This window comes from Lacerta agilis, chromosome 11, assembly GCF_009819535.1.
Source record: "Lacerta agilis isolate rLacAgi1 chromosome 11, rLacAgi1.pri, whole genome shotgun sequence".
Classification (NCBI taxonomy): Eukaryota; Metazoa; Chordata; class Lepidosauria; order Squamata; family Lacertidae; genus Lacerta; species Lacerta agilis.
The window spans coordinates 8,490,911-8,599,479 of NC_046322.1; the positions used below are offsets into that span (position 1 = coordinate 8,490,911).

At 46.6% G+C, this 108,569-nt stretch overlaps 1 protein-coding gene across 2 annotated transcripts; it reads left to right on the forward strand.

Moving 5' to 3' along the window:
• Positions 1-22,476: 22,476 nt before the first annotated feature.
• Positions 22,477-103,046, forward strand: RNF165 (ring finger protein 165). Of its 2 annotated transcripts, XM_033164423.1 has the most exons (9): positions 22,477-22,880; positions 87,191-87,482; positions 89,758-89,793; positions 91,518-91,643; positions 93,846-93,975; positions 95,809-95,913; positions 97,151-97,246; positions 98,365-98,471; positions 102,758-103,046. In XM_033164423.1, exons 1-9 carry the CDS (start codon positions 22,820-22,822, stop codon positions 102,873-102,875), a joined length of 1,071 nt encoding a protein of 356 aa, XP_033020314.1. In that variant the 5' UTR covers positions 22,477-22,819; the 3' UTR covers positions 102,876-103,046. The 2 variants fall into 2 exon arrangements, with proteins under 2 accessions (XP_033020314.1, XP_033020313.1); XM_033164422.1 differs by lacking the exon at positions 89,758-89,793 and having other exon boundaries at positions 22,478-22,880.
• Positions 103,047-108,569: the final 5,523 nt, after the last annotated feature.

The following is a 108,569-nucleotide window of genomic DNA, read 5'->3' on the forward strand; positions in this document are numbered from 1 at the left end:
ATCAAGCAAGACAACGTTCTCAGAAACTGGTCTTTTCCAGCTGCTATTCTGTGAGCTTCCTGTCTGATCACCAGATTCTGCCTTACAGTCAGACGACCCATGGATTGCTTGAAGATACGATGCTGTAGGGCTGTGCCAAAGTATTTCCCTTCACTGACCACTAAGTTGTGGGGAACTGTAGAAGAATAGCCAATGTTCTTGGAAGAGTAGTGTAGATACTGCTTCTGGTTGTGTGCGCGCCCTTGAATCTTCCCACGACACTTGCTATCCTGTCCTGCCACCAGTGTGGCACACGGCACTCTTTGAGAACTGCTGGCCCAAACTGCATGCAAAAAATGTGTGTGTGTGTGTGAGAGAGAGAGAGAGAATAAATTTGCAGCAAAATGTGATGGTTAAAAAACAACAATCCTGCAAATGTGTAGAAATGTGCAGAATGAATCTTAAGATCGCAAAAATGAGAAACTGAGAGAAACCAATATTGGCAGATACACCCATCACCGGATGTTGTTGTTGTTGTTACCCCACCCATCTGGCTGGGTTTCCCCAGTAACTCTGGGCAGCTTACAGCATTTTTAAAATGCAATATAAACATCAAGTGTTAAAAACCTCCTGATACAGGGCTGCCTTCAGATGTCTTCTAAAAGTACAGTGGTACCTCGACTTACGAAAGTAATCTGTTCCGAAGGTGTGCTCGTAAGTCGAAATCTTCGTAAGTCGAAGGCGCCATCTCGGAATGGGGGGAAAATTCGGAAGTGCATTCAAATTTTCGTAAGTCAAGGTATCGTGCCGCCGCTTTCCCTTCGGAAGTCGAAAATTTCGGAAGCGGCGACCATTTTTTCGCTTCCGGAGGTCATTCAGAAGTCGGAAAATACGGAAGTCGAGTCGCTCATAAGTTGAGGTACCACTAGTGTAATTCTTTATCCCCTTGACATCTGAAGGGAGGGCGTTCCACAGGGCGGGCACCACTACCAAGAAGGTCCTCTGCCTCCCCCCCTGTAACTTTGCTTCTCACACTGAGGGAACCAGCAGGAGACCCTTGGAGGAGGATCTCAGTGTCCGGCCTGAGCGTTGCGGATGGAGGCGCTCCTTCAGGTATACAGTCTGCTTTTCGAACCCTGAGCAGCTTACCCAGCAAATATTTGTAGGTGATGAGCAACTTTTCCTTCCTACTTCTTCTCTCCCCTCTGCTCCCCAGTGTTGGGCAGGATTCTGGTACAGACCAAGCTGGAGGAGCAAACCCTGGTTGATGCTTGCCTTTTGTGGCATACGAAGCCAACCATGTGCCGTCACGTCCAGGCAACTGGTGGCTGTTGCTGCTAGGCAGATGGCCAGCTGGCTCGGGAGGCAGGTAGAAGCCCACAACATCAGCCCTCGAGGCAGCCTTCCCTCCCGGCCCGAGGGGGTCAGCGGGTTTGGCGTCTTGGATTCCTCCGCTTGCTAAGTCTTCTATTTACAGCAGAGTGGCAACGGCATTCCTTGCGAAATCTAAACTTCACTTGTTGTTGTTCAGTCATTCAGTCGTGTCCGTCACTTCGTGACCCCATGGACCAGAGCACGCCAGGCACCCCATCCTCCACTGCCTCCCACAGTTTAGCCAAACTCATGCCAGTCACTGTCCAACCATCTCATCCTCTGTCGTCCCCTTCTCCTTGTGCCCTCCATCTTTCCCAACATCAGGGTCTTTTCCAGGGAGTCTTCTCTTCTCATGAGGTGGCCAAAGTACTGGAGCCTCAACTTCAGGATCTGCCCTTCCAGTGAGCACTCAGGGCTGATTTATTTAAGGATGGATAAGTTTGATCTTTTGGCAGTCCATGGGACTCTCAAGAGTCTCCTCCAGCACCATAATTCAAAAGCATCAATTCTTCGGCGATCAGTCTTCTTTATGGTCCAGCTCTCACTTCCATACATTACTACTGGGAAAAGCATAGCTTTAACTATACAGACCTTTGTCGGCAAGGTGATGTCTCTGCTTTTTAAGATGCTGTCTAGGTTTGTCATTGCTTTTCTCCCAAGATGCAGGCGTCTTCTAATTTCGTGACTGCTGTCCCCATCTGCAGTGATCATGGAGCCCAAGAAAGTAAAACTCACTTCACTAGGTGGCGCCAATGTTAGCTGCAAAACTTGAAATGCCATCTCAAGCTGGAAAATCGGGCACAGGAAAAAATGCGATTTGGAAACCACTGTGGCTCTCTAAGAAGGTGGGTTGTTTCGGCTGCGCTTCTGTCCTCACTGCTCAAACAAGTGCTGCAGGTTTTTGAGGAGCCTGTTTGACCAAAAGTGAGAGTATGGACAGAAAAGCAAAAAGTACAAACCGATAAGAACACACACATGTATCAGAGCAGCTCCAGCTCTCTGGTGCCAGAAAGAACTATCCCAGCCTCTGGCCTTCATCCTGATTTACTTGCACAAAGCTTAGGTTTGACTGTGTCTGGTTTTTATTGAGCATACCTTCTGAGTTGTTTTGCAGGGCGATTAAATAGCAAGGAGCTTTCATGCTGAATTTGTGCTTATTTACATCTCGCACAGAGGGACCCAGGTGGCGCTGTGGGTTAAACCACAGAGTCTAGGGCTTGCTGATCAGAAGGTCAGCAGTTCGAATCCCTGCCACGGGGTGAACTCCTGTTGCTCGGTCCCAGCTCCTGCCCACCTAGCAGTTCGAAAGCACATTAAAGTGCAAGTAGATAAATAGGGACCGCTCCAGCGGGAAGGTAAACGGCGTTTCCGTGCGCTGCTCTGGTTCGCCAGAAGCAGCTTTGTCATGCTGGCCACATGACCCGGAAGCTGTCTGCGGACAAACGCCGGCTCCCTTGGCCTATAGAGCGAGATGAGTGCCGCAACCCCAGAGTCGGACACGACTGGACCTGATGGTCAGGGGTCCCTTTACCTTTACCTTTACATCTTGCACACATATACACGCGTTTCTGTTCATTCATTCATGCCACACTTCTCAGTTCATTTCCCTATCGCGTTCCTAAACACAAAAAGCTGTGGTTTTATTTATTTTTTAAAGTGGATCTGCTGCACGAGGTCTTTAACTCACATTATTTGTGCAAACCTCAATTTCTGGTCCATGCTCAAATCTTTCCTGCAAAAGACAGGTAGATGAGAGGTGACCCAAATCTGGTGACCTCTAAGAACACGAGAAGAAAAGAAAAGGCTGTTGCCCATTGAATTCAGCATCCTGCTCCCCTAATAAACTTAAAAAAAAAAAAAACACCACATACAAAAACCACACCACATTATTTGGTCGAAGAAATGCCCCGCAAAATTCAGAGGAGACCCAATTCTGAAGAATAGTCACGTTGCGATTTGCATATTGGTTTAGGAAGCACAGATTAGGTAGTTTCTGTTGCAGATATTAATACTGTGCAGTTTGAAGTGACTGGAAGCATAAGAAACGATTCCTTTTGGAAGAAATCATCGCCCAGGCCTATAAAAATATTATTCAAACTTTTACCGGCAGAACTCTTCAAGATAAAACATAAGCATCAAATATCCATACAATGCTTTCTGCTGTCCAGCACAGGCTCAGCATCTTACAAAATATGAAATACAGGTGGAACTTGAAAAATCAGAATGTCGTGGAAAAGTCCATTTATGTAAGCAATTGTTTTCATTAGCTACTGGAGTTTAATACTGTATATGAGATAGACTCATGACATGCAAAGCGAGATATGTCAAGCCTTTGTTTGTTATAATTGTGATGATTGTGGCATACAGCTGATGAGAACCCCAAAGTTGAAATTGTTAATTTGGGGTTCTCATCAGCTGTACGCCATAATCATCACAATTATAACAAATTAAGGCTTGACATATCTCGCTTTGCATGTCATGAGTCATATATTAGTTTCATCTTTTAAGTTGAATTACTGAAAGAAATGAACCTTTCCACGATATTCTAATTTTTTGAGTTTCACCTGTAATCCAAACAGACTTCTAAGCAAAGGTCTCTCTCTCTCTCCGCATAGCCCGTATTTCAGCCTCCATTGGCCTTAGGTTGTTTACTATCCCTCCCAGAGAGCTTCATTTGCGTCCTCAATGAAGTTTGGGAGACAAAAACTCAAAGGCAACTCCTATCACCAATGCACATTTAGGCATTCTCATTTCAGTGTCAATTAAACTGTCAATTCCCCAGAGTGGCTGGGGAAACCCAGCCAAATAGGCAGGGTATGTATGTATGTATGTATGTATGTATGTATGTATGTATGTATGAATATTCCATTATACTTAACAGATTCTCATTAAGTCTGCACACACCACATGTTTAATCCCCCTGGTCCAAGAGTCTTGGGAACTGTAGTTTGTTAAGGGTGCTGGGAATTCTTGCCCTGTGAGGAATAAGCTGTAGTTCCCAGGATTCTTGGGAGAGTGCGAATGTGCTTTAAATGGCATGGTGTGTGTATTGAGCCTAAAATACTAACATAAATGAATTAATCCAGCATCCTTAGCTGGACCCAGGGACAAACAGGGAGAAACAGGTGGCTGAACTGAGGACTCACGGAGACTTGCCCTGTGTCCAGAAATAATGGGTCCAAATTATTTTGCCCTTGTTCCTCCGCTTTCCACAGGAAACCCTGTTCTTTAGCAATAAATCAGAGCAAATGTCAATCCGCAGAAAGTGCCATTGACATCTACTCTTATTCAGCTTTTCTGGGCAGAAGAAGAAGAAGAAGAGTTTGGATTTGATATCCCGCTTCATCACTACCTGAAGGAGTCGCAAAGCAGCTAACATTCTCCTTTCCCTTCCTCCCCCACAACAAACACTCTGTGAGGTGAGTGGGGCTGAGAGACTTCAGAGAAGTGTGACTAGCCCAAGGTCACCCAGCAGCTGCATGTGGAGGAGCGGGGAATCAAACCTGGTTCACCAGATTACGAGTCCACCGCTCCTAACCACTACACCACACTGGCACAAAGCAGCGGCACAAAGGCAAGTCTAGATGAGCCTCGAAAGATTCCATCAAGGGTGTCTCCGAAAATTTGTACGCATCACTTGGGAAGACAGGTGAACTAATGCCAGTGTACTGGAAGAAGCAAAAATCACGAGTGTCAATGCGATGATTCTTCAACATGAACTTTGTTGGACTTGTCGTGTTGTGCAGATGCCTGATGATCGTCTTCCAAAGCAACTACTCTATTCCGAACTTAAAAATGGAAAGCGTAATGCTGGTGGTCAACAAAAGAGGTTCAAAGACTCTCTCAAGGCAAATCTAAAAAAAAAATGTAGTATAAACACTGACAACTGGGAAACACTGGCCTGCGAGTGCTCCAATTGGAGAACAGCTTTTATCAAAGGTGTCATGGGTTGTGAAGACGCTCGAACTCAGGAGGAAAAGGAGAAATGCGCTAAGAGGAAGGCACACTTGGCAAACCCTCACCATGATCAACTCCCGCCCGGAAACCTATGTCCCCACTGTGGAAGGGCGTGTGGATCCAGAATTAGCCTCCACAGTCACTTATTGACTCACTTTTAAGACAGTGTTTGTTATGTATTGGTTTAATATGCATACATGAGTTTCACTGCTAGTTCACCTTTCCCGCTCCAGGGTGATTCAAACAGGTGCGGTGACAGTTGCTATTGGTTAACTTGTTGGCACAATTTGGATCCTTACTCTGCTGGGGTCCCGCCAAAATCTAAATGTATCCTTTCCCCAACTCCTGTTCCTGAGAGTATAAAAGGAGCTTGCCCTTTCCCTCCAGTCTGTCAAGTTCCTACTGCAATAAAGGAGATTGTTCTTTCCAGTAGCACCTTAGAGACCAACTGAGTTTGTTCTTGGTATGAGCTTTCATGTGCATGCACACTTCTTCAGATACACTGAAACAAAAGTCACCAGATCCTTAAATATAGTGAGGGAGTGGGGAGGGGTATTACTCAGAAGGGTGGTGGGAATGGGTGATCAGCTGATAGGTGTGGAAAACCTGTTGACGACTGTTAACGACTGCAATTGGTCTTACAGGGAAAGGCAAGGGGTGAGATGGCTAAAGATAGCTTTGTCATGTATAATGAGATTAGAATCCAATGTCTTTGTTCAGACCAGGTCTCTCCATGGTTTTATAATTAGCTGCAATTCAGCCACTTCTATTTCCGGTCTATTTCCGAAATTCCTTTGTATTAAGACAGCTACTTTGAGATCTTTTATAGAATGTCCTGGGAGATTGAAGTGTTCTCCTACTGGTTTCTCTGTCTTGTGATTCCTGATATCAGATTTATGTCCATTTATCCTTTGGCGTAGGGTTTGGCCTGTTGTCCAACATAGAGAGCTGAAGGGCACTGTTGGCATTTGATTGCATACACAATGTTGGAAGATGAGCAATTAAATAGTTCTGAGATGGTATGTTTGATGTTGTTGGGAATTTTTTATTTTATTTTGTTTTGACTATGGCAGACCAACACGGCTACCTACCTGTAACTGAGATTGTTCTTGTTAGACTTGACTCCTAGTGTATCCTTGCTAGCATGCTGAATCACTACCCAGAGCTGATTACACGAAGAGCTGAAATCATATAGACACTCCACCCACGACTTAACAGTGTTTATGGAAGACAATCTTACTTGGCTACGAGTGATCGCCAAAGAAGAAAGAAGAGCAAGGGCAAGTCTAGATGAGCCCTGAGTCAGGACATTTCCTATCTGAAACAAATCCTATATGGGGGAAGACCCAGACATACCGTCTTTTACCAGACCAGTCCTACGCTGTCTTTCTGAAGCAGAATATCATTAAGCAGGCAGGCATCTGTTTGGGGTGTGCAAAATGGTTTTTATGGGCCTCATGGTGAGTGTAGCCGGTCTGCAGTTCTGCCTCCGCCCTTTGTATCTCATCCTAGGGAGCCTGTTAGGATCAAAACAGGCAACACAATTGTAAGTCCAGTCACAAAAGGATGAGAGGAAACATAAAATGAATCTCCAGCCCGAAAGCCGGCTTTAGATCTGGAGCCTTTTGAAGGCTTGGGGGCGGAGAGGGAGGAGGAGGAGGCAGGCAGGCAGGCAGCCGACAGCGAGGACTTTTTAATGCTTCCATCACCCAAGCTGAGATCTTCTGCTCAGCGATGGTCAGTTCTGCAGAAGACTCCATCCACCGCCATTCGCCATAAACAAACATGCTCTCCAATCGTACTGAAAGCAGGGGAAGATCCCAGTCAAATTTGATCATGCAGCCCGGTTTCAATCTCAGGTGATAAAAATTGCGGCTTTTAAAAAATGGCAAATGCTTATATGCTGAATGGCGTTTCTTAGGGGAAGAAATCTAAGCTAATCACCCATTGAGATTGTGTGGAAGTCTTTCAATTATTATCAAATACCTTTATTCATATTTCAGCCTTTTTGCCCCGATTTCAATAATTTAAGACTTCAGGGATGGATGGATGGATAGATAGATAGATGATAGATAGATAGATTATATGAAATAAATAAAATTGCATTTATATTCTACTTTTTCTACAAGGTTCTCAAAGTGGTGTGTGCAGTGAGCTTTATGGCTTGGGGGGCGATTTGAACCCAGGCCCTTTTCCTACACTCTAAACTGGTCCTGCACACCAACTTACTTTGGTAGTTAGGTCAGGTGTGTTTAAGCTCTTTATTCAAACCAATGGTGATGAAAATGGTTTATCCTTGTCTGGATCATGCTCCATTTAGCTCCCCGCCACTCTTAAGCAAACAGATGAATGATGAACAGGTCACTGTATTTATTTCGTGCATTTTAAAACATTTATAGGCTTCCGTTATGAGGCAGTCGTGTTAAGAAGTCGAACTTTTGACCAGTCAAATTTTCAGAAAGAGCCATTCCACTCCCTCTCTTCATTTATTTCTTTTTTTGGCGACGAATCCCAATGTGGTATATCAACAAACTCAACGTTTTGGCTACGAAAATCTGGGCTCTGCGTTCCGCTGGGCTTTCGTATAAGTTCCGTCTTGTTGATTTAATTTCCGGGAGCGAGTCTGAGAAAGCAGTCATTTATTAGGAGCAATTTGTCCTGGCCTGAATAGTTCTCCCTCCGAAGACAGCTGCAAGCTCAGGAACATACCCCAGGGTCTAAGGAACATAAAGAAATTTGATTCCGAGTCGCGAGAAATCTATTGGAAATCTGTTCCAACAGCATCTCCACTTTCAGCTGCAGAAAGGGCCCCTCTGTGGACATTTTGCATTTGCCTTTTGTGTTCCTTTGGAGAGGCTGCAGTTCATAGAGCTTTTCAGTCTCTTTCTCTCTCTCTCTCTCTCTCTCTCTCTCTCTCTCACACACACACACACACACACACACACACACACACACACACAAACAGCTGCCTTTCTCCCTGTGCGCTTTGCCTTCTGGCTGAAGCAAAGTGTTTTCTTTGATTTTTAAATTTATTTACATATTTATTTCATGCTTTAAAACTTCCACCTTTTGTGCAGTCATGTATCTCGTTATGTTTGCAGAGATGTTTTAGCAAATAAACCACACAACTAACATGATGGAAAAAAATACGTACATAATTGGAGTCACGGGGTCGCAGACTTGTTTTTGATCTATAACGCAGGGGGAAAAGGCACATTCAACTGACATTTACTCAAAGTAAACCCTTAAGTTTCTTTGAGTAAACCCAAGTCGTCGGTCGTTAACTGCAATGTGTCTGCCCCGAGTAAATGTTAGTTTAGTTGCATGCAACCCTTAGAGGCGAACAGTGTCTTGAAATTTTGTGTTCCAAAAGTTGATGAATAAGACACTTTTTCTAAGAAATCATTCTTCTGTGTGTTTGGCTGAGTTCTTGATCAATTAGTTCTGTAAGCAAACCAAAAAACAACGAATAGAGTGTTCTGTTTAAAAAAAAAGTGGTTTACACTAACTTAACACGTGCAAATATTCATTCCCAGGCTGATTAATTTCTTTCTTTAAAAAGTATGATATTATATATATGCCAAATATCAGTTCAGCCTGCTCTTTAAGACATAGTAAGATCTGGAAGTTATTATTTCAGGAATGAGGGCTAGGCCCTTTGTGTAAGCTCAGAGGCAATTAAGTCCCCATTATTACTTCTCCCAGTTTTTTTTTGGGGGGGGGAGGAATATTACTGCCTATTAGCATTTATTTAGAGCTCTGGGTTATTCAACATACAGGTGAAACTCGAAAAATTAGAATATCGTGGAAAGGTTCATTTCTTTCAGTAATTCAACTTAAAAGGTGAAACTAATATATGAGATAGACTCATGACATGTCAAGCCTTTGTTTGTTATAATTGTGATGATTATGGCGTACAGCTGACGAGAGCCCCAAATTAACAATCTCAACTTTGGGGTTTTCATCAGCTGTATGCCCAAATCATCACAATTATAACAAACAAAGGCTTGACATATCTCGCTTTGCATGTCAAGAGTCCATCTCATCTATTAAACTCCAGTAGCTAATGAAAACAATTGCTTACATAAATGAACTTTTCCACGATATTCTAATTTTTCGAGTTTCACCTGTACATAGCACATATTTTCCAAGGAATCTTTACAACAACCCTGAAGGGCATGCCAGCCTGAAGAAAATTCTCAGAGAAGAAACAAGAGAGGGGGCAAAGGGTTTAGGAGGCTACCTTATGTGGTGGCAATGTAAACTTATCAAAAAGATCTGGGAAAAGACATATTAAGATTTGAAGAAAATGTGGGAAATGATTGTTAAAAATTTGAAGTTATGATATTCAGATGTACAGGACTTGGTGGATTGTTTGAGCAAAAGACTTTGTTCCGATATGCGAGACTGGATGCCAGGCTAATTCCAACTAGCCCCTATGGAAGGAAGAAGCCCCGGAAGGAAGAAGATAAGAAGAAAAAGAAGAAGGTTGGCAAAATAAATTACTGAACTGTGCAGGAAAAAAATATTATAAAAAAGGGGCAACTGTTTAATGCATATTTTTTTAAGCTTTGTGTATAGATTTTTACATTAGTATAACTTTTAAAAGCCACTTGCAATAAGATGAAGAAGTTTTTAAAATTGGATTGTTAAGTATATAAGATTGTATGGGCGTGCATGAACAAGTATATTATAATGGAACCAAGAGGGGGAGTGGAGGGAAGTCAACCAAAAATTATGGTTTAATTTGGTTATGATTTTTTCTTCTCTGTCGTCCCCCCCCCCTGTTTTGTTATTTTTGGAAAATCAAAAAATAATGTTATTAAAAGAAGAAGAAGAAGAAAATTCTCAGAGGGAAACGTGTCTCCTTCTCTTAAAACACTAGAAAGGTAATCCAACAAAGCTGGATGATGGGGGAGAATTCAGGACAGACAAAATGAAATACCGTATTTTTCCATCCATAAGACGCCCCCGGTGTATAAGACGCCCCCTATTTTTTGGGACGCAACATTAAGAAAGTGCACTATGCACTATCCGTGTATAAGACGAGCCCTTATTTTAAGCTTCAAAAATTTAGGGAAAAATATAGTTTTATACACAGAGAAATACGGTACTTCTGAACTCACTGCATAGTTAACCTGTGGAACCAACTCACCAATTTAGATGGCTTTAAAAGAGGGATTTGACAAATTCACAGCCAGCCCGTTGGTGCCTCCAAGCTGAACAACTCAACCTCCTCACCAAGTCAGGTGGAACAGAGAGATAGAGTTTGACCCCCCCCTCAAACCATCACCCATCACCGGCTCTCTGAGCCTGAAATTTGCGATTCTATAGCCAAATAAAACAAAGTCTGAGTGAAGCTCAGCTATCTTGCAGGAGGGGGAGGTGTTAGTGGTTGAAATACAGTGAACACTGCCTATTTGCGTCCCGTGCAATTTGCTGGTTAGGCAAAGCATTAAAACAAACGAACAGCTCGTCTCGGCTTTGTTCAATATGACTTCAAAACAGAAGCGGAGCAAGGTGGGATTCTGTACTCCGCAAACCCTGCAGTTATACAAGGAATTTTCAGCACTTATTAGTACACGGCGATTTTTGAAGTGGAACGAAGAAAGCATTTGAAACGCAACTGAGAGAGAAAGTAAAGGAGGGTGCAGAGACCCATTTCTAATTAAAATTGTTATGGGATTCCAAGGAGGCAAGAATTTAATTACAATCACTGGAAGCAATCCAGGTATTCATACTTAAATGCCTCTAACCTTGTGAAAAGCTACGTGGAATTTTTAATCGTCAATATAAACATTAAGCATCCGGGCACAGCATCCCAAGAGGAACAGGTGAAGTTTTTGATTTGCTATCCAGGTGATGCCTGAACTTGGGACGAGAAGAAGTTCAACGGCGGAGGAGAGTGGGGAAGGGGGAAAGCCATCAGTTTTGGGCAATTTCAGGCATTGCAAACATGGCAAAAAAATTTTTATGAATGTAAAGACATAATAATTCATTGGGACTTTTTTTAGTTTAGAGAAAAAGCAAGGAAGAGGCAACATGACTGAAGTTTATAAAGTTATGCTGGAGAAGTTTAGAAAGTTATTCTAGAGAAAGTTATGATGGAAAAAGTGGATGGAGGAAAAATCTTCTCCCTCTCTCGTAACATTGGACCATCCAATGAAGCTAAATGTTGGAAGATTCAGGACAGATAAAAGAAAGTACTTCTTCTTTTACTTTATTTTACTTTATCTAATGATACTTATTCAAAGGTATACAAAAAACACATACCCATTAACAAAGTATTTTTTTAAAAAAAATAATATAGTAAGGTAAAAACAGCTACTTAGTCTAGAAGAGAACAAAGTCAGAAGAAAAGACTAGAGGAGAGAGGTAAAGAAAGAGAAAGTGAGAAAGAAAGGAAAAACTAAAGAAGTTGGAAAAGAATAAAAGAACTTCTGGCTCTATGTTCTGCAGCTACATACGATATCCATTCCTTAAAATCCAACCATTCTATCTTCTATAAAACAGGGTTTTAAAAATCTTCAAATCCCGATATTACAAGCTCGTTCTCTTGTAAAAGTCCACGAGAAATTTCCAATCCTTAACAAATGTCAGTAATGATTTTTCTCTAACTAAACATGTTAACTTTGCCATCTCAGCCAGATCCAGTAATTTTATCAGCCATTCTCCTATAGTGGGTAGGGCTGTATATTTCCATCTTTGGGCATATAGCAGTCTTGCAGCTGTAATCATATATTGGAATGATATTTGATAGTCTTTTTCTAATTGTGTCTTCATTAGCTCTAAGAGAAAAAGTTCTGGCTTGAATTTGTTTTACAATTTAAAATACTCGTTTTACATCCTTAAGATATCAATGACTTCCCTTCTTCTCTTTCCATGGTTCATTTTACATATCATAAATCCCTGCATATTTTGCAGAAACTACATCAATCAGTATTCCATTAGTGCATCCATCAAAACTGATTTACACTGTTGAATTTATCTCAATGCTGCCAGCGTTTTCAGCTGTACACTACTATTTCCCATACTAGTGGTTTCAGCTCGTTAAAATAACGGGCGCTAGAACATATGTGGTGAATTTTTTTGGGGGGGGGGTTAGAAAATCCACCAACCTGGTTTCCCAGTCCTGGAGTCGACTAAAACGAAATGCAACTTCTTCCAAGAGTTGAGCAAAGCTCCCCAACCCCAGCAACATTCTGCTTAACTGAGCAATGATTAGGAAAGGGTTAAGAAGCCTGCTCTGTGCACCTTTGGCTCCAGCGGCACACCCCCTCCGGCCAGGAATGAACAGAGTGGCCGGATTCCAGATGAAAGCCTCACCAATTTGGCCCCAGGAAAATGGAGCCAGGCCAGCCCCAATCTCCCAGGTTCGAGTTCCCTCCCGCCCTTCCACAAACCCCCATTTTACGCACCAGGAAGTGAAAACCTTTCCAACATCCCTAGAAGCCACTGGGAAACTCGATATTCAATAAACGTTTTCTAATCTTCTTTAAACCTATGTTCTTCTTGTTCTCTAATTCTAGATGTTGAGTCTGCAAGTTGTGCATATTCTGTCAACTTCAGTTGCCATTCTTCTTTGGGCTTCAGCTGAATGCTAACCTCAGAGCATCTGGTTGGCCACAGTGAGAACAGGATGCTGGACTAGATGGGCCATTGGCCTGATCCAGCATACTCCTCTTATGTTCTTTGGTCAGCAACCCTAAACGTATCAGTCTAACACTGAAGGAAGATGAGCACAGGTCAACACAAGGAGGACAATCTAGGAATCATAGAGTTGGAAGAGACCACAAGGGCCATCCAGTCCAACCCCCTGCCAAGCAGGAAACACCATCAAAGCATTCCTGACAGATGGCTGTCAAGCCTCCACTTAAAGACCTCCAAAGAAGGAGACTCCACCACACTCCTTGGTAGCAAATTCCACTGTTGAACAGCTCTCACTGTCAGGAAGTTCTTCCTAATGTTTAGGTGGAATCTTCTTTCTTGTACTTTGAATCCATTGCTCCGTGTCCGCTTCTCTGGAGCAGCAGAAAACAACCTTTCTCCCTCCTCTATATGACATCCTTTGATATATTTGAACATGGCTATCATATCACCCCTTAACCTTCTCTTCTCCAGGCTTAACATACCCAGCTCCCTAAGCCGTTCAAGGAAGCTTGGAGGTCCTCTCTCTCCTTTCTCATGTAGATACATCAGTCTACAGTGTAAGCTGACTTGCACTCCCTGACCCTTCCAAAACTATCCACAAAAAGCAGAGGAGGAGACACCCAGATGTTGCTGGGCTCCCAACTCCCATCAGCCCCTGGTGATCAAGGAAAGGTGGGAGTTGTAGTCTAGCATCATCAGTTGAGCAAAGGTGCTGTAGGTGAGGCTACAGATCAGAGATGGGGAGCCATCTAAATGCTGCCACATACTATCTTCCCTCAGTTAGTCCAGATTTACCATTTCTGTGAAAGATCTGATTTAGAGAGCCATTGCATTGGTGCCAGGCGAAACTAGACTGCGCAGACAGCAGCGAATCCACATTAAACTTCTTGGTGGAATCGCCCGCAGGAAAGAGAGAAGCCAAAAGTAAGATCAGCCAGTGGGCCGTAGTGACTGCTAACGCCACCCGAAGGGATAGCCGGAAGAGAAGATGAAAGAAGAAGAGAGAAGAAGCAGGTCTCAGAAGAAAGGAGAGGGAGACCCAGGGGGAGGATAGACAGCAGCATGTCAAATTGGAAATGGACTTTTGTGGCAAGGTCCCAAACCCTCCCGGGAAGTGGAATAAAGGCACATGAAACAGTATTTTAGGTTAATGGGTCAAAAAGGCCAAAACTTAATTGGTTACAGAATGTGAGTGGTATTGAATTAGGCATTGGAAACCACACGACTATATCTGACTCCTGCCCGTCCGCAGTAGTCTTGGAAGGGTTAACCACCAATAGGGGGAGCTCTGCTGATGCACATCAACTAGGAACTCCCCCAGGGTCACCGCTAGGGGTCGTGCCAGGGCCCTAGCCCCTGTCTGGGGCTTCAGACAGAGACCACGCCCCTCGGATTCCTTTAACGGAATACCCTTGAAATAGGAGGGGTAGGTGATGGCCACTACCTCACCTCACCTTCAACCGAATACTCCAATGCCTAACCGCCAAACCTTACAAAGTTGTGACGATTTGCTACGAGGTAGGCGAAAAACCAAATGGCCGGTGCCAATTAGCCAAGTGGAAAAAAATTCCTACTGGCCCCTTGGACAACCAAGGTGACCAACCAAGGTCCATAGGAAGGTCAGGAAATGAAGAGCCTAACCTAAGGGAGGGAGGGTGGGAGACCTGGCCAAGCAGGGAGAAAAACCATTCGAGAACCAAAGTAGTTGTGTTCTGTGTTATAAAACAAGCCCAGCAAAAGCGATTACTTTTGTTTTCCAACGTATTTCTTATCAATAAAAAAATTGGTTTGAGGATTTTTTATTATTATTCTGAAGGTATGGCCCAGATAGGAAAAAAAAGTTTGAGAACACCATGCACAAGCACACTGTCGGGTTTGTGGAAACAAATCAGGATCAATGCCCCATAATCAGTGACCTCTGAAAAGAGTGTCCTTCAGTTATTAGAGAGGTCTGTGGCTTAGTTCCTGTTCTCCTTGAATCCCGATAGCTTCTGAACGAGACCGGTTTTCTAGCCGACCTTCTGATGGTGCCCCCTGGCCTCGACGCAACTCAGTTTGCACACTGGGCAGCGGCTGTGGGAGGAACGACCGGGAGGCTAATTTTAACTGAAATCTGTGCCTTTGGCATCTGAATGAAATTTAAAGCTGCATTGACGGATCGGATTGCGGTCGGAGATTGTGCACAGATGAAAACTGGAAGGGTGGGTGAGTGGGTGGGTGGGTGAGGGGGGGGAGAAGAACCCCTAAGAGGAAGTCTGAGAACTGATGTCCTATGAGAATCCCAAGACAACTGATACTGCAGCAAGCCAGGTATCTGAAGTGGCTTGGAAAGCAGTTGCCTGCGAAGGAGGAAGGGCACCCAGACTCTGATCGAGCCAGCATGTGTCACCAGGCATCTAAGATGAAGCAAGTGTCCAAATGTGTCAAAGGCAGCTGTGCAGAATGACAGGGCAGGCAAGTGCAGTGACCGTGTCTGGAGCGCAGGCGTTGTGTGGCAGCAATGCGGTGATGGCCCACATCCTGGGATCAGCTGGGAAGTCTGACTTCAGGAATACTGGAGAGAGGTAGGAAGCATAGAGCAGCAGGCAGAGCATCTGATTTGCATGCAGGAGATCTCAGGTTTGGTCCCTATCATCTCCCGGTAAGGCTGGGAAAGAACCCCTCTCTGAAATCCTGGAGATCTCCTGCCAGTCAGTGTAGAAGATGAGAAGCTCTTTGGGCGCATTTCAAAGGTTCTCTAAAAGCAAATCTGTATACCAGGAGGAATATGGATCACATGGCATTTAACTCCAGTGGAAATTGTTCTGATGAGCTAATATAAGCTCCTGCAGAGCCTGTAATGAATATATTTGTTTCATTGCTGGAATTTCTATCCTGCCGTCTATGTAAATCCCAGGGGCAGGTAACAGCAATATTAAAAACATCAACCATCAAGTACAACCAAAGAAATGAACTTCTAATAAAGCTAACCGAGCAATCCAGAGCTAATAGAGAGCCAGTGTGGTGTGGTGGTTAAGAGCAGTAGACTCGTAATCTGGTGAACTGGGTTCGCGTCCCCGCTCCTCCACATGCAGCTGCTGGGTGACCTTGCACTTCTCTGAAGTCTCTCAGCCCCACTCACCTCACCGGGTGTTTGTTGTAGGGGAGGAAGGGAAAGGAGAATGTTAGCTGCTTTGAGACTCCTTAAGGGGAGTGATAAAGCGGGATATCAAATCCAAACTCTTCTTCTCCGAAGCAAGAACGGAGAGTCAGCATTCTCTGCCATTTCTTATTCATTGCAGCAGCAAGTAACCATTCACGAATGCCCAGGTAAGTGCAAAACTTACGGGAAGACTCAGAGGCAAAGACAACAGAGACTTTTAAAAAGAACGGGAATCGTTCATGCTGTATATACAGAAATATTGTGAAGAATTGGACTCACTAGCAGGGTTTGAGTAAACACTTACAATTAAGGGAACAAGTGTAAAGGTTAAGAAATAACAATATGGAGATTAATTAAATGTAAGGTGTAATTTGAAGAAAATTTGGTATAAAAATGATAATGATAATATAAGAGCATTTTGCTTAAAGATGGAAAATAAGACAGAAATTAAGCAGAAGTAGCAAATAGTTAAAGAACCAGAAGGGGAAGTTGAGGGGAGCCATACTGTGGGGGGAGGAGTTGTGTTTTATTTTCTTTCTTTTTTCTATGACAATTGTGTTGAATATTAAATTGTAAAATCTAATAAAAATTTATTATAAAAATAACAACAAACACCCAGTTAAGCACGTGATTCTTAGCTTGGTCCCAGAATGCCAGTAAGGTGGTGCTTGCCTGATGGTGGGACGGCGGTGAGACTGTCCTCTGCCCCAGATCTAAGAACAATTGTTAGCATCATAGAATTGTAGAGTTGGAAGGGGCCACAAAGGGCATCTAGTCCAACCCCCTGCAGTACAGGAAAATTTTGCCCAACATAGGGATCAAACCCACAGCCATGAGACTTAAAGGAGGGATTTCAGAGCTCCATAGGTGGCGGCTGTGTAGGTGGAAGCAGTTGTGAGGAGCACATGGTATGAATGAAGAAAACTTGGCTGTTTTGCGTATCTGACTGAAAGAGCCACCTTTCCCCCCAGATGAACCTGGCCAGGCCTTGAAATTATGATTCCAAGGGCCTCAGATTATAGTCTTCACATCACCTCTATGGGAAGTCCAAGTGTAGCAATGACAGAATAGGCCTTTTCTGTAGTAGCTTCCTGTTCGTGGAATGCAGTCCTCGGGGAGATCTGCCTTGTCAACGATTCAGTGCCAGGCAGATAGGTTTCTGCTTTTCTGAATATTTAGAAAATTCGCCAATGACTGGATGTTTTTACTTCGATTTTTGATATGTTGTGTTTTTGATATGTTGTTGTTGTTCAGTCGTGTCCGACTCTTCGTGACCCCATGGACCAGAGCATGCCAGGCACCCCTATCCTCCACTGCCTCCCGCAGTTTGGCCAAACTCATGTTAGTAGCTTCGAGAACACTGTCCAACCATCTCATCCTCTGTTGTCCCCTTCTCCTTGTGCCCTCCATCTTTCCCAACATCAGGGTCTTTTCCAGGGAGTCTTCTCTTCTCATGGGGTGGCCAAAGTACTGGAGCCTCAACTTCAGGATCTGCCCTTCCAGTGAGCACTCAGGGCTGATTTCTTTAAGGATGGATAAGTTTGATCTTTTTGCAGTCCATGGGACTCTCGAGTCTCCTCCAGCGCCATAATTCAAAAGCATCAATTCTTCGGCGATCAGTCTTCTTTTTTGATATATTTATGTATTTTTTTTTACCGTATTGTTGGATTTTGGGCTGCATACCCGCCATACATTTAAAGCACATTAACTCCCCCAACATGCAAAGAATCCTGGGAACTGTAGTTGAACCCTCACAGCACTCATTTCCCAGCAACCACAACAAACTACAGTTCCCAAGATTCTTTGAGGGCCAAAGTGTTTTAAATGTAAGGTGTGTACACAGCCTTATTCTCATAAATAGCTTTGAGAATGTATGTTGTGTGGGAAGCCAGAAAATGTTGTTCGGAGCACAAAACCTCGTATAAATGTCCCCAGATATATGGCGCAGCCCTTCCTCAAAGAGCCAGCCATCCCAAACACCTCCATTACTTCTTACTGCATTTTTGTTTTCGTTCCTGGTAACAAACCACAAATGGGTGGTCCTTTGCCAAGCTAGATTGCTTACGCAGCTATGTGTCGCGAGAGCCAGTTCTTTGCCTCTGCATCAAAAACCCGATATTTGCCCAGATGCCAGTAGTTCTCAAGCAGAGTTTGTGATTTCGGCTGTTGAGCGCTGCACGACAAAGTAAAATCAGAACGATTCTACAAATCCGCCCCTTTTTAATATGAAGATCATGGAGGGCGAGGAGGGTGGCGAGCAAAGGATTATAATCCAGATTAAGACACATGTTTTAGGAGACTGGTATGCTGCTTAAATCTTTCAGATTTGTCTGTCCAGATGTATTCTACAGATAAACTAAGCATGGATTAGAGCCAGTTCTGAACTGGTCTGTTGAAAACCCAACAGGAACAGGGGACTGCTGCCAGTTGAAATAGAGCAAGCCATGTGAAAGATTGCTCCCCTTTAGTTTAGCGGTGAAGCACAGAAGATGCCAGTTTCTCCAGAAGGGGCTGAGATACTGGGGAAATTCCCTGTCTGAAATCCTACAGAGTGGCGGCCATCTGATTTCAATAGTACTGAGACTGATGACCGTAGTTGTGAATGTGTACAGTATAAGGCAGGAAGCACCCTCTGTTCGTAATCACAAACGAACCGTTCATTTAGATCCACGATTACTGGAACCTCACTACGGTTAGCGAAACTAGAATAAATTGTGCAATAGAAAAGGAACAGCGCAAAGGTGCTTAATCGGCACGATTTATGCAAGTTGCAGAATTCAGGATGTGGGTTTATGCTGCGCCAGAATTTGTCATTGTTGCATGATACATACAGCCTTGGCTCTGGCTATCGCTGGCTCCTGTGGGTGTGAGTTCCATAGTTTAACTATACTGTTTGAAAAAAATATTTTCTTTTGTCTGCCCTGATTTTTCCAACATTCAGCTTCGCTGCATGTCCACGAGTTTTAGTGTTATGAGAGAGGAAGGGAATATATATTTATATATCCACTTTCTTCATGCCATGGATACTTTAAACACTTCCCATCGCATCAGCTCTGACTGTGTTTCTCTATTTGAAGGGTTGTTGATGGAGAAGTCCTTTATTTGAAGGCTTCCTCTCACTGAAGGACTGACCAAGTCCAGTTGAAAGACAAAGAACCCAAGGAAGAAGGGAACCTTGAAATTGCCCATCCAGTTAGCTGCACTTGAAATGATGATGAAGAAGAAGAGTTTGGATTTGATATCCTGCTTTATCACTACCCGAAGGAGTCTCAAAGCGGCTAACGTTCTCCTTTCCCTTCCTCCCCCACCACAAACACTCTGTGAGGTGAGTGAGGCTGAGAGACTTCAGAGAAGTGTGACTAGCCCAATGTCACCCAGCAGCTTCATGTGGAGGAGTGGAGACACGAACCCGGTTCCCCAGATTACGAGTATACCACTCTTAACCACTCCACCACACTGGAACAAATTCCTATGCCCCACAAATAACCCAGAGATGCATATTAAATAAAAGGACACATTCTACTCGTGTAAAAACACCAGGCAGGCCCCACAAATAACCCAGAGATGTATTTTAAATAAAAGGACACATTCTATTCATGTAAAAACACCAGGCAGGCCCCACAAATAACCCAGAGATGCATTTTAAATAAAAGGACACACTCTACTCAAATAAAAATTACCAGAATCTGGTAGTGAGGGCCATCCAGCCTCCAAGGGTGAAAGTGGAATGTAGACATTGTACATGTGGGTTGCAGCCAGAGGAATTCTGTGCAGGCAGGTAAGTGAGTGGGCTGCTGGAGGAGGAGGAGGAGGAGGGGGAGAAGAAGAAGAAGAAGAAGAAGAGGAGGAGTTTAGATTTGATATCCCGCTTTATCACTACCCGGCTAGCATTCTCCTTTCCCTTCCTCCCCCACAACAAACACTCTGTGAGGTGAGTGGGGCTGAGAGACTTCAGAGAAGTGTGACTAGCCCAAGGTCACCCAGCAACTGCATGTGTAGGAACGGAGACGCGAAGCTGGTTCACCAGATTATGAGTCTACCGCTCTTAAACACTACACCACACTGGCTCTCCGCATTACAGTGAGATGGATTGCATGGCAATACAGATGTACTGGGTTATAGTAATTGTTGTTGTTGTTCAGTCGTTCAGTCGTGTCCGACTCTTCGTGACCCCATGGACCAGAGCACGCCAGGCACGCCTATCCTTCACTGCCTCCCGCAGTTTGGCCAAACTCATGTTAGTAGCTTCGAGAACACTGTCCAACCATCTCATCCTCTGTCGTCCCCTTCTCCTTGTGCCCTCCATCTTTCCCAACATCAGGGTCTTTTCTAGGGAGTCTTCTCTTCTCATGAGGTGGCCAAAGTACTGGAGCCTCAACTTCAGGATCTGTCCTTCTAGGGAGCACTCAGGGCTGATTTCTTTGAGAATGGATAGGTTTGATAGGTTTGATCTTCTTGCAGTCCATGGGACTCTCAAGAGTCTCCTCCAGCACCATAATTCAAAAGCATCAATTCTTCGGCGATCAGCCTTCTTTATGGTCCAGCTCTCACTTCCATACATTACTACTGGGAAAACCATAGCTTTAACTATACGGACCTTTGTCGGCAAGGTGATGTCTTTGCTTTTTAAGATGTTGTCTTATAGTAATTATGTCTATCTAAATTGGCACCAGATATTGTGCATATCTGTGCCCTTTTTGGTAATGCACGGTCTCTTTTTGCGGAATGCCGCCGGCAAAGGGCATATTTTTATCCCACTAGGTATCTGCCTTAAATGTGAAACTGCTTTTACATTTGCAAATGTTTTAATTGTTTGTGTGGGCGTGCGCGCACAATTGTTTTATATATGCTTTTATTGTATTGTGAAATTGCTTCGAGATGTTTCATAGCAAGCAATTTGTAAAGGAAACCAGTCTTGAGGAGGATATTGAGAAGCTGGGATGTGTGCAGAGGAAGGCGGCCAAGATGATACAAACTAAACTCCTTTTCTATAAACCACAAAGTGAAACAAAACAAAAAAAAAAAAACACACCAGTGCCTTTCACTTTTCATAATACTCAGTAGGAGTTACATAAAAGATATCCCCTTAGGCCTCTCCCTGTCTCACTCTCATACCATTGCCCTTTAAAGGAACAACACACAGTTTCAAGAAAACTTCCAGATGGCCCTTTCAGATACTTGGCCCCCCCCCTAAAATATTTGAGGGGTCTGCCCCCCCCCATGTCAATGGGCATTGCCATTCAAATGCTATACATGCACCACGTCTTGTGATCCGTTATGCAGGGTGGGGCTTACCTGCTCCAATTGTATTCAGGTTGGCACCCCTGTTGTCAGACTAGGACCTTGGGAGACCAGGGTTCAAATCCCGCCTCAGCCATGAAGCCCACTAGGTGGCCTCTCAGCCTAACCTACCTCACAGGGTCCCTGTAAGAAGAAAATAGTAAGAGAACTAGGCACCCCACCTTGAGCACCTTTGGAGGATAGGGAAGGACGACAGAAAGGAAAATCGGGTCGAGGAGGAGGGACTAACACCAGGTGGCAAAACAATTACCAAAGAAATGAAAAAACAAAACAAAACAAAATCCTTCCAGTAGCACCTTAGAGACCTGAGTTTGTTCTTGGTATGAGCTTTCCTGTGCACGCACACTTCTTCAGATACCTGAATGAATATATCCTGCTTGGTACATTTCGATAAAATATCTTCCCGGAGGGAAAAATCCCCAAGATCTTTTTTTTTAAAGTTGCCTAGATTTCAAAGCCTGTTGCGTCGTAGCGAAATAAACAACTGCTGTTCCGTCGCCAAAAAAGTAAAAAGAATAAAAATGTCAGGTGCATCTGTAACCTGCGCGCACAGCACACCAAAGCTCATACCAAGAACAAACTTAGTTGGTCTCTAAGGTGCTACTGGAAGGAATTATTTTATTTTATTTTATTTTATTAACATTCTCCCCGTGCGTCCTGCACATCTGCCTTCTCCCCAAGCTCCAGCCTCTGCTTTTGCGCCTCTCCCGGGCTCCCACGCTCGCTCGCCTCTTTTGTGTGCCTGGACGGTGCGCACCCGGGCGCGCGTGCGTGTCGACGGCCTCGCCTCCCCTCTTTCGGCTTCCTGTTTCTCCATCCTCCGGTTGCGCGCGCGCGCGCGCCTGCTGAAACCCAGCCTTCCTGCAAGCCCTGCCTCCAATTGCTGCGCGATCTCCTTCTTTGGTGGAGGGGAGAGGGAGGGAGAGGGGGAAGGAGAGAGAGAGGGAGGGACCCCAGGGTAAGCTGCAGCCCACCCCCACCCCCCTCCTGATTGGGCCTCCTCCTTGCCAGGGCTGGAGACCATATAAAGGGAGGAGAGGGGAGGGGAAAGCGCGCGCGCGGGGAGGAGGAGGAGGAGGGGAGAGAGGCGCAAAAGGCACCAGCCGAGCCCAGCGCAAGGCCTCCCTCCCATTGGCTGCGATTCCCTTTGTGCGCCAGGCAGCTGCGAGCCTCAGCTCTCCATTTGAATGTATACAGGGCACTGGGAAGGGACCATTTCCATGGGCCATCTGTCTTACTCTAGCCCGCAGCAGCAGCAGCAGCCTCTCCAGAAACAGCAGACGCCAGCACTGCCAAAACCATCACCATCGCCACCGAGGAGGAGAAGGAGGAGGACCGCCGCCGCCGCTGCCGCCACCATCACCACCATCACCGAGGGATAGTTCCAGCCCCAGGGGACCACAGCAGCTGGCCAGGATGGTTTTGGTACACGTCGGCTATCTTGTTCTTCCAGTGTTTGGCTCTGTGCGAAACAGAGGTATCTCTTTATCTGTGCCTTTTCTGGTGGGGTTGGGTTGGGGGTGTGTGGAGGGGCGGCTGTAGGGATGAGGAGCGAGCAACCCCCCTCCCCCTCCCCCAAAATGACCTGGATGGTTTGGTGATGGGTCTAATGGAAGCCACTGGTTGTGTTGTCTTCTTACCTACAATTGGCAGAGAGGCGAAGGGGAGGGGGGGAGGTGTATATGTGTGTGTGTGTGAGAGAGAGAGAGGGGGGGAGAGCAGAGCAAGTGTAGTGCATTTAAGAAAGGGGAATGAGGGGCAGGGAGAGGGCAGCATCTCCTAGTGGTGTTGGGGGACCCGAGAAGCGCAAGGAGAGGGAGAAATCTGTAAGGAATCGAGGCGGGGGGGAGATGAGAGAAAGAGATGGGGAAGCGGTGGGAAGAAAGAGGAGCCGGAGGGGGGGGAATAGGGAATGAAAGAAGAGGCGAAATGGGGGGGGGGAGAGAGAGAAAGGGCACGAAGTGGGAAGGGACGTAGGGGATTGTGCGCGTGCGAGAGAGAGAGAGGGAGAGAGAGCGCAGGTGGGGAGATACCCCATTAGTAGGAAGGAAAATGTACCAGGATCGGAGATGTCAGGAAGGGAAATCTTAAGTGGATCGAAGCGGTGGGCTGGTGTTTTCGTTTTGAGAAACAGTCTTGTGTTATTCTTTAGAGATCTTGGATTGTATTTCAGAGCGATCTCGCCTTTTATGTAGAATAATGTATATCCCCCCCCCCAACACACAGACCCAGTGTCCAGTTAACTCCATTTTATATATTCTGGCGAGCCCCTCCCCCTTTCCCCCTCCCTCCCCTTCCCACCTGACAAATATAGATCCATGCCTGCGAGGAGCACTAAACTGCCCCTTTCTATATATGCAGATTGTAGGGAACTTTGCGTGGTGGTGGTTGGTGTGGTCGGAAATCGGAGGGTTTTACTTGGTGCCCATAGGATATAAATCCAGGATCCAGGATTTTTGGGGCTTTTTTGGTGTGTGTGTGTGCTTGTGCGTATTTTATTTTTTAAATAATTGTTTTATATGTAATCCCAAACCCCTATAAAACGAAAAGCAAATTATGAGCTCATGATGAGGCCAGCTGGTCTCATCCCTCGCTCTGCCTTCTGGTGAACTCTGTTCAGCCTCTTTTGTCTTCTCTCCCCTCTCCCCCCCCCCCAATATACTTATCCAGTGGATTTTAATCCTTTTTGAGGGGGTTCGGGAATCCTCCAACCCAGCCCTCCCCCTCTCTTTTTTGTGAGGTTTGACATAAGTGCCTGTGCATTCCCCCCCACCAACACCCCACTTTTCTCCTTATCGCATTTGAGCAGTTTCTAATATCCAGACCTGTCCATTCACAGAAGTGTGTCTTTCGATCTGAGATGCACCCCAATCACCTAGACCGAAATCCAAATTAACAGCAATTATTTTCCACCTCTGGATTTTAATTTAATATGGGATGTGTATATGGCCATTGCACATTTCCTCCAAGCTGTTCCCTCCCATTCCTATATAGCCCTCACGGACAACGGTTTTGATCCTCTGCTTCCTTTTTTTTTTTTTTTGGAACAATTTGTCCTCCTTCATTCCATGTGTTTTCTTTCAATCAAATTGAGAATGCATTTAGATGTCATGGCTGGTTCCTTCCCCCGCACCCCGCCCGGCACCCCCTTTCTCTTAAGAACCGTTTTTGCCTTAACTACATAATCTCCTTTCCGATTCCCACCATGCCTGCCTCCTCCCCTTCTGTGGCTCACGGCGGATCGAACCCCTAGGATAGAACAGCAGCGACAAAACCTCCCAGTTTAATTAAACCAGCTAAATAATATAGCCCGTTTTCCCTGGTAAGCCAAGGCGTTATGCTCATCTCCGCTGAGATGCGATCCATCAGTGAGGTGTGACCAGTTAATAGACCCCCCCCCCCCCAACAGACACACCATAAGAGAAAGAGTCTAAGACCCTAAGGCGAGACTCCTGCCATTGTGCTCCTGAGACCTGTGGGTTTCAGTAGTGACCCCACCCGCCACCCAAATCTCTTTGGGCCGCATCATTCTTAGGGCCGAATCCTGATCTCCGTGAAACACAGGTGAGGAGATGGAGGGCGTTTAAAAAAAAAAAAAAGTGGGCTTCCGAGACACCGGGTCGAAACAGGCATCAGCATCCCGCCCCCCCCCCAGCCTCGCACATCCCTCATTCTGCTGCTCTTGCCTTCCCCCCCTTTGCCCCTCCCTCCCCTCCCTCCCCTGTACATGTGTATGTACATAACAGCTTAGTTTCCGCACATGGTGGCATTTCTGTATTTCTGTTAATTGAAGCCTCTTCTGGTGTGGTTTTGGTGGTGGTGGTGGTGGTGATGATGATGATGATGATGGGATGACGACATTTTTTTTTTTTTGCATTGATCCAATTTTTTTTCTTTCTTTGTTTGTTTCCAAATTTATTTTGTTTCCTCATCGTGTAGATCAGTGAATGGTCAACCTGCTGCCCCTTCTGTTGCCTTGTAGTTCTCTTGCCTCTGCATTTAGCTCTAATGTTGACACCCCCACTCCCTTCTTTAACCATTTCCTGTATCCATCTGAAGAATTGCACTGGCCTTTTAAGCTGAAGTATCCTCTTCCGGTGGTGGTGGTGTTGCTGCTGCTGCTGCTGCTGCAAAACAAAACAAAACAAAACAAAACAAAAAAACAGGGAGGGGGGGTTGTTGGCTGGGAGGAGGAGCTGATGGTATTTTAAATCTGGGGTGTTGTCTCCCTCCCTCGCCTGCTCAGTTATCCTTGCATGACTTGGAAAATGCAAAGGATTATTTATTTATTTTAAAAAGCGAAAAGACAGAGAGAAGGCACTGTTTGATCACTTCCAAAAATTATGCTTCTCTGCAAAATATGATACTGATGTAGCCAAGAGCTTCTTCATCAACGATTACGGTTTCTTTAAAAAAAAAAACAAAACCAAAAAACCCCAGCAGGCTGTAATTTCAAATTCAGGTGTCATCTGGGAGAAAGGGGGGGGGGAGAGAAATTGCTTGTGTTCTTTTCCTCTGGGGAGAAGCGCCACCAGGAACAATAGATCCCACCTCTCTTTGGGTCTCATTGGCTTCCGAACACACCCACCGAGGAACTAAGGTTCTGGGGTTAGGCGGTATTTGCCCCTGCTAAAAAAAACCACCTGAGACTTTCTGAAAGAGGATACTGAGGCTTAAAGCTGAAGTCTTAAACCACCAATCTTCCTGTGAAAAAGAAAAAGGAAAGAAAGAATATGGTAGACAGACTGTATGCTCAAACCTGTTTCTCTTTAGCTGTCATTGTAGTAGTCTAGAATGGGGGGGGAGCAGGCCATTTTCCAATATAGCTCTAGTTTTATAATGCCATTTTTGTATCTTCATCCTGTTTAGCTAAGTACATTTGCACTGTAAATTCCTGTTAAGTGGATTCATTTTGCTTCAGTTGGGTGAAGGACAATTTCTTGGGGTTTTTGCTCCCCTCGCCACCCAAAATCTCCGCCCTAAACCTCTGTTCTTGTATTTGATCTTGGTTTCCCAGGCAAATTGACTTTGGCTTTGAATTTCTTACCAAAGAAAAGGAAACCCTTGCAAATTAAAGAAACCAAAACAACCCCCCTCCCCAATCATCGGGGGGGGGGGAGAGGAAAGGCTGTGCGAATGAACACCTTCTTTCGTTTGGGAGCACATTGTACATTGCACATAGATACACTCTCACAGACTCGCACACCTCTCTCTCTCTCCTCACCCAAATTCCTCCCTTCCCAACAGTTGAACTCCATCCGTTCCCTTTGCAAGCTAAACCCCACTCAGCACCCACAAAACTCCCTTGCAAAAACTGACCTGTCCGATGACTTCCTTTAACGCAACACAAAACATTCCCCCATACATGCACCATTTAAACACACACACACACACCTATTGGGTGGCAATTTGGACCCAATCCTTCTCTTTTGGAAGGGCCCAGTGGGGGCGTGGAACCAAAACATGCAAACTAACGAAAAGGAGGAAAGAGAAAAAAGGAAAAGGGGGGGGGGGAAACAGAGGAAAGTGGAATGCTTGCTTAGCAAAATGGTTTTCCATTCAACAGGGATAACATTTCTCTCTGCTGTGCTGAATTTTTTACTTCCTGTTCTTATTTTGTGGGTAAATTTTTTTCTGTATTCAAATATCCTTTGGTTGTGTATTTCTTCCACCTTTTTTCTTGTACTAAAACTTGAAGCATGGTCTGTATTTTTTTACATTACCTAGTTTTTTCTGATGTAAAATCTCTCTCCGTAGAGACATACCCTGCTGAAATGTAATGTGCAAGTAGCTGAAACATCTTATTCATTGTATGCCGCTTCCGTTCTGTTGCCCTTCCACGGCATGGTGGGCCCCTGTTGCCTTTTGTATTGTGTGCATGACAACATTGTTACAACACAGTTCCACTAATACTAATATACAATCTCTCAATAAAGAAACTAGTTTTCCTATATTAACCTAGTGTGCTTTTTCTATTGCTGTCCCCCACCCCATTTATTGTTGTATTCCTGCTGTTTTAGATTATTTCCCCCTCTCCCGCCCCCCCTGCTTCTCCACCCCCACCTCCTCCCCCATTTGAGTGAATGTTTCTTTCTTTTTCTCGGGGAGGGGGGAGTGCCACCAATATTGGGTTGGAGGGGGCGGAGTATGGCGTATGAATGTTCTTTCTCCCATATCTACCTTCAAGCATTCTATAACCTGTGAATACCAACTCTTTCTCTCTCTCTCTTCTCTTCTCTCTCTCTTTTTCTTTAGATACACATCCTATATTATCTTTTCTGTGGAGGTGGAGATGACTCTCAAATTGAGGTGCGCCAGCCTTCTGCCAAGCTTCCCCCCTCCCCCCGGTCAGGTGTCCCAAACATCTGGAGGGTGCCAGGTTGGCAAAAGGCTGGCAAAATGTACAGAGGTATGCATATAAATTGACACACTGGCGAAAAGTCCCAAACTGTTAAAACGCAGGAGGAGCTTGCTAGCTACTGGGAAATCCCAAGGAGAGGTTATGTGCTGAACATCACACACTAATGAGGGTGAACAATGACACCCAATTGGATGGAAAGAGGGGAAAAAAAGATATATATTTTGACAAATAGCCACTGATTTTTTTTAAAAAAGTATCTCCCTCCTCTTCACGAGCCTTCCTTTTGAGTTTGAGGGTGCGTGCTCTGTCCTGTAGGTAAAAACCTTTAGTTGTTGGTAGCTGAGGATGACCTTGGAGAGACGGAGGGGTGGGAATGGAAGTGGAGGTGTGGACAGGTGTGGGTTGCAAATGGACCCCCCCCCTAAGACGTTAAATTCTCCCCCTGGCATTGCCATACACCACTCACAGCCAAAGGTCCTTGTAAGGCTCTGAAAGAATAAGCACCAGATAGACTTTTAGACTGTTATCTTGCCCGGATGACATAGAACCAAACTAGATACCCATTCCATCTTCTTTCTCCCTCTGTTGATCGATGAACCAGCCTTTACACAGCTGTCTTTGTGTGTGTGTGTGTGTGTGTGTGTGTGTGTGTGTTTCTGTGCGTGTTTACATCCATGCAACACATACATGTGGGAAGCAGGTGCCAAGGAACACCCCCCCCCAAAAAAAAACCTATTCGCAGTGCAATCTGATTCATGCCTACTTGGAAGTAAACCCCGTCTGTTTCCAGTGGGGCTTACTCTCAGGTAAGTCTGTGCAGGATTGCAGTCCTGGAGGATTATGCCCCCAAACCGGCAGCCGTGGTGAAGGGGGTCACCCTTAAGTAACACCATTGGTCTCGTCTTCCGCTGCCTATGTGCCCGGGAGAGAATTAAGGGCTAGACAAAAGAAAGCCTAACCTCAGTCTCCCCTAAACAAAACCAGGGAAGAGGGGGGCGGGGAAGGGAAGGCAAAAGGTTATTGGGTGGGTTCATTCCTCTCCCGTCGCCTTTCATTCAGGCGGGGGGCGAAGAATAAATCCAGTTTGTGTTAAAATGTTCGAGACCACGCCAATGGTCTTGGAGAGGGAGGGGGGAAAGAAAGATTTAAAACCAAGTGGAGAAAAATGAGCATTTTTGTAATAGGCATCCCAGTTTGGGCGTGCAGGTGGCCAAGCCCCTTTCCTCCTGGCTCCATCCTTCCTGCTTCATGCACCTTTCCCCATGTATATCCTTAGTCAATCGTTTGGCCATTGCCTCCCTCCTTGTTTGACCATACAAAAGACACATCAGACATATTGCTTCTCCTCTCTCTGTCCCCCCCTTCCGAATGTAGTGTATGCTCTTTAGGCCTTTGTTCTTGACGCTGTGCTAAGCCAGGTCTGGCAGCTTAGCTGTTTGCTGTGACACACATTCATATTATCACCACACACGTTTTTTATATATAATATATATAAAAACAAAACCAGAGGCCAGGCTGTGCTAGCTTGCATGAAAGAAATAAATATCTCTAGATGCATGCCTTTTGCAAATCTCTCTGTGTGTGTGTATGTGTGTGTGTGTGCTAGAGGGAGGATGAGGCTGGCCATCCTTTAATGATGTTTTTTTAACCCCCCCCTTCCTTGCCTTGCTCTCCCCCTTCTGCCTTTCTACCCACCCTCCCACAATCTAACCATTTTGATTTTCCTTTGGGGAATGAGAAGCCATAAACACAAGCCACCCACCTCGCCAGAGGTATCTGGTTCCTGGCTCCGGCCAGAGGGGAATATATAAGACTACGACAGCTGTTGCCACCCCCCTCACGCCGTTCCCCACCCCACCCCACCCCACCTCACTCGATTCCGGCTTTTGTTCAGATAGCAGCAGTTTTCGCTGCATCAACGGATAACCCTCCGCCAGATCTGGTCCTAGAGATTAATGCCCACGCAGATCCAAACCGTTCCTTTGCTGCAGCTCGGAGAGAGTTTCGGCGCTCTTAATAAGGCCGGAAAAGCTGCTCGGTTAATAGGAAGTCATGCTAAGTCATTTGTCATCTGAGTACCACGGCTGACCTATCTCGCCAGAAGCACATTCTTATGAGAGCACAGGTGTATCTCTGCCACATCTCGCCATTAAACAACCCGAGGCCTCCATAGTTCATCATTCATTGAATGCATCTGCAACTGACTTCCCACAAGTCTTGGATATTCTGGTTTCCCTTCCCTCTTTTGTTTCGTTGACACTGGGTGTGAAATGTCTTGACAAGCACAGATCTCTGCCCCTGCTGTGGGCGTGAATGCTCACACCATATTAGGTTTTCTGGAGTCTGTCTATCTATCTATCTATCTATCTATCTATCTATCTATCTATCTATCTATCTATCACACCTTAGCCTAGCCAGGTCCCCCCCCCCCCACCACACACCTAAGGGTCCCCAGGATGCACTCTGTGAAGTTGATGAGGGATAATTCATTCTGGAGGCAGAGCTGGGAGTATTCCTTTGTCCATGTGTTCAGTTCAATGTGGAAGAACTTGGCACCCTGAGATTTCATTTTGAACAAGCAGACATGATGCTAGTCCTTGTGGTTGAAGGTTGGAAATGTGTGCGGGTCTGCCAGATGTTCAGAAACTTAACAGCGACATTATGCTATGCATGTTTACTCTGGCTGCAATCCTATTGCCTGCTTGGAAGGAAGTCCCATGGAACTGAATGGGACAAATGTCTGAGAAGACATGGATAGGGTTGCACTCTTGGTCCCACTGCACTCAATGGACTTTACACGCAGGTAAGTGTGTCTAGGATCCCTGGATCCGTATCTCTTGACTATTCCTTGTCCCTACTGGCAATTGAAGCCCAATTCTATGTGCATTCCTTGCTTTTTGCTTCCTTATCACCGGAGTATTTTAAAGTCTCCCCAAAACCTCCATTTAGAACAAATAATGCGATGTTAGCAAATCAAGGCCCACATAAAAACAAGCTGGCACGGTTGTTTTCCGAACATGGGTTGTAGGTGTTGCCTTTTTAATGCAATGTGATTGTTGTTCCGTTTTTTAAAATAAATAAATAAATAATCATGTTGTCTGAGCACTCACATTACCCTAGGCTGGGTTAAGTCTGACAGATATAGGGCACATTGCGCAGGGAGCATAGCCTTTTGAACACTGTCGAAATGAGTCAGACCTCTGCAAACAGAATTCTCGGGCATCTTCAATCCAGGTCAACATACAGTGGCCACGTATGCATGACCAGAAAAAAAAGGACAAAAGAGAGGTCAGATTTATGCGTGTATACACACTTTTGGGAATGATTACTGCAATTCAAGTACAGTGATACCTTGGTTCTCGAACAGTTTAGTTGATGAACAAATCTGCTCCCGAACACCGAAAACCTGGAAGTAAGCATTCCGGTTTTTGGACATTTTTCGGAAGCTGAACATTTGACGCGGCTTCCTCCTGAAGGACCCAGGTGGCGCTGTGGGTTAAACCACAGAGTCTAGGGCTTGCTGATCAGAAGGTCAGCGGTTCGAATCCCTGCGACGGGGTGAGCTCCCATTGCTTCTGCCCACCTAGCAGTTCGAAAGTACATCAAAGTGCAAGTAGATAAATAGGGACCGCTCCGGCGGGAAGGTAAACGGCATTTCCGTGCGCTGCTCTGGTTCGCCAGAAGCGGCTTAGTCATGCTGGCCATATGACCTGGAAGCTGTCTGCGGACAAACGCCGCCTCCCTTGGCTTATAGAGCGAGATGAGCGCCGCAACCCCAGAGTCGGACATGACTGGACCTAATGGTCAGGGGCCCCTTTACCTTTACCTCCTGAGTACAGGAAGCTCCTGCCGCCAATCGGAAGCCTTGGTTTTCAAACGGTTTGGGGGGGTCGAACGGACTTCCAGAACCGATTAAGTTCGAGAACCAAGGTTCCGCTGTAGATATAAATACAGGTTGACGTGGTGGAGAAGACATTGATTGACCCGGTGACCTATGTCCTGGCTCAGTCTGCTAGCCAGTCGGTACAGCACGAGACTCTTAATCTCAAGGTTGTGGGTTTGGGCCCCACACAGGGCAAAAGGATTCCTGCATTGTTGCAGGGGTTTGGACTAGATGGTCCCTTCCAATTCTACAATTCTGTGTTGAGTGGCCACTTCAAGGTCTTTGATATCCCCATGTACCGTTCTTTGATTTGAAACCAGACTCGGACTGGGCAGGCCTTCAAATAGAGAACTGTCTGTTGCTAAATAGAATAAAGGAATATAATAAAGGAATATATGGGATCTGTAGTGTGCCTTATGTCACATGCCAGGAGCTGGAGTGTTCTCTAAAATGTGAGACTAACCATATTCAATGGATATTCTTGATCAGGTCAAGGACCTGAGAAGTGGATCTTGAGCAGAGATGAACTCCCCGTGCTTGGTCATCCGAGGAATAGACCTGGAGCCCTCTTTGATGATGCAATCCCATGCAACACCTACTCGGAAGTAAGCCCTACTGAGCTCAATGGGACTTCACAGTGCAATCTGATCCATGTCTACTGAGAGGTAAGTCCCGCTGAGTTCAGTAGGGCTTTCTCCCAGGTAAGTGTGTATAGGATTGTAGCCGAAGGGACTTCTTTTTCTCTCTCTCTCTTAGCATTTCAATCCCAAATAGGGGCACTGGTTTTCATTCTGCTGAGCGCTGTGTGCAGGGTTCCACTAGGGAACAAGCACATAGCACAAATGCGGGATTTTATATTGGGTTCGGCAAGCGGCACCACAATGTGTAGCCACTCCTTTCTTTTCTTTCCTTTTAAGCAATCGTTTCTATCCCTTGAAAGGGCCAAGGAAGTTTTGAAAGAATCTGGGCCATCTCTGGTGAAAATGCAGAGGAGGTCATTTGTTTGTCATCACAGCAGTGCACATATCCTGCTTTGTCCTTCTCAGTGATCACCAGAAAAAATAATAACCATTATGCAAATATTCTGCCCGGTTGTATATAAGCCAGGAGCTTTCCTTGATGCAGAGATTAGGTTTGCTCACTGTTTGGGGTGGTGGTAGTTTTTATTTCTTGCTTTGCGTTAAGTTCACACCTGCAATGCACATTCACCTCTGTCCTTGCAAACAAGAACCAGGACTACCAAATCAGAGCTCCATTGCACCCTGAACCGAGGACTCCTGGTGTCAGTAGGGTGATCTCACTGTGGTCTTTGTGGATGCTATTTCTGTGGTGTCAGTCCAACCTGCTATGGCAACATAGCTGCCAACTTTTTTCCTTTCTTGCGAGGAATCCTATCCGGAATAAGGGAATTACCCTTAAAAAAGGGGAAAGTTGACAGCTATGTATGACAAATCAGAGAAAGGCAGGGCCGGCACTTCCATTAGCCAAAATGAGGCGGCTGCTTCGAGCCGGCAGATATTGGATGTCATGAAATGGCAGCAAATTTGGTTTGATATTGTAATTTTACTGCTAGGGAGCAGGAGGGGTGCTTGTGGGATTTCCTGCCTCAGGTGCCCAAATAACTTGGGTGGCCTTGGATAGTTTGGCCTGTGGAGAAGGGACCATTTCCTGCTCTGCCTCAGGCAGAAAAATGTCCTGAGAGGTGCCAGAACTGAGTTCTGGGGAGTTCCAGCTGAAAAAAGCCCTGTCCCAAAGCAATGCATTCTGGGAATAGCGGCAGTGACCAGAGTAGCAAGAGGCCAACTAGAGACCAGTGGACACAAGATAACAGACACTTGATATGCTGTATTTCTTAAATTAGGGGTAGGCAACCTAAGGCCCGGGGGCCGGATGCGGCCCAATCGCCTTCTCAATCCGGCCCGTGGACGGTCCATTAATCAGCGTGTTTTTACATGAGTAGAATGTGTCTTATTATTTAAAATGCATCTCTGGGTTATTTGTGGGGCCTGCCTGGTGTTTTTACATGAGTAGAATGTGTGCTTTTATTTAAAATGCAACTCTGGCTTATTTGTGGGGCATAGGGATTCGTTCATTTTTTTTTTCCTTTTCCAAAATATAGTCCGGCCCACCACACGGTCTGAGGGACAGTGGACCGGCCCATGGCTGAAAAAGGTTGCTGACCCCTGTCTTAAATAAATATTCTTTTGATTAAAAAAAAAAGAAGAAAAGATAACAGGCACTCATGTTTTTCTCCTGCTAGGGCTTTAGGAGGGTGGGTGGGTCCCATCCTCAGTCCGACATATAGATGTTATCTGCAAAAAAAAAAAAAAAAAAAAGGAGACTGAGATGCATTAGCACATTCTTATTATTAACTATTAATATGACATTTATATCCCACCTTTTTCTCTAAGGGTCTTAAGGTGGTGTACAATGTCCCCCGTCTCCTCATTTAATCCACACAACAGACCTGTGCAGACCCTCATTTAACAACTGAGCAGGTAGGTTAGACTGACAGACTGTTTAGGTGGAATCTTCTTTCTTGTAGTTTGAATCCATTGCTCCGTGTCCGCTTCTCTGGAGCAGCAGAAAACAACCTTTCACCCTCCTCTATATGACATCCTTTTATATATTTGAACATGGCTATCATATCACCCCTTAACCTTCTCTTCTCCAGGCTAAACATACCCAGCTCCCTAAGCCGTTCCTCATAAGGCATTGTTTCCAGGCCTTTGACCATTTTGGTTGCCCTCCTCTGGACACATTCCAGCTTGTCAGTATCCTTCTTGAACTGTGGTGCCCAAAACTGGACACAGTATTCCAGGTGAGGTTTGACCAGAGCGGAATACAGTGGTACTATTACCTCCCTTGATCTAGACGCTATACTCCTATTGATGCATCCCAGAATTGCATTGGCCTTTTTAGCTGCTGCATCGCACTGTTGATTCATGTCAAGTTTACGGTCTACCAAGACTCCTAGATCCTTTTCACATGTACTGCTCTCAAGCCAGGTGTCACCCATCCTGTATTTGTGCCTTTCATTTTTTTGCCCAAGTGTAGTACTTTGCATAATTCATCTTGTTTGCTCTGGCCCAGTTCTCTAATCTGTTAAGTTCATTTTGAAGTGTGATCCTGTCCTCTGGGGGTATTAGCCACCCCTCCTAATTTGGTGTCATCTGCAAACTTGATCAGGATGCCCTCAAGCCCATCATCCAAGTCATTGATGAAGATGTTGAATAAGACTGGGCCCAAGACAGAACCCTGTGGCACCCCACTAGTCACATCTCTCCAGGATGAAGAGGAGCCATTGATGAGCACCCTTTGGGTTCGGTCAGTCAGCCAGTGACTGACCCAAGGTCACCCAGTGAACTTCATGGCCAAGCTGGGATTCGAACCTTGGTTTGCCAGGTCCTTTGCCCAACACTCCCTGCTACACGGGGTCAAATATGGCTAGTTTGGTCCTTGATGTGATGTTTGGGGCTATAAACTGCCTTACAGTGATGCTTGAGGCACCTGCTCCCAATGGATCTCTGGCCGCGAGGTGCCTTTTCCATTGCTTCCTAACTGAACCTTAAGTAAAATAATAACCTTGAGATGTTCAGGATTGCACCTGGCCCCTTCTGCATCCTGTCACAGCTGTGCCCTTCTTCTGAGCCCACGTGATTGGGGTGTGGGGAAGGGTGTGTGGCTGGAGCCAGGACCGAAAGAGCAATTGGAGTCCTACAACAAAGGAGTCCTCGAGTCCCATTGGAGGTAGGGAGCGACAGCAGGCTTGAAGAATCCTGGGGAGGGAAGCTCTTGGCGAGTCCCGGGCAAGCCGTGGGAAGATGTGTCCAGTTCTGGGCACCACAGTTCAAGAAGGATACTGACAAGCTGGAACGTGTCCAGAGGAGGGCAACCAAAATGGTCAAAGGCCTGGAAACGATGCCTTATGAGGAACGGCTTAGGGAGCTGGGTATGTTTAGCCTGGAGAAGAGAAGGTTAAGGGGTGATATGATAGCCATGTTCAAATATATAAAAGGATGTCATATAGAGGAGGGTGAAAGGTTGTTTGCTGCTCCAGAGAAGCGGACACGGGGCAATGGATTCAAACTACAAGAAAGAAGATTCCACCTAAACATTAGGAAGAACTTCCTGACAGTAAGAGCTGTTCAGCAGTGGAATTTGCTACCAAGGAGTGTGGTGGAGTCTCCTTCTTTGGAGGTCTTTAAGCGGAGGTTTGACAGCCATCTGTCAGGAATGCTTCCATGGTGTTTCCTGCTTGGCAGGGGGTTGGACTGGATGGCCCTTGTGGTCTCTTCCAACTCTTCTATGATTCTATACTCTTCTATGATTTGGCTTGGTTGATTTGGCTGAGGACGTGACTGGGATCGTAGCCAAGCTGTGCCGATTCCCTGCAAAGTAAGGTGGGAGGCAAGTTTAAAGAATCAGTGGTTGCTAGTGGTGATGGCTGCATTCTTTCTCCAACTTTCAGAATGCCTCTGAGTGCCAGTTTCTGGAAACACCAGGTAGGGAGAGTGCTGTTGCAGGCTTCCCTAGCCCAAGGTCACCCAGTGAGTTTCGTGAAGGAGCGGGGCTTTGAATTATGGCCTCCCAAGTCCTAGTCTGACACTCTAAGCAAACTTTTTCAGCAGGGGGCCAGCCCACTGTCCCTCAGACCTTGGGGTGTGTGTGTGGCTGGACTATATTTTTTGGGGGAAAGATTAACGAATTCCTATGCCCCACATATAACCCAGAGAGGCATTTTAAATAAAAGCACACATTCTACTCATGTAAAAACAAGCTGGTTTCCAGACCATCTGTGGGCCGGATTGAGAAGACGATTGGGCCACATTTGGCCCACGGGCCTTAGGTTGCCTACCCATGCTCTAACCACTATAACAGACTGAATCAGACATCTGATTGGCCACTGTAAGAACAGGAAGCTGGCGTAGATGGGCCATTGGCATACTCTCCAATATTTCTTCAATGAAAATAGGGATGCCCTATTCAATACTACTACTACTAATAATAATAATAACAATAATAATACTCCGCCAACTGCCGCATTTTTTGCTCCATAGGGCGCACCGGACCATAGGGCGCACCTTGTTTTTAGAGGAGGAAACAAGAAAAAAAAATGTTTTCCCTGGTTTTCCTCCTCTAAAAGCCCTGCTTTTTTGAGGATCAGCTAAAAGTTTAGCAACTTTTTTTGCAAAGGGAAAAGCCCTGGTTTTTTTGAGGATCAGCTAAAAGTTTAGCAGTTGGTTTTTTTTTTTTTTTTGGCAAGGGAAAAACCCTCCTTTTTTGAGGATCAGCTAAACGTTTTGCAGCTTTTTTTTGCAAAGGGGGAAAAGCAAAGCTCCTTTTGCAAAGGGGGGAAAGCAAAGAGGAAAAGCCCCCTTTTTATGGGGTTCAACTCACATTTCTGCAGCTTCTAAAGAAAAAGGAGCCTTTTCTACAGTTTCCAGACAGATAATCTAATCAGCCAGTCACATGTCACTGGGGAAACAAACAACCACCCTCTGCAGCACATTCAACAAAGGAGGGTGGGGCAAGAGGACAGGGCTGAAAGGGAGCCAGGGACTCTTATCTCTCTCCCGATCTCTTGCTGATCAGCTGCTGAGCGGGTCCTTTCAACACTCCCTTTTCTCTTTGTCAAATAAAAAGCATGATCCTCTTTTGGCTTCTGGGCAATTCAGCTCCAGGGACCACCATTCGCTCCATAAGACGCACAGATATTTCCACTTACTTTTCAGGAGGAAAAAAGTGCGTCTTATGGAGCGAAAAAATACGGTAACCCCCATCCACTCTCAGCAGCTTCCAACATACATAAAAACATAATAAAACATTAAACATTAAAAAACTTCCCTATATCAGGCTGCCTACAGATGTTTTCTAAAGGTTGCATCTCCTTGGTCACATAACTCCATTAAAAAAAATATGTTTAGGAGTACTCTCATTTTGACTCAAGAAAACCCCCATTTTCTAGTTCAAATCGGGGACAATAGACACAGTAAATGGACAAAAGTACAAAGATTGACAAAATGTTTAGGGGCATGCGTCCCCCTGTGTCCCCCATAGAAAGAAAAGCACTGCACAACTCCATAACCTCCAGCATTTCTCCCATGAAAACAGGGATGTCCTAAGGGAAAATGGTACATTCTGGTATCAAATCGGGAACCAAGACGGCTTCTGTGAATCCGGGACTGTCCCTGGGAAAACAAGGGCACTTGGAGGGTCTGAGATTCCTGTGGGAAACTGGCAAGCAGGACCTGAGCAGAAGAGCGTTCTTCCCTCCTGTGGTTTCTGGCAACTGGTTTTCAGAAGCATTAGCCTCCCGTTGTGGATGGGTCCAGTGCTAATATTAGGCCAGGCAGGCAGCTGCCTCGGGCGCAGACCTCAAAGGAGCACAGTTTGATACAGATTAATTTTGCTTATATCTTATAAATTTCTGATAATACTTTAGACTTTGAAGAATTCCATCACACTTGAAATCATTCATACAAAGACACCTGCTTTTGAAAATTGAAACAAAATAGAAAATTCCTTCCACTAGCACCTTAGAGACCAACTGAGTTTGTTCTTGGTATGAGCTTTCGTGTGCATGCACACGAAAGCTCATACCAAGAACAAACTCAGTTGGTCTCTAAGGTGCTACTGGAAAGAATTTTCTATTTTGTTTCGACTATGGCAGACCAACACAGCTCCCCACTTGTAATTGAAAATTGAAATTAGCCTTTTTTTCTTAAGGGGACGTGCAAATGGTTAGCATGGCCTCTAGGGCTCAAAAAAGTCTGCCTCCAGCAGCGCTGGCTAGTAGCAATTGAGAGCTCCATCTTCCATGTGGCCCTTGTGAGGTTGTCCAGAAACTAATGTGGCCCTGGTGTAGTTGGTTAGGGACTTTGGCTGGGGGTTGGGAGGACCTGGGTTCACACTCCTGGCCAGCCATGAAGCTCACTGGGTGGCGTTAGGCCAGTCCCTGCCTCTGACCCTGAACTACCTCGCAGGGTTGTTGCAGGAATTAAATGAGGAGCAGGAAAGCCACATGTGCCGCCTTGAGCTGTTTGTCGAAAAAGATGTAATATAAATGCAATCAATCAATCAATCAATTAAGGGCCACCAGAGGGACCATCTCTATGAGTCCGTCTCCTTGCTCACTTCCTATTCTTGTTTATCTAGACATTTGATGGCTGAAAAGAAGGTACACTTCATGAAAATTCCTGTGATTCTTTTAGATCAGGCATGTCGAACAGGTAGATCACTGGACGTCTGTGGTAGATCACCGGTAGATCAGTGGCTCCCCCCAAAGAAGCTGCAAAACTTTGGCTCTCCTAAAAAAACCTCAACATCTTTGCCCTGCACCCCTAAAATGACCCGAACCACCAAAAACAGGGCTTTCCTTCCTAAAAGAAAGCTCAATGGCGTTTCCATCTTCCCTAAAAAAGCTCAACAACTTTTATGCGAACCCCAAAAAACAGGGCTTCCCTTCCTAAAAAAAAAACCTCAACAACTTTGACCTGAACCCCCCCAAAGGGGGTAGATCATTGCCAGTTTATAACTCTGTGAGTAGATTGCAGTCTCTTGGAAGTTGGCCACCACTGTTTCAGATATTTTTAATCTTCCAAAGAAAAAAAGTTTTTGGGTGTCCTTGGAAGAGGAAAAAAGTGAGTTATAAATGCGATAAATAATTGTTATTAGGATAAAGTGGGGCTCCCCACATCCATGTATACTGCTCTGGCAGTGATGCCATCATCGGGGTGGAGGAAGGGGGGTGCGGTGGGGGCTCCTGAGCCACGGGTCTCTCCTGGGAGTGACACGGTGGCCTGAGTGCCCGCTGGCTCTATGCTGCCCCAAACGGTCTGCCCGCATCCTCCCCCTCAGCTTTAGGGCAGCTGTGTGGGAGGAGGTAGGCAGACTCCTTTGAGGTCCTGGGAACACCCTGCCCCTGGGCACAGGGCACGCGCGCTGCCCCAGGCGCCCGATCGACTTGCTCCACCACTGGCCACCACTTCCGTTCTGGAAACAAAACCCCAAAAGCCATGTCCTCTGTCCCTCTCCACTGCCCTGCAGTCAGGCTACACAAGCACAGCTCTGGCGCCATGCGGCAATGCCCTTCTTGTGAGCTTCTGGAGCCATCTGGCCGGCTGCTGTTGGAACAAGACAACATGCTAGCCTAGCGGCACCTCCGCCTCATCCAGAAAAGCCATCTTTATTATTCCAATTGCGTCTCTGCGTTGGCTTCGAGACAGCAACCCTCCATATCTTTTTATAGCGTTTAACAAATTCCATTAAAACCAATGGGGCTTATTTGTAAGTAAATGTGCTTAGAACCAACCTGTTACGATCGCCGCCAACTCCTTTCCTCCCTTTACGTCTTCTGTTTTAGATTACTTTTGGGGGACGGTGGGGCAGAAGGATTTCATGGGAAAGGGACCGCGGGGAGTTCGGCAAGGCTCACCTTCAGGTGCTCTTGTTCCGGCACATGCAACATGCCATGATCTCCACCTGAATCTTCCTAGAACCATCCTGCGTGCCTCCTTCCACAGTACGGCAAATGGCTAGCATTAAATTCTTTTGTGGGGGGCGGGCGTTGGCTCTGCAAAGCCGCACGACGGCGCACCGTTTCGGAAGGGCAAAATGCTTCGTGCGCAGGGAACGCAGGAAGCTTGCACTGAATCGGAGCACTGCTCCACGATGTGGCTCAATATTGTCCACACTGGCTGGCAGCAGCATCTCTCCAGGGTTTAAGACACAGATTCTCTCCCAGCCCTATGAGATATAATAATAATAATAATAATAATAATAATAATAATAATAATAATATTATTTATACCCTGCCCATCTGGCTGGGTTCCCCCAGCCACTCTGGGTGGCTCCCAACAGAATATTAAAAACACTGATGTCGTCAAAAACTTCCCTAAACAGGGCTGCCTTCAGATGTCTTCTAAAAGTCAGATAGTTGGGAGGGCGTTCCACAGGGCGGGTGCCACTACTGAGAAGGCCCTCTGCCTGGTTCCCTGTAACCTCACTTCTTGCAGTGAGGGAACCGCCAGAAGGCCCTCAGAGTTGGACCTGAACGATGGGGGTGGAGACTCTCCTTCAAGCCGTTTAGGGCTTTCAAGGTCAGCACCAACACTTTGAATTGTGCTCGGAAACGTACTGGGAGCAAGGCAGATGCTGTACCAATGAGCAATGGTCCTTCTCCGAGCATTAACCATCTTCCACCATTAGTCATGCTGGCTGGGGCAGGTGAGAGCTGGATACTGAGCTCTTGGCTCTTCAGGGCAATTTAATCCCTGGTCGTTTCCACAGCCCAGGGTGGCAGGGATGCAAAGGCGGGCTAGATTATAGAAGTGTAGAGTTGGAAGGGACCCAAAGGGTCATTTAGTACAATCCCCAAAGTATATACAATCCGTACCATCACAGAATAGTGCCCTTCCCTGTGAATATGCTCAGCAACATGTCATTGAAGCAATCCTGCTTTATTTGTTATTTTGCTATGCATCTTCAATGTTATTGCATTATTCCATCTGGAGGGACACTCTTGTGCTACAGCGCAACTGTTGGTCTCCTTGCCTCCTGCCCAACCATAGGCAATGGACACCAGGTGCCACTGAGTAAAGGCTTTTAATCTTTCTCTGCTGTGGGGTGTGAGAAGGATGGACCTGGGGCTGAGACATCTTGCTGAGACCTCTTGTGGAAAGTGGTTTTTGACTGGCAAAACACACTGTGCATTCTACTAAGCAGACAATGACCAGGGGTCCATCCAGGCTACGCTTTTATTGCTGCAAGGATGCAGCAACATGACACCAACACATTAATACTGCATTTATACTGGGCAGTAAGCCTATCTTACTGCCCAGAGAGCAGTGTGGTGTAGTGGTTAAGAATGGTAGACTTGTAATCTGGTGAACCGGGTTCGCGTCTCCGCTCCTCCACATGCAGCTGCTTGGGCCAGTCACACTTCTCTGAAGTCTCTCAGCCCTACTCACCTCACAGAGTGTTTGTTGTGAGGGAAGAAGGGAAAGGAGAATGTTAGCCGCTTTGAGACTCCTTCGGGTAGTGAAAAGCGGGATATCAAATCCAAACTCTTCTTCTTCTTCTTCTTCTTCTTCTTCTTCTTCTTCTTCTTCTTCTTCTTCAATTAGTGTAATGTATAAACCTGAAAAGCATAAATAAAACGAAGGGAAAAAAGTTAGCTGCACTATGACCCCATGACCCCACACTTTCATTTTGACATAGCTGTGATTGCTATTCTGAACTGTCACTCATTTCTACATGCCCCCCACAGGAATTCCTGTACCCAGCATCAACAGGAAGTTGGTGGAAGTGGCTCTACAACAAAGAAAACATTTTGGCACCTCCGCAAGGGGTTTTGGCACTGTTGTGCGCATTCCTCAGCTGAAAATAGGGACATTTCTCACTCCCCCGCCACGGACCCCCCTCGACCCCCCCCATTTTTGTCTCTCCACCCAGCAGATCATTTCCACTACCAGTGCACCAATGGGACATCACACAACAACAACAACAACAACAACAACAACAACAACAACAACAACAACAACTTATACCCTGCCCATCTGGCTGGGTTTCCCCAGTCACTCTGGGCAGCATCCAACAAAATATTTTTAAAAATACAATAAATCATCAAACATTGAAAACTTCCCTAAATAGGTCTGGCTTCAGATGTCTTCTAAAAGTCAGATAGTTGTTCGTTTCCTTGACATCTGATAGGAGGGTATTCCACAGGGCGGGCGCCACTATCGAGAAGGCCTTGTTCCCTGTAACCTCACTTCTCATAGGGAGGGAACTGCCAGAAGGCTCTGGGTGCTGGATATCTGTGTCCGGGCTGAACGATGGGAGTGGAGACGCTCCTTCAGGTATACAGGACTGAGGCCGTTTAGGGCTTTAGGGGTCAACACCAGCACTTTGAATTGTGCTTGGAAACGTACTGGGAGCCAATGTAAGTCTTTCAGGACTGGTGTTACGTGGTCTTGGCAGCCGCTTCCAGTCACCAGTCTAGCTGCCGCATTCTGGATTAGTTGCAGTTTCCTGGTCACCTTCAAAGGTAGCCCCACGTAGAGCGCATTGCAGTAGTCCAAGCGGGAGATAACTAGAGCATGCGCCACTCTGGCGAGACAGTCGGTGGGCAGGTAGGGTCTCCGCTTACACAACTCTCCACTGTCCTGAGAAAATGCCTTAATCCCAGTGTGGTGTAGTGGTTAAGAGCAGTAGACTCGTAATCTGGGGAACTGGGTTCGTGTCTCCGCTCCTCCACATGCAGCTGCTGGGTGACCTTGGGCTAGTCACACTTCTCTGAAGTCTCTCAGCCCCACTCACCTCACAGAGTGTTTGTTGTGGGGGGAAGGGAAAGGAGAATGTTAGCCGCTTTGAGACTCCTTCGGGTAGTGATAAAACGGGATATCAAATCCAAACTCCTCCTCCTCCTCCTCTTCCTCCTCCTCCTCCTCCTCTTCTTCTTCTTCTTCTTCTTCTTCTTCTTCTTCTTTTATTTTATTCTTGGGTAGATTTACGAAAAGAAAAGCACGCACCAATAAATAAAGGGGAAAGATTAGACATGGATGCACAAAACACTTAAGAAGAGAAAAGAAATCAAGGCTCCTTGCACTCCAGTCTGCTCTGGCCTCCCTCTTTCTTCCTGTTTAGGGCAGCCCTGCCCTCTGCCTGCCCCTCAGAGCCGCTGCGTCACACAGAGCTGGGCATCACCAGCTGCAACCTCTCCCCCTCTTCCATTCTCCAGCAGCCGCTATGAGCTGCCCAAGGAAGAAGGCTGGCAGCAGTAGCCACAGAGAAGCAACAGGATCCTCCTTCACAGCTGACCCCAGTCACCACTACTCAGTACAAACACCAGCTCATCTCTCCCCCCCCACCAACGCTTGGCAGCAGCGGGGCTGGTAGTGGAAATAGGGACATTCCGGGATCAAATAAGAAGCTGGGGTGGTTTTTGTGATTCCAGGACTGTCACTGGAAAATAGGGGCACTTGGAAGGCATAGGTAAAGGTAAAGGGATCCTTGACCGTTAGGTCCAGTTGCAGACGACTCTGGGGTTGCGGCGCTCATCTCGCTTTATTGGCCGAGGGAGCCGGCGTACAGCTTCCGGGTCATGTGGCCAGCATGACTAAGCCGCTTTGTAAAAGAAAAATCCCAGGTGTGGGACTGCCCAGCCACCTGGCCCTTAGGGATAAGCCCACTGGTTTCTGCGGAGTTAAATAAAAGAAGTCCAGCCACTGGAGCAAGGACAAGACAGGGTTTATTGCGCAATAGGTTACAGTCAAAACTGCCCCACCCCCCCCCCCAGAACAGTGTTACAAGAACTTTTTAAAACTCCTATCATATCCCAGAATACAGTTTGGAAACATCATTACTACATCATCACTACATCACTAAAGGGAAGGGTTATACATGATTGACATATAGGAAAGACAAGATTAGCATATGGGGGAAACAGAGCAATACCAGGGAGATAGCCCTGGGCCAATGTGAATTGGTGTTAAGTATTGGCAAGGATACCTTGAGCACTTATCTGGGAGAGAACAATGGGATTCTGGTTGAGGAATATTAGCCCAGTGGCTTCCTGAAGCACCCACAGATTACCTGCTGAGGCATTTCCCTGTGCACGTGGTCTCTCGCCTACTGGATCATGGCAGAGAGGTGGGTCCCCTTAAGGGCATCACTCCATACCCAAAATGAGTTTACTCAGGAGGAGACTTTGCTTAGGTGACCCCCCCCCATAATTTCCATAACAGCTTCTGGCGAGCCAGGGCAGCGCACGGAAATGCCGTTTACCTTCCCGCCGGAGCGGTACCTATTTATCTACTTGCACTTTGACGTGCTTTCGAACGGCTAGGTTGGCAGGAGCAGGGACCGAGCAACGGGAGCTCACCCTGTCGCGGGGGGGAAACAAACAAACCCTATGGCATGAAAAGTTCCAGGATTTTTTCAGGAAACCCCGTGGTATGCACAGATCGCGGCCAAAAGCAGTACAGTCACCCCAGAACGTTTGCAAGCACACGCAGAGAGTGTTGAAATTGCTGTGGTGTATAACTGCCCCGATAGCATCATGAGAGCAAATCATGATGGAAGCATGATTGAAAAGGAAGTCTGGAGATGCCCTCAGGGAGACTCAAAGGAGCTGAGCTCTTGCAAAGGCTTTCAGGAAAGAGAGAGTGGGAGGAGGCTCTGTGAGTGAGCAGCTTCTTCGATAAGATCTGTCAGCTCTGTGGGGATGGGCTTCACTAGATCTGCCAGCGGAGAGGCTGTTTGTAGAGTCACTCATATGTGCTGCTGGTTTGATGAGCTCTGCCATCAGGCATCTGTTTCGGGGTGGATAAAATTTTGACAAACTGCTTTCTTCTGCAAGATCTAACGCCCTGGATTCTCTCAGTGCTGCGCTTTTGAAAAGAGAACCTCTCTCCTTTCCTGGGTTGAAACTTTCCAGGCTAAATGCGGGGTGACTCTGTGCACCAGGCTGTGTTTGCTACATCCAGACCTGAGGCAGCAGCTGCTGGGTTGGTGGCGGCGGCTAGAGAGTTTGAACAAGGTCCCGAGTTCAAATTCCTGCCCTGAGTGACCCTGGCCAAGTCGCTACTTCTCCGCCTAGTTTTGCAAGTTCCACCATCTCACGTCCTGCTGAGCCTGGTACACGTTTAGTCACCTGATTTCAACCCTTTGCAATAATAATAATAATAATAATAATAATAATAATAATAATAATAATAATAATAGATATTTATATTTGCATGCCATGAGTGCCTTCAAATCACAAGAATTGGGGGGGGGAATCCCCCTGTTTCAAATTTATGCAGATATTGTGTCACTTGATTTCAAAGAGACCAGCTGGGAGGGGGAAAGGGAGAGGGGTTAAATCCTGCTCCTTCTTTTGCATACCAAGCAGTGGATCTGCTTTATAGCAAGCTCTGCATTTGTTGCGTGAATGCACAGGGTGGGGGTGGGGTGTGTGAGTGAGTGCATGTAAGATTTTATTTTGTCTTCTGGTTCTGCTAGCACCCCCCCCAGAGACGGGGATGGAGGGAGAAATCAGATTCAGTTCTCATTTAAAGGCAAACTTACTGAATCTGCAGTTTCCAAAACAATACATGAACTGATGCTTTAGGTGAGATTCCTACATGGTGGGGGGTTGGACTAGATGACACTTGGGAACCCTTCCAACTCTACAATTCTATGATTCAACATTTATGCAGTCTTGGTCTTCGTCGCATGAGATACATTTTTCAAAGGACATGCCTGCTTCATTCTCTTGATTGTAAAGGTAAAGGGATCCCTGACCATTAGGTCCAGTTGTGGACGACTCTGGGGTTGTGGCACTCATCTTGCTTTACTGGCCGAGGGGGCCGGCGTACAGCTTCCGGGTCATGTGGCCAGCATGACTAAGCCGCTTCTGGTGAACCAGAGGAGCACACGTAAATGCCATTTGCCTTCCCGCTGGAGCTGTACCTATTTATCTACTTGCACTTTGACGTGCTTTTGAACTGCTAGGTTGGCAGGAGCTGGGACCGAACGACGGGAGCTCACCCCGTCGCGGGGATTTGAACCGCCGACCTTCTGATCAGCAAGCCCTAGGCTCTGAGGTTTAACCCACAGTGCCACCTGTGTCCCTTCTCTTGATTGCATTCCATTTTAAACTAATGCCGATGACTATGCCGTACCTCCCCTGTCGGAGGCAGTATACCTCTGGGGAGAGCGCTATTTCACTCAGGCCCTTCTTGCTCCCTCCCTCCAGGTGTCTGTCTGGCTATTCTGAGAAACAGAGGCAGGACTAGATGCCCCACTGGCCTGATCCAGCAGGCTCTGCTTATGTCCTTACAATTTTAATCTTGTGGTTTTAAACTGTTGTGACCCGCACTCAGACCTTTTAAAAAAGTCTTTGCCTTGCAACTTCTTTACTGCCACCCCTTTCCCCTCTTGTTAAATCCACATTAAACCTCAGCCTTTAATAAGCGTCTCCTTAAACCCGTTCATTAATTCCTTTTTAATAAGCCTTCCTTAGTCACCCCTTCCAAGGATTCCTGGCAAGACAATGGTGCCTCTTTGGCTTCGGAATGGGTTTCAAGGCTGTGCTTGCTGTGGCTGCTGGCTGGCTGGGCGGAGGGGTTCACAAATTTGGCTCTCGTGAAAAGATGCCTTGCCAGATCTGGTGGAGGAATGTGCGATGATGATCGCCGCATCTACTTAGCAGGAAAACCAAACCTGTGCTTAATCATGAATGGCCGTTATCTTTTTCTGCAAAGTCTGCACTATGGTGAGTCACTCGTTTCTAAACTGATGGCTGAATGAAGCTGCTCCGACCTGCCCCTGCCCTTGCTCCCTTGCTAAACCGCCCCTCCATTCACTTCTCCTTTTATAATGCTGGTAAATACTGAATCCCGGTTCCCGAGTACACTGCTTTAGTGCATGAGTAGGCCCCAATAAATGCCTTTAACAGGGCAAAATTTTATTCAGCATGAGGAGGAACGGTTGCCTTGGGAGACGTTTATAGCTCTCCGACAGCTCCAGAGACAGTGGTGATTTTAATTGTTTCCCCCCACAAGAAACATTAAAACACACACACACACACACACACCTGGTATCTGATACATGTGGTATCTGAAGAAGTGTGCATGCACACGAAAGCTCATACCAAGAACAAACTTAGTTGGTCTCTAAGGTGCTACTGGATGGATTTTTTATTTTGTTCTCTCTCTCTCTCTCTCTCTCTCTCTCTCTCTCTCTCTCTCTCTCTCACACACACACACACACACACACACACACACACAGTGTGTCTATTCTGGGAATCAGCAAATTTACAGCCGTTTGCTAACTTCCTGAAGTCCCTCTGGTAATTTTTTTAGCGTCACCACAAAATTCCACCCAGAATGGAACCCAGCGTAAAATCTGTGGTTCACTTGGCTCACGGAGTAGTTTACAGCGCAAGCTTGAAGTGATGGTGCCGCCATCTTTGCTGAGTTAAGGATCTGCCCTGTTCACGTGTGAAGCAGAGTGGTGAGGTCTGATTTCATCTCCCCTCCCCACAGAACTCCAAGAAAGGGGAACTCTCCAGATGCTATGGGCCTCTCCAATTCCATCAGCCTCAACTAGCATGACCAAAGGTCAGGAGTGATGAGAATACTAAGCAAGCAACATCTAAAGGGCCATGGACTCCTCAGCCCTGCCTTACCCATAGTCTCTGCTAATCTGCTTGCTATGTACTGGAAGATGTGGGTCATGGGGGGTAAGAGTGTGGGGAGGTAAGGTGGTGGGGGGGGATGGAATAACCTGGCCCCCATCTACATGCTGCTTGTGATGTTAACATTAACCCCTCATCCCCACACATGCCCTCTGTTCTATACAAAAAAATGTGATTACATAAATATGAGTGCTCCTGATTTATTTGGGTGTCTTCTTCTTCTTCTTCTTCTTCTTCTTCTTCTTCTTCTTCTTCTTCTTCTTCTTCTTCTTCTTCTTCTTCTTCCCCCTATGGTCCTGGGGGCGCGTTACAACATAAAGAACACAACATAGGGTTTCAATCAACATTGTTGGCATTGGTCTGTCTCAGGAGACAATGGAGGAGTGTACATTTTGGGGTGGAGTCAAACCGTAGGAGAGATACAGGAGAGACATGGTTTGTTGCAGCTGGGGTGAACCATGGCATTTCTTCTCCAGTAAACTTCCCACTAGTGAAAGGATTCCCACTTGCACAAACAGGACTTCTGCATTGACTCCCTCTGTGTGCCACTAAATCTGTTTTGAGGATTCCCCCAAATCTCTGGAGCAGATTCAGGGCCTGTGTGTGCACCGGTGTGTGTGTGTGTGTGGGGGGGCGGGACTGGGACAGGGGACAACGACTGTCAGACTACTGCTTGCTTGCCTGGACGGAGGGATGTATCATAGGGTTACCAGACATCCCTGTTTCCCGGGGACAGCCCCCGGATTTGCAAATAAGTCCCCAGACAAATTCCATCCCCAGAATGTCCCCAGATTTCATCTAATGTCCCCAGGAAACGCAGCAGCGGCAGTCTCAGCAACTTGGCAGGGGCGGAGCAAGGGGGTGGGAGGCGGCCCGCCCCGGGTACCGCCCTGGGGAGGGTGACACTCTGGGGGCAGGCCCCACCCCCGCGTCTGTGCTGCTGTTCACGCGCTGCAGCCTTAAAGGTTGCCGCACTGAGCGGCAGATTGGCTCCCTCCGCCCCTGCAGCCCGGAGCAGTTGGCTCTGGCTGGCTTTAGGAGCTGCTGGGAAGTGCCCATATGATGGTGGTGGAGCGGCTCTAAGTGCCCCCGGATTCATTGAAAAAAATCTGGTAACCTTAATGTATCTGTGCAGAAACCTCCGGCTTTTAGAAAGGTACAAAGGTAAGAGTCTCATTTCCTGCTCCTCTGACCTCTGCCTCTGTCCACCCCTGGAACATGGCCCCCAGAAGGTTCTCCATGAAGGAATGTGGATCTCAGGCTGAAAAGTCCCTCCCCACCACCACCAACCTGGGTTAAAAAGCGATTTATGCACAATGCCAGTGTCTAAAGTCATCTAAAGTCTGAGTTAGGAAATTATTAGTCAACCCAGACCAGACACCAAATCAGTTTCAAGAGCTCAAGCAATGGGCTAATATATGTTCCATTTGCATAATATGTACAGGAAATAGAATTTAGCTTTGCGTGGTGCTGAATTTGGGTCCCACATCTTGGTGCAAAATTCTGATTTGCTTATTTATTGGTAAGCTCAGAGTGTCCACGCGGACGTGGCCGTGAGTGACACAGCGATGGCAGCAGAGTTAATACAGAGCAGCAAAATGCTATAAAAGTGTCAGTCCCGTAGCAACACGAGGCGAAGGAATCAGCTTTGTTATCTTGTACAACAGTTCTCTGCAATATCCCACAAATCTCCAGAGAGGCTGAGATAAGAAATGGGTTTCTTTGCTGAGGAGCGATACGGAGAAAATGTGACATATAATGACATATAATGATGAGAGGGGAAACGCAAAGCAAGAGCTCTCAGGGTAGGCCTGGACTCGGGATTTCAGAAGCACGGTTCCCAACATTTTGATTATAAAAATTCTGGGTGCTGGGTGGAGTTAGGAGATGGAGCCCTAGCAGACGCTGAGTAAGGGTGGAAGCCCAAGGGCCACATTCCCTTCTGGAAAACTGTCTGGGGGCCATATGCAAATGATGGGTAGGGCCAGAGGTGCAATTAGGTGGAGCAACGAATGCAAATTCTGCCTGGTTGTTTCTGCACACAGAGCTCTGTATCCTCCTCCAAGGCAAGAAAGGATGCCATATTTCTACAAAATCATTTGTATTATTCAGTGCACGTAACTTTGTTCATTTTTCTGATACAGCAATAGACCGTACATTCTGTTTCCAATGAGACATACACAGATGTTCCAACCCTTTCCAATTCTGTGCCAATCCCCAGTAGGTGTGCTGCTGCCAACAGAAAAGTAATTAGTTCTTTGTAACAAAGGTCAGATTGCCCTTCTTTAAAAATAGTTAACGATCCCAAAACTTGGGGTACATTCCACACGTTGACCCATAATATAGCTTATTTCTGTAACACCCTCTACCAGAAGGGCTTCATATGTCGACATGTCCACCACATGTGAAATGTTGTACCTATACTATCGCAGCCTCTCCAGCACAATGGTGGGGCAGTTTTATTAATATAAATACACCGTAATGGCATCATAGAATCATAGAGTTGGAAGAGACCACAAGAGCCATCCAGTCCAACCCCCTGCCAAGCAGGAAACACCATCAAAGCATTCCTGACAGATGCCTGTCAAGCCTCTGCTTAAAGACCTCCAAAGAAGGAGACTCCACCACACTCCTTGGCAGCAAATTCCACTGCCGAACAGCTCTCACTGTCAGGAAGTTCTTCCTAATGTTTAGGTGGAATCTTCTTTCTTGTAGTTTGAATCCATTGCTCCGTGTCCGCTTCTCTGGAGCAGCAGAAAACAACCTTTCTCCTTCCTCTATATGACATCCTTTTATATATTTGAACATGGCTATCATATCACCCCTTAACCTTCTCTTCTCCAGGCTTAACATACCCAGCTCCCTAAGCCGTTCCTCATAAGGCATCGTTTCCAGGCCTTTGACCATTTTGATTGCCCTCTTCTGGACACGTTCCAGCTTGTCAGTATACTTCTTGAACTGTGGTGCCCAGAACTGGACACAGTATTCCAGGTGAGGTCTGACCAGAGCGGAATACAGTGGTACTATTACTTCCCTTGATCTAGACGCTATACTCCTATTGATGCAGCCCAGAATTGCATTGGCTTTTTTAGCTGCTGCATCACACTGTTGACTCATGTCAATTTTGTGGTCTACCAAGACTCCTAGATCCTTTTCACATTTCAAATGAGAATGGATTGCTTAAAGCCAGGTTAAGATAGCTCTGTCTCCCACCATTGCTGTACTAGCTCCTTATGAATACGAACTATTGCAATGCAAGGTTTTGCAGCAGCCTTCCTAGAATGCGTGCATTTTTCCTAGGAAAACACACTTGCTGTCTCTGTGGGCGCAATGAGAAGACGGCCACCTACCAAGCAATGATCATGATATTTAGCATTTGTTTAATGCTGGTCAAATCACGAAATCACTCAGCTTCCATTATCTCAGTAAGGCTGCAATTCAAAGCATATTTACTTGGATAGACATCTCGTCGTATTTTTAACCACTCTTAGGGCTAGGCTGTAAGGTTCACCAGAGTCCTGCTAGGGAGCTGAGTATCCCCATATTGCAGCTGGGGGTTGAGGCCAGGAGATTAGTGGTTTGCCTGATGCTGCCAAAGAATGGGGTTACTACAGCAGAGAGCTGTGGGAACCCACTTAATTGACAACTTCAGGCAAACCACATATCTCTCAGCCCTAGGTCCCATTTGCAATGAAAGGGGGTTTCTACAGCTCTCTGCTGTAGTAACCCCTAGTATCAGATATACAGTTGCACCAGGGAGAGAACCTTTTGGAAACAGGGTTTCATGCTCACTACCAACCCACTGTGTATTTGTTGTTGCCCCCCCCCCACCCAAAAAAAGTCTAGGGTACAAATCTAGTTTAACACAACAGAGGTTTCCCAAAATAGCAAGACCATGTTGCTCCTTGCCAACGTTGTCATAGAAGCAGCGCATCCTCATAATCTGTCATTTCATGATCTTCTCCTCCCCGCCCCCCCGGAAACTCTTGTGTTTATCTGCAAGCCTTTTAAGAATGGTGACCTCATTCAGTCCCATCATAAGGTCAGAGGCATCCTTGAGAACTATTTGAAAATGAAAGATAAGGTGCAGTTTGCTTTACCTGAGCCGATAAATGTGCAATGTGACCATCATCTATCTTACCCTTTACTGTCTTTTTTTTGGAGAAGCTGAACTCTAATTCACCCTTGCCGTCAACTCTTATCGGGATCTTGGCCAGATCTGCGTCTTCTCTCCTACTCCTACCATTTAAAAATGTCCTGCAAAGTCTGGAATAAGCTCTTAAGTTTGCAACAAACTGTCAGTGGAGTCAACAGTTTGATTTCTGGATGCTCTGTGGCCATTGCTGACCACTGCTAGTTGTAGAGGGGCAACATGGACCTTCCATTACCACCTTAGTAAAGGTAAAGGGACCCCGACCATTAGGTCCAGTCGTGTCCGGCTCTGGGGTTGCGGTGCTCATCTCGCGTTACTGGTCAAGGGAGCCGGCGTACAGCTTCTGGGTCATGTGGCCAGCATGACTAAGCCACTTCTGGTGAACCAGAGCAGTGCATGGAAACGCTGTTTACCTTCCTGCCAGAGTGGTACCTATTTATCTACTTGCACGTTGACGTGCTTTTGAACTGCTAGGTGGGCAGGAGCTGGGATGGAGCAACGAGAGCTCACCCTGTTGCAGGGATTCAAACCACCGACCTTCTGATCAGCAAGCCCTAGGCTCTGTGGTTTAACCCACAGCACCACCCGTGTCCCACCTTAGGGATCTTTAAACCAGATTTGGAGAGGGGAGCCCATGGAAGAGGCAAATTCAACAGATTCATGGAGGAGAGGGCTATCAGACGGCCACTAGCCATGATGGCTATGCTCTGACTCCACAGTTGGAAGCAGCAATGCTTCTGAATACCAGTTGCTGGAAACCCCAGGAGGGTGGAGGGCTCTTGTGGCCAATTTCTGCTTGTGGGTTTTCCACAAGGCATCTGCTTGGCCACTGTGAGAAAATGATACTGGGCTAAATGGGCCATTGGCCTGATCCCACAGGTTCTTTTATGGAGAGCCAGTGTGGTGTAGTGGTTAAGAGCGTGAGACTGGTAATCTGGTGAACCGGGTTCGCGTCTCTGCTCCTCCACATGCAGCTGCTGGGTGACCTTGGACTAGTCACACTTTTTTGAAGTCTCTCAGCCCCACTCACCTCACAGAGTGTTTGTTGTGGGGGAGGAAGGGAAAGGAGAATGTTAGCCGCTTTGAGACTCCTTTGGGTAGTGATAAAGCGGGATATCAAATCCAAACTCTTCTTCTTAGAGGGCACCTTCAAATACAAGACAGTCCTTTGTAAAGTAGGGCACATGATCACCCTATTCAGGAGGCAAAGTAAGTTTTTAAGGCAGGTGTGTGTGTGTGTGTGTGTGTGTAAGTTGAGGCTCCAGTACTTTGGCCACCTCATGAGAAGAGAAGACTCCCTAGAAAAGACCCTGATGTTGGGAAAGATGGAGGGCACAAGGAGAAGGGGACGACAGAGGATGAGATGTTTGGATAGTGTTCTCGAAGCTATTAACATGAGTTTGGCCAAACTGCAAGAGGCAGTGAAGGATAGGCGTGCCTGGCGTGCTCTGGTCCATGGGGTCACGAAGAGTCAGACACGACTGAACGACTGAACAACAACAACAACAAGTGTGTGTGTGTGTGTGTGTGTGTGTGTGTGTGTGTGAAACTCAGCAGTGCGCCTGCCGCCTGCCATTTTTAATTTCCAAGAATGCCCTGGAATAATAATGCACCCAACACTCAGCAGGTAAAAAAAGGTAAAAGGTAAAGGACCCCGGGAAGGTTAGGTTCAGTTGAAGGCGACTATGGGGTTGCGGTGCTCATCTCGCTTTCAGGCCGAGGGAGCCGGCGTTTGTCCTCAGACAGCTTTCCGGGTCATGTGGCCAGCAGGACTAAACCACTTCTGGCGCAATGGAACACCGTGACGGAAACCAGAGCACATAGCAACGCCATTTACTTTCCCGCCGCAGTGGTATCTATTTATCTACTTGCACTTTGATGTGCTTTCAAACTGCCAGGTTGGCAGGAGCTGGGACAGAGCAATGGGAGCTCACTCAGCTGTGGGGATTCGAACCGCCAGCCTTCTGATCAGCAAGCCCAAGAGGCTCAGTGGTTGAGACCACAGCGCCACCCGTGTCCCTACACTCAGTAGACCAGGGGTTGAGAACGTTATTATATCCAGGGCTTTTTTTCAGCCAGAACTCATCAGAACTCTGTTCCGGTTCCTCTCAGGTGGGCACCATTGCCATTATAAAAGAACAAGGGAGGCATTCATGGTGAGTTGCGGCACCTCTTTTTCTGGAAAAATTACACCCAAGATGAGGCCTGGTTTGGTTTCTGCCTGGGCATAACTAGCAACCACTAACAAACAGAACAAAAAGAAAGAAGGAAACTAAAACAACTGCTTTGCCCCTCAAGGGCTGTGTTAAAATTACTCAACTGTACAGTTAGGGAGCATCTTCGAGTTCCCAAATGCCCCCCAAAAGCTCTAATAAAACAACTACAGAGATGGTAAGACTTAGTGTTCAGGGAGCGTACAATCTGTGTACCTGTGTATACAAAAAGTTGAACTATACACATCAACAGCGGCACACTCTTTAACACAAACGCTTGTACAAATATACAGACAGCTTGTACCTGTGTTCACTGTATTGTGGAAAAAAAAGCTTTAGGGTATGAGGAAGAACATTTTAGGTGGTGGGGGGGGGGGGAGGATAACGGTGCCCCCTTTGCCACATTTTAATGGTGCCCACTGCTCATACCAGGGGAAAAAAACAAAACATCATGATCTCACTCTGTCCTCTGGGCTCCTGGGGTCGCAGCATAACTTCATACACTCCAACATTTCTCCCATAAAAATAGGGATGTCCTTAGGAAAGGTGGGACATTCCGGGATCAAATTAGATACTGGAACGGCTTCTGTAAATCCGGGACTGTCCCTAGAAAATAGGGACACTTGGAGGGTCTGTATTGGCTATTGTTGCAATGGTTGCTGAGATACGAAATCCTTGGAACATGCATGTACAGGTGATCAATGAGGAGACGGTAGGCTGTCCCTACCTTACGCAGCACAGTCCTCCCTTTGAATGGCTATCAGAGGAACAGTCCTCTTTAGGACAGTGGACTTTATTTTTATTTTTTTTATAAGGAATTTATTGGTATTTAAATAGGATACAGAAAAAGAAGGGGAAAAAACTACATAGACAATACAGACTACAAAATACAAAACAAAAAAACTTAAAATGAACTTTAAAAAGTGTTGAAAAACACATTTACTAAGAAACCAGAGGCCTTTCTGCTGGGCATGACCAATCATGAGATCCCCAACAAAGATAGAATATTTTTTATGTATGCCACAACAGCTGCTAGGATTTTAATTGCTAAAAACTGGAAAAATGAAGAATTACCAACAGTGGAAGACTGGCAGGTGAAGTTAATTGAGTACATGGAACTCGCAGAACTGACCGCGAAACTCCGAGACCAGAGGGAGGAGAAGGTGCAAGAAGATTGGAAGAAATTTAAAGAATATTTGAAACGACGCGAAAAGTTAGATCTCTGAAGTTGAAATCAGTGGACATTATTATTATTATTTTTTTATAAAGATTTTATTGTTTTCCATTAAAACAAAGAGAAACATAGCATAAACATAAACATAAACACCATAAAACACAATACAAAAACACAATAAAAACAATAACAATATAAACAGACATAAAGAAAAACATATACTAACCTTAACCAACACTTATCTTTGTAATTTTCTTGTTGCAATCTTCTCTATTCAGGGGACTTCCCCTGTTCCCTCCACTGTCTTCAGAGTCGTATATATGTTATAGGTAGCTTTATATCTTATTCCATTAACATTTACCATATTTCTTGATGCACTTAGCTTTACTTAATCAAATATAAATCATAACTTAAACATGAAAATCTTAAGATACTTTTTAACACTTAAATCATTCATACAAAAAATTTCTTCTAAACAATTTTAACTAACATAGCCCTGCTAAAGCCAATCTTCTGCTTGATTCTGCTCAAATATTCAATTTTACAGATTTAACTAAATAGTCTTTAAATTTTTTCCAATCCTGCGACACCTTCTCCTCCCTCTGGTCTCAGATTCTAGCGGTCAGTTCCGCGAGTTCCATATAGTCCATTAACTTCATCTGCCATTCTTCCACTGTTGGAATCTCTTCACCTTTCCAGGTTCTTGCCAATAAAATTCTAGCCGCTGTTGTGGCATACATAAAAAATACTCTGTCCTGACTGGGTATCTCTTCGTTGGTCATGCTCAAGAGAAATGCCTCTGGTTTCTTACCAAAGGTAATTTTCATTACCTTTTTAAGCTCATTATAAATCTTGTCCCAGAAAGCATTTACCCCTGAACACGACCACCACATATGAAAAAAGGTACCTTTCGCAACTTTACATTTCCAACACACATCAGTGGACATTATAGGTGATAGCATTAAAATGTTAGTTTAAAATAGAACATAAGAAGATAGAATTGTGATTATTTTCATTTTTTGTATTTCTGTTAAGAACAAGGTGATAGATATAAGATGATAGATAAGGATTAAGATTAGTTGTAAAAGTAGAGTTAAAGTAGTTATAAAGTTACTACAGTATATTTGAAATGAACGCAGAAGAGAGGACGTGAGGAAGTCCCCCAAGTAAGATTATAAATAAGATTAAGATAATTAAATAGGTGTTTTGTTGTTTTAGGTGTGTCTTATGTATTGGACAGTGGACTTTAAACTGGATTTGCTTCTTTAAACTGGACGTGCTTTGAACAGAGGGCTACTTAGAAGTGCTCCGTTCAAAGCAAGTCCAGTTTAAAGATAAAGAACCCCCAGAGGGGAGATCGGGGGGGGGGGACACCTGGCCTCAGTCCTGTCCCCCACTATGCTGATATGCACTGTACTTTTATTTAACTTATACCAATTAGTTCTAAATCCGTACCTAAGCATATAACGGTTGTCATTGGCATCTGTCTGTCTCGAGAGAGAGAATGGAGTACACCTCGAGGGGTGAAGTCAAATTGCTGCCTTAGCAGCACCCAAGGGACCTCCCTGGGGTGCAATCCCTGGGCAGTGTGTCTGGGGGGTCCTGGGCGGCCCGGACAACAAGACCCCACTGTTGGTGTTGCTGATGTGGTCCAAAGGAAAGCAGAGCTGAGGTTTGGCACCAATGTGGCTGCAGGAGTTGCCAGGAGGAGGCCCACAAGGTGCCATCTGAGCACCACTGCAGTCTGGATTTGTGTCGGGTTTACTCCTTTGCCCTTTCTTCTCCCAAAGATGTCCCACAATAATCATAGAATCATAGAGTTGGAAGAGACCACAAGGGCCATCCAGTCCAACCCCCTGCCAAGCAGGAAACACCATCAAAGCATTCCTGACAGATGGCTGTCAAGCCTCTGCTTAAAGACCTCCAAAGAAGGAGACTCCACCACACTCCTTGGTAGCAAATTCCACTGTCGAACAGCTCTTACTGTCAGGAAGTTCTTCCTAATGTTTAGGTGGAATCTTCTTTCTTGTAGTTTGAATCCATTGCTCCGTGTCCGCTTCTCTGGAGCAGCAGAAAACAACCTTTCACCCTCCTCTATATGACACCCTTTAATATATTTGAACATGGCTATCATATCACCCCTTAACCTTCTCTTCTCCAGGCTAAACATACCCAGCTCCCTAAGCCGTTCCTCATCAGGCATCGTTTCCAGGCCTTTGACCATTTTGGTTGCCCTTCTCTGGACACGTTCCAGCTTGTCAGTATCCTTCTTGAACTGTGGTGCCCAGAACTGGACACAGTATTCCAGGTGAGGTCTGACCAGAGTGGAATACAGTGGTACTATTACTTCCCTTGATCTAGACGCTATACTCCTATTGATGCAGCCCAGAATTGCATTGGCTTTTTTAGCTGCTGCATCACATTGTTGACTCATGTCAAGTTTATGGTCTACCAGGACTCCTAGATCCTTTGTAGGTACCACTTGTAGGTACCACTTTTCCTTAGTCCCTTCTTTCCCACTCCCTCTTTCATCTCTATGTGCATTTTGAGGCTCAGATCGGCACTCCAGCTGCAGATCTGAGCTTTGAAAAGTATAAAAGATTTAGTAGCTCGAGGAAAGGGGGAGAAATCTGGGATATTGAGTGTGTGTGTGTGTGTGTGTGTGTGTGTGTGTGAGGGTGGTGCCCAAGTATCCTCAGGACCCAAAGAGGCTGGTCACCCCATAGCTTACCCTTTTCAAAAGTCATTTTAGGTGAATGACCATCACATCATCTCGTATCTATGAATTCTAGTGGGTCACATCGGGGCAAATGTTTGGGCTGCTTGCCAAGTAGTATCTCCACTGGTGCTAAGGTGACACATCCTATCCATCACATCTCGCTTTTTTTCACCAAGCGCCAGCCATTGCAGGAGGAGGGCTCCAGAAACTGAATGCCGAGTTTCGACGAATGGTGCAGAAATATAAAAATCGGATTAGCTCCATCGGATAAATGCCTCTGTGGTCTGGGAGCTGGGTATCTCCTCTTTCTGGCTGCTGCTCTTAAGCTCGTCCAACTCCAAGGAATTTGCCAGAGAGCTTTTCACTTTATTATTATTATTATTGAGAAAGTATCGAGAGCAGGTTTTTGCCCTCCAGCTATGTCCTAGTAGTGAATCTAAATTGGGGCTGAAACCATTAATGCATTTTAGCACAGCCCTCAGGTAAAGAGGAATTCTAAAGCGCAGCTCTAAGCAGGGAAATGGCCCACTGGAACAGCCCAAACAGAAATAATGGTTGACCTTGGACAGAGTCGTCCCTGATATGCAAACCATAGCATTTGATTCAGTGCAGTGCATTCTTGCTTGAGTTTTGTGAAAGGAAAGTACCACCGGGGCATATTGTTGAGTTTTGAGCGATAATTAACTTGCAGGAGGAAGCCAACTGTTTAAACTAGGAAGGGAGAACCTGTGGCCCTGTAGAAGCTGTTAGACTACAACTCCCATCTTCCCTCAGCATTCTCCATGCGAGCTGGGCCTGATGGGAGCTGGAGTCCAACAACAACTAGAGGTCAATTGGCTCCCCCTCCATGGCGTAGACACAACCATATAAGGATGCTCGGCTGCCTTGAAGAGGGAGATAAGACAGGGTTACAGGAGAGAGCCAGCAGCAAATCACACTGTGTAAGTTGAAGTTAACTATTTATTAGCAAAAGCAGGATCTGAACAGGAGTGTCAGGCCTAATGAGCACAGCATCTCATCTCCTGCAGGTCTTGCCCCCATGAAACAGTTGCTGAGACTGAAGGTCCCCACCTTCCCACGACTGCCCAAGTCCCCTCCTCTCCAGGATTTCCTCCCCTAAGCAATCTGAGACGGTGCCTGTGTGAAGCTAACTTCTCCTATGCCCTCTTCATGGCACTCTTGGTTCTGGGAGACCAGGCGGATGGAAGCTTGTTGCAGCAGGAGGGGAGAAACCCATGATTTTTCGCCAGCCTGACTCATCTCTGCCTTTGGGCATTCCTCCTGTCCTCCTTCAGCTTCTGCCTCTGATTCTAGACTTCTCTCTGCCACAGTCTCCCCACCCCCCGCTTACTAAGCCCTGTTTCCTCTTCAGCTTCTGACATCTCCTCCCAGTCTTCTCTCTCTTCTCCATTTGACTACACACTGTCATCCCACAACCAATCCCCTGGCTCTGAGCTTTCTTCCCTTAGAGATTCCTTAGCTGGTTTCTCCCACCATTCTTCTGTGTCCAACCAGTCCATGACATAGGGATGGGCAACCTGTGAGGCTCTCCAGAAGTTGTTTGTCTCCAAGTACCACCAACCCTAGACTAAGGTTACCAGATTTTTTTCAAAGAATCCGGGGACACTTAAAAAGAGAGGAGGGGGGATAGTTATTTTTTTTTAAAGGTTTTGGTTATTTATTTATTTTAAAAAAAATAAGAAGTAATATCTTCTCTTCTGTGGTCTCCTCTGTTGCGCAGCCTTCCTCGGCCACATGTCCTTGCCCTCCCAGTGATCTTCTACATATCCCCTCTTTTTTCTCCTTCCTCTTTCTCTCTCTTCCTTCTCCTTCTCTTCTCCTCCTTCCCCCTGCATCGGCTCCAGGGTTTTCCTGGTCCTGGAGCACCGCTGGGCAGTTGGCCGGGTGGCTAGTCACTCTTGCTCCCGGCTCAATTTGGGTCATGGGGGGGGTCAGTAGTTCCCCCAGTTGACGCGCCAGGCACCCCAGGTTCCCCCTTGGCAGTGGCAGCGGCAACGACAGTCTCAGCAGCCCGGAGCCAGCCTGGTAGCACAGTTAGCTCTGGCTGAAGAGAGAAGGGGGCAGGAGATCTGTACTGCCGGATGTCCCCGGTTTCCCTTTGGCAGTGGCGGTGGCAGCACAATACACATCATATGGGTACTTCCGGAGAGGAAACATGGCGGGCGCCACCGCAGCGAACATCTCCTGAAGCCAGCCAGAGCCAACTGTGCTACCAGGCTGGCTCTGGGCTGCTGAGGCTGCTGCTGCCATGTTTCCTGGGGACAGATTGGCAAATCTGGGGACATTCCGGGGACGGAATTTCTCCGGGTGCAGATTTGCAAATCCGGGGACTGTCCCTGGTAACCGGGGTTGTCTGGTAACCCTAGTTTAGACTACAGTGCCACCTGGGTCGCACCTTTACCTTTACCTTGCCTTAACTAACTGCAGTGCTCAAATGCTACCTCTTAGTCAACAACCATCTCCTGTTTTCTCCCTCCAGTTCCCTCCTGACCTCCATCTTCTGTGAGGCATGGAGCAGGCATGAAAACTCTACAGGGCACAAGGCCCCCCCCTCAATATCTGTTGGCAGGGGGCCTGGCCCCCTCAATGGTAAGGGGGCAGAGGAGGCTAACCGCAGAGCCAATTGTGACACGGGCTCCTCCTGAGCACGCGAGAGAAGTCACTGGCCATTGAAGCCATGCGGCACTGGGGTTTGCACTTGGTTTCCTCCAGATGATGTCACGTCACATGCATGACGTCACACATGTGTGATGTGCATCGGGAGCATGGCTTCATGCACGCACACTGCACGTGAGGCCCCCTCTATCTTGGGTGCAAGAAGGCATCTCTGACAATGAGACATGTCTTCCTCACCCGAGATCCCCCTTTAAGATGAGCAATCCAATGATCATCAAATATTTTAGCTGTCTCTCCCTTTATTATAGTTATTTAACAGCCTGCTCTTCAGTCTCACAGGGACTCATAAATTGCCTCACAACAGCCAGAGATCACAGCGAAAGAGGCTACATCAATAAAACAATAAAACAGATTAAACCCACAGAGCAGACACAATCCTTGGTGAATAAACAAAACAGACTGACAGTGCAAATCTTCCTTCCACTGCCTCCCGCAGTTTGGTCAGACTCATGTTGGTAGCTTCAAGAACACTGTCCAACCATCTCGTCCTCTGTTGTTCCCTTCTCCTTGTGCCCTCCATCTTTCCCAACATCTGGGTCTTTTCCAGGGAGTCTTCTCTTCTCGTGAGGTGGCCAAAATATTGGAGCCTCAGCTTCAGGATCTGTCCTTCAAGTGGCACTCAGGGCTGATTTCCTTCAGAATGGTAGGTTTGATTTTGCAGTCCATGGGACTCTCAATAGTCTCCTCCAGCACCAGAATTCAAAAGCATCAATTCTTCGGCAATCAGCCTTCTTTATGGTCCAGCTCTCACTTCCATACATCACTACTGGGAAAACCATAGCTTTAACTATACTGACCTTTTTTTGGCAAGGTGGTGTCTCTGCTTTTTAAGATGATGTCTAGGTTTATCATCACTTTTCTCCCAAGAAGCAAGCGTCTTTTAATTTTGTGACTGCTGTCACAATCTGCAGTCATCACGGAGCCCAAGAAGTTAGTCCCCATTCAAAGAAGACTTACTCTTGTGTAAGTTGGTAGAGCAGCCTTTGCAAGCTGGTGTCCTCCAGATGTTCTGGACTTCAGCACTCAGTAGCCTCAGTCAGCACTGCCTGCTTGCTGCGACCGGGGGGGGGGGGTAATAGACACCGTGGTTGGTGGGAACTGTTGTCCAAAACATCAGGAGGGCAACAGGTTGACAAAGGTTGGGGTATAGGGTTTCAGCCTCCACACACAAAATGTTGACAAATAAAAAGCTGCTGAAAGAGACACCAAACCTGGTATTTCTGGGAAGAGCATTTCAAGGGGAGGGTGCCACCACCAAAATGGCCCTACCCCAAATTGAGTGCTGAGGATGATCTTGGCACTCTGGCAGATTTGTATAGGCCAGGAGTAGCCCTTCAGATGCCATTGGACTACAACTCCCATCATGCCTGACTATTGGCCTTTCTGGCTGGTGCTGGTGGGAGGTGTAGCCCAACAACATCTGGAAGACACCATATTAGGCATCCCTGATTAGGAGTTCTTTAAAGTCCTCAGAGATCCACGTCTAGCTGGGGAAGAGGGGAGGTTATTCAGCTATAATGTTTCTCCCAGGTTTCTCCCATCTGTGAAGGCATTAACAGAGCGACTGAGCTGGTGGAGAGGAGCAGAAGGTCAGGGGAGACCCTTCTTTACTTCAAAGAACAATGCCAAGGACCCAGAGAGATGCAAGGAAATAATTTTAATTGTATATTCAATATATAAAGGTATTTTAAATATATTAAGCAGTATAGAAATTAAATGCTCAAAATAATCGATGGTTGTTCCATCTTGGGCCCAGGTCACATGTTGTAGAAGTTCCGAACACCATCTTCTGTGGCTATCCCCAGGTACACATTCCCACGAAGACCATAAGTGTGTGCAAACAATGCTCTCCATCAATATAGCTCCGTTTCCTTGATAATGATGCGCAGGACTTCGGTGCCCGGGAAAATATGTGTCTCTGTGCTTGTGGGAATTGCCAGCGGGAAGCTACAGCTCTAACCACAGAGGCTTAGTTTACATGCTGCAAAACTTTTCACAAATGAGTCCTCAGAGGCAGTAGGGAACACATCCTATTGGGTCTTTTTTGTGGTGACTGATTTGGCCGAAAGGGAAACCGAAGTCCAGCACAACCGGGAAAGGAGGTAGAGCAGGGGTTAGCAAACTTTTTCAGCAAGGGGGAGGTCCACTGTCCACCAGACCTTGTGGGGGGCTGGGCTATATTTTTTTTTTGGGGGGGATGAACGAATCCCTATGCCCCACAAATAACCCAGAGATGCATTTTAAATAAAAGGGCACATTCTACTCATGTAAAAACACCAGGCAGGCCCCACAAATAACCCAGAGATGCATTTTAAATAAAAGCACACATTCTACTCATGTAAAAACACCAGGCAGGCCCCACAAATAACCCAGAGATGCATTTTAAATAAAATGGCACATTCTACTCATGTTAATATACGCTGATTCCTGGACCATCTGTGGGCCGGATTGAGAAGGCGATTGGGCCGGATCCGGTCCCCGGGCCTTAGTTTGCCTAACCATGAGGTAGAGCTTGCTCACCTAGGGTGGGGATCTTGTATCAAGGTAACAGGAGATCAGGAGATAGAGGAGGGCCCAGGTTCGAATCCCTGCCATCCCCAGGTAAAATGCCTGGGAGTGTCACCTGAGGACTAAGGAGAAGTGTTGGCAGAGACAGTTCTGGGCTAAGGAGACCAATGATTTGAGTCACTGCAAGGCAGCATCATATGCTCAACAGCACAGGATGGAAAACAAGAAGCCTGAGAGGCATCCTCAAATATCTGATACATGGAGGATGGAGCAAACTTGTTTTCTCCTACTGCAGAGGGCAGGACCTGAACCAATGGATTCAAATCACAAGAAAGGAGATACTGAATGAACATTAGGAAAAGCTTTCTGACAGTAAGAACAGTGGAATGGACTATCTTGGAAGGAGGTGGACTTTCCTGCCTTGGAGGTTTTTAAGCAGAGGTTAAAGGTAAAGGGACCCCCTGACCATTAGGTCCAGTCACGGACGACTCTGGGGTTGCGGCGCTCATCCCGCTTTATTGGCCGAGGGAGCCGGCGTACAGCTTCCGGGTCATGTGGCCAGCATGACTAAGCCGCTTCTGGCGAACCAGAGCAGTGCACGGAAACGCCGTTTACCTTCCCTCCAGAGCGGTACCTATTTATCTACTTGCACTTTGACATGCTTTCAAACTGCTAGGTTGGCAGGAGCAGGGACCGAGCAACGGGAGCTCACCCCGTCACAGGGATTTGAACCGCCGACATTTTGATCGACAAGCCCTAGGCTCTGTGATTTGGGGGGCCATTTGTCAGAGATTCTTTAGCTGTGATTTCTGGCATTGCAGGGGGGTAGATTACATGACTTTTGTGGTACCTTCCAACTCCAGAGTTCTATGATTCCAAGTTCTGCTTCTTGATTCCCCAATCCTTGGTCTAAGGAGTCTTGCACTGACCAGCAAACTCCGTCCCTCTGTTTTTAAAACCCACACCTGACTTTGTGGTTGTTGAAACTTTTCCTTGGCTCTTTTCTTGATTGCCCTGAGATATGAGGGTGCGGTTTTACCAGATTGCTCGCTCTTGGTCTAGGTTTAGTTCCCCTTTGAAGCCCCCCGATAACATCTGATTGTTTGGCAGGAGCAAAATCGAGCCACGAATATGAAGCCCCTTTTGAAAATTCCCAGCCTTAAGTTACCGCTGCCTGTGTGGCCTTCCCCAAGAGAGAGTAATTGAAGAAGGGTGCCCTGAATGGAGAGGGGACTTTGGGAGGGAGGGAGACGACAAAGCCTGTTCTGTTGGGAAATTTGGGGGAGGGGGGGGAAGCGTTCAAACAAAGGTTTGGAGAGCAAAAATTGCATTTGGCTTTGCAGGAAAAAGAAGAATGCAGTTGAAAGGTGCCTTAATTGGCTTTCGACTCCTGGTGGCAATGCGGGAGGGCCGTAGCTCAGTGATATAGCATGCAGAAAGTCCCTGGCATCTACCTGCCTGTCAGTGTAGACCAGAGTTTTCCAATTTGTGGGTCACAACCCACAAGTGGGCCGTGAAGCCTGGGTGTGTGGGTTGCTGGCTTCCTGAGTGAACCCCAAACAACTATATGTCATGATGAATGCCTCTTGTAACTTATTGCTTTATTGGCACATTGCAATACGGTATTGCGTTCAGTGGTGGAGCTTCGTGCTCCGGCACTGGGGGTGGGAAGCAGGCGGGGGCAGGGCTAGTACGCGTTCTGGGGGTGGGGCTCGCCGCCCGCAGGGGCATGACGCGGGTTCTGGGGGCGTGGCGCGGGTTCTGGGGGCGTGGCACGCCAAGATGGAACCCTATCAGGATCCCGCTGCCCAGGGTGCCCCGCCCCCTACGGCCTGCCCTTCCTACACCAGTGATTGCGTTGACACTTGCAAATCAAATGTCAGAAAGGCTCAGGGCCGTCTTAACCATTGAGCCTACTGGCGCAATGTGCCAGGGCACAATGGCCTGGAGGGCACCTCCGCCCTCCAGCCCCACCAGCAGCGCACTCCGGCAGCACCCTCCAGCTGCCTGGCAGAGCGCAGGAGTGTGAGTTGGCCGGTCGCACCGTGCCCTCCGGCTGCCCGGCGGAGCGCGAGCTGGCCGGCCGCGCCACACCCTCTGGCTGCTCGGTGGAGCACGGGACAGCGAGCTGGCCAGCCGCACCACACACTCCGGTTGCCGGTGGAGCACGGGAGCGCAAGTTCGCTGGGGATAGCCACAGAAGATGGTGTTCAGAACTTCTACAACATGTGACCTGGGCCCAAGATGGAACAACCATCGATTATTTTGAGTATTTAATTTCTATACTGCTTAATATATTTAAAATACCTTTATATATTGAATATACAATTACATTCTTACATTCTAGCACGTGAAAACTGGTGTTTTCTGGTGGCCTGTGGCAGAGGCCTAAGGTCCAAAAGCCACGGGTCAATAACATTCCCACGCTCTCAGGGTAAAGGAAATCTGTAGCAATTGTTCAGCCACAACTGCTGAGTACCGTTGCTACGTTTCAGACCAGAGTGTAGGATTTCTCCACTGCTCTATATTGAAAGTGTACCTAAATGCCAACAGAAAGGTCACATGTGGCAGCTCTAAGCCCTTGCAAAATATCAAGCAAAGATTCTTCCTCCTCCACGGAAAAACCAACAATGACACAGAATTTGGAATTCCTGCAGTCTTGCTCTCGGCTTCTAAGTAGGGCAGGGAACGAGTAAATTGGGAGGGGATGTGTCAGATCTTAGGTCTGTGAGCCGTTAGCAGGGGCTGAGATACACACACACACACACACACACACACACACACAAACTCAAACCCAGTGTGAAAAGCGGTTTTGGTGTAGGATCCGATCACATACCAGCAAATTCAGGTAAGATTTGCAGCTCTTAAGCAGCAAAACCATTCCCCCAAAATCCAGACTTTTTGCTGTAAGGAAAATGATGAAGAAATGCATTCGAAAATGTGAGCAAACAATTGCTTGACACATTGGCATCTAACAACAACAACAACAACAACAACAACAACAACTTATTACTTATACCCTGCCCATCTGGCTGGGTTTCCCCAGCCACTCTGGGCGGCTCTAAACAGAATATTAAAAGCATGATAAAACATCAAACATCAAAAACTTCCCGATACAGGGCTGCCTTCAGATGGTCTTCTCAAAGTCAGATAGTTGTTTATTTCCTTGACATCTGATGGGAGGGCGTTCCACAGGGTGGGCGCCATGACTGAGAAGGCCCTCTGCTTGGTTCCCTGTAACCTCACATCTCGCAGGGAGGGAACCGCCAGAAGGCCCTCGGAGCTGGACCTCAGTGTCCGGGCAGAAAACAAGACCTTTCCTCCAGGAGGAAGAGATGTCCGATGCTCCTCCTGCCTGCCTGTCCTAGTTCATTCATGTTACAGGGCTTCTCTATGCACCTGTGAACATCATCCGCTGGAGATGCGAGCATAGGATGTAAGATGCCTATATCAGGTCATAGAATCATAGAGTTGGAAGGGACCCCAAGGGTCATCTGGTCCAACCCCCTGCAATCTCAAGCATCCATGAGAGATGGCCATCCAACCTCTGCTTAAAAATCTCCAGGGAAGGAGAGTCCACAACCTCCTGAGGGAGACTGTTCCACTGTTGAACTGCTCTTACTGTCAGGTGTCTACAGAAAGTTGTATAATTGTTTATTTCCTTGACATCTGACTGGAGGGCTTTCCACAAGGAGGGCACCACTACCGAGAAGGCCCTCTGCCTGGTTCTGTGTAACCTCACTTCTCACAATGAGGGAACCGCCAAAAGGCCCTCAGCACTGGACCTCAGTGTCTAGGCAGAGCAATGGGGGTGGAGATGCTCCTTCAGGTATACTGGGCTGAGGCCATTTAGGGCTTTAAAGGTCAGCACCAACACTTTGAATTGTGCTCAGAAATGTATCTAACCTCCAAGCAAACAAACAGCACCTAGAGGGCACCAGGTTGGTGACCGCTGCCCTGCAAGAAGCCGAGTAATTCAGTAGCCATTAGCAGTGATCTCAGGAGGGGGTTGCAGGCAGAAGGATAAATACAGCCCAGCCATGGGCGAGATGAGTTTCCTGTTCTTCCTGCCTGCTGGGTATGTTAAATGGCAGAATGCAACGTTCTGAAATAGATGGAACAAAACAACCTCCAGTGGGATAAAAGAAAACTTGTTTCTGTCTGACCACTGTCAGAAAGGGTCAGAATCACAAAGCAGGGTCAGTTCAGGTCCTCTCCCCAGTATTGTTTCTTCCACCTTCTTTGGCAGTGGAAACAGAGACCCAAATTTAAAACAAACCACCAGGATTTGTTGGTTGGCATCTGTCTGTCTCAAGAGACAATGGAATGAGCCGCCAGGGGTGAGGTCAAACCGCTGCATTAGCAGGACAGAAGTGAACTCACTGGGGCGCACGTCTGAGCTGTGTGTCTGGAGGTCCTGGGCTGCCCAGATGACAAGACCCCCTCTCAGCCTCGCTGATGTGCTCCAAAGGAAATCAGAGCAATACGTTTGACACCAGCTTGGCTGCAGGAATTGCTGGAAGGAGGTGTACAAGGTGCAATCTTAGGGACTCCACTCCAGATTTGTGTAGGGTTTACTACACACTAGAGCCAGTGTGGTGTAGTGGTTAAGAGTGGTAGACTCTTAATCTGGTGAACCGGGTTCGCGTCTCCGCTCCTCCACATGCAGCTGCTGGGTGACCTTGGGCTAGTCACACTTCTCTGAAGTCTCTCAGCCCCACTCACCTCACAGAGTGTTTGTTGTGGGGGAGGAAGGGAAAGGAGATTGTTAGCCACTTTGAGACTCCTTCGAGTAGTGAAAAGCGGGATATCAAAACCAAGCTCCTCCTCCTCCTCCTCCTCCTCCTCCTCCTCTTCTTCTTCTTCTTCTTCTTCTTCTTCTTCTCCTTCTTCTTCTTCTTTTCTTCTCCTGAAGATGTCCCGCAACGCAGTGTAGGTTTAGGATCAGAGTTTTCCTTCTAGCTGGGCTACCCTCCAAGGTTGATGAACCCCATCTACCCCTCACTTGTCTCTGCAGCATGTACAGAAACTGCCTTATTGATCATTGGACCCACTCTTGGTTTCATTCGCTCAAGCCTGTCTTTGCATGAAGGTAAAGTCCCAAGTCCCTAACTTGCTGAGGGTTTGAGACCCATCAAGAATAACCTGTTATTATGAATCCTAAACCCACCCACCGTTCTTTGACGTTATTTGGAGTCCCATATATTGCTGCATTGGAAAGAGAAATATATGTCTCCATTTATTCACTGGCTTGAAGATTAATACTTGCCAGTTATGAGCGGATTGCTTATAGACGGAGACTTTGCATGGACAAGTATAATGAAATTTGGAACTCAATTATACAAAATACAGTAGGTTAAAAACTGTAAAGGGGGAGAGAGGGAGAGGAAGAGAGGAAGAGAGAAAACACAACAACAGAACACAGAGATGCTTTTTTTCTGGCAGATATAAGGGTGAGAGAGAGAAAAAACCTACTTTGGTTTGCATTTGCCTCTTCGTGTTGATTTGACCTTTTGGTTTCTGTCGGCTGTGATGCACAATAGACCTGTATAAAATCACAACTATATATATTTGGGCTTTGGGGCTGACTTGCCTGCTGATTCTCTAGCGGTCCTCTTGCAAAATGAGTCACTTGGTTTATTGTTGCCTACACACACACACACACCCCACATGTGTTGAATATTACTTCCCTGACCCTCCCTGCTCCTCCTTCTTCTCACAGCCCAAGCCCTGTTCATGCATGACGGTGCACTGATGGAGGAGTCACTGGCAGAGCTAAACCTTTTTCCAAGGCGAGGCTCCTGCCATCCATCATGAGTTAAGTATGAGCTGCCCTGGTAGCTGTCAGAGGAAGCCCAGCTGATGTGCCGCAGCTAATTAGCATGCCTTGCGCTGCGCATCGGGATTTGGGGAGGTCTCCAGCAGCTGTGCAAACCTGTGTGGAAAAATTCCATGCCTGCAAAAGATCGAAAGGCCCTCATTTGAAGTGCAAAAGCTGCGCCGAGGATATGGGAGCTTAGCTGGAATTGGAGGCAGCAAAGCGGGGAGGGGGAGCTGCACCTGTTGAATTTTCGCCTGTTGCAGCTAAGAGGAACACGGCTCTTGCCAGAAAAAAGAGAGACTGCAACACCCACAATTGGTGCCCCGAATTTTGATCTGTTCCAAGGACCAGGTAAATCAAAGTGGCTGGTCTGATAGTTCTGGGAAGTTTAGAAGGAAAGAAAGGTAAAGGGACCCCTGACCATTAGGTCCAGTCATGGACGACTCTGGGGTTGTGGCGCTCATCTCGCTTTACTGGCCGAGGGAGCTGGCGTACAGCTTCCGGGTCATGTGGCCAGCATGACTAAGCCGCTTCTGGCGAACCAGAGCAGTGCACAGAAATGCCATTTATCTTCCCGCCGGAGCGGTACCTATTTATCTACTTGCACTGGCATGCTTTCGAACTGTTAGGTGGGCAGGAGCTGGGACTGAGCAACGGGAGCTCACCCCGTCGCGGGGATTTGAACCGCCGACCTTCTGATCAGCAAGCCCTAGGCTCTGTGGTTTAACCCAAGCACCACCCGCATCCTGTGTCTGAAACCACTATAATTCTATAGGCTGAGAGAGAGCTCTGGCTTCAGGCAATTGAAATTAGTCTTCCTTTTTCCTTTTTAAAAATATTTTTATTGATACAACAACAAAAAGAAAACACAGATACAGAATTACACACAAGAATAACAATAAACACAAAATTTTCTTACCAAACAATAAAACATAAGTTGGTCTTTAACACTGTAGACCCAATATCTTGTCTATTCCTTATTTCAATTTCATATTACTTATTGCCAATACACACTTTTATCATAATTTAACTTTCTCTTAACATATCTTAACTCTTACGTCTAACTTGCAAGTAACTTGCAAGTTCCTCGAATGCTGCAACAGAGTTTAAACTATTGTAATTATATTACAAACATTCTTTGAAAACCTCCCATTTTGAAACGAATTCATGTTTTGGTTTATTCTTTATTTTTTCTGATAGACCATCTAGTTTGGCATATTCTGTCAGCTTTTGGATCCATTCATGTATAGAGGGAATTTCAGTACCCTTCCATTTTGCCGCGACGAGAACTCTTGCTGCCACCGTAGTGTAGAAAAAGATACCCTTCATTTTTTTTTTTTATTTTTTTTTTGCGGAATATCCAAATCTGTAATTCCCAGGAGATAGGCCTCTGGTTTTTTAATTAAAGGAGATCTTTAGCATTTTTTTGCAGTTCTGAGTGAATACTCTCCCAGAACACCTGAGTCTTCCTTGTTTGTTTTTTTCACTCAGATGTTGCTGAGTTTTAAGAAGTTTTTTGCATGCAAGGCAGAGGGTTAGAGGGGTCTGGGCACCATTACTTGAGCAGATGGATTTGGGGGTCAAGCTAGGAACCCAATAGATCAGGTTCTACTTCCTAATGCTTGTACTTCCTGGTTGTTGGTTTGTTGGGGGAAACTGCAAGTAGTTTCAGCTGAGACATTCACAGCACAAGCCAGGGGTAGCCAACACCTCCCAGCATCCCTGATCTTTGGACATGCAGGGAAACTTGGAGCCTGGCCTGGCCTTCTCTAGACTTGAAGGTACCACCTGCCCTGCTGGGACTTAGAGAATTTGAATTTGTTTGCATTTGAGTGAGAAAGCCAGCTGCGCTTCTTGAACCAATGCGCGAACCAAAACAGCCTTTGAAATCCATGCATTTCTGAATTTTGCAATGCAGTTCTGAAAATCACCAGTGTGTACAAAAGTGCATTTTTTTAAAGGGGAAAGTGTCCATAAAAAAGCACATATGAACAAAGGCAGCATATAAACATTCATTGCATTAGGGAAAATAAATTCATTCATTGCATTAGGGAAAATAAATGTGTACATTTCGTCAACGCTGCACACAAAAATGTGATTAGTAGGAAGAATTTGCACTAAAAAGCTGGGGAATTTCCACGAGGATGTTTTATTTTCTTGGGGGTGGGTGGGCTGCAAATTGCTGTGAAAATGTGGAGGACCGAATTTAAGAGTTTGGAAAAATGAGAACCAAGATTGACAGATCTGCCCATCCCTATTTCAACCCCCAAGTGGTATGTGTGGGTGGCTGTGGGTGTAGAGCCTGGATAGCTCAGTTGGTAGAGCATAGAATTGTAGAATCCTAAGGGACCCCAAGGGTCATCTAGTCCAACCCCCTACAATGCATGGTGATGATAATGTCAAGGTTGCAGGTTCGATCTCCGTATGGAAAAACTGCATATTCCTGCATTGTGGAGGGTTGGACTAGATGATCCTCAGGGTCCCTTCCAACTCTAAAATTCTATGTGCTATTAATGATCTATTAATGTGAACAGGGTAGTGTAGAAAGTAGAAGCAGAAATAGGCACACAGGAGGAAATACGCACACCTGCAAACCTTTGCAAGGTTCCACGAGCAGTGGCTAATCTGGGATTTGCTGACATTAGGTAACACACAGCCAAATTTCCCTACAAAGGCCGGCCTGTCAGCAAAACTCCCTGTCATTTGTCAACCTCATCTTCTGACGCGGAGGACTGGAGTTGTTAAAGATCCCCAAAGTGCCGGATGATTGCAGAGAGGAGCCATCCATAGCTTTTGGGATGAGAAAAATCCCGTTTGCCGTTCCCCGCGTTTGAAGTGACTAAGAAGGAGTGGCAGGTCCGTGGGGAAGACATGACATTTTGATAACTAAACACTCAAAGCGAACCATGTCTAAGAGGCTGCCGAGCATATTCCCCCCCCCAGCAATATGCGAGCAGTAAGTGGAAATTAATTAAAGGACTCTACGTTTTTCGGCAGAATTATTAACAGGAAGTTCTGGCTGCAAATTGGAGCTGGAGTGATTTAGTCCGCTTCCTCATCCTTGCTGAGCAGCGGGTAATGATGGGTCTGTAGCTCAGAGGCTATGCGGGTATTTTGCAAAACAAAATAAAAAATAAAAAAATCCTTCCAGTAGCACCTTAGAGACCAACTAAATTTGTTCTTGGTATGAGCTTTTGTGTGCATGCACACTTCTTGCATGCACATGAAAGCTCATACCAAGAACAAACTTAGTTGGTCTCTAAGGTGCTACTGGAAGGATTTTTTTATTTTTTATTTTGTTTTGACTATGGCAGACCAACACGGCTACCTACCTGTGACAGGTATTTTGCACTCAGAGCATCCCCACATTCCTGCCCCCCCTCCCAGCCAAAGGATCTCAAGCAGCAATCTTGGGAGACCTCACAAAGACTGGGATAAATTTCCAAATTGTTGAAAGCTTGGGCTAAATAGGGAGGATTGAATGAGGAAGCAAAACAATGTCTTCTCATTTGCTTTTTTTTGGGGGGGGGGAGGGATTTTTGGGAGACAATTCACCAAGGGTGGTAGTCAACTAAATTATTGCAAGAAGTCCCATTGAAATTAAGGGACCTAGCTTAGTCATTTTCATTAATTTCAGCCAGTCTGTTCTGAGTGAAACTTAATTGAATGCCACTCCAAAATTCCAGCACAGCTCCGATCGCCTGGCAGCTGCTATCTTCTTTTTCCTCAGAATGCCAAGTTTCTGAGTGGCATTTTTTGTGTGTGTATGTGTGTGTAAATGGCATCCACCACAAGAAACAAACAAACAAACAAAATGGGAGTTTGGGCTGCCATTCCTCCACCCCAGAATACCTTTTAGAACAAGACATTCTGTGAGAAAATGGTATTTATTGGAACATAGGAAACTTATACAAAGTCAGGCCACTGGTCCATCGAGCTCAGAATCACCTGCACTGTTCGGTAGATGCTCTCCAGGGTTCCAGGCAGGGAGTGTCTCCCAGCCCTACCTGGAGATGCCATGGATTGAACCCAGATCCTTCTCTGCGCAGATGAGGTGCTCTGCCACTGAGCTATGACACTGAGAGCCAGTGTGGTGTAATGGTTAAGAGCGGTAGACTTGTAATCTGGGGAACCGGGTTCGCGTCTCCGCTCCTCCACATGCAGCTGCTGGGTGACCTTGGGCTAGTCACACTTCTCTGAAGTCTCTCAGCCCCACTCACCTCACAGAGTGTTTGTTTTGGGGGAGGAAGGGAAAGGAGAATGTTAGCCGCTTTGAGACTCCTTCGGGTAGTGAAAAGCGGGATATCAAATCCAAACTCCTCCTCCTCCTCCTCCTCCTCCTCCTCCTCCTCTTCTTCTTCTTCTTCTTCTTCTTCTTCTTCTTCTAAAATTAGTGTAATGTATAAACCTGAAAAGCATAAATAAAATGAAGGGGGAAAAGTTAGCTATGACACCATGACACCATGCTTTCATTTTGACATAGCTGTGATTGCTATGCTGAACTGTCACTCATTTCTACACGCCCCCCCCCCCCCCCGGAATGCCTGTACCCAGCATCAACAGCATCTTCTTTCCCCGCAAATCAAGTGAGTATGTATAGGAACATAAGCTGCTCAGAATCAGAGAATTGTAGAGTTGGAAGGGACCCTGAGGGTCATCAAGTCCAGGCCCCTGCAATGTGAGAAACTTACCCAAAGCATCCATGGCAGATGACCATTCAACCTCTGCTTAGAAACATCCACGGAAGGAGAGCCCACAACCTCCTGAGGGAGACCATTCAACTGTCGAATTGCTCTTACATGAGAAAGTTATTCCTGGTGTTGATCTCCTTTCTTGTCATCTGAATCTTTTGTTTCATGTCCTGCCTTCTGGAGCAGGAGAAAACAAGCCCTTTAGATATTTGAAGGCATCTCCTCTCAGTCTCCTCTTATCCAGGCTAAATATACCCAACTCTCTCTACCATTCCTCATATAAGTCTTGGTTTCCAGACCCTTGAACTTGGTCATTTTGGCTGCCCTCCTCCGCACACATTCCCATTTATCAATATATCAATATCCTTCTTAAATTGTGGTGCCCAGAGATGGACACAGTATTCCAGGTGTGGTCTGGCCAAGGCAAAATAGAGTGATGCTATGACTTCCCTTGATTTGGGCACTGTGGAGGATTGGTGGTTGTTCTCCAGGGTTTCAAGACAGACAATTGCAAAAAAAATATGCAGATAACCTAACTAAAATATCAATATGATCCACAGGCCTGGGTGAGCAGGCATGTATTGAGTTGGATCTTGGCCTTGAAGAGCTACAAGGAGACAATGCTGGGCTTCATGGATCAGTGGCCTGACTCAGGGTAATGCGGCTTCTTATATGACCTTTACATCAGGGTCATGGCTTTGCCACAAAAAATCCTGGGAACTGTAGTTTGTTAAGGCAGTACTGTCACTGTTGCCAGTGCCATATGATACTTGTTCTGCATTTGTAAGAAGGTGATATTTACTGCGTCAGCATCCAAATTTTGGAACTCTCTTCCTATTGACATCAGCCGGGCGCCTTCACTGTATGCTTTCTGGTGCCAGCGGAAAACAAATTTGTTCCAGCAAACCTGTCTAGACATGCAGAACTCTGACATGTGTTGTAATCTGGTCTGTAGCATTTATTTTAATTTTGTTTCGAATGTTTTAAATAGTAGTTCTTAACTGGTTTCTACTGATACTTTTTATGATGTTTGTAACACATGTTGAGGATTTGCTTTTTCTTTTTACATCCAAGCAGTGTATAAATTTTAACAGCTAGCTAACTAATAAATAAAGGTGCTGAGAATTGGTAAGGTAAAGGTAAAGGGACCCCTGACCATTAGGTCATGGGGTTGCGGCACTCATCTCGTGTTAATGGCCGAGGGAGCCGGCGTACAGCTTCAGGTTCATGTGGCGAACCAGAGCAGCGCACGGGAACAATGTTTACCTTCCCGCTGGAGCGGTACCTATTTATCTACTTGTACTTTTGACATGCTTTCGAACTGCTAGGTTGGCAGGAGCTGGGACCAAGCAACGGGAGCTCACCCCGTCGCGGGGATTTGAACCGCCAACCTTCTGATCAGCAAGCCCTAGGCTCTGTGGTTTAACCCACAGCACCACCTGTGTCCCTGAGAGACCCTAGTCTCGGTAGGAGACCCTAATTTTCCTCCCAGACCTACAGAGTTCCTTGGGGAGAGGGACTGATTGTGAAACAGCTCTGGAGATTGTAGAAGGAACAACACAGACCTGGGATCTTTATTGCCACCTCCCTCCCTCCCTCCCTCCCTCCCGGCCCTGTAGTGTTTCTCTGGCTTGCAATCGGTTATTATCTTCCCCAAGATTGGTTGCTTTAAGAAAAAGTTCTCCGGCCGGCTCTCGCGACGCACATGCCAGTTTTATCTGAGCCCCTTTTTAATGGGGTGCCGTGGGAGGAAGCGCAGAGCTCTTGGGACTAGAGCCTAAAACCATTGTGCGCAGTCAGCTTTTGCGATAAGCGCGGGAGTGATCGGAGGCTGCCGGTTCCCAGTGGACTGTCTCTGTCTCCCATCAGAGCAGATAGCAGGAGGAAGACAAATGAAGTTGTCTTGCAGTTACTTACTGAGTCAATCTGTAGCAAGAGTCTTCCTTGCAAGCCAGAAGTTGCTGGCGTGACTCCGTGATCTAAGGGAGACATAAAAATGGAACCAGCCTGTTCTCAGACACACAGAGAGCTCAGAATCGGAAGCAAGGATGTAACAACAAAGGAGGGAGGAAGGGAGGGAGGCAGCGTGGTTAATTGCCGACAAAATTTGCTGGTGCAATTTTGCAAAAGCGAAAATAACACAAGAAGAGTGCTGCTGGATCAGGGAATAGGCCCATCTAGACAGCATCCTGTTCCCACCTGGGTCCAACCAGATCCCTGTGGGGAACCCACAAGCAGAACCTGAACACAACAGCACACTCACCGCTTCTGATTCTCTGCAACTGGTACAGTGAAGGCAGAACAAAGCCGTTGTGGCTTGTAACCGTGAATTTGCCTAATCTTCTTTCAATGCCTTCCAAGTCGCAAATGGACACCCTGATTTTGGCTCCCAAGGCAATCCTAGAATCATAGAACTGTAGACTTGGAAGGGACCCAGAGGGTCCTCGAGCCCAACCCCTCGCAACGCAGGACTCCATTTGTAATATGCCACCGCCATAACTTTTAGTCCGCAAACGATATCCAGTTGCTTACGTTTCCCCTCACCATCTTCCCTTTGCACTGAAACGAACGACATCGCGACAATGTCACTTATCGCATCATTATGCAAGATCATTGATGTAAGTTGTGCCATTTCATCACTGTTCACCATGACCGTTAGAGCTGTTCACATTGAGCTGATCCAGTCCATGGACAATTCTAGCTTTATTAATGCCTTAAGAAGTTTTATTGCTATTAGAGGCCCTATAAAACACATCCGATAGCAATAAAACGTCTTAAGGCATTAATAAAGCTAGAAGTGTCCATAGACTCGATCACTTTGATGTGTACAGCTCTAATGGTCATTTAGGTGAACAGTGATGAAATGGCACAACTTTACATCAATGATCTTGCATAATGTAACGAATCGGATCTAAGTTAAGGGATTTTCAGAAACCCATGGTGTTTTATGAGTTAATGGGCACCCCAGTTTGAGTGGCAGATAGATATCCCTTGGGAGGCGGGACATTCCGCTCTTTAAAAGGAGGGAGCAGCCATTAGAGAGGGAGTGAGTGGTGACTGGAAGAAGGAGGGCGTGGGGCCAGGATAGTGGTGGGTAGGTTAGGATAGGTTAGGATCGTTGAAGATGTGTATATGATGCTGAATGAAAGAGTTTGCACTGTTATGAAACTAAACTTATAGACCATTACTGAAACTGTTATGTTCTGAAAGAAATAAAGACTTCTTATTCTTGAGCTAAGAAAATATCGTCGTTCATTTGGTCCAGCGAGTTATGTATGCTCATGAGGTGGTGAACTCAGGGAAAGGACAAAACTGACCTGCAGGGTGATAGTTTGTGTCTTGGAGTTCCCTCAGGAGGGGCTAGTGGGCGGAAACCCTGGTATTGCCACAGAGTTGCTAAGACGGCTTAGCTAACTGATATAGTGAGGGATCTAATGAAAGAGAGACCCCGAACTGTAGGCAAAGAAGAGTTTAACCCCTGAAGCCCAGAGCGGAGGATATAACCGGCCACGGCCGCTGGACAGGAAAACTCCCGTTACTAAGAGATCCCCAGATTATAAATAAAAGGGAATTGAAATAACAGACGGACCTCAGAGGGACAGGTGGGGTGGATTGAAATTTGACCCAGAACACCTGATTAGAAATTCACTTAGTAACAAGGGGAGAGTGTGAAGAGGAGGTTCGCTGCAATGCGATATTGCGATAAGTGACATTGTTGTGATGTCGATGAAACAGGCCACATCGTTGGTGGCTTCTGCCAAAGCTGCCAGCATTTCCATTTCAACAAGACCAAGGACAATTTCTCAGGTAGTTTGCACACACCCTTGCGAAGAAGACTCTGCATATGCTCAGGTGCACCCTGATAAATGCACACACACACACACACACACACGGCTTTATGAATCTATATTAAATGTTTCCCAGGCATCAAGGGGACTGGGATGCATTCGCAGTCCGCGGCGCGGGCGAGCCAGACTCAGTGCGCACAGTGCCAAATGTATGAGGTGACAGGTGTTAATGAATGGAAGGGCTGTGAATCCGCTCCAGAACGCCCACGCATTAGAGACTTAACCACTCTGACTATTGAATACTCTAGCAGTTTTGTGTGTGTGTGTGTGTGTGTGTGTGTGTGTGTGTGTGTGTGTTCTAGCTGGCTAGTATCAAAGATGGGCTGCTGTGATGCACTGGTGAGTTGTGGCAATTTTCTTCACGTTGCTACAGCAACATCGGGGGGTTGTAATCTAAACGAGGCTTGCTGTTCTAGGGAATGTAATTCATGCTTTGGGTGAGATTCTGGATTCAAATCCCCGACAAGCTGATAGAACAGCAGGGAGGAGGGGGGGCGGTGAGAGGTCTATGCATGTTTCTTTTTAAAAGGGGGAGGATCCATAGCTCAGCGCAGGATCTCACGCTGCGCAAGCAGATGGCGCCAGGTTAAATCAGGGTAGATGGGTTTAAATCCAGGTAATTAAATCTCCAGCTTGCGTGCAGACCCGGTTGCGGTGACCGTTTCAAAATTTCAGCTTGCAAACGCACAGGGCCTTCATGCTACCCAGGAGAGCGATCCGAAACCACCCATCATTCCTAGAACGTAGGAGCCCTGCTTGAGAGGACAGGGATCTATCTTATTCTCGCAGAGGCAACCCACAAGCAGGATCCGAACATGAGAGCACTCGCCTCTCCTGCCATTTCCAGCAACTGGTATTACTACTGCAACTCGCTCTACGCGGGGCTGCCCTTGAAACTGTCCCAGAAACTCCAGCGGGTGCAGAATGCTGCAGCGAGGCTCCTCACGGGGTCCTTGCCATGGGAGCATATTCACCCAGTGCTCTACCAGCTGCACTGGCTCCCAGTGGAGTATAGGCGGTGGTTTTGACCTTTAAAGCCCTATGCAGCCTAGGACCCTCGAACCTACGGGACCACCTCTCCTGGTGTGTCCCGCAGAGGACCCTAAGGTCCATGAATAATAATAGCTTGAAGGTCCTGGGCCTTAAAGAAGCCAGATTATCCTCCACCAGGGCCAGGGCCTTTTCAGTGATGGCTCCGACCTGGTGGAATGCTCTGTCCCATGAGACTAGGGCCCTGCAGGACTCGATCTCCTTCCGCAGGGCCTGTAAGACAGAGCTATTCCACCTGCCTTCAATTTGAATTAGCCTGATCCTTTTCCTTTTCCTCTTCTATGAAGAAACCCTTTCTGGGACCCCACATTTAAATTTTTCCCTGGTCTCCTTGCTGGCCCTAGTAGGACCAACTTGGCCAGTTAGCCCTGGCCAACTGTCTACTGACTGGGGTCCCCCCCAAAAAAAATGACCCCTGAATTTTTGAATTTTATTGATATTGATGCTGCATTTTATGTTGTTTTATGCTGTTTTTAAGTCGCATTTTAATCAATGTTTTATATTTGCTGATAGCCACCCTGAGCCCAGTTTTTTAAACTGGTAAGGGCGGGGTATAAATAAATTATTATTATTATTATTATTATTATTATTATTAGAAGTGCTAGTGCCTTGAACAGTGAAGGGAGAACACTAGCACTAATAATAATAATAATAATAATAATAATAATAATAATAATAATAATAGTAGGAATTGGATGAATTAATGGAGGGCATCATAGTGTAGGCATCATAGTTTTGCCCTCCATTAATTCGTCCAATTCCCATTTATTTATTTATTTATTTATTTATTTATACATACATACATACATACTCACATATATTTCACTTTTCCTCCAAAGAGCTTAAGATGGTGAAGGTGGTTCTTTGTTGTTGTTTTTTGGTATGTGTGTTTCTTTGGTATATAATTTTTATTAAATTCTCTGTTCTACAATTTAAAATACTCATTTTTACATCCTTAAGATATCAATGACTTCCCTTCTTCTCTTTCCCTGGTTCATATCATAAATCAAAAAACAAAAAACAACAACTATACCATCCAGTACTCCATTTTTTGGACTACCATTATTTGGAGTATCCATCAAAACTTATTTACACTGTTGAATTTGTCTTAACGCTGCCAGCGTTTTCAGCTGTACACAGTTATTTCCCTTATATTCAATAACCGTTTCCCAATGCACGTTCTCCAATAAAACACATGTTTTCCAATCTTCTCTAAAGGTGGTTCTCTGCTCTCTGTTTCAGCCTGACAACCACCCTGCGAGGTTGAGGGACCATTGATTGTATCCCACTAAGTCCTACTCAGAGCAGACACATGGAAAGGATCGGGTTTGAGTTAGCCGTGCCCAGCCACTTGAATAGGTCTACTATGAGTAGGACAGTAACACTGGATAAGCAAGCCTTTGAGCAGACCGAGCTCACCACGTGAGCTTCATGACTGAGTGGGGAACTGAACCCTAGTTTCCCGGGGCCTAGCCCAACCTGCAAACCACACTGGCTCTCTCTGTTAAAGCTGTCAAAATTATTACATCTTGTGGCAGTGAATTCCAAAGGCTTAACTCTGCCTATGAGTCAGGTTTCAGTTTCTCTGTGCATGTGCGAAGCTAGTAAGGAACATCAAAGGGGTTGGACTAGATGGCTCTTGGGGTCCCTTCCCCAAGGAATTTGCTGCCAAGGAGTGTGGTGGAGTCTCCTTTTCTTCATGAAAAGGATCTAGGAGTCTTGGTAGACCACAAACTTGACATGAGTCAACAGTGTGATGCAGCAGCTAAAAAAGCCAATGCAATTCTGGGCTGCATCAATAGGAGTATAGCGTCTAGATCAAGGGAAGTACCACTATATTCTGCTCTGGTCAGACCTCACCTGGAATACTGTGTCCAGTTCTGGGCACCACAGTTCAAGAAGGATACTGACAAGCTGGAAGGTGTCCAGAAGAGAGCAACCAAAATGGTCAAAGGCCTGGAAACAATGCCTTATGAGGAATGGCTTAGGGAGCTGGGTATGTTTAGCCTGGAGAAGAGAAGGTTAAGGGGTGATATGATAGCCATGTTCAAATATATAAAAGGATGTCATATAGAGGAGGGTGAAAGGTTGTTTTCTGCTGCTCCAGAGAAGCGGACACGGGGCAATGGATTGAAACTACAAGAAAGAAGATTCCATCTAAACATTAGGAAGAACTTCCTGACAGTGAGAGCTGTTCAACAGTGGAATTTGCTACCAAGGAGTGTGGTGGAGTCTCCTTCTTTGGAGGTCTTTAAGCAGAGGCTTGACAGCCATCTGTCAGGAATGCTTTGATGGCGTTTCCTGCCTGGCAGGGGGTTAGACTGGATGGCCCTTGTGGTCTCTTCCAGCTCTATGATTCTATGATTCCAACAGTACACTTCCATGATCAGTCACTCGATAGCTAAGGCCGCTGTCCTGTGCACACATGGTTAGAAGTAAGTTCCTTTGCAAAAAAAGGGGTTCTTACATCTGAGTAAACACACAATGGATGATCCTGTTAGTATTCAGCATATTTCATAACCCAGGACTGGTTCCTACTGGATATAATAGTGTTTCTTCATGAAATTCAAAGTAAATGTCTTTGCTGTTTGGTTAGCAGAGGCCATAAATATTCAGAATATGAAATGCGGAAGTATTGCAGAGCTCAGAGAGCTGAGTCGGATGAGAGGAGCAGAAAACAGCACCAGCCGTCTGGGTTCTGTGGGTGAGCCTGGTGAACTGGTGCCTGCCTGCCTGGCAGTGTAGTGTAGTGGTCAGAGTGTGGCACGAGGTCTGGGGAGGCCAGGGTTCAAATCCTCACTTGGCCACAAAGCTCACCAGGTGGACTTGGGTCACGACAAGGGATGTGGAGAAATGCGGTTCCGTTCCCATAAAGAGGTGAACTTACCTAATATACGCCTTGCGAAAAACAATATGCAAACCGAAACAGCAGCCATTTGTGAAGATTCGCGCTTCTTTGAATATTGCAATGCAGTTTGCCAGCTGAGCAATGTCTGCCAAAAAGCATAGAGCGGGGGGTGGGGGGTGGGAGTAGGCATGCAATTGCAAATATTGGTGAAAATAGGGCTAAAATGTATTCTGTTAGTGAAAATTGCTTTGCAATAAATAAATAAATGTGTGTATGCGGCAACATTGCATACAAAATGTGTAGATTAAGAGAAATTCAAACCAATATGCTGACAAATATTTAATGCTGACTTTAAGAAACAACAGCAAAATGATGTGGAAATGTGGAGAAGTGAACTTAAAACTGGGAAAAATAAGAAACTGGGAGAAACAAAAATTCAGTAAATTTGCTCATCCCCAGCCCTGGCAAACTGTGGCCTATTAATTTCAATGGATCGGCCCTGAATAGAATGTAGTTGTACATAACCCACAGTCCTCCAGCCTAATCTACCTTACAGGGTTGTTGTGAGGGTGAAACAGAAAGAGGAAGGAACAATGTAAAATGTTTGAACTCCCTGGAGGGAAGGTGTGTCACAAATATAATATGTAACATTTTCAGTTTTCCAAACCATGGTTATTTCTTTACATTCCGAACCATAGTTTGGGAAAAAAATCTAATTGCCCTCTTGTGCATGTAGCTGAATTGCATTGCCTCCCCATTTGATAAAATCATACTCTGTCATTACGTCTGAAGCAGCAAAACAACATTGGAGTGATCCACCCAAATGTTTGGCCGGTTGGATATTTTCTTCTCACTGATCTTTTTTTTAAGGAAACCCCACAGAGAGAAAAGTGGCCCTTGATTCAGTGTGCTGTGCATGGTTATGGTTTAAGAGATTGTTAGGCTTCAACATGGTTCTTTTCATTAAAGGCAGATAACTTTTTGTTGCTGCTCCTGGTAATAAGTCGTTTAGTCATGTCCGACTCTTCGTGACCCCATGGACCAGAGTACGCCAGGCACCCGTTTTCCACTGCCTCCCACAGTTTGGTCAGACTCATGTTGGTAGCTTCGAGAACCCTGTCCAACCATCTCATCCTCTGTCGTCCCCTTCTCCTTGTGCCCTCCATCTTTCCCAACATCAGGGTCTTTTCAAAGGAGTCTTCTCTTCTCATGAGGTGGCCAAAATACTGGAGCCTCAGCTTCAGGATCTGTCCTTCCAGTGAGCACCCAGGGCTGATTTCCTTGAGAATGGATAGGTTTGATCTTCTTGCAGTCCATGGGACTCTCAAGAGTCTCCTGCAGCACCATAATTCAAAAGCATCAATTCTTTGGCAATCAGCCTTCATTTTTAAGCCAGGTTATTAATCATATGACCACAACTGCTATAATTGATCTTTTCAGTCCTTAATTTAAAATTTCAGGCCAGTATTCAACTAACTAGCTTTGTCAGCACTAGGATTGTTGTTTGTGCGATGGAACTGCTCCCCTCTCCACCCCTGCCCCCCCAAAAATCTGTCCTTAACACCCTGAAGCAGATTGGGAAGGATGAGGGGATGTGCACCCTCAGTTTAAAGGATCTCAAGTTGGAATGTGCTGTATATAGAAGGTCATAGGGTTTGTTCCTGAAAAATGTAAGTTTCTAGTCCTCAGGGTTGTGTAGAGGATAATAGAAATCAGAAACACATGCGCACAGTCTTTTGGAAGGTTGGGGCTAAAGCAGCAAGGGGAAGGGTCATCACTGAATGGGAGAGATGCTTGTTGCAAGTCTGAACGGAGTTTGCAAGGACATTTCCTTGAATGCACTTACAAGCCTTCTCATGTTCAAAAGGGAAATGAGCCAAGGATGTGTGGCTGACATACATACTCCCACCCCTCCACACATGTTTGCCCTCACCGTGTCAAGGCTGAGCGCCCAAAGGGGGCTTTTTATGACAAAGTCACAAATCCAGTTCAGAGCGAGGGTCGTGCTTCCGGCCCTCACTCTGAATGGGCTAATGGCTTTCGATTCCATTCACAGCCATCGCCGGATGGTGGATTGTGTTGCAATGGGGCAAAAGTGTTAGGTGAAAAGCTCCCTCTCCTACACTGATATTCGGTAGCAGATGATGGAAAAGAACTCTTTCCTTGAGACCCTGCACAATCCATCAGACAGTTGTAAACTAGATGGACCAGTGGTCTGGTTTGCCATAAGGCAGCTCCCTATATCCCCATCCTTTAAGACTTTCCTTTGCCTGAAAAAAGAGGTTTTCTTCCAAGGCCGCAGCAATGCAGCATCTCCCCGGCGTGAAACCGCATCACGAGGCAAGCAGCGGGAGAACATTTGATATTCAGTCCCCAATTAGGGATCTCTTCTCTCCACTTTTTTTTTTTTGGCATGCAGCTGAACAATTCCTGAGTGCTGCCCTTCGCCTGGTAGCTTCAGAGAGGTGGCTTCAAGGGAAAACGTTCAGTGTGCGAAACCAGGAGGGAGAGCGGGAAGGGAGACCGGATCATCAGCACCCTCCTGGCCTTGTACTTTGCGTGTTCTTGTCCCTCAGGAGGAGGGAAGCCAAATGGAATGAGGTGGCCATTAGCTAGAGCTTCTCCTGCATCAGGTCCGAATGAATAAGATACAGACAGAGCCCTTCGCTTTGTGCAATACCTTAGGTTTAATATGGTCCAGTTCTCATCGCAGGGCTAAGTGTGGAGGCGAGGACTCACACGAGTTAATGCAGTTCTGTAAAACTAAAACAACACCCAAAACTAGCGTGTAAGGAAGAGGAGCCCTAGCCTTGCTTTCTCATTGACAGGCTAGATTTCTTGGTGCAGGGATTTTTTTGGGCTGGAGGAGCATTCAGCGAGGTGAACCACCACTACCACCCCTCCCAGCAATTTGATGTGGTATAGTCAAAACACACTTTAATCACCCAAGTAAGAGCTAAGCCTTAGCTTCACCAGCAATTTACTGCAGGGGGATGGAGAAGTGAAGAGAATATATAACATTTCTTGGTAGCTCCTTAATAATTTCAATTTCTATAAAGATTCAAGCTATATTCCCTGATTCCAGGTGTCTGGAGGGTGTCCATGCTACTTGGTGGCTAGTGTAGCGCACTGCACATGCTCAGAGGTACCCCATCTTTCTAACCTCAATCTCCTCCTAATCTTCAGGTAGGAGAGGTACCCACCTGAAAGCTGAGTGGAAGGGAGCAGGTAATAATGTGAGGAAATGTGCAAAGTTTCACCTCTTGCCCTGGGAAATGCACAGGGGCACAGCCTTGTTTCTTCCTTGCTTAAGGGAGACACCAGAAACTTTGCGACAAGCAGCCACTCATTATTGCAGCCACTCACCAGCTTCCACTCAGACCTGTTTGTTTGTCTGTTGTTGTTTAGTCATTTAGTCGTGTCCGACTCTTCATGACCCAATGGACCGGAGCACGCCAGGCACTCCTGTCTTCCACTGTCTCCTGCAGTTTGGCCAAACTCATGCTAGTCACTTCGAGAACACTGGAGCCTCAACTTCAGGATCTGTCCTTCTAGTGAGCACTCGGGGCTGATTTCTTTAAGGATGGATAAGTTTGATCTTTTGGCAGTCCATGGGACTCTCAAGAGTCTCCTCCAGCACCATAATTCAAAAGCATCAATTCTTCGGCGATCAGTCTTCTTTATGCTCCAGCTCTCACTTCCATACATCACTACTGGGGAAACCATAGCTTTAACTATATGGACCTTTGTCGGCAAGGTGATGTCTCTGCTTTCTAAGATGCTGTCCAGATGGTAAGCGAAGCAGGAGTTGCGGGGGGCCAGTTTAGCTAGGGGAAGGGGCAAATGATGGATGCCACACTTTGGAAACCTGGGATCGTGTAGAGATGAGCAACTGGCTAGTGAAACTGCCTGGAAACACAACTGATTGCAATGGCAGAACTTGAGGAAACAGCAATGTACTCTCCAAAGTTTGGACTAGGTTTGAACCTACCCGATCGATCCACATTTTCTGAAACAATGTGAGATTGGAAACACTGGCATCCTTCAGAATTTGCACTACTCTGAATTTTGCAACACAGTTCTCTACTGAAGTAATGGGTACAAAAATGCCTATATTAGTGAAAATAACATTGGAAAAAAAACACTATTTTCCGAGAAATTGCATTGGGGAAAAAATGTGTATATTGGGTAAAATCGTGTACAAAAGTGTGTGTATCAGGAGAAATTCACACTAAAACATAGATGACTTTTCATGAGGATTAAATATATATTTATCCATAAACTGAAGTAGAAATGTGGAGGAGAGAAAGAGAGAGAAACAAAAATTGACAAATTTACTCATTTCCCCAATATCTTATCTGGCCAGGAGGAGGGAGATATTCTCCTGATACAGGCTGGTCCTGTTTGGTTTAATTTAGGCTTAATGGGAGGTTATGCAAAGGTTACCCAAAGGCTGGATGAGATTAGGACCACCCAAGAGGTTTCATGCCTTTTGAGACTATCTGAGTAAGGATTCCTTAAAACTAAGCCAGGGAAATGGGGGGCTGGAGATTTATGTCTGAGCCTAACAGGGATTATGGACACCTGCATCTTTTTGTCTCAATAAATTTAGGGGCTTTAGCGAGGCCATTTGTTTACTGTCTTTAATAAAAAGTCAGATTGAAAGCGAAGCTTACTAGACTCCTAGAACGATCCTCTGCAATGCAGGAATCCCAGCGAAAGAATCCCTGGCAGATGGCCATCCAAACCTCCGAAAAAGGAGAGCCCACCACCTCCCAGGGTAGTCACCGCCACTGCCGGGCGGGTGTGGGGCACAGAGGTTTCACAAGGGCACACTGTGCCACCTGCCTGCCAGCCCATGCAGGGGGGAGCCTGGTCTGATGCGGCTGCTGGTGGGCACACTCCCCAACACTGACTGGTAACCATTCGGTGAGGGGGCAGGGGGCACGGTGGCAAGGCCAGGCTGGGCTCCAGGGCCCAGAGGCTTCTGATAGCAATCAGGGTAGGGGTCCGGGGGCGACAACATTTATCTCGCACCCCCTCCAAATCATGCGCCCAGGGCTACGGCCCCCATGCTACGGCCCTACATACAGCAGACTGAGTAATTCCCCCCCCCTTTGGTGAGACGTATTGCGTTTCTGTTCAGAGTTAGTTGCTCTTTTACGAGTGTGCAGGTGAAACCCGAAAAATTAGAATATCGTGGAAAAGTCCATTTGTGTAAGCAATTGTTTTCATTAGCTACTGCAGTTTAATATATGAGATAGACTCATGACATGCAAAGCGAGATGTGTCAAGCCTTTGCTTGTTATAATTGTGATGATTATGGTGTGCAGCCGATGAAAACCCTAAAGTTGAAATTGTTAATGTATGCCATAATCATCACATTTATAATAAATAAAGGCTTGACATATCTCGCTTTGCATGTCATGAGTCCATCTCATATATTATTTTCACCTTTTAAGTTGAATTACTGAAAGAAACGAACCTTTCCACGATATTCTAATTTTTCGAGTTTCACCTGTACCCTGTTTCACACCAGCACTTGTGCAAAGCTTGTACCTGGGCCCAGCACAATGTGTGAACAAGCCTTGGGTTGCGCAGATCGCCTCTGACCATCCTCCCGCCTTTTCCCTTCCAGGCGCTCCTTTTCAAAGGTCTCAGCATCCTCATGCTACCTCCTGCCGGCACTTCCACCTGGGTCCCCAGCCTCAGATTTCCACAGACTTCCCCCTGCCTCACGCCGTCCAGCCTCACATGGCAACCGCGCACCAGCACGGAGGCCCCCTGCACCCGCCCCTACCGCCTCTGCCTGCCCTGCCATTCCAGGAAGTGACGGGACCCTCTTTCCTACCTCAGGCCCTTCACCAGCAATACCTCCTCCAGCAGCAGCTCCTCGAGGCCCAGCACCGCCGACTCATGCCTCATCCCAGGTGAGCAGCATCTCTACCTATCAGCCAAGATAATGAATGCAACCAGTTTGGGACATTCTAACAGCCAATGTCTTCCACATGCTGTTGGAATCTTCTGAGCTCATTAGCCCCAGCCAACATGGCCAATGGATTGTGCGAGTTGCAGTTCTGCTTTTGCAAAAACAAACAAACAAATATCCCTGCATGCAGAAAGCTAGCACATCAGGGACATTATATCTAGTGTAGCCTTCTTCCTGGTGCCTTAGCTTTCCATAGCACCCTGCCTTCCCACCAGGGAAAAATGAGTGAGCAAAGATCTACAGGAAAGAAAGAGAGACATTGAGATCTCCTGCCCTGGTGGATACTGTCGCCTGAGGCTGTTGCCTCGCCTTGCTTCATGAGTGGGCCGGCCCTGACTACAACTCCTATCAATCTGAACCATTAACTAAGCTGGCTGGGGTTGTAGTGTCACATAATCTGGGGACCTAAGGTTGAAGAACACTATTTTAGTCCAATCCCTTGCCCAGTAAGGAAACGCACAGCTGTTGCACCCTTACTTCCACTCAAAAACCTTTAGCAAAGGTGGGTGGATTTCAAAGGCTATAAGTTAAATCAGTGGATGATGGGCTTATGAATGGCCAGGGGCGTTCTTAGCCCCTTGGCTGCCCGGGGCGGGAAGCCAAGAGGCACCCCTGGGGGCGGGGCATCGCGGTGTGTGCGTGCGTCATGAAGGGGGGTCGGGCGGTGGATTCGGGAGTCTCTGCGGGCTGCAAAGACTCCTGAATCCGCCGCCCGGGATCCCTTGGCGGAGCGCAAGTCGGGGCAGGGAGAGGGATGGGCCAGCGAGGAGGGGTGTCCCTCCTCGCTGGCCTGCCCCTCTCCTTGCCCCGGCTCCGCAAGCCAGCCAGCAGCGGAGCTCGGCATAGAGGCAAGGGGCGGGCCAGCGAAGAGGGGGTGGCACCCCACCTCGCTGGCCCGCCCCTTGCCTCCATGCCGAGTTCCGTCGCTGGAAGGGGGGGCTATTTTCGGCGCTGCCGGGGCGGAGCCGCAGGGGTAGCCAGCGGGGGGGGGGGTGACACCCTCTCCACCCTGGCAGTGCCAAAAATAGCCAATTTTTTTTTAAAAAAAGCCCAGGGGGCGGGACTGCCGCCAAAGTGTCACCCCCAGCAGGGGCGCTGCCCGGGGCCCCCGCCCCCTCGCTACGCCCCTGTGAATGGCTGCCTACCGTAATAACTAAGCATATGGCTGACACCCCATTTGTGTGTCATTCCCACTCCCCACCCACATGGGGCAGCATCCTCCAAATGGTCAATCGATATTTGTTTTTAATTTATTTTTGTTTTTGAGTTGTATTTAACATTTCATGATTTCAATTGTTTGGTTATATATTTTTTATGTTGTTGCAAATCCGTGCAATAATTTTATTCTATAATAAAGTGATATATAAATATTTCTACGAATAAATAAATAAAATAAACGTAAGCATGCAACACCCTGCCCTTTCCCCGCTTCTGCGGGCTGAAGTGGTACCGTTTAGAAAAAAAAAAATGCTTTACTACTTATTTCTGCTATATAGCAGGTCTGGGAGGAACTTGTTGCCCTCCAGATACTGATGGACTCTCATTAACCACAGTCAGTATGGACGAGAGTCAGGAAAGATGGGAGATGTTCTCCAACAACATCTGGAGGGCCATAGGTTCCTCATCCCTGGCCTAAAATCTCAAACCTCTATGCACAGCAACAGTATATATAAAATGGGTTCAAACCACAGAGTGTCTGTCTCTAGAGCAGTGGTTCCCAATCCTTTTTTTGGCCATGCCCTACCTAAGCATCTCTAAAATCCTGATTTTGACATATAATTCTTATTATTCAAAAAGTGGACTCCTACTCACGTGGAGGAAGCTTAAAACTTGGTCTTTAACAAGCTTCCAAATTGCCCCCCTTAAAAATCTAATTGCCCCCCTGTGGGGCGTGTGGCCCACATTGGGAACCACGGCTCTAGAGTGCCCCTGCTTGTGTGAGCTTTGAGGAGGCATCTGCTTGGCCCACCTTGAAACCACTGTCTCGCTCGAGACCTTCTGTGTAAGCAATTCATATGTATTGCAGCCCCCCCCACAAACTTACAAATGTTGTCAGACTACAACTCCCAGCATCCCCAGCCAGCATGGCACAATGATCAGGGTTGCCGGACGCTGTAGTCCAGAACGTTGGGAGGACACTAGCTTAAGGAAAGCTGCCGTTAATACTTTGTCCAATCTGTGAATACACTCTATTGACTCGGATGCTTTGTCTGCAGGTCACCATTAAGCTCTGTGCAGGCAACTGATCCAGGGTGAGTGAACATGCGTGTGCATGCACGCGTGCATGCGTGAATTGACGAGGAGCAGGGCTGGCGCATCCATTTAGGCGAACTAGGCAATTGCCTAGGGCGCCAAAATGGAGGGGGCGCTGGCCAGGCTTGGGCGGGGGGGGGGGCAGGATGGGCTAGCAGCAGCTTCTCCGCTGTAGCTTGACCCCTACACCACCACCCGGCTCCCGCTAAAGCAGGCTTTGGCGGGGGGCGGTTGGCGGGACGGGTGAGCAGCAGCTTCTCCGCTACAGCTGAGAAACTGCTGCTTGCCTCTCTACCGCCCCCCACCTCCCGCTAAAGCAGGCTTTGGCGGGGGGCGGGCGGAGGCGCCAGAAGGTGGTTCGCCTAGGGCGCAAGAAGCCCTAGCACCGGTCCTGGCGAGGAGGGCGAGGAAGTGTGACTAAATCTGCAGGCACGGCCCTATTTGCATTCAGTATACTCAGAACATCAGAAGACACCCTGTGTGCATGGACCAGCCATGCATTTTGCCTTCTGCTGTTTATGCAGAAACTCACTGCAAGCTGAGTTAATGGCACAGCACCCCACTGCGCTTTGAATATAGGCTTGTGCATGCTTGACAGCCCTCCGTTTCGCAGGGTTCCTGAGCGCATGATCAGAGCCAGTGTCCACACCATTGGGTTTGTTTTCACAGGCTGAATGTGTGTAGCTCACGAATGACGGGGAGTGGCAATATCCCGACAGTAGAGCGCATGCTTATCATGCAGAAGACGAGATGTTCAATTTGACCAGCCTGGTCAAATTGTAGTCCAAGGGCACCCAGTTGGGGGAAGGCTAGAGGGCTAGACAATGCTGGACAAGGGAGGCAAGAACATAAGACTAGCCTGCTGGATCAGCCCAATGGCTCAACTAGTCCAGCATCTTGTTCTCACAGTGGCCAATCAGATGGCTGGGGGAAGCCTGCAAGCAGGACCCAAACAGTTCAAGAAGGATACTGACAAGCTGGAACGTGTCCAGAGGAGGGCAACCAAAATGGTCAAAGGCCTGGAAACAATGCCTTAGGAGGAACGGCTTAGGGAGCTGGGTATGTTTAGCCTGGAGAAGAGAAGGTTAAGGGGTGATATGATAGCCATGTTCAAATATATCAAAGGATGTCATATACAGGAGGGAGAAAGGTTGTTTTCTGCTGCTCCAGAGAAGTGGACACGGGGCAATGGATTCAAACTACAAGAAAGAAGATTCCACCTAAACATTAGGAAGAACTTCCTGACAGTAAGAGCTGTTGGACAGTGGAATTTGCTGCCAAGGAGTGTGGTGGAGTCTCCTTCTTTGGAGGTCTTTAAGCGGAGGCTTGACAGCCATCTGTCAGGAATGCTTTGATGGTGTTTCCTGCTTGGCAGGGGGGTTGGACTGGATGGCCCTTGTGGTCTCTTCCAGCTCTAGGATTCTATTTCCCCTCCTGCAGTTTCTGGCAACTGATATGCAGAAGCACACAGTCTGGATGATGAGCATAGCCATCATCGCTAATAGCCTTTCCCATGGATTTGTCATGTCCATAACTGCCTCCCACAGGAGCAAATTCTATAGTTTTGAGCTGGCTGCTTCCTATGATCCTGATACCCCAACCCCGTGCATTCATGGACCCTGAATCAGTTGTCTGAACAGGGTTATCAGTGTTGCTTTGGATGCTGGATTCAGAACTGTGGGGGTGGACCTCTTTTGCTCACCTTTCTTTCTCAACCCTGCAGGCGGACTCAGGAGCGTATCTCTGTCCAACCTCATCGGTTACACCCAAGCTTCGAATTTGGCCATCAACTGCAGACTCCTCAACCCATGGGCCCCCAGCCCAGATATTTAGCAGAAGGAACAGACTGGTAAGTCATTCCTTGCTGTGACAACTGGGGTGAAATAGAAGTCTTGTGTTACCAGTTCCCATGAGGAACGGTTGAAAGAGCTGGGCATGTGTATAGCATGGAGAATGGAAGACTAACAGGAAACAAGGTGGCAATGTTCAAATATCTGAAGGGTGTCATGCAGACAGTAGTTTAGTGGCAAATTCAGAAGTGCAGGATCCCTTAATGAGAGTCACACAACACGCCCTCACAGTCACACCTTCTTCTAAGATCATGCAACTTTCTAAGATTATACAGTGTAATAATAATAATAATAATAATAATAATAATAATAATAATAATAGATGCATTACCATAAACTGTGCAAAGCACCATGTATTGCCTTTCAGCGGGATCTTTTATTTGCACATACATTGGCAAATTATTTGGAGTGCTCGAGAATCTTCGTTTAGAGTGACTTAAGTTGTCATTTTCTTGAAGTTCCGTTGTACATGACAGAACTTGCGCACCATTGTCTTGAAATGGAAGCGCCTTGTGTTCTCAGTGCCCAATAATGCTTAGTTTTGGAGCATCAGAGCTTTCCCTAAATATTCTTCCAGTGGTTCCTTCTTCTGAGTTACCCTAGGAGCCAATCCACATTGGCCGATTCACCTCCTTTTAGTCTTAAAAAAATACAAAGTCATTTTTTAAGCCTCGGTGACTCAAAAGCTCCCCTTCCATGCTGATTGGGCAGCTGCAGGACTATGGAGATAGGGACCCTGCTGCAGAATAAGTAATGGGCTTTCAACCTCTCGCAACCCTGAACCACCACACCTTTGCCTGCAGAAGATGGAGCCGACAAGTTGTGTGTTGTTTCAAATAGCAGAGTGGTTTAACTATCCATCCCTCTTCCCAGGGAACTCTGGGAATCTGAGTCTTCTAATACAGTGTTTTTCAACCTTTTTTGGGCAAAGGCACACTTGTTTCATGAAAAAAATCACGAGGCACACCACCATTAGAAAATGTTAAAAAATTTAACTCTGTGCCTATATTGACTATATATAAAGTAATTTTTCAATTTTTCCCACGGCACACCAGGCAACATCTCGCGGCACACTAGTGTGCCGCGGAACAGTGGTTGAAAAACACTGTTCTAATAACTCTCAGCACCCATTAACAAACCACAGCTCCCAGGATTCTTTGGTTCTTTAAAGAGTTATAATAGTTCTTTAAATGTATGGTATGAATGTGGCCTTCATGTTGCCTTTCTAGAAGTGCATAGAGAGGAAGATGGGGATAAAAACAAAATTGGCTGGCTCCACCTATGGTTGGTTTCTTTCTTTTCTGCCCTACCGGTCCCAATGGACATCAGACACCACTGGGAGGGAGAGGAGATTGAGGAGGAAAAGACTATTGTATTGGCACACCTTTTACACTAATTTGAGCTTGTTTTGCACAGGATCTCAGAGTCCTTTCCACACAAGGAAAGTGGATTTTGTGGAAAAGTCCAACAAGCAGAGAGGTTTGATGTTCGGTGCAGAATATCAACATCCTGTTTTAATTTAACAGTCGCACCCTACAGTTGGACCCAGGTGGCGCTGTGGGTTAAACCACAGAGTCTAGGGCTTGCCGATCAGAAGGTCGGCGGTTTGAATCCCTGAGATGGGGTGAGCTCCCTTTGCTCGGTCCCGGCTCCTGCCCACCTAGCAGTTCGAAAGCACGTCAAAGTGCAAGTAGATAAATAGGGACCGCTCCAGCGGGAAGGTAAACGGCGTTTCCGTGCACTGCTCTGGTTCGCCAGAAGCGGCTTTGTCATGCTGGCCACATGACCCGGAAGCTGTCTGCGGACAAACGCCAGCTCCCTTGGCCTATAGAGTGAGATGAGCACCGCAACCCCAGAGTCGGACACGGCTGGACCTAATGGTCAGGGGTCCCTTTACCTTTACCTTTACCCTACTTTTTACATTTAATTGGCTGTGCTGTTTTCTCTTTCTCTTGACCGCCGGTGCTTCGAAACTCCACAGGGTTAATGTACATACCAAACAAACGCTGAACTATTTGGATGAGTCACTATGCCTCCGGGCTCATGTTCCTTCTATCCGGCGAAAGATATAAAAACAGCGTTAGCCATTGGGTTGAACTCAAAAGTGTATGTGTGTTGGGAAGGGGGTGGCGGAATGGGACACTTTTTATAAAAACGTTGCACAACGCTTGAAATCAATTCGTATTTCTGCATACTTCCAGGGATCTCAGCGTCGATGCTGGCCTAACTCACAACCAGTTCCAGGTCAGGCCAGTCCCACAGCACTATCAGCATTACTTAGCGACACAACGAATGCAGCATTTCCCCCGGAACACGTCCTCAACGCAGATGGTAAGCGAAGCGGGAGTTGTGGGGGGCCAGCTTGAAGCCTGGCTTAGACTAACAGCATGGTAACCAGAGCTTGAGGATGGAAGCACATCCTCTGCGTGCAGAAAGCTCCAAATTCTATCCCTAGCATTTCCAGCTCAAATGCTCATTTGATCCTTGAGAGCCATTGCCAGTCAGAGTAGGCGATACCAGCCTATAAGGGCCAATGGTCCGACTCTGCTTAAGGGAGCTTAATGAGTCCACGTCTGTTCCTGGACTGCTTGAATGAATGATGCGTCCCAGCTTGGAAATACAAAACTTGGCAGCTCATAGTGCTAGCATCTGAATGTTCTCACCCGGCTCAGATTTCTGCTTCTCTCCTGCCCAAATCCCCACTTTCCTTTCACCCAATCTTCTCTTTTTGCTGCTTTGGTAATAGTGTTGGCAGGGCCGTCTGAAAGGGATCGGCCGCCCTGGTGTGACGATCCCTCGGCGCCCCCGGTAGGCCGCCTCTCTGCCCACCTCCCTCCCACGCTGGCCGCCCCTTGGGGGATGAGGGGCGTGGCGCTGCAAGCCGGCCACCCTCCGGAGCCCCAGCTGGAGCGCTGGGAAGGGCGCGCAAAGCCCCGCGCCGCTCCAGCGCCACGGCCCTCATCCCCCGAGGGGCGGCCAGCGTGGGAGGGAGGTGGGCGAGTGGGGGATGAGGGGCGTGGCGCTGCAGTAGCGCGGGGCTTTGCGCGCCCTTCCCAGCACTCCAGCTGGGGCTCTGGAGGGCGGCCGGCTTGCAACTCGCCCGCCGGCACATGAGCGCCCGCCCGCCCATGGGGGCGGGCGCGGGTTGGGGAGGGGGCGCCTGGTATGGCGGTGGGCTTGCGGGGGCGCCCCTGGGGGGCCTGGCGCCCTGGTGCACCGCGCCACCCAGCCCCTATGACGAGACGGCCCTGAGTGTTGGGATGGCAGGAGATACCACCCCATCTCCCCCCTCCCCCCCTGGCACCTGGCATACAAGATCGGGCTGCTCACAATGCTCACCTCCGAGTTCTTCTCTGGCTCAGATTTTAATCTGTGCTGGAGTAGTAGTCAACGTCTCTCTCCTTCCTTCCTACCCACCTCCCTTGTGGGGGGTGCCCTGTCCCCTCTTTCCATCTCTGGCACTGGGCATGCACCAATGCTTGGGAACTAGGCAACAGTAGCGTTGGGGAACATAGTTTCCCCAGTGCTACTGACGCATTCCCGTGAGGAAAATGCTCTGTGCCTTAAAAACTAGCATATCAGGGGAAAAGGCTATGCCAGAACCCTTCTTCCTGACATGTTAGTTTTCTAGGCGGAGGTGACGGGAACATTTAATCATGTGATTTCTCCATCTGCCATTTGGAGTGGTACAGTCCAGGGATAGCTTTACGACACAATCTGCTGTCTGTGTAGACCGGGCCTGAGTCACTGTCTGGGGGAAGGCAGTCAAAATACAGGTGTCTATCATTCCTGTCAGCTGATTGCTAGTTAGGAGCCGGCACTGTGGGAGGCAATTTTTTTTCTGAATGGATAATCTGACAGCTTTAACAGAAATGATTGCTACAGCTGGTTGGGTCCTTTTACACACGTGCTTGAAGAACAACTTGCATCGCTGACTGCAGAATTGCACCCTAATAATCTGAAATAATGTTGGGTGCTCCAATCTAGCAGATAATTTTCCTTTCGATTAACGCTTTTCAAAGGCCATTAAGTCTTATTTTGAATACTACTAATACTAGCAAATTCTCTCTCTCTTTCTTTCTTTCTTTCTTTCTTTCTTTCTTTCTTTCTTTCTTTCTTTCTTTCTTTCTTTCTTTCTTTCTTTCTTTCCACAATGCATCACAGGTTGTTCATGAAATTAGAAACTACCCATATCCTCAGCTTCAGCTACTTGCTCTTCAGGGACTGAATCCAAACCGACACACGTCCGCTGTGAGGGAAAGTTACGAAGTAAGTGCTCCCAGCTGGAATGAGCCTCTGGGCCTCTCCCCCTGCAGGTTCCGTATCCGTTTATTCATTCAGCCACTATGGCCTTACTCTCATGTAACAGTAGGCTGTAAACAGAGCCGGACCAATGATGAAGCAGAGTGAGGTAGCTGCCTCAGGTGACAGATGCTGGGGTGTGGGGAATGGCCAGAGCTGTGAGTCCCCCATGGCTGCCCTGTACCCTCTAGATTAGCCCGATGCCCTCAAGTAAAGCGGAAGACGTGTCCTTTCACCAGTATTGGAGTAAAATTCAACTCCCAGTCCAATTAGTTTCTGTATGTGCTTTCGGGGTTGGGCGCCATCTTGTCCTTTGACTCAGGCAGCAAAATGTTTTGAGCAGGCCCTGCCAATAAACGACGGCTTATTGCAAACGAGCCGTGCGCTGATGTGCGCTGCTGAATCACACCCACCCCTTTCTTTCCTATGCCATGCTGGGAAGACACAAGTCAGAGTTAGGCACAAACCAGCACTTGTGATTTGTTCTCTCAAAACAAGCCACAGGCAGAAGCTCAGGTTTGTTCTTGGCCGATCTCTCCTGGTTTGGTTTTTTTTTTGGGGGGGGGGGGTCGAATGCCGAAGTGGGTATGATCCAAGTATAAAAGTGGGCATGGGGAGAACTGCCACTCTTAACAGCCGCCTTCCCAAAGGCTTTGCAGCCAGCTATTCTACACTATTTTGAAAAGTATTAGTAATTTGTCATTGAGTTTGGTTTTTGAAAAGTTTTAAAAAATTAAATGGGCAATTTGAGGGGGAGTTTCACAGTATCACAGGGTCAGTCAAGAATATATACAGAGAGGGAGGGACATGGGAGAGAGAAAGATTTGGAGGGGCTTTGGGGCAATTAAACCTTTTTTTGGCATTACAGCATCACAGCAAGGGATCTAGAAGAGCAGTCAGTATTACACACACACACACACACACACACACACACACCCGTGATGCAAATAACAACAATAATAATACTGAATGAGATAAGACCAATTGTTTGATTTCATATAAGTCAAGATTCCTGTATATTCCCCTTTGGAAAGTCATTTTATTTCCTGTGACTTTAAAAATAAACCTGATTAAAAGAAAATCTTCATTGGACTAGTAAGGGACAGGGGAAAGGGTGGAGAGATGAGGACTCCTGGTCTGCCATCTCAGGTGGCTATTTGAGAGGTCTCCTGTTCATTCCTTGCTCTTTCCTCCCTCTTTTCAGGAGCTTTTGCAACTGGAAGACAGGCTGGGCAGTGTGAACAGGGGGGCCGTCCAGAACACCATTGAACGGTTCACTTTCCCACACAAATACAAGAAGGTAAGAGTTGGGAGAACATCTCGTCCTACCAGAATAGACACTCGGGGCTGACCATTCTTGGAGGCAAGGCTGATGCTGGCTACAACTTTTTTAATTGCAAAAGTAGATGGAATTTGCAGGCTTAACAGCCTCCTTACCATCACCGGATTAATCTTGACAAATCGTAGGCAGATACAACCAGGATTCCCCCCCCCCCCATAATACGGGGCATCTTCAAAAAATGATTTTTTTAAAAAAGACAACCAACAAGTCTTTAACTTTTCATTTTTAAGAATGAATGAACAGAACACACGTGGATGCAACACAAACTTTGCCCTCTATGAATTTGCCTAATATCAGCGGCTACCACATCTTGTGGTAATAAATTCCGTACATTCATTGTAAGCGTGTAAAAACAAGTACTGCCAAACAGTTTCACGCTGGATGACTCTGAATTCTCATATTCTGAAGGAAAGAGACTAAAATGTATTTATCTGCCTAACTTATCTGCATCATCTATTTGTTCTGCGGGTTCAGATGTACAAATCTGGGCTGCTTGGAAAGGAATAGTAATAGTAGTAGTAGTACTGGTAGTAGTAGTAGTAGTAGTAGTAGTAATTTATTTTAAGTATTCACATAAACTCTGCACTGACTGGTATTTTCTTATGAGCAATGGGTCTTAATGGAGGCCTCAGATTCCAAGAGAACCAGTGATGTCTTTGACATGTTACCTGTGTGTGACTTTAAAACTCTTCGCTCCAGGTGAGAGGTTGCGACACACACATCCGTCAACCTCTCTTTCCCACGGAGACAGGCGGAGTGCTAACTAGATTCGGCATCCGTAGAGTTTTCAACAGGGTAGGTTTCCCTAAACTGAATGTGCCCAGTGGGGGCATTGGTTAAGCCAGGCACCCCCAACCTTCAGCCCTCCAGATGTTTTGGACTACAATTCACATCATCCATGGCCACTGGCCCTGTTAGCTAGGCATCATGGGAGTTGCAGGCCAAAACATCTGGAGGGCCGCAGGTTGGGGAGGCCTGGCTTAAGCTCTTTGCCATCTAAATCTTCACCCGCTCCTGAAGGCCTTTGGGCTGCCATCTTGTGTAATGCTGTGATCTTTCGTTGAACTTCTTGACAGAGGAGACCGCAGGAAATCAAAGCAGTAAAGGAAGATGGGGAGGAGTCGGACACCGATGAGAAATGCACAATCTGTCTCTCGATGCTTGAAGACGGAGAGGATGTGAGGTATAACTATTCTCCAAAGGGATTCTGAGTGAAATCTTTCTTATGTTCCTTCTCCATCCACCTCATCCCACCTCAAAGTTTCAACACTTTCATTCTTTGCTTGCTGGTCTGTGTTTCTATCGCAAACTCCCCCTCCACCACACAGATATATATTGCCTCTGAGCAAGTCAAGACGCCAGTCCTCATGAACTAAACAGCCAGAGGTTTGTAACTAGGGCTGCTGATGGGGTTGTCTAAGGCCTTACAGCACACCAGGGCTTCTCTCTCCCCTAAACCACCCACTAATTGCTGTTGAGCATAAAGGATGCTGCACTGATACATCCCGGTTTTTTGTTTTTTTTTTTTTAAAAAAGATTCTTAATTGGTATTTCTCCAAGAGGACTAGCACCATAACATTTCAAAAATGCAAATGCTCAGCCAGATCATGTGGCACGCAGCTAAAATGGCAACCATGCTATCTGATAACTGGGCATCACCAACATCCCTTTCCTAAACTCAGTGCTATTTTCCTTAAAAAATGTTTAGGGGTACTTTCATTTTCCTACTCATATTGAAATACTGCCCCTCAATGAGGCCAAACTTAGATTCAGAAAATGTTTAGGGGTATGCGTACCCCTGCATCCACCCAGGAAAAAAAAAGAACTGCCTAAACTTTTTTCCCCACAGAGAATCCTGTGTGTGCCCTGAGGCACTCTTTGACACAACCACAATCATCCTCTTTTTAAAAGAATTATTATCCCGGTCTCCTCCTGCTTACAGTCAGGTTGAACACCAATCATGTTCAAAATGAGGAATGGCAAAGCAGAGATCAAGTGAGACCTGGGGAATGGAGAACAAAATGGCAAGACACCTCAAGTTGCTGCTACACCTGGGTAGTTCAGTTGATTTGAGTGTGGTGCTTTTAACGCCAAGGTTGCAGGTTCGATCCCCGTATGGGACAGTTGCATATTCCTGCATTGCAGGTGGGTAGGACTAGATGATCCTCAGGGTCCCTTCCAACTCTACAATTCTATGATTCCTGGATCCCCATCCTTAGTGAGGACGGGGATCCAGTAGCCCTCCAGAGGTTGCTGGACTGCAACTTCCACCATCCCTGATCACTGGCTGGGAACTGACAGGCGTTGGAGCCAACAACATCTGGAGAGAGTCACAGGCTCCCCATTCCTACTTTACCTGCCTCAAGTACCATCACCTGACCCACGCTGGCCCGTTGTTGTTTGTCGCTTCCTTGCTGGTCTGGCTTGTCATCCTGCACTCTTCTCTGTTAGCCAGAGCTAGGTGAGTGTGCTGAGGCTGAATCCATACCTCTAAGAACCACCCACCTCCAATTCTGTATCCATTTTTTTTGTTTTTTATAGGAATTTATTGGATTTTCAAAATTAAACAGATTACAAATACACCCAATACACACAAAACAGCACAATACACACAATACACACAAAACAGCACAATTAGTTAAAAATCCTTCATTTCTTTAAATCCTAAACTTAGGACTTCCTCGCGACCTCTCTTATGCGGTCATTTCTAATCTTCTTTAGTAACTTTGTAACATTGTAAAATCTTATTTCTTTCATCTATTCTTCATCTTGCAATTTTAATCAACATATCTCAAATCATACAGTTTATTCTTATCAAATAAAGTATCAAATTCCAAATCTTAACTTCTTATATCCTTTCTTCACTTAACTTAGTAAAGCTGTTGCCCTTGTTACTTCTGATTCCAACTTCGAAAATATAAAAACCAACACATTTTAACAAAAACCTAGGTAATTCTTCCATTCTCAAAATCCATTTCCCCCTCTGATGTCGGAGTACCGTGGTCAGCATTCATATTACATCTCTTGAATCCCATTACCCCACCCCCTCCTCACCATCCTCCCCCCTTCCCATTCCCATCTCCCACCAGGCTCCCCCCCCCCAACATTTTCCCAGTCCAGGTTCTTCTTCTCCCAGAATGTTACATTTTCCTTCTTCCTCCAGAATGTCACATTTTCCTTGGTACATGATAACAGAAACATAGTCACAAAGTATCTTTTCTCCACTCTCCAGTTCAAATTGCATTTCCCAGAATTGCTGTTCCCAAGTCTCTGAGCTGCCACCCCAGAAACCCTCTATACTGTCCCAGTTACCGGCTTCCGACCTCTCACGTCCTGGAAACCTTTCCTTTCCTTGTACTTGTGCCTCTTCTTCATCAGATGAAATCTCTGGAATATAACTCTCTCCACCTATTTCTTTGAGTAGATCATCAAAACAGTTCTTCCAAGTAATTCAAATCTGAGTAAAGTTGTCAATGACATTCTGTTGCAAAAGTTGTAAATGCAACAATATTTTTTCCTGTGCTGGAATCATTGTTGAGTCTGGAGAGACCATGGGAACTAAGTAGGCAGGAGTAGGCAGGAAGTGATAAAGTTTCAGTACTTTTCCATCTTCACTAACCAAATCCAAGCCGCCATTTCCCCCTTAGTCAGAGGGTTAACTTTCTATCTCTTTAATTCACAATCTGTAGGAAGAAATAAATCAAGATTCTCAGTCTTACCCCAAACAGGGGTTTCTTAAGTATCCAAAATCAGCGTGGAACTTTCAAACCAGTCTTAAGTAGCTACAACCAAATTTGACGTTACTTTGATCTTGCTGCTGTCAGAGAGAGACGGACTTCCTCATTTTAAATCTCTCTCCGTAAGCCAAATTTCAATACTTTAGATCCAAATTAAGGTCAGTACTTACAGAGTCCTTCTTTTAAGTCCAAATTGAGGAAAAGCGGAGCGCTCAAAATCCGGCAGTTGCCGCCGCTTCGTTCCTTTGGTTGGAGATGGCTTCTTCAGCCCTGTGCCAGAGCCCACTCGCTCAAGCCTCCCTTTTACAAGGGAAGCCAGAGAGTAGGTCGGCACCTTGGAGCCCGCTAGAAACCCTAGACCACGGGACGCTCTTCCCATGGTTTAACGGAGCCCGCAGTGCGGTTGCGGACGCTCCTACCCCCGAAGAAACCGGAGCTGTCTCGGAGCCGAGACAGTTCCCAACTGCTCAGAATGGTGCTCACACCGGAAGTCCCAATTCTGTATCCATTTTGAGCAGGGCTGGTTCCAGGTTTAAAGGAATGGGATTTGTCTTGCATCAGTGGGCACTTGGCTACCTTAACAGGTGACAGGAAGGCCTGAACAAGTGCTGGAGAGCCGCCATTTTCATTTCCCACAATTCCCCTGGACACAATGCCACTCCTATGCATTGTAGGGAAATCAGATGGTAGTCCTTGACTAGAGCACCAGTTTTAAGGAGGGGGACGCGGGTGGCATTGTGGTCTAAACCACTGAGCCTCTTGGGCTTGCTGATCAGAAGGTCGGTGGTTCGAATCACCCGGGGGTGAGCTCCTGTTGCCCTGTCCCAGCTCCTGCCCACCTAGTAGTTCGAAAGCACGCCAGTGCAAGCAGATAAATGGGTACCGCTGTGTCAGGAAGCTATACGGCGTTTCCATGCGCTCTGGTTTCCGTCACGGTGTTCCATTGCACCAGAAGCGGTTTAGTCATGCTGGCCACATGACCCGGAAAGCTGTCTGTGGGCGACTGTCTGTGGCCTGAAAGAGAGATGAGCGCCACAACCCCATAGTTGCCTTTGACTGGACTTAACCGTCCAGGGGTCCTTTACCTTTAAGGAGGAGCTCAGGGCAGGCACCAGCAGTGGGCATAAGCCATTTTGCTGAGGCCCCAGCTGTTGCACAAAGGTCCTGCATGACGGTGCCAGCTGTGCCAGAGGAAGGTGGGGGCGATGGATGCACTCAGCCCCCACTGGCGCGATCCCGGTAGGGTTCCATCGTGGCTGGCCCCCCCGCCCGCGCTGGGCATCCCGCCCCAGCAGGCCGCGCACCATGCCCCTGTGGGAGGCGTGCTCCGCCCCCAGAATGTGCACCACGCCCCTTTGGGTGACACGCCCCACCCCTGGGACGCATGCCAGCCCCGCCCCCGCCTGCTCCCCGCCCCCGGTGCCAGAGAATGAAGCTCTGCCACTGGGTGCCAGGCTCAGTCTCGACCTCGACGTGTCCACCTAAACATTAGGAAGAACTTCCTGGCAGTAAGAGCTGTTCAGCAGTGGAATTTGCTGCCAAGGAGTGTGGTGGAGTCTCCTTCTTTGGAGGTCTTTAAGCAGAGGCTTGACAGTCATCTGTCAGGAATGCTTTGATGGTGTTTCCTGCTTGGCAGGGGGTTGGACTGGATGGCCCTTGTGGTTTCTTCCAACTCTATGATTCTATGATTCTCTTGCCCAGGTAACAAAATGCCTGACCTTCTGTCTTCCAGGCGTTTACCATGTATGCATCTGTTTCACCAAGTGTGTGTGGACCAGTGGCTCGCGACCAGCAAGAAATGCCCCATCTGCCGAGTGGACATTGAAACACAGCTCGGGTCTGACAGCTGAGAGAGGAGAGCCAGCTCTGGGGATGTGTCCTCTTTTCCTTTCCTTTTCTCGGTCCTTCCTGGGGCGTCGCAGCCCCTCTGCAGCAAAAGTTTTGCCTTTCTGAGCCATTTGATTTTGTGTGTGTGTGTGTGAAGAAAGCCTGCAAGCACATTCGCAGATTATTTAAAAAAAAATTAAAATTAATTTTTAAAAAGAAGAAGAGGAAGATGAAAATGAGGAAGACAGAAAAGATGATGATGAAGAAGAAGAAGAAGAGGAGGAGGAGGAAGAAGAGTTGGTGGTTTATAATATCTAGAGGTAGGAGGAGATCCATGCCACCTTGTTGACTGCGAAGCATGGGATACGCAGCTAGAAAGCCGGCGGGAAGAGTTAGTTGTGGGAACGACGGTACATAATGTTCCTTGTTATGGCCTCTCAATCCTGCTTCTCAAAAGGATTGTATATAATATACCTCTTGAATAAGTAGAAACACATTAGGGGTTCTTTAGCTATTTCTATGGATGGCTTCCGGAGCATGTGCGCTTAAAGAGATGTCGTCTTTTGATGCCCTGTCATCTTGTGGTGGATATGTTGCTATTAACCTAATCTGCACCAAACATCGCATTGGGGTTTATGTTTTTGTTTCGTTTTTCTATAAGGTTCCTTACTTTGGTGCCTGGCTGAAACATTATTGGGGGTGGGGAGGGAATGGGGAGGTGGGGGGGAAGACGACACAAAGACACAAGTTCTTTTCTTGCTTGGGGGAAAACAGGAAAAAGAAATCCTGTTTACGTGGGGGGGGGGACAAAAGAAATATATATACAGTCTATTTCTTTTCCCTTAGCAGCATTTGATTCGGGAAAAGTTTGCGGTGAGGTAGGAAATTAAAGAAAATGAGGGGAAGTGGAAGGAAATTTGGGGGTGTGGGTTGGAGAAAAGAGCGGGAAACTGTCTTCCTGCTTATCTGCTGGTGCTGGACATGATACTTAGGGCACAAGCCCAGGGTGAATTTTGCTTCCGTCTCCTGGATCTGAACGATGGGTCTCCCAATTAAGGATTGGAGCATCTCTCCACAAGCCACAGGCTTAGCCTCCTTCTCCTTCAGAAAAAAGGCATATGAGATGTTATTAATTTGACACTCTCCCTTTTGGAGCAATGGAACCATTTTCTGCCTCTTTTAAAAACAACATGGCAGCCATTTGATTGTCAGTAGGGAGGGAGGTCCTGAATTTGCTTTTGGGGGGCAGTGGCCAGGTGACTTTTAACCCTGGAGGGCTCCTTTGGCTCCATATCTTGTGACTGGGAGGAGGAAGCGATCTTCGTCTGGTCTTGTGCATGAGTTGGATAGATGGTTAAGCTCCTAGTTTTGCTAGGAGAATACACTGTCTTTGGTAACTGGTCGGGGTGAGTCTGAAAGGCCACAGGAAATAGATTCTGCCATCTCTTGGCAACACAATAAGCACAAGCCCTGCTCTCCAAAGCATGGAGAACGGGGCCTAAAGACCACGTCTTGCCTGTTCTACCTTAAATTCTTGCACAAAAGCAACATGGGAAGTTTCTCATCAAATCCAATAGAACTCTTCCAGAAATATTCCCCCCACCTCGCTCTCTCAGGATCCCAGAGACTGAAGGAACAGCAGGGGCTGACTGAGCAAAATCTTCCACTTTTCTTCCAGATCGTTCCGCTGTCTACCGTGTGTGTGTGTGTGTGTGTGTGTGTGTGTTTAGAGAGGTTTTAGCACTCAAGACAAACCCTGCAATACTTATTTTTCAAGTGGCTGGCTCTTGGCTATGTTCTTCCGAAAGAGCATTATAGCTGCAAATTAAGTAAAGGGGAGTGGGGGAAACTTCAGTCCAAATTTACATGGTGAAAGTCTTTTGATACATGGAATATTTTGAACACGAACAACACTTCAGGTTCCTGGAAAACATTAGAATGATGCTCTGATCTTGGGAGGCCACTGAAGGAGTGTTCCATATCCTTAGCAGAACGGGGAACGATGTGTGCAATCTGCTGTTCAGGAAGAGGAACGAGGGTCAGGACGGATTCAGCCTTTCCCTATATCTTTTCCTCACCAAGCAGCTGACCAGTGGAACGACAGTTTCCTTGAGAGCCAGGGTGGTGTAGTGGTTAAGAGTGGTAGACTCGTAATCTGGTGAACCGGGTTCGCGTCTCCACTCCTCCACATGCAGCTGCTGGGTGATCTTGGGCTAGACACACTTCTTTGAAGTCTCTCAGCCCCACTCACCCCACAGAGTGTTTGTTGTGGGGGAGGAAGGGAAAGGAGAATGTTAGCCACTTTGAGACTCCTTCGGGTAGTGATAAAGCGGGATATCAAATCCAAACTCCTCCTCCTCTTCTTCTTCTTCTTCTTCTTCTTCTTCTTCTTCTTCTTCTTCTTCTTCTTCTTCTTCACAAAACTTACACCACACAGCAGAGGAGCCAACACTTAGGGGCCATGGGGGCTTCAGCCCCCACAATAAAACATTTGCGGGGGCTAGACTCCCACAAAGTTAATGGGCATTCTCATTTAAATGGTGTGTGCGCACTGTTTCATGTGATCAATTATGCAGGATGGGGCTGTCCTGGATCCCCACAATATTTTTTTCAAGTTGGCACACCTGCTCCACAGCCCCACATACTGCAAGCACTCGGTTGGTTTTCGACCTGTATACTTAAACAGGTCTCAAACTGTTCTAAAACAGAAGGCCATGCCCCCCTGGTAAAATTACTTTTGCATGCCTGTTCAATATTCTTTGTCAAAGAGTCCTTGGCCCATACACTCATGACAGTAGTTCCTGGGGGCTCCTTGAGCGGGGACCATCATAGGTATTTTATGCCCTTCCATTTTGGGCCTGAACCCAGTATGGGCTATATAGCACAAAACATACAAAACAAGTGAAGATCATTTTTTAAAAAATTCAGTATAGATTTATTTATTTATTTTAAAGCGAAAACAACATTGTGAAAACTGGTCCTTTAAATCAGTCAGCTTACTTGAGGGTTCAGAAGTGAGAGAGGCTGATGGCCCGGTTCATAAGCTCATTTTTGTCTGCTATTTTTACTACTTTGCATTTTTCTCATCCGCTGACCTTTACAGATAAAGCTAGCTATAGAGTGATCTTGGCCAGAAGCATCAGTATTTTAAAAGGCTTGCTAGATGCGCAATCCATTCAGGATGAAAACAGCCCCCTGGACCGGTTTGCAAAAGTAGAAATACACACACACACACGGATGCGGGTGCCGCTGTGGGTTAAACCACTGAGCCTAGGGCTTGCCGATCAGAAGGTCGGCGGTTTGAATCCCCGCAACTGGGTGAGCTCCTGTTGTTCAGTCCCAGCTCCTGCCAATCTAGCAGTTCGAAAGCACGTCAAAGTGCAAGTAGAAAAATAGGTACTGCTCTGGCGGGAAGGTAAACGGCGTTTCTGTGCGCTGCTCTGGTTTTGCCAGAAGCGGCTTAGTCATGCTGGCCACATGACCTGGAAGCTGTACGCCAGCTCCCTCGGTCAGTAATGCGAGATGAGCGCCGCAACCCCAGAGTCGGACACAACTGGACCTAATGGTCAGGGGTCCCTTTACCTTTACCTTTATACACACACACACACACACACACACACACGAAACACCCCACCTCTGAAAGAAAGAAAGAAAGAAAGAAAGAAAGAAAGAAAGAAAGAGCGAGCTTGGGATGCTTTCTAACTGTGAGTGGGTGGAAACAGAGAGATTGGAATCCTGAGCAGTTGCCCTCCACACTGGTTCCCAGGAATAGCTTGGCTGCGAATGAGCCAATTTTCCACGCAGCCTTTAAATCTGAAAAGGGTGGTTGGACTGCAACAACATTTAATCGATTAATCAGTCAGAATAATCAGTCAAAAGTTTTTGATCAGTTTAAAAGTTGCAGCTTCTTTCATGGAGCACCCGATGACGATGATTGCCACTTAATTATTTAATTATCCATTTGAATTATTTCTACAGAAATTGGGAGTAGCAGGGACCACCTTAGACTAGGTATATCCTTTCCTAAGCTGCTTCTACTCTGCCTACTGTGACAAGTGAGGGGAAAACATAAACTATTGATAAAAGCGGCATAGTTTTATTCGCAGACAATTTTTTTTTTTTTTTTGCAGACTGCAATGATAAACGAATTGATTAAGTTGCCTAGAACTCACATGGCGATTAAACCAATCTTGCTTTTATTGGGTGACAACCTGAAAACAACAATGATAATTACACCCTCCCTTGAAAATGTAAAGTTCAAACAAAATAGAAAATTCTTTCCAGTAGCACCTTAGAGACCAACTGAGTTTGTTCTTGGTATGAGCTTTCGTGTGCATGCACATTTCTTCAGATACGAAAGCTCATACCAAGAACAAACTCAGTTGGTCTCTAAGGTGCTACTGGAAAGATTTTTTTATTTTGTTTCGACTATGGCAGACCAACACGGCTACCCACCTGTAAATGTAAAGTTCGGTTCAAGAGTACAATTTTTGCAATAATAGATATTTCAATCCCCTTGTCACAAGAGGCAGTGATTTAAGCAAAGGCTCGCGCCCTCTCGTTCTTTTGCCTGCCAGTCCTCTGGAGGATCAAAAGTAACAAGCATGATCCCACTTGCCTTTATACATTTTTTAATACTCTGAGGCAACAAAGGAAAAATAACAAGCTCCCCCCCCCGCACATTTTTCTATTACCAAAAGGACTTCACACAAATGTTTGCAGAAATATTTGTTCTCAGTTGAGACCTTCTTGCCATTTTTGCCCCCATCCCTTTGTAACAACCACATATTGCCTCTTCTGTCTTTAGCTCCTATGTGCTGGTGCCTTTTTTTTGAGCAGTTAGAATAGACGTATTATTCTGTGACCTCACAGCAGCTCAGCCAATGGCTAAGAATGGCTTGCAGGTAACTGCCAACTTGTGTTTAATCCCTCAGGTTTTATTGCTGGTATTTGTTCCTGACAGGGTTTTGTTTTGTTTTGTTTTTTTTAAAAAGGGGTGTCTTGTAGAACTACTATTTCCCAGCAAAACTTCAGATTCTCTCTTTTAAAAAATATTGTTTTATTAGCATTCCTCTAACAATGGTAAGCGCCCTCAGCCCAAAATGCCAAGCAGGGACTAAGGATGAATGAAAAGTATAAATGTGGGCATGGAAACTCTTCTCCATCATGGGTTCTTCCTCCTTTCCTTGGAAAGGGTGAGGCAGTGAGATGTAATATTTGCACACACTTTCTCTCTACCTTAGCTTCTTTCCCTATTGGAACACGCGAGGAAAGCTCTTGCAGTGGATTCAGAGACAGTGATTGGCTGACATGAGTCCCCAAACTCATGGCTGCCCACTGCTGAGTTTCACCCTCTTTGCTACTTCTGTCTGGCCATGCTATTTAGAGAAGAAGCTCGTCGCAGTTGCCTAGCAAGAGCCGGAAGTGCTCCCTCAACAGAACCCAGAGGGGAAGGAACTGAGGCATAAAACCAGTAGAGCAATCCAGACTTGGACCCTGTTCCAGAAAGCCCATTCATTTGGGTTCTACTAATCTGTGATTGACATCTGCATCCACCCCTAGTTCTACTCCTGCTGAAAGGAGTAGATCTGAGTTAGCCACGTCCATTAATGTAAATGGATCTGTTTTGAATAGAACTGGCATTGGGTTTTAGCCAATGCTAGCCCTTCTCAGAGTCGACCCATTGATGTTACTCGGCATGACTCACTTAGGAAGCT

Excerpts from the sequence above, each read along its gene's own strand:
- RNF165 (XM_033164423.1), top strand. The coding sequence starts at position 22,820 with ATGGTTTTGGTACACGTCGGCTATCTTGTTCTTCCAGTGTTTGGCTCT. Across the intron at positions 91,644-93,845 it reads TTAGCAGAAGGAACAGACTG|GGATCTCAGCGTCGATGCTG; the intron begins GTAAGTCATTCC and ends GCATACTTCCAG. Across the intron at positions 98,472-102,757 it reads GAAGACGGAGAGGATGTGAG|GCGTTTACCATGTATGCATC; the intron begins GTATAACTATTC and ends TCTGTCTTCCAG.